Source organism: Choloepus didactylus, chromosome 8 (genome assembly GCF_015220235.1).
Source record: "Choloepus didactylus isolate mChoDid1 chromosome 8, mChoDid1.pri, whole genome shotgun sequence".
NCBI lineage: Eukaryota > Metazoa > Chordata > Mammalia > Pilosa > Megalonychidae > Choloepus > Choloepus didactylus.
In genome coordinates, this window is record NC_051314.1 from 6260174 (window position 1) to 6404020 (window position 143847).

The 143847-nt window shown below is 45.4% G+C and overlaps 2 protein-coding genes across 3 annotated transcripts; one reads left to right on the top strand and one right to left on the bottom strand.

The window, feature by feature from the left end:
• The first annotated feature begins 331 nt into the window (after positions 1–331).
• KIAA0930 (KIAA0930 ortholog) lies at positions 332–49878 on the top strand. Its single transcript, XM_037848181.1, has 10 exons — positions 332–693; positions 27053–27204; positions 34380–34499; positions 34582–34659; positions 35016–35117; positions 36441–36581; positions 37319–37513; positions 40281–40443; positions 43193–43351; positions 43963–49878. Exons 1-10 carry the CDS (start codon positions 486–488, stop codon positions 44001–44003), a joined length of 1359 nt encoding a protein of 452 aa, XP_037704109.1. The 5' UTR covers positions 332–485; the 3' UTR covers positions 44004–49878.
• Positions 49879–54503: 4625 nt separating this feature from the next.
• On the bottom strand, positions 54504–68509 carry NUP50 (nucleoporin 50). Of its 2 annotated transcripts, XM_037848179.1 has the most exons (9): positions 68152–68509; positions 65262–65340; positions 62912–63068; positions 62385–62468; positions 60981–61167; positions 59303–59965; positions 57518–57599; positions 55994–56112; positions 54504–54954 (listed from the first exon to the last, which is right to left on the bottom strand). In XM_037848179.1, the coding sequence occupies exons 2-9, from the start codon at positions 65273–65275 to the stop codon at positions 54752–54754; spliced, it is 1509 nt and encodes a 502-aa protein (XP_037704107.1). In that variant the 5' UTR covers positions 65276–65340; positions 68152–68509; the 3' UTR covers positions 54504–54751. The 2 variants fall into 2 exon arrangements, with proteins under 2 accessions (XP_037704107.1, XP_037704108.1); XM_037848180.1 differs by lacking the exon at positions 62912–63068 and having other exon boundaries at positions 68152–68506.
• Positions 68510–143847: the final 75338 nt, after the last annotated feature.

Here is a 143847-nt window from a genome sequence, read left to right on the forward strand (position 1 = left end):
CGGCGAAGAGCGTCGGAGGTCGACGGGGGCGGGGCCATGGCGGGCCGGGGCGTGGCCATGGCGGGAATGGGGCGGGGCCATGGCGGGTAGTGAGGGCGGGGCCAGGGCGGGCCGGGAGCTGGGGCCGGGTTTCCGGGGCCCTTCTGGCGCTGACGATTGGCCGGCGGGCCCGGTCAGGGGGCGGGCAAAGGGCGGGGCCAGGCGGTCCGAGGACCCCGCTGCGCCGGCCCGGGGCGGGCCCGGGAGGCCCCGGGGGCGGGGCTTGGCCCGGGGGCGGGGCCGGGCTTCCGGGGCGGTGGCAGCCGGCAGCGCGCGGGCGGCGGAGGTGCGTTCCCTCGGCTGGGCTCGGCGGGCGGCGGCGGCGACGCGCACAAAGGCGGACTGTGGCTTCACTGGTGTTCGCGGCGGGCAGCGCCGGGGCGGGGGCGGCGGGGCGCGCCGGGGGCCCCCGCGGGCGCGGCGCGGGCGATGAGCCGGGGCCCGGCATGGCCTCCCCGCGGCCGCCGGGCCGGCCCTGCGCGTCTGCGCCCGCGGGGCTCCGGGCCGGGCCGCCCGCGCTCGCCGGCGCCGCCGCCTCCTCCCCCGAGCCTGCGGGCGGCGCCGAGGCCGAGGAGCGCTCGCTGCAGCACATGCTGCGCGCCATAGCCGAGGAGCGCGGCCGCCTCAGCCTGCGCCGCGAGGTCGGCGGCCTCGGTGAGTGCGCCCGGGCCGCGCGGGGGTCCCGGCGGGGTCGGGGCGGCCGGCGGGAGCGCGCCGCCGGGGTCCTCTGGGTGCGTGTCCGTCCCTGCGGGTCTCTGTCCGTGCGTCCCCCTCTGTGTCTGGGTGTCTGTCCGTCTCTCCGGTGGCGGCGGCGCCCGGTGAGCCCGTGTCCCCTCGCCGCACCTCCGCACCCGCCGTGTGCCCGCGTCTGGATCTTTGGTGAATCCCTGTGTCTCCGTCTCTGGTTGCGGTCCCTGGCGCACCGCACGCTTGCGTCCTGGGGTCATTCGGTGTCTCCCTCCCTCTGTCCGTCTGTCTGTGGGCTGTTCCGTCTCCCTCCCTTTCTTCTCGGGGTCTGTCAGTCCCCATCCTTCTCCAGGAAGCCCACCCCGGGGCCTCAGGCCGTCGGAGGGAGCGTGGGCGCGGGGTTTGGGGAGACCCTTGGCCCCGCAGGGCAGGGGCAGCCCCCGCGGCCATGGGGGACCTTCCTGCCAGCGAGGGCTCACGCGGGGAGAGGGCTCCCGAAGCCTTTGTCTTCCCGCAGCTCCCGCCCCCGCCCTCTGCTCCTTCACCCCCACCCCCATCCCCCGGGAACCTGTTGGGTTCGGCTGTCGCCCCGGGAGGACCCCAGTCGGAGCTCGGCGGGCGGGGCGGGGCGAGGGTGCGTCGTATTGTTCCGAGGGGCTTGGCAGCAGGTGTGGGTGGGGTCTGGCTGGCTGCGAGGTAAGGGTGACTGAAGGATGGGCCCAGATTGAAGCCAGGAGCAGCCCCCTCCCCTGCTGTCTCGCATTTGTCATTTTCTTCCTGCAAAGACCCCTCCCTTCTCCATGCGGGAATGACTTCATACCACACTCTCAGCGCTCAGCCCCTTCAGTCTCGGCTGGGGATTCCTGAGGGGCTCAGCCCCGCTCCAGTCTGGGCTGGAGATTCCTGAGGGGCGACCGCCTTGCCGAGGGAGTGCCACCCGTCTAGATCCCACCAGTCCCCCCTTCATTCACAGTTGGGGAAACTGAGTCCGCAAGAGCCATTGTAACTGCTCCCCCGCCTCCCAAGGTCACATAGCAGCAGGGACATGGCAGCCCCAGGATTAATAGGCCCCTAAGCAGGCCACGCCCTGGAGGCCTGAGTGCGGAGAGGAAATAAATTTGAATCCTCTTTTTTGTAGGAGCAGGATTAGCACAAGGTCTGGCCAGCCTGCTGTAGGGTGAAGCTTTCCTGAAGGGTGGGGGGTGGAGTAAGAGTGGGGTGGCTTTCACACAGGGCTGGAAGAGGACATAGTTTTCGTTTCTGAAAAGGTGTCAAGACCATTTTGAGCAGAAATTGGAGGGTCCCTGGTAATTCATTCAGCACACGTTCACTGAGCATGCCAGCCTGGCAGGCCTACCTGGCACCTGGCACAGCATCTGAGATGGGAGGTTCTGAGGGTCCATCTGCTCCAGGGTCCTCAGCCCCCCCCCCCCTCTGTCTCTCCTGCTGTCCTCTGACTAGACCCTGCCTCCAAGAGCCTGCAGGCCATCCCCTGAGAACAATAATAATGACATCCAGTTTTACTGAGCACTTACAACGTGCCAGGTGCCTCACGTGTACACTCATCAGCTTAATCCTGATAAAGACCTTGTGAGTTGGAATATTATTTCCATTTCACTTGCCTTGAGAGAGGCAAGTGACTTGCCTAGGGGAAGCCAGTGAGGAAGTGGCAGTACTGGGAATGATGCCTGGTCGCTCTGACCCCAGAACTTGCCCCCGAATGTCCCAGCAAGGCCTGCCTGCTTCTGGGGAGGAGAGCCACCCATAGTAGGCTGAGATCAGAACCCAATGGCCACACGATTGCCTTGTTGTCTGGTTGCCTGGCCTCTGGTCCTTCCTTCACATGCAAGAACCGCCCCCCCCACAGCTCTTCCTACCCCATACCTGGAAAACATCCCCTGCTCACCTGCCCTGCAGAGCACCTACAAGTTTTCTTTCAAGTCTCAGCTCACATGCTGCCATCCTGGGCAACCACCCTCGACTCCCCCTGGCACGCTTTGCTATCCTGTGGCCTGTGCTCACCTTGCTCTCCGTGTGTTCTTTTTGTCCGCTGTGGTGATAGTGGCATTGGCATTGTCAGCAGGGCTGAGCCCCCACTTAGCCAGCGAGCTCCCGGAGGGCACTGCCCAAGCCGAGTCTTCTCACTGCCTGGCACGGGTCTTATACACAGCAGGTGCCCAGCCAACACTGAATAAAAAAATTAACTTATGGCCATAAAAGGTCTTGATGGCCAAGGATATTGGGATCCTAAGTTCTTAGAAGGCCTTGAAATTTGGTGTTCAGAGAGGGCCCAGTTTACCCCCAAGATCCCAAGTAGATTAGAGCCAGAAGCTTGGCCTGAGCACCTGGGACAGGTCACCAGCCCTGGGCACTTTTATTTCCGGTAGGATTGTATCTACTCCACTCTACAGCTGTGACACCTGAGGCTTGAACACCTGGCGGGTTTATGGAGTAATTTAACTCTCTCAGCTGGTTGTTGGTGTCTCATAATTACAGCTTATGTTTTTCAGAAACCTCCTCGTTTGGGAGGTATGAGGGGAGCCGCTGGTAGAGGAGCTTGACTCTGCACAAGCTGTTTGTCATGTCTGAGTCATAGTGTTGTCTGTGAGATGAGAGAAAACCACCAGCCCTCCCCACCTGGGGAAAGTTGCTGGGCCTTCGGGATAAAAGGCTCCTTACGGGTTTAAACTCAGCTTGTGACTCTCCGCTGCTGCAGCCTCTGCAGTGGACACTCTGAGCGCCTGCTCTGTGCCGGGCTTGGGATCTGTCCTGCCTGGAGGGATGGGCACCGTCGAGTGGGGAGAGAAGCCAGCCGAGCAAAATCCCTGGCTGGGGCTTGCCTAGGCTGCAGCTATTCCAAGCGAGATTTAGGTGTTTTATCCTCTGGGAACTCCTGGGATTTCAGGTGACAAATGAACCAAGCTGAGCTTCTGAGAGGCTCTGGAATCTCTGAGTGGGAAGAATTGGGCAGCTGATGCCCAGCTGCTGTGGGGTAGAGACCTCTGGGTGAAGGTGGACGGAGCCTTCTTGTGGGCCTGGACGTTCGCCCAGACAGTGTTTTGCACTCCCTAGTTACTTTTGTCCTTGAAATAACCGCCTGTGGTAGGGTAGGTGTTCATTTCTTCTCCTGATGAACCTGACAAGGTCTGGAGGTTTCCAGGTAAAGTGACTTGTAAGTGGCAGGATGTGTCTGAGACCCAGCTCTTAGCTGCTTCAGCAGCTGCCGACAGCCCACAGGTCACACATGTGCGCAGCTGCCCGGCAGGTGGACGTAGAAGGGCCTGGTAGAGGTGGGAGTGCTTGGGAGGGTGGGTGCCTGAAGCTTGGAGGGCTTGGCCTCTGAGCAGGGGCCTGAGGGTGGGCAGGGTTTGGCCTGGGTGCTGGAGGACAGGGGAAGCTGCTGGAGTTGAGGCTGGAGAGGTTGGGTGGAGCTGCGGCCCAGGCCCTGAATGCCGGGCAGTGGGCAGCATCAGGCAGCTCGGCAGGTGTCTGAGCGGTGGAGTGGCCTGCCTTGGAGAGGGATTAGCTGGCAGTTACGGCACATGTAGCACGTTGCCCAATTCTGCCTTCCATGGGGGTAGGTTCTATTGTTACCCCACAGGGGAGGAAACCGAGTTCCAGAGAGGAAAGTGACTTGGCCAAGGTCACACATGTGGCTGGGAGGTGGCAGAACTGGGATTCCAGCTGAGGCCTGTCAGATGCAAATCACCATCTGGAGGGGGTCCCTGCAATGAGCCAGAAGTAATGGGGAGCAGGGAACTTCCTTCCTGTGAGCCCAGCCCCCCACCGTTTGGCACAGTGTATCTGGGGCCGAAGCTGGGCGGGGTGGAGGATGGTTGTGGGAGCTGTGGCTGGTGGCTGGAAAGGAGGACCGAGGGGCCTGCCGAGCACTCACCCTTCAGTGCTCTGTGTGCTCATCTGTAAAATGGGGACAACAAACTTTGTGGAGTCATGGGAATTGGACGAGAGAAGTGACTGCACAGGTACCCGGGGTGGTTGCGCCGACCGAGGGCTTGACCCGAGTCCTGGCCCAGAGCAGGCTTGGTCCAGGCTGCCCCTGCTGTAGTTACTTGCTGTCGCAAAGGGTACAGAACCCCTGGCTCAGTGCCCGGCATGGGGGCTGGAGTCTCTGCCCCAAAGTTCCGACTTTGCAGTCCCGGGGGATGGGGGACCATTTCTCCTAGTTCCCGGGGGCCCTGCGCTGTCCCTCAACCTCGGGGCATCAGAGCTGGTTCTGGGCCAGTGCAGCAGGGAGGAAGTGTGACCGTTTGAGTGGTAGCAGTGGCTTTTTCGGTTCCTGGGCCTATTTTTAAGGCCTGTGAGTTCCGGCCTCCGTCTGCTCGTGGGCCTGGAGCAGGCCGGGAGGCCAGTCTGGGCTGCTGGTTCACTCCCGAGGCGGGAACTTAGCATCCTTTTGCAGGAAGCCTGGGAATTTGGACCTCAGGCTTTAAAGGGACCAAAGCTCACAGCGAAAAGGGTCATCAGCTGTGTTTCCTCCTTCTGCTGCTCCATGACCTTGGACAAGTCATTTCCCCTCTGGTTTTCAGCCTGCAGGAGAGGGGGTCGAAGTGCTCATTGAGAGGCAGCTGCTGTCCTTATTTCACTGCCCTCCTTCCCTGAAGGGCTCAGGAATATGAGCTAGGCAATGAGGCTGCTGGAGAGAAGAAACAGCCACAAAATCCCCAGACTTCTTTTTCCCCAATTAAAAAATGTTACATGCAGATTACAGAAAACTGGAAAATACAAGAGAGAGGAAGAAAATTACCCAGGGCCCCAAATACCCAGAGATACCACTGATAATTTTGCAAAGTTTTGCTTTCCAGTCTTTTTTTTTTTTTTCAGTTTTATTGAGATATATTCACATATCATACAGTCATCCATAGTGTACAATCAGCTGTTCACGGTACCATCATGTAGTTGTGCATTCATCACCCCAATCTATTTTTTGAACATTTTCCTTATACCAGAAAAAGTAAAAATAAGAATAAAAAACAAAAGTAAAAAAGAACACCCAAATCATCACCCCTCCCGCCCTATTTTTCATTTAATTTTTGTCCCCATTTTTCTATTCATCCATCCATATAGTTTTCCAGTCTTTTTAAAGCATCTTTAAAAGATATTTGATATCCTCCTACACATAAAATTTCCTAATTATGCTTTTTTTCTCACTTAAAATTTCTGAACCATTTTCCATGGTGTTTGCACTCTAAACATTATTTAAATGACTGCTGAGTATTTGCGTGGATGTGCCATGATTTACTTCCTTGGTCTTTTCTTGTTCGAAACTTAGCTGGGATCCAGTTTTTCATGGTCATAAATAACCTGTAACAAACCTCTTTATTTGTGAAAAGGATGATTTCTTTAGGCCACCTGGGAGGCCCCTTCTTAGAGGCTCCAGGCTACCGTCTGACTGCCGGGCAGGCCAGGACCACACGCGGTGGACGTGGCAGGTGGTGGACATGGCAGGTGGTGGACAGATGTTTGCTAAACTGCAGGAGAAACTTCTCCAGCAGTTGGTTTGGAGCTGAAAGGCAGGCGGGCTGCAGAAGGTAGTGACGGGCTCGCCAGCGCACAGGGTGCCAGGGCTGTACGAGGGCCCCGCAGCCCATGGGTCTTTGGACCAGGGCCCTGTCGTTCTGTGATTCTCCCCACCTTGTTTTCTTGCCTGCATGTTCTCTCTGTAATTTAAGGCTGGGCCCCTGAGTGAGGGAAGGAGCAGAGGCTGGGGGGCTTGGGAACTGGCTCCCCACCTTCATAGCCGCCCTGGCCCGCCCCTGGGTGTCTCCTGCTGCCCCTGGGTGTCCCTCTCACCTCTCACTCTGGGCTGCCCCCACCCTCTGGGCCTCCGAGATGACAGAGACCCCTGTCCCCCCAGGGGGGCAGTATGTGTGCTGGGGCCCTCTAGGTGCAGGGCAAGCCCACCCAGGCCCTCTCTCATTAGGGGCTCTGAGGTGTGGGGAGAAGGCCCTGGGTGTGTGTCGGCAGCTCTGGTGCCAGGCCAGGCCCTGCTCCCTTTCGCAGGGGGGCTTTGGGAAAGCCCCTGCCACTCCTGGGCCACGATCTCACAGCTCTGCAGTGAGAGGCTTTGTCAACTGTGTCCCATTTAATTCTCGTAACCCCCTGGCAAGGTAGGAATCCTTATCTCATAGTTTACAGAGTTGGGTCCCGGAGAGCCTGTCACGTGAGCCTCTGGCTGATGGTGTCTGTCCGTTTGGGGCTGGGCACCCTGCTAGGCTCGGCAGAGCCAGGGTCCCTGGGGTCCCCAGGGGCTGAGCTGGGTGGTCCTGCTGGCCCGGGGGCAGGCTTCCTGCAGCTCTCTGCCCACCTGACACATCAGGGTTTGCACAGACACCCCAGAGGAATGGGTTGCGGGGCCTGTTTTACACCCGTAGTTCTTGGTGCTTTGAGAGACTCTTCTGGCAAACAGATGTGACAAAATGTGAATTCCTGAAACATACCAGGCAATGTCCCACCTCTGGGCCCTGCACCTGCTATTCCCATGCCTGGGGCATCCTTCCTCCTGGCCTCTTGGCCCCCCCGAAGCGCACACAGGGGAGGGCTGGGTCTGCTCTAAGCCCTGGCTTGTGTCAAGGGGCTGGGGTGCTGCCGTTCTGGACCACCCGCCTCCCCCTGCCCACCTGCGCCCCATGGGCACCTCCACACAGAGCCAGCCGTTTGTGGAGCTTTAGAAACCAAACGCCCTTTCTTATTTCCCACCCAGCATCTCAGTTAGTCTTCCCGGGTGGGGCCCAGGTGTCCCTGCTGTTAGCACTTTCTCGGCAGGACTGGGGACCAGCCAGGGTTGGTGGCCTCTGCTCTGTCCAGTGACCCACCCCCCAGTTTATAGACTGGGTCAGAGGGGTGCTGAAGGCGGGGGATGTGTCCTGATGCCCTCTCCATGGCCACCCTCCCTTGACTTTCCTGCAGTGCCAGCTGCCCACCTCTTGGGCCCACATGGGCTGACTGGCCAAATCCCCACTGCACCAGTCTTCCCATCCGCAGCGCTGGCTGGGGGCGGGGGGTTAGAGGTGGCAGGGAACCCGAGTGAGGTGCCCTGGGGCCGGGCTGCCGTGTCCATGTTCTTTCTGTTGCTTTGCTTTGAGGGCAGCTTTATACCAACGATCACCACACGAGACTCCTGCACTCATTAGCTTCTCGCCTTCTCTGTAATTTCTGCCCCTTTCTGAGGACACAGTTTTGTGCGTTTGGGGTCACTGCTGCCTCGTGTAGGTCACATTTGCTGAGCACCTGACAAGCGCTGGGATACAGAGCTGAGACCGGCCTGGGTCGTGGCTTCAGCTTCCCCTGCTCCCCACCCATCACTGGGACCGGCCAGGCACCCTTGGGTCCAGAAGCCTGGCCACCTGCCCCGTGGGCATCTGCCACCTCTGGGTGTGCCCAGCTGCCTCCACCCAACCCCTGACTGGACTCGGTGGCTTGCCCCAGGCCACCACCTCCCTCCGTTCCCTCTCGGAATTGGCTGGCCAGTATTTTTGGTTCATTTTTCTGTTTTAAATTCTTTCTTATACAACATGGTTGCACAATTTGAGGCTGATTAAATAGAACTGGTTTTCATAATTTCTTTGAATATTTTTTAGATTACTGCGTGCCAGTGATCATGAAAACATTTGGCAGTTTTTAAGTTTTGTAACTGAACAGGCACTCACCTGAAGGAAAACACTACCGTGCACAGACATCTACATTTAAATTGGTGCTCCAGCAGGGAGTTTTTTGCTGGTAAAGATGCTGATCACCGACCATCTTATCAAAGTGCCACTGGAGTAGGTTTAGGAAGATGTAATTTGAGTTATTTATCTTACTCATATAGAAAGATTATCGGATGAGCCTTGCACTGAGGTGTATAAAAAATATTGGTACAGAAAAGCAACCAATGTAAGCGAGTGATTTCCAGACATCTAACCCGGAAGCTGGAGTTCTCCCTCATCCTTCCCGTCCACATCCAGCCGGGCCGCACACTCTCACCCCACCCCACCCCCTCACCCCACCCCACCCCGGGGATCAGGCCTGCCCGGCCCCCTGCCCTCCCACCAGCCCTGCACCTGTGACTCCCGACCGTGCCCCGTCCTCGCTGCTGCACCTGGAGGGCCTTTTGATGCCCCCGCCCCCTCAGGGTACAAGTTCCTTGGTCCATGTCCTCCGTGGCCTGGCCCTGCTCACGGCCTAAGCCCCAGCCAGGGGACTCTTTTGGGGGGACTCCCCCAGGGCCCCAGGATGTTTCCCTCCTGCTCACTTTTGCTCAGGCTGCTCCCTCTGTCTGGAATTGCCCCCCTCACTCCCTCCACTGGGACAGCCTCACCTCCCAGTTCTCAGCCCAGGCCGCCCAGGGCCGCTTCCTGATCTCCTCAGAGCCACCGGCCACCCCCCTCCCTTCGTTGTTGACAGCATCCGCACCCGTTTCCGCCCTCGGTTCTGGGCACTGCGGAGCCCTGAGCTCCCCTCCAGGCACGAGACAGCACCAACCCTGTCCCTTGGCCGGCTTGGAGTGGGCTGATGACTGGGTGATGGGTGGGTGCTGAGTGGAGGGAGTGCCCTTGCCCCAGGGAGCAGTTACAAAGGATGGCCCTCACGTGGGGTGTTGTTCGCAGGGGCCCACTGAGCAGAGGCAGACTGGGCCAGGGGCAGAGAAGGCGCAAAAGTAATGTGCTGTGGTGCCTTGGGGTGGTCACCACAGCTCTCTGGGCCATCGTCGTCTCTTGGCTGGGTAGGACAGATGGACGACTTCTGGCCTCCATCAGAGAGGGAGTGTCAGATGTCTCACAGGCGCCTGGGCCAGCGGCTTGGGGCCGGGGAAGTGCCCTCAGCCAGGCCCTAACCCTCTCTGGCTCTCAGTTTCCTTCTTTGTGAAACGGAGAGAGGAAGGTTGACCCAGATGGCTGTTCCCAGCCCAGGGTTCTGGGACTCCTTGCTCTGTCCATGTTGCTAACTGCAAACCCCGAGTCCCTTGTGAAAGGGCCAGTTACAGCACACCGCCAGGAGGTCAGCGCATCAGGGACGGCAGAAATGAATGAAGGGAGGACAAATTGGAGAATCTCAGTCCTCCCCTGCCCCCTCCCACGTGGAAAGAAGAACCCTGTCACCCCCTCCTCCCCAGCTGCTACTTCCCACTTGGGGCCGTCAGCTCTTACACACCGAGCCCCCAGCAGTGTCTGTGGGAGCAGCAGGCCCGCTCAGGGAGCCCAGCATGGCTCTGTCGGCTGATGCTGCTTTAGCTAGGTGGGGTCCGGAATTCCAGGATCTGCCCCCACCCACAGTGGGTGCTCCTCTGCATTGCGCAGCTCCTGGGGCTCCTTGCTCCCATAGCAAGCCCTGATGAATCAAGTTGCCTGCCGTGGGGTGCTGAGATGAGGTCACCCCTGCTCAGGGGCTGTGACATGAGGGCCCTGTGTCTGGGAGCCCTCCCCGGAGAGGCCAGTTCTCTCCCCGGGGGGCTGGAGGCTTGAAGGTCCCCGAGTGGTGCTGGCCCTTGCTGGTTTCCAAGCTGCTCTCCTTTGGTTCCCATAGCAACCCTTGGATGAAGGGTGTGTTCTCCCTCGTGGCGAGTGAGGAGATGGAGACCCGTGATGTTCAGCCACTCACATGGGGTCCCCGAGCAGCCAGTGTGGCTTTTGAACCCACTCTCATGTACAGACACAGCCGGCTCTAAGGGGAGACCCTGGACACCCTCTTTTTCCCTGTGGTTTTTCCGGCTCGTGTATGAGGAGGAATGTGGTCCCTGACCCCGGTTTCCCGATGAAGGAGTCAGAAGAATGGCAGCAAGGGAGGACTGTGGGGAGGAGGGTGCCCAGCAGAAGGCGCGGGGTCGAGCGGGGCACAGACCCTGCTGGGCAGGTGAGCCAGGGGCACCTGGGGCCGGGGTGGGGTGTGTTGGGTTTGTCCAGTCTCCAGAGGGAACGGGCTAGAAGACGTTGAAGGTGGAAGAGTGGACTGGATCAGCTTCGCATCCGGCCCATCTGGAGTCCGCTGAGCGTTGTCCGCGCTGGCTTGCACCCGAGAGCCCGCCGTGAGCTGGGTGCTGGGCACAGGTGGGACGAGAAAGACGAGTGCCCCTTGTCATGGGCTCGCTGTGGTGGGTCGGATGGCCCTGTGCCCATTTCCCAGCTCAGAGCCTGGCTCAGCAAGCTGGGAGCAAAGGAGTTAGTGAATGCATGACCCCTCCTGCCTTGGGCTTTGGGGTCTCCATCGATGAGAGCAGGTGGTTGGAACGGTGGGTGCCAGGTGTCTCTTCCGGCTCGGGCCCAGGGCTTCGGGTTCTGTGACTCCCTCAGGCGACAGAGCACATGGGAGCGGAGGTGGGGGCAGGAGGGATGTTTATTTCATCACAGTAGTTACCTTACAGGTTTTGTTTGTTTTTCATTTTAAAGACTTTGTAGTTTAGTCCCAGTTATTTATAAAGCCTTTTATTTTTTTTTAAGAAAAAAACTCTCCCTTTCTCCTACGCTCATCCCCCAGTAACCTCTGATCTGTTTTCTATCTCTGAGAATGTGCTCTTTCTAGTTATCTCTTGTGAGTACCCCTGTGTGCCTTGCTTGTCTCACTGACCATGATGTTTTCTTCTGTCTTGCAGCATATTGCACAACTTCATTTTTTCTTGTGGCCAAATATTCCATTGTGTTTATGCACCACATTTTTTTTTTAATCCATTCATTTGTTGATGGACATTTGGGTTGTTTCCAGCTTTTGCCTACTGTACATAATGCTGCTATAAACATGGGTATTCAAGTATCTAAGACCTTGTTTTCACTCTCTTAGGTATATACCTAGAATTGTGAGTGCTGGGTCAAATGGTACTTCTGTATTTAACCTTTTGAGGAACTGCCACATTGCTCTCCACAAGGGCTGCACCATTTTACATTCTCACCAGCAGCATGCTGGCATCTCAGTGTCTCCGCTTCTTCTCCATCACTGGTTACTTTACATTTTTAAAGTAATAGCCATCCTTGTGGACATGAAGTGGCATCTCATTGTGGTTTTAACTTGCATTTCCCTAATGGCTAATGATATTGAGCATCTTTTCACGTATTTGTTGGCCATTCATGTATATTCTTTGGAGAAATGTCTATGCAAGTCCTTTGCCTTTGTTGTTGAGTCATAGGAGTTCTTTATTCTGGATATTAAACCCTTATCTGATATATGGTTTGAAACTATTTTTTCCCATTTTGTAGGTTGTCTTTTCACTTTGTTGATAATTTCTATTGATGCATAAGTTTTTTTTGACAATAGAACAACATTTTAATGCATTTTTTATTGTGAACTTTAGCATATATACATAACAATGATAACTTTCAAAGTATGATTTCGCAAGTTGTAAGAGCAAATTTCAAAGAATGTCTGGGGTCACAGTTCCACAACTTCAGCTATTTCCATTATTGTAAAATATAATATACGTTCAGAAAGGTTTTAACTTTTGATGTACAGCTCAACAAGCAGTTATATAGGCCATTTCAAAAATTGTTATGGGTTAAGATGCATAGGTTTTTATTTTTGGCGAAATCAAATTACCCATTGTTACTTTTGCTGCCTGTGCTTTTGGTATATCTAAAAATCCGTTGTTGAATCCCAGGTCATAAAGATTTGCCCTTCTAAGAGTTTTATAGTTATATTTAGATCCTAGATTCATTTTGAGTTTTAATTTTGTATATGGTATGAGGTAGGCATCTAACTACCTTCTTCTGCATTTGGATATCCAGTTTTCCCAGCACCGTTTGTTGAAGAGACTTTTCTTTCCCCACTGCATGTACTTAGCTCCCTTGTCAAAAATCATTTGGCCCTAGATGGGTGGGTCTATTTCTGGACTTTTAATTCTGTTCCACTGGTCTATCTTTGTGCCAGTACCACACTGTTTTGATTACTGTTGCTTTGTAGTACAATGTGAAATTGGGAAGTGTGAATCTACTAGTTGTTCTTCTTTTCCAAGGTTGTTTGGGCTGTCTGTGGTCCCTTGCAGTTCTATATAAATTTGAGGATAGGTTTTTCCATTTCTGCAAAAAAGGCTGCCGGAATTTTAATAGGGAGTGCATTGAATTTGTATATTGATTTGGGTAATGTTGACATATTAACAGTGTTAACTCTTGCCATCTGTGAACATGGGATATCTTGCCTTTTATTTAGGTTTTCTTTAATTTCTTTCAGTAGTATTTTGTAGTTTTTAGTATACAAGTCTTTTGTATCCTTAGTTAACTTTATTCCTAGGTATTTTATTCTTTTAGATGCTATTGTAAATGGAATTGTTTTCTTAATTTCCTCTTCAGATTGTTCATTGCTAGGATATGGGAACATGATTGATTTTTGTGTGTAGATCATGTACTCTAACACTTTGAAGAACTCATTTCTTGGCTCTGATAGTTTTCTTGTGGATTCCTTTGGATTTTCTATACATAGGATCATGTCATCTGCAAATAAAGGTTTTACTTCTTCCTTTCCAAGTTAGATTTTTTTATTTCTTCTTTTTGCCTAATTGCCCTGGTAAGAACTTCTAGTACAATATTTAATATCAGTGGTAACAGCAGGCTTCCTTGACTCGTTTCTGAGCTGTAAGTCTTTCACCATTGAGTATGATGCTAGCTGTGAGATTTTCATAAATGGCTATTATGTAGAGAAAGATCCCTTTCATTCCTAGTTCTCTGAGGAATGCCTTTTCTACATCGATTAAGATGATCATGTGCTCTTTTTCCTTCATTCTGTTTACCTGGTGTATTACATTGATTGATTTGCATGTGTTGAACCACCCTCATGTTCCTGGGATGAATCCCACTTGGTCATGGGGTATTTCTAATACGCCATTAGATGCGGTTTGCAGGTATTTTGTTAAGAATTTTTGCATCTTTTTTCATAAGGGAAATTGGGCTGTAATTTTCTCTTCTTGTGCTGTCTATACCAGGCTTTGGTATCAGAGTAATGCTGACTTCATAGAATGAATTAGGAAGAGTTCCCTCCACTTGAATTCTTTGGAAGAATTCAAGAAGGATTGGTTTTAATTCTTTAAATGTTTTGTAGGACTCACCAGTGAAGCCAACTGGTCCTGGGTTTTTCATTGTTGTAAGGTTTGTGATTATTGATTCAATCTCTTCTTCCTATAGGTTTGTTGATGCTTTCTGTTTTTTCTTGAGTCAATTTAGGTAATTGATGTAATTTTAGAGGAATATAATTTCTTCTAAGTTATCAAGTTTGTTGGCTTACAATTGTTCATAATATTCTCTTAAAATTCTTTTTATTTCTGTAAGATCAGTAGTGATAGCACTATTTTCCTTTTGATTTTAGTTATTTGCATCTTTCTCTTTTTTTTTCCTTGTCAGTCTAATCTAGCTAAAGGTTTGCCAATTTTATTGATTTTTTTTTTCAAAGAATCAACTTTTTGCTTTGTGTTTTCTTTCAATTGTTATTGTATTCTCTATTTCATTTATCTCCACTCTAATCTTATTTGGTTTCATCAGCTAACTTTGGGTTTACTTAGCTCTTCTTTTGTAGTTCCTCAAGATGGGTACGTTATTAATTTGAGATCTTTCTTTTTTAATATAGGTATTCATGGCTACAGATTTCCCTCTGAGCACTGCCTTCACTGTATCCCCTAAATTGGGAATGTTGTATCTTTGTTTTCATTCATCTTTTAAGTATTTTCTAATTTCCCTTGCAATTTCTTCTTTAACCCACTGGTTGTTGAAGAGTGTGCTATTTAATTTTCATATATTTGTAAACGTTAGATCTAGTTGGTGCATAGTGTTGTTTGGTCCTTTATTTCCCTACTGATCTTCTGTTTAGATGTATCCAGGGTTGAAAATGGTGTATTGAAATTTCCAACTAGTATGTAGAACTCTCTGTTTTCCCCTTCGATTTTGTCATGTATTTTGGTGCTCTGCTGTTAGGTGCATATATGTTTATGACTTAAATCTTCTTGTTGAATTGATCCTTTTATCAGTATATCATGTCTTCCTTTGTCTCTTGTAACAGTTTTTGACTTAAAGTATTTTGTCTGATATTAATACAGCTACCCCCCTCCCTCATGATTACTATTTGCATGAAACATTTTTCTCCGTCCTTCTCTTTGAACCTTTTTTGTATTTATGGATCTAAGATGTGTCTCTTGTAAACAGAATATAGTTGGGTCACGTTTCTTGATCCATTCTGCCAGTCTCTGCCTTTTGATTGGACAGTTTAATCTATTTATATTCAGGGAAATTACTGATAAGGCAAGATTTACTTCTGCCATTTTGTTAACTTTTTAAAATCCCTCCTTTCCTCCATTATGGTTTTTTTTTTCCTTATATGATCTTTTATAATGAGCCATTTTGAATCATTAATTCTTTTTTTTTTTCAATTTTATTGAGAATATTCACACCACACAAACCACCCAAAGTATACAATCACCGGCTCACAGTATCATCACATAGTTGTGCATACAACCCCATCATCAATTTTAGAGCATTTTCATTATGCTAGAACAGAAATAAGAGTAAAAAATAAAACCCAAATCATCCCATACACCTTATTCCACCCTATTGTTGACCCATAGTATTGTTGTAGTAAATTTGTTACTGTTGATGAAAGAATATTAAGATGTTACTGTTAACTATAGTCCATAGCTTGCTAATAGCTGTTTTTCCCATATAACCCTCTATCATTTTTTTTTTACATTTGTAATAGTTCATGCAAGAACTTATTTACAAAAATGATTTTAAACAACCACTTTCAGTCAAATTCATCTTCAATATGGCACTGTTACTTATAATCCCAGTAATGAGCTACCAACACCTCTATCCATTCCCAAACATTTGAGTTCAACCTTATTAACAATTCTGTATACATTAGGTAACTGCTCCCCCTTCTCTAGCTTCAATCTCTAGGTGCTCTATATTCTACATTTTAAGACTCTGAGTTTACATATTCTAGTTGGTTCATATTAGTGAAGTCATCCAAGCCTTTTGTGTCTGGCTTATTTTACTCAGCATTATGTCCTCAAGGTTCATCCATGTTGTCAGATGCTTCAGGACCTCATTCCTTCTTACTGTTGCATAATATTCCATCGTATGTATATACCACATTTTGTTTATCCATTCAGCTGTTGAAGGACACTGGTTGTTTCAATTTTTTGCAATTGTAAAAATGCCACCATGAACATCAGTGTGCAAATGTCTGTTCGTCCCTGCTTTCGGATCTGGGTATATACCGACTAGCAGAACTGCTGGGTTGTAGGGCAACTCAAAATTTTGTTTCCTGAGGAACCGCCAAACTGTCTTCCACAGTGGCTGTACCACTTGACATTCCCACCAGCAGTGTATAAGTGTTCCTAATTCTCTACATCCTCTTCAGCATTTGTAGTTTCCTGTTTATTTAATAGCGGCCATTCTTATAGGTATAAGATGATATCTCATTGTGGTTTTGATTTGCATTCCCCTAATAGCTAATGAAGATGATCATCTTTTCATGTGCTTTTTCAGCCATTTGTATTTCCTCTTTGGAAAAATGTCTATTCTTATATTTTGCCCATTTTATAATTGGGTTGTTTTGTTCTTTTATTGTTGAGTTGTAGGATTTCTTTATGTATACTGGATATCAAACCCTTATCAGATATATGGTTACCAAATATTCCTTCCCATTGAGTTGGCTGCGTCTTCACCTTTTTGACAAAGTCCTTTGAAGCACAGAAAGAAGTGTTTAATCTTGAGGAGTTCCCGTTTATCTGTTTTTTTCTTTAGTTACTTGTGCTTTGGGTGTAAAGTCTAAGAAGCTATGTCCCATCACTAGGTCTTGAAGATGTTTCCCTGTATTTTCTTCTAGGAATTAATCACTTATTCGTTCTTTTATGTATACTTTTTAGATATTTTCTCTACAGTTACTTTGGGATAGATATAGCATCCTAAATCTATTACAGTTTAGCTTGTGTTGATTCAAACTTGACTTCATTGGGCTACCCATACACGGTACCCCCTCTCTCCCTTCCTCCCCTTTATGTTGTTCATGTTATAAATGACCTCTTTATGCACTGTGTGCCCAGTGACATAGATTTAGGCTTGTTTTTTTATGCACAGCAGCAAGACCAAGGAGTGGGACAGTGACTGGCCAGTGCTCGGGGCAGTGGCCGGGCAGTGAGCACATGATCCCAGGCCCGGGCAGTGCTGAGGGCAGGTGGGCGGTGTGGCAGCCGGAGTGGCCGGGCGTGGCTCATGGCTTGGGTGGGGCACCTCGTGGGGGCGTCTGCGGAAGCCTGAGGAATTACTCAGGAGATAGGCAGCTTGTCCTGCAGGAGGCCATTTTCCGTGTCAACGCAAAGCAATGAGTTATGAGTTTCAATACAGCCGCAGAGAATGTGAGCTCACAGGAGGTGAGCCTTTGAACCTGGAGCTACTACCTTTGCTTGGGAAAGAGCAAAACTGTTTGGAAATCATCTGTGGGGTGTGAAGTGGCAGGCGCTGTTTGATGCTAGTCACGGGTTTGGGTGGGTGTTTTACAGGGAGAGCTGCTTTGGGGAGAGTGTAAGGGGGCCTGTCCTGGGAAGTGAGGACAAGCAGGCTGCCCTGGTAGGAAGCCCTGCCCCTCACGAGAGGGGCCTGAGGCCAGGGACCAGCACCGCACCTGGATACTAATCCCAGCTCCCTTTAGGAACTTTGGTTTCCTATCTGTAAAATGGGCTACTAAGGAGATCACAGATGTAAAAGCACTTTAACGATTTTACAACATGGCATGAATACAAGAAAGGATCATGAGTAAAACCCTTCTCCTGCTGATGGCAGCTTAGAGGTGAGTTTAAAAGCTCCTATAGCATTCTTGGAGCATACTAAAAACAGGTTTGGCATAGACTCCTCGTTGGTGCCCTGTCCTGTGCTGCATACCAGGACACCCTGGGTGGGGATGGGCAGTCGCAGACAGGTCATTGGGAGCCAAAGTGACGAGGCAGTGGCATAGAGCTGAGAGCATGAACCCTGGCTTTCCTCGCCAGGTAAATGAAGATAGTATCCATACCTGTGAGCTGCAGGTGAAGCAGCTCAGAGTGGGTGCCTGGCAGGAGCAAGGCCTCATGTGCATGTGCAACACCCTGCAAGCCCCCTCACTCCTCAGGGAAGGCTTGGGGTGGGGGACCCTGGGAGGTGGTGACTGAGCTTCGGAATGAGCCCCAGGACCCCTAGGTGGGGCCCAGGCAGAGCCTCAGAAGGGAGAGGGAGCATGGAGCCCTGGGGAGCTGCAGGGCTGGAGGCCCGGGAGGTCACACTGCAGACGTTGCTGGGGCGGCTCAGAGCCTGGCTGAGGAGCCTGGACTGAGGAAGGTGGAGAATGAGGCAAGGGCTTCAGGCTCATCCTGATCCAGCCACTTCACTTCATTGAAACCGCAAGTCAAAGGCCACAACTCTAAGGATTTCCTGATAGCCTGGGCAGGGGCTCTGGCCTGCGGGGGAGAGGCCAGGCCTGGCCCCACCAAATAGCAGATCACACAGTCTTTGGCAAGCCTGGCTTTTGCAGTTAGCCCAGGCCTGTTTTAGGGGGTTGTTGGGAAGGCTGGCTTCATCAACCATGAGGCACTTTGCTGGCAGGAGACGGCAAATTTTCCAGGGGGTCCTGGTGCCACGGAACCCCAGGCTTCCCTGGTGGCTGGAGGAGAGGATGGCAGGGGCCCTGGTCCTCCTGCTCTGTTCTGGGGTGGCTCACATGGGGACCCGTCTGACCAGCTCTCCTGAGTTCCTCACCAGGCCAGCCTGGGGCCTCCCTGGGCAGCTGCTCTGTCCTTTGTGACCCCAGGGGCCTTTAGCAAGCCAAGCGAGAGGCGCTGAGAGGCACGAGTTGCTGAAAGGCCTATTGAGAGCCACAGAGGCCCATTCATCCTGCCCTGGCGGCCGGCGGGGATGGCCAGTGGGATGTTTCCAAGGACCGCCTTGGACTCTCCCCAGAGAGGCCCAGCTGACCTTCCACCCAACCCTCCAGGGATCTCGATCGTCTTAGGATGAACCCAGAGCCCAGGCGCAGGCAGAGGCCCCAGGATTCGGGTCTGCTTCCTCGTCCGGGGGCCTCGTCCCTCTGTCCCCCCAGATGGGGCCTTGGCACGTGCTGTCTTGGATGCAGCTGCCCCGTTGGCCTACTGAACTCAGTTTTCTGAGACCTCAGTTGAAGCTCGCCTCCTCCTTGGAGGGTCCACTCAGGCCCCCGACTTGGGCCAGTGCCCCCCAGGCCGTGATGTGTGTGTCGGGAGATTCTGCCTCCTGCAAGCCCCAGGAGGGCAGGCAGGGGTCAGGTGTGCTCCCCATTCCCCACCAGCGCTGGGCCCCGTGCTGGGAGAACAGACACTCGCTCCGGACCAAATGATACCTGGACAAATGAGCTCAGGTCCCGGCTGGGTGGCCGCGGGCATCCTCTCCAGGTGCGGTTTCCCCAGTTTTCCTGCACTTGTGAGGCTGGGCACATGAGTGTTTAACTTGTGCTGTCTAATTACGAATTCGTTTAATTCATAAATATTTATAAATGCATTTTATATGTTATATATTATGTATTTTAATATAATGTATTTTTAAAAACACTACAAAATATCTGAAAAAACAGGAAAAAGATTGAAATTCCACCACTCAGCACTAACCATGATGGGCATTTCAATGGGTTTCCTTTCACTCTTTCTTCCTAGGCATTTTTTTTTTTAACAGTTTCTTTCCTGCAAGTATTTATGTGTGTACAGCTTTGTATCCGCCCCCCTTCCCCCTGTTTTTTTTACTTCCCATCCTAAGCATTTTTCCAAGTAACTGCTTTGAATAGGTAAACATGCTCAGGGTCAAAATTCAAAAGGTATGAGAAGATTTATAATGGAAAAAACCAAGTCTCCTTTCTGGTCTGTGGTTTCTTTCTCCAGGTGGCACGGGTGAGGATGTCAGTAATGACTGCTGACGCTGTGGGCTCACCCGGCCCCCGGCCCGGCAGGGCTTCCTGTGTGTCAGCCCTGGAGTGTAGACCCCCCGTCACCACCCTCTCCCGCGCAGGACCAGGCCCCGAGAGGCTTGGGGTCTGCCCCACGCCTCTTCCGGAAGCTCCGTGCTCCCACTTCTGCCTTCCTGGGACGCTTCAGGCCTAACGAACATTTAAGTCATTTTGAACTACTCATTTTCATTAAAAAACAAAACAAAACAATAAAATGCTGATGTTCTGCTCCTCACTTTTTTCACTCTGTTTCTCCTAGGGAGTTTTCCTTAATACAGACAGAGGTGCTTGGCTTCATTTTAAATAGCTTCACAGTATTCTGTTCTGTGATTGCTTTCTAATTTCTTTGGTTACTTCCCTAGTGACAGGATGATTCCAGGAGTTTGCACACGGTCCTGTAGTACTTACATAATTTTACACGTGTGGGCATGTGAGTGCAGAAAGATCTCAGAAGCGGGATTGCACCTGTGAGTTGGTTGCCACGTCTCTCCGTGGACAGGTGATCTGCGACCTTCCTGCTGCCCCCCGCCCCTGCAGCCTGCTGTGCTGTCAGGTGTTCTGGTCTGATGGGTGAAAAATAGACTATTGCAGCTTTAATTTGCATTTCTCCCTCTGTGTGTAGATGAGTATCTTTTCCCATTTCAAAAGCCACTTGCATTCCCCTCATGTTCCGTCTCTTTTGCCCAATCTGTTTTTTCCTTATGTTACATGAAACTTTTTACTTCTTAAGGCAAAGGCAGTTAGCCCTCGTTTAAGAATGCTGATAATTTTTTCCAAATTGTTTGGTTTTTGCTTTGTTTGTGGTGTGTGTGCGTGTGTGTGTTTTGCCCTATAGAAATCTTTTTATCTTTATATAGTTTGATTTATCATTCTTTTCCTTGATAGCTTTTGTGTTCTACTTATAAAGGCTTTTTGATCTCTGAGAGAATAAAAAATTCTCTCATGCTTTATTTTAGTTTTTTATGGTTTTATTTTTAATATTTACTTTTTTAAAAAAATCTTTTTGGAATTTATTTTGGCATGAATAGGGAGCCAGCTTTATTCTTTTTACTACAGCTAGCCAGTTGCCCCAAGAGCAGTTATGGAACAATCTAGTTTCATCCTAATTGTAAATGCCGCCTTTGTATAAACCAAGTTAGCTTATGTTTGGCTCTCCTTTTTGTACTTTCTCTTCTTTTCCATCGATCCTGCTGTTCATGCATGGTGTTACCCTGCTTTCGTGAACACTGAATTCATTTCATTTATTCATTCAATTAGCAAATATTTATTGAGTGTTTCCTGTATACCAAACACTGTTCTGGGAGCTGAATGTTCGGCAGCAAAAGAAGTGATCAAAGAGTAAAAAAAAAAAAAACCATACCTCATGGACTTTAGATTCTAGTAGGGCAGAGTTTGGTAAACTATGGCTATAGTCCAAATCCGACTTGCCTGCCTGCTTTTGTAAATAACCTTTTATTGGAACACAGCCACGCCCGCCTGGTCACCTAGTGCCACGGCTGAGTTCATCCTTGTGACCTGGGCCCTTACAGAAAAAACCTGCCAACCCCTGTAGTAGGGAAAGACTGAAAGTAAGCAAAACAATGAGGTGAAACATATCTATTTAATGTTAGATGGCGGTAAGTGCTATACAGAATAAAGCAGGACGTGGGGTAGGGACTGTTAGGTGGGGGGTTGCAGTCTTCGCTAGGTTTGGGAAGCCTCCCGGAGTAGGGAGGTCAGCTGAGCCGAGTGGCTGTCCGAGGAGGAGCCGTCCAGACAGGCAGCAAGTGCACAGGCTCCGAGGCAAGGGGGGCCAGGGAGAGCTGGGCGGCCAGTGTGGCCGGAGGGGAGTGGTGGGGGGAAAGCAGGAGGAGACCGGGGAGGAGGGGAGGCAGATGGCGCTGGGTCTTAGAGGCAGGCAGAGCAGCACGGCCTCCCCCTCTGAGACGGGCACCGTCGGAGGCCTTTGAGCAGAGATGCGACAAGATGGGATTTCTGTCTAACAGGGAGGCCTCGGGCCTGGGCTGAGCCTGGAGGGGGCTGCAGCGTGGAGACAGCTTAGGAGGCTGGGTCAGGGATACGGGCAGACCCCACTCTCGTTAATGAACCTTAGGACATTAGTAGTTCATGGAAAAAAGTAGTTTCATTTTATCATTTAAATTATTAAAAATGGGAAAAAGAAAACCATGCTCTGCAGTCTCACCTGTAAAGTTGAGCCCCTGCTGTCAGTTTGGCGTCTGCTCTGGCGTTTCCATCTGGTTTATGCAGTTGTAGTCTGCACGCTGACAGCTTTTTCACCAAATATTATGTTCCGTGAATTAATCCACACGTGGTCTTCATAGCCATAATTGTAGGAGGTGGACTAAGATTTGGTTTAGTGCATTTAACATAATTTACCGAGATTAAATGTCAATAATTGTGGAGTAGTATTTTTTTCTTTCTCCTCCTTCCTTAATGTTGTCATCATTATATTATTTGCTATCAGTAATACTACAGGGAATGTCTTTGTACATAAGGGTTTTATTTTATATTTTGCATTTCTCTTCAATAGAGTAGATTCTAAAAGTGGGAAAATGCTCATTTGCTTTTCAAAAAGCCAAATGGTTATTGTTCTGTGGCAATGTATGAGAGTGCCCAGTTCAGTGCAGCCTTGACAGCGTTGGTTATTACAATTTTTATCAGTTTTACCGGGGTATAATCTAGGTACAATAAGCTGGAGCCATTTAAAGCCAACAATTTGATGAGCTTTGATGGCTACATACACCCGTGGAACCACCAACCCACTCAAGATACATAACATTTCATGCAGCCACTGACCTGCCTTAGCCACTGTAGTTGATCCTTTTCTGACATTTCATATGAATGGAATCATATAGTAGGTAGCTGTTTTTTTTTTTTTTTTTCCTTCTAGAATTCATTTGTTAGGATCTTGGTTCATTTTCTTATTTTCCAGAAATGTCTATGAGCACATTCTATTTGTATCATGCTAGAGACAGAAGAGTCTCTTGAGTTTATAGACCGACTTGCCCAGTGGGTAAGACTTGTGAGGACATCTGACCACTGACCTGCCCTGTGGCATCTGCTTCAGCCCTTCTGGTGATTTTCTAGGGACACCTCATTCTGCTTTTTACTGACATAGTTTATATTTGGGAAATTCCCGGAGCTGCCTTATGTTCCAAAATGGTGTAGACTAAGTCCATTGCTGCTAGGTGGTGGTCCAAGTACTTGATGATTTGACAAAGCAGGTAGAAGCTATTGGCCAAAACATTTATGGATTTCATGGACTGGGTTTAAACTACGCTAATCACTTTGTCATTTAGTTAGGCTGTGGGTGCCTCGTTTTGTTTATGTGTTCTGTTGATGGACATTTTGGTTGTTCCCAGTTTGGGGCTATTATGAATACAGCTTCCATGAACCTTTGTGTACACGTCTTTGCGTGTGCTTTCTTTCTTTTCTCTTGGGTAAATACCAGGAATGGTTCAATTGTTTGGTAAGTATATGTTTAACTTTATAAGAATCTGCCAGTTTTCTGAAGTGTTAAGTACCAAATTTGCCCTCTTAAAAATAACTTGTTCTTTTAATTTGAATTTTCGATTACTAGTGAGGTGAATATTTCCCCACATTGTTGTCAGTTCGTGGTGTTTCCTTTTTAGTGTGTTGCCTGTTTTGATATTTTAACCATTTATTTATTGGAGTCTTCAACATTTTTTTCATAACTTGCTACGATGTGCCCTCTCTATATGTCGGACATCAGTCCTTTGTCGTTTGTTGTGGATTTCTCTCCCCCCTGGTTTTCTTACTGCTTTTGATTTTGGTTCTGCTTCTCTGGGGTATAAGGGAGTTTTGAATGTTCCGGAGGGCAGCACCTCACCGTTTCCCTCGGGTTGTCTTCTTGCTCTTAAACTCTGAGTGTCCTGAGGGTGTGGAGCTGCCCTCCGATGTCTGTCCCAGCGGGGCCTGGCCGCAGGTGTCTGTGGCTCCCCTCTGGCGGTGCATCTCCTGGCTGCGAGTTTCCTCCTGCTGGGCTGTCACGTGGCACCGTAATAACGTGAATGCTCATGTCTGCACGGCACCCCCCAGCTTAGGGGACAGCACTGGGCGCCGGGCCTCCTCTCTCCCATCTGCCCAGCGCACAGGGGCTGCGGTGGAGACGCCCCCTCCTGGGAGAAGGCTCCTGAGGGGCCCTCCGGATCCTTTCCGTGCGGCTGTGGCTTCCCCTGTGGGGTTGCTGCTGTGGGCACTGGGACACTCACAGTGTCCTGCTCCAGCTGGAGCCGGCGTGGCTGGGCCTTTTCCAGAAGATGCTTCGAAAATGGGAGGGGCTGTGGCTAAGAGGGCGTGGTGGGTCCACACCCCGAACCCTGGGCAAGCCGCAGGCTTTGGGGTGCACGGTCCTGGCTGGGAGGACCTGGGCAGGTCACCCACCACCCTGAGCCCGTTTCCTTTACATCGGGATAGTCCACGCATCCAGCCGGCGTTCATCGGTCAGCCAGGCTCTGTGCACCGGGGTGGACGGCGGGGAAGCTCCCGAACTTACTCCTTTGACGCTCTCAGGTGGTGGGCGATGGGCATAAAACAAACATGCCGATTCCAGGCCTGATAGGGTTACGTCAGTGAAACAATATGAGGTGATGCGGGACCCCGGGGCATATTTCACATGGGGTCTGAAGAGGCGACAGCTGGACTGAAACCGGAGTGACAGGGAGGAGCCAGCCATGCGGGGCCCAGGGGAGAGCGCTGGGGGCCTGGAGGGGGGGGGGCAGCAGGCGTGATATCTGCCCAAGGGGGTGTGAGCTCAGCCCCTGGGACACGGTGCCATGGTGTGGAGGAGAGGAGGTTGGGGCCGGGGGCTGCTGTGTAGTGCTTAAGAGCTGCATGTTTTATGTTGAATTCAACAGGTGGCTCAGACGGCAGGAAAGGCTCACACTCGTGTTTTAATAAGGATCCCTCCGGCTGCACGGGGAGTGGGCCCCGTTGGGCTGGTGGCCGCTGCCCTCCAGTGGGACATGGCGCCGGCCTGGGTCGGATGGCAGCTGTGAGGGTGGAGAGGACCCGCTGTGTCGCACCTGTGGTCTCTCTCTGGCCGTGTGGCTCCTGAGACCTGATCGGGGATCTGGGCGTCAGGACGCTGCCTGCAGGCCCTGCCACCGCCCGCTCTGAGATGGTGTTTGTCCATTCGGCCTCTGGAGTGTGCTGTCAGGCCCCTGGTGGGACGGGGTGGACTGGGCCCCCAGGACCTCCGTGGGTGCTCACCTGTCTGCATTGGCGTCAGTGCTGGCAGCCAGGCGGGTTCAGTTACCAGATCCTCAGGCCTGGAGTCTTCCACATTTTAAAGCAGGAAGCGGATACCCCGGTCTGGACCCTGCTGCCTAGGCCCTGGCCCGGACGTCTTGTAACAAGAGGAAGCCAAGTGGCTACCTGTAGTCTGCCGCCTCCAAGTCATGCCCGAAACTGGCCTTGTCCTCCCGTCCCCACCCAGCCAAGCGGGAGCCCTCCCCTTGGTGTGTGGCGCTCCCGGGGCTGCCCGCTGAGCACTCACGCCGAGGAGCAGGCAGTGGCGTGGAGGTTTCCCAAGAGCAGGAGTGTGGGGTCTGACGGATCTGAGCCCTCGATGAGTTTCCAGCCCCGTGAACTTGGACACGGCCTTTGACCCCTCTCAGTCAGTCAGCGACTGAGAATTTACCGAGACCGTCTGTGTTTGCCTCTTGCCCAACAGTGATGTGAGCGGAGCAGAGCAGAGCCAAGCCGAGCGGTGATGCTACTGTCAGCACCAGTCTTGTGGCTGACGTCAGGGTCTGTCAGCGCCCTGGTGCCACAGCCGGGCACTTCCAGTAACAGGATAAGCAGAGATCACCTGGGGAAGGGCACGGCCGCCAAATTCTGCCTCGCCAGAGCCCCTGTCCTCATGACCCCTGTCCTCTTGACCCCTGTCCTCGTGACCTCGCGACCTTCTGTCCTCATGGCCAGTGTCCACGTGGGGCCTGGGCACTCCTGGAGCCTTTTGCTCTGAAAGTCTTCTGCTGGATGCTGGGCTAAGGGGACACTTACAGGAAAGCAATGTTGAAGGGAGGTGAGAAGGGGTTTGGGTTTTATCCAGGAGCAGCCACAGCACCTCTGCTTCATTTTGGGGGGGATCTGGAGTAGCATGAATGGGGCACAGCCGGCGTTTTCAAAGCGGTGTCGACGGGTGCAGGTTTGGTCCTGCACAGCCTGAGAGCCCAGGGATGGCTGTCTGTCTGTCCTACGAGTCCTCCTGGCCTTGGGCCCTGAAGATTGCCGACCTGGTGGAGCTGCCAGGAGGGCGTGGTGGGCCGGCGGCAGGGGTCAGAGTTTTGTTTCCAGCCCTTGGTTCTGGAGTTTGTGGTGTGGCAGAAGGAAATGAAGGCTGAGGTTTTCTGCAGCGCGTCCCTGGAGGCTGCCCACCCCCAGGAGGAGCGGGCCTGGGCTGGGAGTCGGGGGAGCCGGGTGGGCTCCCAGCACCACGTGACCTCAGCTTCCCACCTGTGAGTGGGGGCTTGGGGTCCTCCAGCGCCAGGACGGGGCCCAGGTCATGTTGGTAAAGTATTTTCTGGGAAAGGGGAGAGAGAGAGAAAGAAACCAGTAACTCTCACGTTTTGAGTTTTTAAGGAATAGCTCTGTTGGGTACCTTGAAATGCTGCTGGATCTGTCTAGAAAAGGAGGCAGCTCACCTTTCTGAGCCTGCGCTGTGCCGGGTGGGGGGCTCTTGCAGCCCTGGTCTCGGGTCCCCTCCACTGACTCCGGGGTCACCTAGTGGGGGGCAGAGCCGAGTGCAAACCTAGATCTTTCCTAACAGAGTCTGCGGCTTTTTGCCCTTGTGCAGGAAAGATTACAAGTGTCCATCATGGAGAAACACTGTCTGTAATGAAGAGGAAAATCCCCACGAGGATCAAATGAGGAATAAACCTGGGGAAGTGGCGGGTGGGGGCGTCTCCGCAGGCTCCGCCGCAGCCGGGACTCGGCTGAGGGCAGCTGTTCCTTTAAAGCGGGTTCTCCGTGGGGACTGCCGCAGCTGGGGGCGGTGGGGGGGTGCCGCTGGGGGGTGCGGGCCGTGCATGGGGCTTCCTGAAGGTTCCCCCTCTGCAGCCTCCCGGGCTCCCAGCCCAGCCAGCCAGTGACGTCTGCATCTCGCTCCTGGTTTTCCCTTTTCCACCGGAGCTGCTGATTCATCCCCAGCTGGAGCAGCTCTCAGCCTGGGCAGAGGCCGTGGGCCTCCCCGGGGGTGTTCTCAGGGCTCTCTGGGTGCCCCGTGGGTTAGGGAGGGGAAGACTGGGGAGAAGGGAGGGCATCTGCAGGGGGACACCAACATCCCAGAGCCCCCCACCCCTCCCTCCCATGTCTGGGAGGACAGGGCCTAGCCATGGTCACCCAGGGAGGGGCAAGTGGTCTCACCCTGCCTCGCTCCCCTCTGGCCCCTCTGCAGGGGTCTTCAAGGAGGACCGCATCGCCTTCTGGACCTGGACATTCTCCACCTACTTCATGGAGAAAGGGGCCCCGCGGCAGGACGACATGCTTTTCTACGTGCGCCGGAAGCTGGCGTTTGCGGGCAGCGACAGTGGCACCGATGGGAGGAAGGTGAGTGCCCCCTCCCACCAGGCCCTGCACCCCGTGTCGCGGAAGGCAGGTTCCCCTGCAGGCTTGTGTGGGCCAGAAGAGACAAGCAAGACTCCCTGAGCACCTACTGCAAGTGGGAGCAGTGAAGTCTGACGTGCCTGAGCTGGCCACGTTGCCCTCCATTTCACCATGACCCTGAAGCGTAGCAGTCATCACTGCTGGGGCTTTGAGGGGGCTTGGCCACGTCAGAGTTCCGACCCTGGCATCCCATGTCCTCCCCTGGCCACAGGCAGGGAGAGCTGGCCTGATGAGGACAGGGACGGCGGCAGAGGTGCCTTCTGTTCATTGAGCCTTGCACCAGGCTCGGGGTTTACCTTGACTTCTTGATTTCATTTTGTCCTCCTAGCGACTTGATGGGGTGGATGTCATCATCCCTGATGTACCCGTGAGGGAGCCGAGGGCTCCGAGGGTGAAGTGGCTTGCTGAGGCCTTTCAGGCATGAAATTTAAGTGGGTAGGAGAGTTACTAAGGCAAAGCCTGCACGTTTCCTTCCCTGTTTTTCAGAAGCTTTATCAGTTTGTACAGTACTTAAGCAACCTAAGTGCCAAACATGCAGACACAGTGTTTTCCTTTAAAAACAAAAGATGAGGAGGGGGCGTGGGGCCAGACCTGGAGCGGGCAGGGGTTCTGGCTCCCATTAGCGCCCTGCACCTCGTGACCATGGCTGGCTAGCTGTGGCCTGTGCAGTGAGTGCCCAGAGCCTCCTCTCTGTGTGCACCTGCCTGCTGAGCCTGAGAGTGTTCAGGCCTGGCTGCCTGCTGCAGAGGACACTCTAGTGACATCCCTGCAGGCTGGCCCTCTGCATGCCAGCAACCGAAAGGCTGGACCATGTGGCACACAAGACCAACCTGAGGCTTGGTCCCCCGGAGTTCACTTGGTATCCACAGCACTGGCCATATGACAGCCGAGAGACGGGTTGCCTCCTTGGGACCCAGAAATGCATCACCAAGTGCGAATACAGTGACAGGAGTGGATGGGGTGGGAGCAGAGCTTCTCAGGGAGGGGAGTCTGAAAGGAAGGGGAAACAGCATTCCTCAGAGAGGGCCCAGCAGCTCAGACTGTGGCCTGGAGGCCGGCAATAAAAGCATGCACCCAGCAGTTGCAGGCTTGGCATCTGGCCGGAGGGTAGCAAGGCAAGGAGCACAGGAAGGCGAGGCTGGGGAGGTAGGCCAGGGGCACATCATGGTGCACTCTGAGGGACTTGCCCAGGAGTTTGGATTTTGTCCCCAAAGCCCTTAGAAGCCACTGACCCTCAAAAACTGAGCATGGTCAGAGTCACATTTGGCACGCTCTGCAGCAGTGGGGTGGGGATGGGATTGGAGGAGTTAGGGTAGAGCAAGGGGACTGGTTAGGGGGCTGCCGGCAGTGGCCAGGACCAAGGGAGAGGGGCTGGTAAGGGAGAGGACCAGTCAGCTAGATCCAGAGAAGGTTCTAGAAATGGAATTGACTAGAGTACTAGAACTTACCAGAACCCTAGGAATGAGTGGGAAGTAGAGGGAGACTTTGAGTAGTGGCAGTCAAAGAGGCCTCAGACAGAGCCCTGAGCTACCTTGACACTAGAGGGTCCAGCAGAGGTCGTGAGCAACTGGCCAGAGAGGTGAGGGAAGAGGGGCCTGGAGCAGTGGGCATGGCAGGGGGCCCCGAGGCCCAGGGCGAGGCCTGCAGGGTGAGAGGGGAAGGCCCGTTGGATTTGGTGACAGGAGTGGAGCCTGGGCATTGCAGCTTCGGTGGTGGGCAGGGCCTGGAACTGCTCACTGGGGACATGGGTGTCTTGGGTGAAGGAGGAGGAGGGGCTTCCTCGTCCAGGGCAGGCTTTGAGGGGGCAGGTGTTGGTGGAGAGCCCGCTGAGCTCAGAAGCCTGGCCCACAGCCTGTGCCTTGGTGGCCATGTCCTCCCTGTCTGCCTGGAGGTTGGGAGACCTGCTTTCCTATCCAGCTCTACCTACTCCAGCTGTGCTATGTGACTTTGTCAAGTCACTTCTTCTGGGGGTCTCAGCCTCTCCCCCTATAAAGGGGTTTGGGGCAGACATCAAGGTAAGGGCCTCCGGCCATGGGCACCTGGGGGACTGGGGTGTTTGGGGTCCCCCTGGCAGTGAGATGGTGCGTGTCTACAGAGCGTCTGTGTGTGCTGTGATCCCATGATATGCATGCTCTTCTCTGACCCTCAGCACATCTCTGGGTGGGGGACACTCCCCCCACCCACGGTCTACAGACGAAACTGGACCTCAGGGAGACAGCTCAGGGGCAGCAGGCCCCTGCCCTCGGACCGCCAGTGCCACGTGGGGGGCTCATATGCCTGGCAGTCAGCACCACGTGGCCTTCAGTGGCACAGGAATGTTTCCGCAGAACCTCAGTCCTTTTCCCAGGACAGTCTATTGAGACGAGCCCTCAGGAGGACTGGGGGCGTGCTCAGCTGTCCTTCGAGTTCCATCCCAGCCGAGAGCACAGCTCTGGTCAGGGCGGATGTTTTAGCCCAACTGTGCTTCAATTTCTCTGCAAGGGCAGGAGAGAGAAGGGAGAGGGTGGGTGTGGGGTTGAAAGGAAGGGCAGAGTCTCCAGGAAAGAAGCCCTGCATCCACGCAGGAATTTGGAGCAGGAGGGGGTGGGCTGGGACCAAGCTCTCTTGGAGTTTGGGGGTGTGAGGTCAGTGAGGGAAGCCTTGAATCACACGGGAGCATGGGGTACTCCAGCTGTGCTCATCCAGAATGTTCTTCTGGGCATCCATGTGAGCTGTGTGCAGGTGCAGGGGCCAGGACCCCACCCCCAGCACTGGGAAATGCCTCAGACCTGGCCCCTGGCCTCAGGGAGCCCTGGTCTTTTGGGACAGTTAGACGGCCTAGCTAGGGCTGCTTGGATGGTGGGGAGGGGTTGGGGCTGGTGGGAGCCCACAAAAAGAAGGCGACATCTGGCCAGTCTCTTAGGACAAAGGGAGGAGATGTGGGGGGACCAGCATGGGCAGTGCAGGAGTCGGGGGGCCCGCGCCTGACTCTAGTCTGGCTGCCGTGTTCTGAGGGTCCCACGGGGAGGCCGAGCTTTCCCCAGCGCTCCTCGCCTGTCGGAGCTCGCCGGGGCTGCAGTGCGGAGGACAGCCTGGAGGAGGCGCGCTGGAGGCGGAGGCGATAAAGGGGGGACCCACCCTCCACCCCCACCATGGGCCGGCGCCGCGGGGTGGGGGGCGCGTGTTGGAGGCCGGACAGTCGTCCCCGGTCACACTCCTCCAACCCCAACCCCTCCAGAGGACAGAGAGTAAAAAAAGCCCTTCGCGGGAGCAGCGGGGGCCTTTCTGCGGCGCCTGCGCACTGCGGGGCCTCTGCGGCAGCCGCCCCGCCCCCCTCCGGCGGAGCTGGGACCCGGTCGTCATAGCAACCAGCCCCGGCGTGGAGGGTGCGTGGGGGGGCGCGCGCTGAGCCGCAGTGCGGGTGGGCGCGGGGTCTGCAGCCCCGGGACGCCTCGGAGATCCGCGGGCCAGTCGTTCCCAGGGACGGCGGGCGTGGATTCCCTGCTCTCTCCAGGGCGGAACGGTCGCTGTTCCCTGCAGCCCAGTTGTCTTTGGCAGGGAGGGAAACTGGCATCGGTTTCAGGGCCTGCCTGGGCCGGTGGCCCGTGCTGTGTGCCACTTTTGCTCTTGGCGCCTCAGCAGTCCCGGGATACAGATTATTCTGACCCCCACCTCCCAAAGAACTAAAGCTCAGAGGCGGGAGGAACCTGCCCTGGGTCACACAGCAAGGTGAGGCTCTGCTCCCAGTGGGTGTAGCTTTTCTTAGGTATGACCTACCTGCACAAAACGCACAGCCACGTGCACAGCTTGATGCTCTGAGTGAACTCCTGGTGTAACCAGCCCGAGAGTCGGAACGTGAGCAGACTCCAGGGGCACCTCAATCCCCTCCTGGTCCTCACCCTCTCCCCGGGCTAACCACAGCCCTGACCTCCAACCCGTCGTGCGTGGGTTTGCCTGGTCTCGTGGCTCACATGCACGGGGGGCATGCAGTGTGCTCTCTTTGCGTCTGGCTTCTCTCACGCACCCTTCTGTGTGTGGTGCAGGCAGTTGTTACCTGTTCCTTCTCATGGCTGCATAATTCTGCTGTGTGTGACCATACCACAGTGGTGTATCCATTCTTCTGTGAACTGGGGTTGTACATTCTTCGTCCTTGAACCTGCCTTTGGGTGCACCCCTGGGCACCTTTCTGATGAGTGTTCTTCTGTGCTGACCTGAAGTCAGCCTGCTGTTGTCCATGTGTTTTTTTTTTTTTTTTTTTTATAGCTATATCCCACAAAATTTATTGATGGATTGGACTTTGGGTGTGAAAGAGAGGATGACACACAAAAGATGATGCTTAGCAGGTACATCTGTGAGAACAGAGACTAGGCAGAGGTCTTGGCTAGGTACATATATTCGGGAGTCTTATATAAATAATATATATTTATATTATTTGAAATACATTATTTTAAATAAATATAGCATTATTTAGAACACAAAACTGGATGACATCACTTAGAGCAAGAGTTAGATTGAGAAAAAAGAGCCCTGGATATGCCAGCCATTAAATGTCAGGGAGATGAGAAGGAAACAGGAGTATCAAGAAGGAACTCAGAGCTGCTGAGATAGGAAGCATCCTGGAATCCAAATGAAAAATTATCTAGAAGTAGGGGGAACTGAACTCTGACAAATGCTGCTAATAGATTAAATACTCTGAAAATTAAAAATGGGCCATGAAATAAACCAATAGGGAATTTGTTGTTGACCTTGACAAGTGTGATTTTCAAGGAGAATGAGAAAAGAATTGGAGACGACAAACACAGACAACTGAGAAATTTTTCTGTAAGAACCAGAAAAAATAAAATGAAATATGTAGGACAGGGATGTGCCATGCAAAGAGGGACATTTATTGAGAGACGATATGAGAATTAATATGTTTGCTCGTGAGATGATCCAGAGAGACAGAACACTTAATAATCCAGGGCAAAGAGGAGACTTCCTAGAATGATATCCTTGAATGAACAGGAGTACTTGGATTTGGTGTGGAGGCAGAGGGTTTCACCTCAGCTGGAAACCAAGTAATTCACCAATAGTAATGGGACAATGCCTGAGATTTTATGGAGAAAGTTTAGAACGGTGAATAAATGGCTGTGGTAGCCAGTCCCCAATATGCCCCCCACCACCAATGAATCCCATTTCCTGGTGTTCATACCGTGTGTAGTCCTCTCCCCCTCTGTACCAGGGTTGGGCTGTGGGACCAATCACATATGGCAGAAATGATGTTATGTCAATTCAAAAATTAGCTTATGAAAAGACTCTCTGGTTTTGGTCATCTTGGTTGCAAGATTGCTTCCTTGGAACACATTCTCTTGGGGGGAACATGACAGGAACTGCTCCAGGGAGAGGTTCAAAGGGTAAGGAAATGAGGCCTCTGGCCAAAAGCCAAGTGAGTGAGCCTAAAGCAGATCATCCAACTAGGCAAGTCTCAGAGAGCACAGACCCAGCCAAATTCTTGTCCATAGTCTCAAGAGAGACCCTGAACCAGAACTGCCCAAGCTAAGCAACTCCAGATTCCTGACCTTCCAAACTGCATGAGATAATAAATATTATTTCAGGCTTCCCAATTTTAGGATAATTTGTTACATGGCGATAGGTAACTGATAGAATGGGATCTCACTGAGCTGTATCCTTAAATATGTTGGGCAAAATACACCTATAATCTCACCTACTGGCATGTAATGAATTCAGATACCACCCCCCATTCAGTTGCATGCAATTACCTCACAAAATAAAGCCCTAAAGAAAAGGGCAGAGAAGGAAACAAACTAACCCCATGTAACTGTTTTTTGTTTTTTGTTTTTTGTTTTTTTTTGGCTTAACAACAGCAATTTATTGGCTCATGGTTTCAGAGGCTTGATGTCTTGCTTCCTCTCAGGGTTGGTATGTTCTGCCTGGTCAGCAATCCTTGGGGCTCCTTGGCACCTCCGTCACAACCCCATGTAAACTCCTCAGGTGTGCACTCATATTTCTAAAGCTCTTGAGATAATTCAAGCAGAAGGTCACATCCGGTCGCGTCCATGCCAGTCCTAGAGCTGTGGGAAATGTCCGTGTGTTTTTTCATTCATTGAACCAGCGAAAATTTATTGAGCATCTACTTCATGCAAAGTAAAGAGCCTGAATGCTCTTGGAGGAGACTAAACGAGATGATTTCAGAGTGACACATGGGGGAAAGAAAGAATACAAGCAGGGCCATGAAATGGATTTGAGAGGACAGCAATCTGGGGACGCCTTGGGATGACTTCCCAGAGGCCACCCAGGCCGGGGGAAGCGGCAGCCGCTACCCCTCACCCCGTGGGATGTCTCTTCCTCTCTCTGAGGCAAGGTTGGCCTCCTACTCCCCTTCCCACGGCCCCAGCTCTGCCCGGGGGTGCTCAGGCCTGTGCACTGTGATGGCCCAGCATCAGCCAGCGGGTGTGGGCGGCCGCCTCTTGGAGCACCGTCCTGCAGGTTGCTCTCCAGGGCCAGGCAGGACACGGCCAGGGGCCCAGGGCCAGGGCAGGCTGCCTCACTTCCTCTCTGTTTCTTTTTGGTTTGCGTTTATTATTTGATCTTCAATCAATTTGATCCTCATCTGTTAAAGTGGAGCCAGTGCTGTCTGCCTTGTGGAGTTGTTGTTAGGGCTAATAACCAGTAATCATGAGTTAATCATTCACTTGCACTTAGTTTGTAGTTGTTAATGTGTTCTGTGTTGCTTAGTTTTAGGTACATTTTTTTTAAGTCAGTTTACACTGAAAAAATAATGTGTAATAATTTATCATTAAATTATAATTAATAATTTATAAAATGTTTGACCCAGACCCTGGGGCCCACCCTGAGCCTGCTAGATGTCATCATTATCACTATTATCATTATTAATGACACTTGACAAATGTGTCTTTTCATCCTCACCACAACTCTGAGAGGTCGGTGCTCTCAGCCCCTGGTGCAGATGAGGAAACTGAGACTCAGAAGACTCGGTTAACCCCTGGTCACATGTCTGGAAAATCGAGGAGCAGGAATTAGAGTCCAGGCCCCACGCAGCGGTCAGGGTGGCACGGGGAGACAGGTGCCTGGTGTCACAGGTGGGGGGCCGCGCTCTCACGTACCCCCGGGCCTTGCAGGAGGCCGAGCCTGAGGTGGAGGTGGAGGTGTACCGGCGGGACTCCAAGAAGCTGCCGGGCCTTGGAGACCCCGACATCGACTGGGAGGAGAGCGTCTGCCTGAACCTCATCCTGCAGAAGGTACCAGTGGGCTGGGCTGGGGGCAGGACTCCAGGAGCAGGGCCACGGGCCTCCACTCACCCCGCGCTGCCCTCCCTTCCAGCTGGACTACATGGTGACCTGTGCTGTGTGCACCCGCTCCGACGGGGGGGACATCCACATCCACAAGAAGAAGTCCCAGGTGAGCCAGCAGCTGCCCGGAGCCCCCCGGCCTCCCACTGCAGTTCATCTCGGAGCCGTAGCTCGCTGGCTGGCCCAAGTTGCTCTGGGGAGGGAAGTCCTCCTCTTGCTGCCCCTGCAGTGAGGGCTTTGGTTGCAGAAATCCTTGCAGCTCCTGGGATTGCGTGTCCAGGGCCGGAGCACAGAATCAGGTCTCCCCAAAGAGATCCTCCCAAGTGATTCTCTCGGCTTTGGCTGGCTTTGAGCTGTGGGAAAGCAGTGGCCGTGCCCTGGAGGACACAGTCCACTCAGTGGGGTGACTCTGGGCCTGGGTCAGGGCGGGGCCTCACCCGGCTCTTGAAATCTCCTTTCTTCTAGCAAGTGTTTGCGTCACCCAGTAAACACCCCATGGACAGCAAAGGGGAAGAATCCAAGATCAGTTACCCCAACATCTTCTTCATGATTGACAGCTTCGAGGAGGTGAGCTGCTTGCCACCAGCTGTTTCTCTCTTGAGTTTCCCTTGGTCGGGAGTTGGGGAGTGTGAGAGGGGGCTCTTTCTGAGGCCTCCCTGCTTTCAGCAGGGCACGGGGGCAGCCCGGGCACACACAGCTCGCTCTTCCCAAGCTAGTGAGTTCACGTAGCCCGAGCGTCAGTTTCCTCATCTGTCAAGTGAACATAATGATCACCTGGCCTACTCACCTGCCAGCGTTAAAGACAAACTAATGAATGGGGGAACGCGTTGTAAACTCTTAAAAGTGTTGTGCCAGTGGGAGGAGTCATTATTCATGCTTATTAAACCATGAATAAGCGCCTCCATGCTGGCACCAGCCTGGACTCCCAGGGGGTCCGAGAGGGGTGGGGATCCAGAAGTTACTGGGCCGACCTTTGTTTTCAGGTTGGGGAAGCCGGGACCCAGGGAGAAAGTGACTGGGAGGGGGAGCAGGGTGCTCGGAGGAGCAGGGGGGCCCGGCCACGTCCCACGTCCCACGTCCCACAGTGTCCCGGCCAGTGGTTCTCCCTTGAGTTGCCTGAGAACTGGCCCCTTCACTCATCCGGAAGTGGTCAGGGCCCCTGGGAGGACTCCACCAGGAAAGCAGACATGTTTCTCGGCCTTTTCTGGACTTGATGGTGTCCTGGGTTGGCCCGGAGCCGTCCCACAGCTTCTGGGGCTCAGGGAGGGTCAGCCTCCGCAGGCTTGCCGAGCTCATGAGTGGCCGTGCTGAGCTGCAACTCAAGCCTGTCGGCCATGGAAACTCACTGCCCGTGCACGGTCTCCTGGGGAGCAGTGACTCAGGAAAGCAGCAGGATGGGGTCCCCCCACCTGTAGCACATGAGTCCAGGTGTTGGGGTCCTCTGTGGTTGCCCTCTGTCAGTGCAGTGGGGGGCTCATGACGGCAGCCCAGCCAGGCAGGGCTTGGGGTGGAGGAGAGCCTAGGAAGTGGGCTGCACGGGCCTCAAAAATGCTGGACTCAGCATGAGGTCATGTGCCCAGGGTCGTGGTTCCGGAACAGCTGAGCTGGGGCGGGCAGCCTCCCCACCCCAGTCCCCAGAGAGGCTGTTGCAAACCTCCTCCTGCTAGACACAGCCCTTGAACCCTGTCCCGTTGGTCTCAGTCGGAGTGGAGAAGAGCCGGGTAGCCTTGGAGCAGCATCTTGGCATCTTGGGTTCAGTGTTCTCAGCTGCAAAGTGGGGATTCCCGAGCTCGTCCTCCGCCAGCTCTGGGGGCGAGTGGTGGGGTGGGGCTGGGTGTGGGTTGTGGGGCACTCACAGCTGACTCCCGTTTCCTCTTTGCACCCACCCAGGTGTTCAGTGACATGACGGTGGGGGAAGGGGAGATGGTCTGTGTGGAGCTGGTGGCCAGTGACAAAAGCAACACGTTCCAGGGCGTCATCTTTCAGGGCTCCATCCGCTACGAGGCGCTCAAGAAGGTGTACGACAACCGAGTGAGTGTGTGGGGCACCCCACAGGATCCATGGACTGACCTGCGGCTGCCTGGGAGACGGGTGCTCCCCATTGTTCCCCCTTTTGTCCCTGATACTGAAATTCCAAGCTCGGTTCTGTGCTGTCACTACCCCACCTCTGAGACCCCAGGGCCAGCTGGTCTCCCTTTCGGTGGTTCACGGCAGCTTTATGCTGGATTTTTCATGGTACCTTTCTGTTCCCTCAGGCTGCCTGCTGCCATCAGCAGTGTGAGTGGGGGGCTTCCTCCTCAATTCATAATTCCCTGGAGGGTGACAGCTGATGGTGCAGGGACTCACCACCAGGAGGCACTGGCCTTCTGCCCCTGGCCCTGGGTCTGCAGAGCCAGAACAGCCTAGACTGACAAGCAAGAGGACCCAGGGGGCTGACCCTGAGGACCCCAGGGGACGGGTCCCCTCCTGCAACTGGGTGCTGTCCGGAGGTCGGGGCTCTGTCCTTGCCTGGCATGGGCTTGGCTGTGGGTCCTGGGTCATCAGTGAGAAACGCACCAGCTGGGAATCAGAAACACCCAGCGCTGCCCTGCCTGCCGGGTCTGGTGGGTGGAGGGATTGCCCACGGAGACCCTCCCCTGGCGTCTCCCAGGAGGGGGATGGGCAGCCCTCATCTTGATACGGTCACCCTGGCTGCCTGCGTCCCAGGGGAGGCCCTGTGGTGCCGTCCCCACCTGTACCCGACTCACACGTTTCCCACCTGCCCACAGGTGAGTGTGGCGGCACGGATGGCGCAGAAGATGTCATTTGGCTTCTACAAGTACAACAATATGGAGTTCGTGCGCATGAAGGGGCCGCAGGGCAAGGGCCATGCTGAGATGGCGGTCAGCCGCGTGTCCACGGGGGACACGTCCCCCTGTGGGACTGAAGAAGACTCAAGCCCAGCCTCCCCCATGCATGAGCGGGTAAGGGCTGCACAGCGGGAGGGGCTGCCTGTCCCTTGGATGCATGCCCACTCTTGATGTGCTCCCTACAGCTCCCTGCTAGGTGGGTGTCAGCTTTCTGCTCCACCCATGAGGAGGCTGAGGTTCAGAGAGGGGCGTGACTTGCCCAAGGTCACACAGCAGCTTCAGGCCCGAGCCAGAGCTCGTTCTCCTTCCTGCAGCTGCCACCTTGCCGGACTGAGTACGCAATTGCTGTGGGCTCCCAGGTCCCAGGGCCTGCCTCGGGGTCTGCTGGGCAGCTGTGGGCCTGGGGCTGCCCTTCCCTGCCCCCCTTGCCATCCCCTGGCTTCTCTGAGTCAGGTGGGGGTGACCATGAGCTGTCTTCCTGGGGCCACCCAGCTCCCCACTGCGCACAGCTCATCTGTTTGCAAAGTGTTGCTGCATCTGTTGATTCTCGGGTCTAACAACCGCCCTGGGTATAGGTGTGATGTGTCCCTTCCACAGACAGAAGTGGAGGTGCTACAAACTTAATTGCATTGCTGGCATGTGACAGAACCTGGCCTTCCACCCAGTGCCACCTGGCTCCATGCCACGGTCTTCATCTCAGGGTGGGAAGCCGAGGTGTGCAGCTTTATTTCCAGAGCCTCCCCTGGGCCTGGAGTTGGCAGGCCCCAGGGCTCAGGCACCAGCCATCTGCAGCCCACCAGCTGCCCTGCCCTCCGGGATCTTCCAGCTCAGAGCCATAGGTCTGGGGGAAGATGGTTCCTCAGTGCAGCTGGCCAGGGGGGCACATGGGGACGGGCTGGGGAGGCAGCCTTGCCCAGCCCTTCTCCAGGAGAGGCTGGAATCACGTCTCCTTGGACAAGTCTCTTCCTCTCTGAGCCTCAGTTTTCTCACCCAGAAAGGGGACAGAAACACCTGCTTCCTGAGAGGCTGAGAGGCTCAGAGGAGCCGCAGTACCTCCAGCTCCTGAGTGGACCTGGGCCACAGGAAGGATTCCGCAAGCTGCAGCGGCCTTGGCTACCTTTTGCCACCCAGTTGCGTGGAGAAATGCCCGCTGGGAATGTGGTCACACACCTGGGGCTCACCTGTGGGGAGCGTGTCTGCCATGCTGTCAGCCGGGGTGGCCACAGCTGCTTGGACAGCCGTTTTCCTTCTCTTCTACATACCTTTTAAAAACATTTTATTTTCTGCAGTGAATGCATTTTATAAGCAGAATTGAAACAACAAATGCAATTTTTTTTTACACAGATGGGTGAGAATTTCAGGCGGGAGCCTCTCTGGTCCTTGGAATAGAGACTGTTTGTATTTGAGCCTATTTCCAAGCTGTGGGCCTATGAACCATAGCAGGGTTTGACTCGCCCTCCGAGCCCCTGACCACGTGTGTGTGTGAAAATCCCTGTGAAGACAGGACCGGTCACCAGGCCTGCCGGGGCCTTGTCCCTCCCACTGGTCTGATGGGCGTGAGGGCTTCTCTCTCCCAGGGAGCCCACAGGCTGGAGGCACGCAGGGAGGCCCGGAGGGTGGGGCGTTGCCTGGGCCCCTGCAGCTGTCGGCCAGTGATGCAGCCTCCCGCCACCTCGTGCTCACCGTTGCTCGCCCCCCCTTTACAGAAGGGTTATTTGTAACTGGTGCGTGGCCAGTGTAGACTCTGTGTATTGTGGTTTCTGGTGTTTGTTTTTTATCTTTTAAAAACCTTCTTCCCGGGCTTGTGGGAGGACCATCCGGAGCCCAGCGGCCGCCGGGACTTTGGTGGATGTTGAAGCCATGACACGGAGGCTGATGTGCAGCCTGAAGTCTCAGCCCCAGCTCATCTTGTCCCTCAGATTCTTGTTTGCATGGGGAGGAGGGAGGAGATGGGCCAAGTTCCCTCTGCCTGGAACGCCCTTCCCCCCCTTCTTCACCTGGCGAACTCCTACTCGTCCTTCAAGACCCGGCTTGAGCAGCGTCTCCTCCAGGAAGCCTTCCGGGTCCTCGGGCTGTCAATCCTTCTTGCCTCTGTGCTCCCTCCCCCTGTGGCCTGTGCTCCCCTTTCTGTCTCAGTGGTCGATGTACTACTGTGTATGGATGTCCTGTTCCGAGTCTGTGAGCAGACTGTGAGCTCCACGAGGGCAGGGACCAGTGTCATCTGCTTATCTGTCCTGTGCTGGGCCCACCTGGCCCTGAGTGGACAGAACAGTGTGTCAGAGGGAGGGGAAGGGGAGCTGGGGGTTGCAGGGCAGGGTCATAGAAGCCAAGAGGAGAAATCGGGGAGGGCACGGCCTTAGGAACGGAAGCCCTGGGTGGCAATGCTGGGTGGCCTCGGGCAAGTTGGGGTGGTGCCCCAGCCTCAGTTTCTGCCCTTGGTGGATGGCCTGGTCCCAGCTGCCATCTCCTGGGTGGGAGGATTCAGTGAATTCACGTTGTGGGGTTCAGTGGCTGAGTTTTTATGTGCTTGAGCCATCCCCCCTCTCTCTCCACGTTGGAGGCCTCGAGTTGGGGCTCACTGCCCTTTGTGGCTGCCTGCTTCCTCCCGGGCAGCCCTGGCGGCCAGCCGTTCTGCTGGTCCCTGAGTGGAGACCTGTTTCCCAGTGTCCGGAAGGCCGCTCAGATGCCTGCTGCTGGGCCCCAGGACGGCCGGCCCTCAGGAGGGAGGGTCAGTGACCACAGCCAGAGCCTCTCGTTGGGGGCCTGTCGCTCCCCGGACAGGGCTCTGTGCCGGGTTTGCTTCGAGGGCGGAGCACGAGGAGGCCCAGGGAGCCATGGCGGTGCCCCTGCTGTGCTCGTGACTAGGGCTCCTCGTCCCCAGGTGACCTCTTTCAGCACCCCCCCCACGCCGGAGCGGAACAGCCGGCCCACCTTCTTCTCGCCGTCCCTCAAGAGGAAGGTGCCCCGGACCCGGATCGCCGAGATGAAGAAGTCGCACTCGGCCAATGATAGTGAGGAGTTCTTCCGGGAGGACGGCGCTGCAGGTGACCTGCCTTGCCCTGGAGGCTGCCGCCCGCTGCCTGGCTCCCCGGGGTCCCGGCTGGTGGCCCGTTCGTTCCTGCAGCGAATGCGGGGAGCCAGTGTTGTGTGCCAGGTTCTGCTCACAGGGCTGGGATGGAGCTGGGGGCAGACAGACAGGAACCCCTGCCTGGGGAGCACCATCCCAGTGGCCTCGGCGTTCCTAGAAAAGGGCGCGGGGGCATGTCCCTGCAGCATTTTGTACTCCGTTTCAGGGGCTCCCAGGCTTCTGGACCCTCCGATTAGTGTAAGGGGGGCTGTCACACACACAGTGGGTGCGAGAGATCCTTCCTGAGGAAGAGGTGAACTCGGGTTCATTCCTGCATTTTGTGACTTCAGATTCTCCTGGTTTTATTCCTTCTTGGTGTCTTTTTTGGCCAGCTTGTCCTCTATTCTAGAACCTTCTTCAACCGTTGGTGCTCCTCTGGCGTCTCCAAGACCCTCGTCTCTCCCTGATGCCGTCTCCACTCTGGAAAATTCCTCGGTTGTTGGTCTCCTCAGCCTTTCTGAGACCCTCATCTCTCCCTGATGCCGTCTCCATCTAGAACCTTCCTCAGCCATTGGTCTCTTTGGCCTCCCCGAGACCCTCATCTCTCCTCTATGCTATCTCCACTCTAGAACCTTCCTTGGTCGTTGGTCTCCTCAGCCTTCCCGAGACCCTCGTCTCTACCCTATACCATCTCCATCTAGAACCTTCCTCGGTTGTTGGTCTCCTCAGCCTTTCTGAGACCCTCATCTCTCCCTGATGCCATCTCCATCTAGAACCTTCCTCAGCCATTGGTCTCTTTGGCCTCCCCGAGACCCTCATCTCTCCTCTATGCTATCTCCACTCTAGAACCTTCCTTGGTCGTTGGTCTCCTCAGCCTTCCCGAGACCCTCGTCTCTACCCTATACCATCTCCATCTAGAACCTTCCTCGGTTGTTGGTCTCCTCAGCCTTTCTGAGACCCTCATCTCTCCCTGATGCCATCTCCATCTAGAACCTTCCTCAGCCATTGGTCTCTTTGGCCTCCCCGAGACCCTCATCTCTCCTCTATGCTGTCTCCACTCTAGAACCTTCCTTGGTCGTTGGTCTCCTCAGCCTTCCCGAGACCCTCGTCTCCACCCTATACCATCTCCATCTAGAACCTTCCTCGGTTGTTGGTCTCCTCGACCTTTCCAAGACCCTTGTCTCTCCCTAATGCTATTTCTATCTAGAACCTTCCTCAGTCGTTGGTCTCCTTGGCCTCTCTGAGACCCTCATCTCTCCCTGATGCCATTGTCCACTCTAGAACCTTCCTCTGTTGTTGGTCTCCTCGGCCTTCTCGAGACCGTCGTCTCTACCCTGTACTGCCGCCACCTAGAACCCTCCTCGGTTGTTGGTCTCCTCGACCTTTCCAAGACCCTTGTCTCTCCCTCATGCTGTCTCCATCTAGAACCTTCCTCATCTCTCCCCGATGCTGTGTCCACTCCAGCACCTTCCTCGGTTGTTGGTCTTCTCGGCCTTCCCTGGGCCCTTGTCTCGCTCCCCTTGGGCGCCTGCCTGTCCTGCGGTGACAGTGGTGGCTGTGTGGAGGCTGGTGACTCACACGTCTTCGTCTCTGGCCTGCCCTGGGTCCCGGCCTGTATATCCAGGGCCTCCTCAGCCCCCATCTGGAGGTCCCAGAGGACCCCGTCTGACCAACTCACGTTGTCAGCTAGCCTGCTCCCTTCCAGTCTTCTCCCTGCCCGTGCACGGTACCACCGTCCATCCAGCTTGTGAGTCAGAAAGTGGGGACGCCTATTTGGTAGTGACAGTGATGGGACATCATTGGAGGGATTTAAGTGAGGGATTGACAGAGCCAGATGTGAATATTCAAAATACCACTCTGAGGCCCACCTGGAAGATGGACCCCGGGAGGAAAGGGACGGGCACCATCGTGTCCTCCTTCCCGGGCTCCGATCCTGGCACAGGGGCAACTCCACACACACCGTCAAATGGAGAGACCCCAGCAAGCTCACGGAGTGCCTTCCACGACCAGGCTCTGTGCAGGGAGCTGGGGTGTGGCCACGGAAGTCAAGGACAGCTGTCCTTGAGCCGGCCACCAGGATGGCGAGGCAGGGGGCCCTCTGGACAAGACCCTGCCCAGGGCCAGCTGACCTCACTCCAGCACTGGCCCGGCACGTGCTCCGCGTGACCTTGGGCTCATCCCTTCCCCACTCCGGGCCCGTTTCCAAATCAGTCGGAAAGTGCTAGTAGCCATTCCTATCCGCTGCCCTGGTGCGAGGTCCCCCAGCCCGGACGGAAGGCTGGGTAACAGTGGCAGGTCACCCCTACCTCGCCGCGCCCTGCTCTGCAGACTGGCTGGGCCCAATTCCAGTGACAGACGTGGCCACAGGCAAGCAGGGAAAAGACACGAGCAGGGTGTGTTCCGGGGCCGCCAGGGGGAGACCCAGCTCCCTGACGGAGAGGGAGACTGTGGTCGGGAGCTTCTTGGGACCTCAGGGTGGATCAGGGCACCCAGGAATGGGGGGAGGGCCGGGAGGGCAGGCAGGGCCAAGGGTGTCCGGGATGGGGGGTATTTGCACTGGTGGAGCTGTTGATAAGGAGCACCCAGGGCCCAGGCTGCAGCAGAGGGGAGTGTGCTCTGTGGGCTCTGCCGCCCGGCCCCTCCCTCTCCCCCCAATATTGCCCGCCCCAGGCTGGCTCCCTCCCCCCAGCACTGCCTGAGTGCTGACCGGGCTCCCTCCCTTCCAGCCAATCTGCACAATGCGACCAATCTTCGGTCTCGGTCCCTGTCTGGCACCGGACGGTCCCTGGTCGGGTCCTGGCTGAAGCTGAACAGAGCAGACGGAAATTTCCTTCTCTATGCACACTTAACCTACGTCACTTTGCCACTGCATCGGATTTTGACAGGTAATGCTGGTTGAGGTGGACAGACACTGTCATTGCTTTGTAGCCTGCTCTGCTTCCTGGGTCCCTGCAGGTCACTCCTGGACTTGTCTAACCCTGTACTGTCATTTGAAGCAAGGCCCAAAGCTTGGATTTCCACCCGTAAGCATCCCGGGCCTCCCCGATTCAGACGCCAGCTGGGGTCTCTGGGAAAGCTGTGGCCTCTTAAAGGTCTCTGCACCTCTCTGGAGGCCCCTGCTTTCCCCACCTGAGTGACTGGGGTTCCTAGGGGCCAAGGCAAGGCTCCAAGGCCCACTCGCCTGGGCCTGACAGCAGCGGTGCCATGCGGTGCTGAGCGGTGGCTCTAGAGTCAGACAGGCCTGTGATCAGGCCCCACTTCCACTTGGCCTTGATCAGGCAGCATAACCCCTCCAAGCCTGTTTCCCCATCTTTACCATAGGGATGGCGATGACATCTTCAGTTTTGTGGGGACTTAGAGAAGGAGGGCCTGTGAATTACTTAACGTGGGCTTAGCGTGGAGCCAGGGCTTCCTTCACAAACGGCAGCTATCGTTGCCGTGGCTCTCGATGTGTTCAACTTTCCTTTTTCATTTGCTCCTCCGCTGTTGGCTCCAGACATCCTGGAAGTCCGGCACAAACCCATCCTGATGACCTAGCGGTGTGCGGAGACAGAGAGGAGCCCCCAGCCCTGCCCAGCCCTGGGAGTGCTGCCAAGTGCCTACCTGTGCCGCTGCCACCGGGGTCTTCTGTGACAACCCAGCGCCGGAGCCGGAGCCGGGGCAGGGCCTCCTCGTCTCCCGGGGCCAGGGCCGACTCCATGAACACCAGCCCAAACTGAAGTGCCTCTTCCTCCCCGCTGCTGGCTCTGCTCCTGCCCCCTGCCCACCCACTCCTCACACCCCCAGCCCAGCCCCGGAGAGCCCTCTGCTTCCAGAGGGGACCAGGGACTCCAGGAGGCCATAGGCGGGAGCGCGAGGGAGCAGCTGGTGTCCGGAACTACCAGCCCGGTGTCAACGCCGCACCAGACAGCAGGCGGGGACCACGCAGCTCGGAGCAGCCGTTCAGTGCACTGGACTTGCCACACTTTCTGAAGGAAACCTCATTTAAGATTTGGGATCTTAAGATTTAACGCTGTGCCAGTGAACTTCAGCATCCAAGTTCACGCGACTCATCCATCCCCGCCGAGTCTACCACTTTGTTACCAGGGGGCTACCATGGGGAGATGGGACATGAGATGTCGGACAGTTTTGCCCTCGGCTAGGAAAATACCTCACCCCATGCCCGGTTCCAGAAAGGCCCCGAGCTGAGCAGACAGCCCCTGACACCTTCCAGAATGGCCTTTTGCTTCCAGCCAAAGAACAGCGCCAACACGCACACCTCCGACCGGGCACAGCCCTCTCTGGGCCCGGCCGGAGTGACCACAGGTTCTGCCCTCGGCAGCCGGCAGGGTGGGATGGCTGGTGTAGGTAGGGCTGGCGTCTCCCAGTGAGGTTGTGGGCAGGACCCTTGCTGCTGGGGACGGAGCAGGGGGCAGGGTGTCGTTCCCTCTTCCCTGGTTCCCGGAGCAGAGCCGTTGGCAGAGTGTGCCGGCTCAGTGGGACAGACGGGGGGTTGGCTGAGGTTCTGGGCTGTCCGTGGGAGCGGGCCGCCCGGCGCCAGGCCTGCCCGTGGCCTTGTCCCAGCACGAAGGGGTTTCCCGAGACCAGAGGCACGTCCCCTGCCCACCTGGGAATAAACTGTAAGAGGGGCTCCCTGCTGCTGTGTTTTCTGTGTGTGTGGAGTCCCCCGGAAGATTTGAGGGTTCACGGTATGCAGTAAGAGATCCTTTTTGGGGGGAGGAAGAATAGAGAAGGTTGTTTCCCATCTGTTTTCACTCCGAGGTCTCTCACGGTTTGCACTGAGCACCAGGAACAGAGGACTGCTGGAGCTTTCTCTAGATTTTGTATGCCGTGATTAAAAGCGAGCTACGTTTTATTCTGCCTCAGTCTGCTCACCTGTAAAATGGGGCTGATACCACCTACCTCACTGAACGTCCCCAGGGTCCAAGTGGCACGACCGGGTCACGGCAGGGTTGCCAGCCCCTTTGCCCAGCTCTGGTCAGGTGTTCTGCTGTTGGGGTGTTTATCCCCATGCCCCCCACTGTGCCCTCTTTCACAGCTATTCCAGGAAGACGTCTGGAGGTGGGGCTTGAACGTGTTTGCCTTCTCCTCAGTGCCCAGAGTGGGTCTGAGCTGTGTCTCAGCTCCACACGACCTCACTTTCCAAAGTAGTGTCTTGGGGTAGCACAGGGCTGGGTAACGCCCCAAAGCCTTGGAGCGCTGCCCCCGGGGAGCGTGGCCCGGCAGCCAGGACACGTTAGCTTTTGTTCCGGGGGGTGCTGCGCCCGTACCCGTGTGCATCCGGAGGGGTTAAAAGACAGCGGTTTGTTCAGGAGCTTTTCTCCCTGACCATTCTGAGGTCTGAAGGCTCTGGAACTCAGATTTGGGAGAAATAAAGTCCCGAGGTATCTTGGAAAAATGAGGAAGTTCAAGACTTACAGAAAAGCAGTGGCCCTGACCTCCGTTCTCAGAGGGAAGGAGCCTGGGAAGACCCCTTGCCTGGGGCCAGAGAACCAGCCCTGGCTGGGTCCTAGGGCAACTCAGGCTCCTCCTGCAAAATGCCAACCACAAGGTCTGCCTGCCTCCTGGTGGTGTAGCCAGGATCGATTGGCGTGACAGGCGGAAGTGCTCTGTGCATTGCATAAATGAACCCTGAGTTTTTAAAGCATGCAGACAGCACACGAGGGTTTGGCAGTTCATCTAGCACAAGCCATGTGGAGGACTGTCTGAAACATTTCAGTACTGTTATCCCCATTTTACAGATGAGGAAACAGGACCAGAGAGGTTAGGTAAACCGCCCAAGGTTGATCAGTGCATAATGACAGCTGGGAGTCAAACCCAGGCAGTATGGCCCAGTCTACACTCTGAACCCTGACACCCTGCTGTTCCGGGTAAATGGACAAATGTTGAGGGGCGTCTACCTTTCTTGGTCTTTAAATCTTCCTCCAAAGGGTACTTACAATGATTTTAAAACATGAGTAGAGGCACTTGGAAACTAGGCAGCCAGCTGTCTCTCCTAGGCTTGGTTTTTCAAAGTAACGTGACTTCTCGTGTTGCTAGATCTTTCCTTCTTGAAAGGCCACCTCTAATTTTCCTGGGAATATGCCTCTTATGTCAGGCTGACCAGAGCATGCAGACATTTCTTAAAGTGGAACTGGAATTAAAGTACAGTTTTCCTTTGAGGAAACTGACAATAAGAAAATTGTGTATTTTTTTCTTTTTAAGAAAGGTCATGGTCCTAGATTCTTTTATTACATTTCCATTTGCAACTTTTCTTTCAGCACCTCAAGTTCAGGCCGCCCTGAGTCACATTCTGCTTTCTTATGGGACTTCCATAAAAGCAACTAAGATTCATTATTTCCAAAGAAGAGTATTATTTAAGACATAAGTAACAAGTAGTCAAATAAGAACAAAAAAGAAGCAAAATGTTATAGCTCCATCAGTTTGGAGATAGCCTGGTTCTCTGAAGAGCTGGATAATGTTAACCTTTGAACTTTTTAAGGACCGTGACCAAATCATCAGAAAGCAAACAGGTTTTTGTCTCCAAGGAGAGAGCAGAGTGAGGACGTGAAGGCATGTTTCTGATGGGATTTCTTTTTTTTTGAGTCTTGGAATCAAACCACGATCTAGTTATGCTGTTTAACCACAAATAAACTTTTAAAAGAAGACTTTTTAAAAATGAAGTAAAAACCTTTCTTTTAATTAAAAGACATTCTAAAAGGAAGTCTCTTATGCAGTTGGTATGCTATAATGGCTGACTTTTGAAAAATATTTATTTTGACAGTGTCATAATATGGTGGTTTTAAATCATTGACCCAAATTCCTTAAAGGTTTACATATTAAAAATCTACCTGCCAACTTTTCAATAAAACTTAATACATTTCACTCCGATGCATATTCTCTTCAGTTTCCAGTTTAGCTGGAATTTAGTTTCACATCCAGTTTCAAAAACTTGTAATCTTCCTGCCGAGGCTTCCTCTCACTTTTCTGTCAGAAAGCAGGAAGACTTGGCTTTAAAAAACAACTGCCCCATGAGGATAGAAACTCTTGAGAAGTAGGAAAATGCAAGTGTTGGCGACATCTGTGTCCTTCAGTTTAAACTGAGGTAGCCTTTGGGGGGATCAGCACAGAGGATGCTCTGGTCGGAAGGCAGAGGCCCACCCAGAGGGAGATGACATTTTGTGCATGAAGTGACGGGTCTGGGCTGTCAGCCCCTCGCACCCCCTTTTCCCTGACTGACCTGGAACTGACCCTGGAAAAGCAGAGCTCTGGGGAACACCACGCACGAGCAAATTCTCTTGAAAGCCGCGTGGCTGGGGCCGGGTTCGGAGTCCCGCAGCAGATGCGGCCAATCCGGGACCAAGGCATTTCTGTTTACAGTTTTCTGTTCCCCAAGCAAGCAGGCATTTTTACTGTTGCAGCTCAAGTCCTTGAGTTTAGTAGATTAAAACTAACTGCTCCTCCAGCTCCGCTGAGCAGCTTGACGCATTCACTCTTTCTTACCTTCTTTGGACCCTTGGTGCCCCCAACTTCCTAAAAGGTTGGGGTGCTTTAGGTGTAAATAGTTGTCTTTTATGGTTTTCAAACTGAATCTATGTATAAAAATAATTAAACCTGCGAAGAAAACCTGTTCAGATTTTTCACAACTTTGAGGCTTACCTAGTGTTTTTTACAGAGTATATTTTAGCACAAGCACCATGGTGGCATGCATCGAAATGGTGGTATGCTAATTGTCAGTGCTATTTCCATAAACATTATCAACAGCTTCTTGACTGATCCTCCACATTTAGTAGAAATCATTTCTAAGCAGTATTTGTGGTTGTCTTTTAGCTTTGCTTTATGATTTCATGTTTCTTTGGAAAGTTGATTTGCATGTTAGATATAAAATTTATTTTTCATTTTCTTGTAATGAATCTGTAACTTGTTATTTTTTTTCTCTACTAGGCATTTCATATTAAATACTCTGCAGGACTATTACAGCAAAGTGACAACTCAATAATTGAGCATTAAGTAGCCCCAAAGATTTCTTAGACTTTTTTTTGGAGCTGTCACAGTTAACTTTTTTTTGGAATAGCGTGAGTTAGAGGCTCCGCAGCCATTAGCCCTGTGAGAGATGGGCAAGGGCCTCTGGGAGCTGGTGACCCTCAGCTGTGTCCAGCTTGCTCTGAGATGCCATATTTGCAAATTTAAGTCACAAGAGATGTGCTTCAGGTTTAGCCCTCAGCTCCCATAAAGTAGCATACAGGCTTACAGTTGTACTGTAAAATTGCCTGAGCTTTTTCTAGGGATGCTTTCAAAAAGCCCTCACAGGAGTGGAAAAATGACTGGCTTAGAAGTTGGGAAGCCTGAGTTCAGGTTTGACCTGGCTCCTGACAAGCTGCCTTATCTTCTAGATGAGGTTTTTGGATTGGGTGATCTCTCTGTTGCCTTGCAGCTCTGCAGTTAAGTATGATGTTCGGATATTTATTTCTGACTAACTATCCAAGCCTGCTATTACAAGTTCATCATAGCTTCAGAAGTCACTTTTCAAGCAATGGACATGATCAAATGAACACTTACATTGCATGGTGATGGGTATAAGATCTAAGCTACCATAGAAAGGTGTAGAATGGAAAACAAGGGAAAGAGAAAAGAGGGGTAGGAGAGGAAGCATGCAAGTTCAGAAATACAGTAAGAGACTTCACATCGGACGACACCCCTTGGAAATAGCCATTGCATTAGAAATTTCTGAATTAGTAGAACGTTCTGAACCGGTTATCGTCAAAAGCAGACTTTGCAAGATGGGAATGGTATTGAGGCAAGGTTTGGGTAAAATAATAATAAAAGCCTTCTCTGCTGTTTGGATCAAACTCTGTCCCCTTCTTGTCCTTTCAGGCACCCGAAAAGAGGTCCTTAATAGACAGCTGGGGACAGCGTCCCCACTCCTTCAAGTTCAAGGCAATGAGCAGGTTCCTATTGAGTTGCCTACTCCTAAAGCCTAATATGCTTCAGTTCCTCTTGTCCTAATCTACATGAACGTTCAGGAACTACCATCATGCCCTGGCTTAGAAAAGAATATTGCCTGGATGGGAAAACCTTTGGGAATGTTAGACTGGGAGGAGGGGGAAATGTAATTTGATCCATACAATAACGGTTCATTGTACATATACATGTTGAATGTGTGAACATGCTGTACTTTGTACTCGATTGTCAGGATGACAGAACAGCTGGAAAATTTTAATGAGTAAGGGAAAACATTCGTTCCCAGGGATGATAAAAGAAAGGATCTTGGTGTCTTTTCTTTTCCTTAGTGCTTCACTGAATTACCCCGAGTTAGCCTCTACATAAATCACCAGGTTTTACAAGATATTTCTTTCCCATGTGTGGCTTAAGGAATCTTCTGTGTTGGAATTTGACTTTAATAAAGCAATTAAGTTGCTCAGTTTGAAATAACCATGGTGTTTACTGACCTTTAATGATTATATTTTGAAGCAACAAGTTTGTTCAAAAGATTTTAGCCAATTCCAGAAACCAGTTTAATCTCAGTGGTCTGCTGGCGAGAGCATCTGGTCCCTTAAGCCCTGGGCCACAGTTTTCTCAACTGTGAAGCAGAATCCCCACCGTCCTTCCCGGGTATGGTGAGGTTGAAGTGAAACAAGGTTAGGCGTGGAGGCTGGCACAGTTCTTGGTAACTTGTAACTATCGTGCCTCCCCCCCCACCCCCGCATCCCCACCTTTCGAAATGTGCCAAAAGGGTACATTCCATAGGTTACCCTTGAGAATCAGAAGGGACCTAGACCGAGCCTAGTGGCTCTCAGCCTTGAGCGTGCATCAGAATCACTTATTAAATGCCAGATGGCTGGTGCTGAAAATATTCTGGACTGAGATAGTGGTGATGGCTGCACAACTCTGAATATACTAAAAACCCTGAATCATGCACTTTAAAGAGGTGAATTTTATGGTATGTGAATTATATCTCAATTAAAACAAAGCAAACAAGACAGATGACTTTAGCACCCAACCCGAGGTAAGAGTGCACATTTCTCACAAGTTCCAAGAGTTGCTGAAGCTGCAGGTTCTGGAACCACACTTTTGGGACCACTGTTTTAGCCTAACTATTCACTCACCCAACTGGGTACCTCAAATAGGGCTGGTGTGGTTTAGGTATAATGCACCTCTTTAGATAGCACCTTCTTAATGTCACTTAAGTAGTTTTCACTAGATGTTAACACTTCTAGAAAAATACTTTGATGGATAACTTAAGTCTTTGCAAAATTTTATCATTCAGGAGACTCCTCTTATAAACCAAGTGCTGAATAATTTAGGCAGCTTTAAAAAATACAAACATGACTCCAAAATACTATCATAACTGTTTTACAATTTAGTCCGTTAATGCCATAGTGATTTTCTAAATCACTCCAAATTTTAAATTATATAAACTCAATTATCTATTTTCCTTGGTCCTCAGTCTTAAAAATGTCCTTAGAAGAGCTCAGGTTTTGGATTGAGATGGACTCGGACACAAATACCAATTCCATTTCCATCTGTCCTAAGCATGTTCTAGTTTCTCTGGAAAACCCACGAAGGGAGCCCGTGGGCTCCAAGGTTTGCTGTGAGGACTCAACCTAGCATGGAGCTTTCAAACAGCCAGTGAAGTAGCTGCTCTTCCCATCCTAACCTGTAACTGACCCAACAGAAACCCTTGGCTAGAATCGTTTGCAAGTGGGCTCAGCCTGTACATAGTCCAGTAAGCCAGTCTCCCTCTTGCCTTCAAGTGGCTTTTCCTGTTACCGTTCAGGGAGGTTTCTGGTGCTGCTTCTGCTGGATTCTTTTCCCTCGTCTGCCTGCCTTGCATTAGAGCCATGTGCCACAGAGGAACACAAAAGTGTCAAACATTACAATTTTGTTTAGTTTCCATTTATTCACATTTCATGGATTGTTACAATTCCTCAACGGGAGCATTCAAAAACTCAAACAAACTGAGATTACACTGTTTGACAATTCAAGTATTTTAGTTTTACTTCCTGTTTAATAAAAAGCAAACAATTCTTTATCCATCTGATTGCTAAAAAGTTTTACATCTCCATTAGGATTGTGCCTGCAAACAGAGAGGCCTTCGTCCTTACCATGGTGACATGATGGCCAAGAGGGTACAGGGCACGGGCCTTATGCTTGGAGCGCCGGCCTGAAGGAGAGACCGGGGTTTTCATCTCCCGGTGTCACAGGACAAATCAACATCCACTTAAAATTCCCACTTCCAGAATGAGAATACCCAGGGGTTTAGGAGTAAACCATTTACTTGGCAAAGTTTTCAAAAGCATCAATCGTGCTTGTATTTTGACTCCTCTAAAATATTAGAATGACAAATGCTCAAAATATTAAAAAGACAAACAAAAAACACACTAAACACAACTTATTTACTCTTAAAACTATACCAAAAAGGCTTTCTCAGTGGAAATTTGTCTTGAACTCTAATAGTCAAGGTAGAATATTAGAGCATTTCTTTTTCTCTATCCCAGAATGGGTAGGTGTGTTTTTTTTTGGCATGTAGCATGTAAAAAACAATTTACAATTGCAATTGTAAAACAGAATAAGCCACTTAAAACCAGTACATAAATGGTCGAACTTGTTCTTCTGTGGAAAACACAATCTAAAGTTTAAAAACTAGACACGTTTTCATTCTGTAATTCTAGTAAGGACAGCTCAACTCAATTTTTTGCTTACTGGGAATGCTCAAAAGGATGAAATAGACACATCACAGTTTTTTTTTTTTAAAACAAAAGGCCACTGGGATATTCAGTATTTAAGAGGCAAAACAATTTAGAATTAAAGGAAAAAATATACACACCTCACAATAGGCCATGTATATGATGTAAATAATTTATATAGATTCTCACTAAAGATGTATGAAAATTTCGGTCCACGTTATACTTAGCATTTTAAAGCTTAATTTCTAATTTCTTAAAAAAAAAATAAACTCATGGGTCAGAATTTAACAGTAAATAAAGTGAAGAAAAAAAGGTAGGCCCTACAAGGTGCCATGGGTGCCCCTTCCCCCAAGTAACATACAGGTATTTTAGATTATACAAAAGAGTTCACACATACTTATAGGTTGTATTATACAAGTACATAAGTAAATGGAGAATAACAAGTCCCTAAAGCATAAAAGACTAAATTTTAAGAAAACATCACATTTTTCCCTGTAATTTTCACATTAACAGTGGCAGTCTTAGCAGCAATAACTTGCTGGGAATGTTGGGGGTGGGGGGAGCCACACGCCTATCTGCTAATTTAAAAATAAAAGATACAAACTATTTCTGTATGGCATGGGTAGGGTGGGGAGTGGGGGTGCTTAAAAGATAATCCAATCGTAACTATTTCCAGGTCATTTTCTTGTGAACAAACATTTCACTACATGTGCTGAGGTTAACAACGTACCGCACGGCAGCCAGGTGTGCGTACGATGCCCGTGAGTGAGGCTTCCGGTTGGGACCACGGGAGCATGTGGTTACGCTGTGTGTAACCCACTGGGATCTGTTATCCTTTGGTATTTCCTTGTTGGCCTTTTAACCATGGGATAAGCCTAATGTGAACAGGGCAGGGCAAATGTTACTCTAACAGTCCTAACCACTTGTCTACCATAAATCATCTGTAGCAAAGACTCATGGACATTTTCAATTCTAGAAAAAAAATGCAGATTTATTGCCACTTCTCGGTTGTACAATGTAGCTAAGTTTGTGACTGCATCTCACAATAGTGCAAGCATACCTTTATCCAATCACACATGGGCCTCATTCTCACACTGGAATCAGAAAACTGAGTAGTACAAGCATCTTGTAATAAATGTTGGCCCAATTACCATGACACGCATTTAAGAGTTAACATATTTGATCATATAACTGCCTCTACCCTGCACCTAAAGATTGTAGTTTTTTTTTAAAGCAACTGTACCATATATGATTATCTTGACTATTCATTTTTACATTAAAATGCATTACATATTGAAGACCAGAATATACATGTGAGCCTTGGGCACAAACCCTGAGCCTTTATTTTAAAAGATCATCCTGGTATCAGTATTAAATGATTTGTGAGGAATTAAAGTGGAAATTAAACATTAGATTTGGCATCTAACTCACGTGCCCAGACTCTTCAAAGAACACTCGAGTGAGTCTCCATCGGCCACGGGAAGAGTGGGCCAACCCTGTGGCAGGGTCTCCTCATGCGTGGCCGTGGCTCTCCTCCAAACTGAAAAGGTAAACATCTTACTCTTAAAAAGGTAACTGGATATTTCAGATATCAAATGTAGAATATATTGCTGGCTGAAGTTAAGGGCAAAATTTACACAATTTTTGCTTCCATTCCCTCATCACATGCCTCCTGGTTAACCCACAGGGTTGTGTTTACCAAAAGCTCCATGTGCTTCACTTAGTGAGCTTTTCAATCCACAGGGTATGTCGTGGTACAAATGACAAAGAGCATCATATCTTCCTTCCTAGAATGGTTTAACTTTGACTCAACTATCTTTTGTTTAAGGGTTTACTTTCCTTGATCTACAAACTATAAACTGCCAAATTTGTGCTTTTAAAACCAGTTCCTGGCTATTCCCCTCCATCCCAAACGCCTTCACTGGGACAGAGAAGTAACAGAACCTCATGAATAAAACTACAAAATCAAAGCACTGCCGAAGTCCATCTGGACTTCTACATGTTACTTATTTTCTTTTAAAATGAATTAGTACAATAGCTTTCAGGGTCAGAGGACAATGTTTGCAAACAGGTTAATTATAATCACTATTGCCAAAGAAAAAACATCTCTGTGCAGGGGGACAGCATGGTCTGTCTGGGGAAGGTGCTGTCCCACGTGCGAGTCAGGCACACAGAAGGCCGCACGCTGGGTTCTTTCCAGTCCGTACAGCTCGGGGTGGCTGCAGGTGACACTGCATCTGTGGCCTCGACAGTGGGCGGCAGACCTAAAACCCATGAATCGTGAAAGCCTTTGGGGAAGCTAATTGATACCCTGATTTCAGTCCAGTAAGAAATCACTTATGGTTAGTTTAATAAACAGATGAACATTAAAAATCTTGCAAAAAATTTCACTCAAATGTATTTTTCACAGTAGAGTTCTTAAGAAGGGAGGATACAGTTTTTTGACACTTAACATTTAAAGGTTTTATTGGCCATATTAATTTTCCTCACAAAACTTTTTAAGTTACCTATAAGTTCTTAGAATGTCAAAGTAGAAGAGAAGAAAAAACTGACTAAAGTTGAAGGGGACGGTGGGGGGAGCAGCAACTTGGCAATGATTCCTTAGAAGACTTCATGTTTTCAGACTTCCTTTTTCTCCAGTAAAATTTTGTGCAACTCGTCTGCATCCTCGCCGGTCTTCACCCGGATTAACATGGTAACTGGGGCGGTGGCATTCTTCTCATCGATTGGTGGATTGGGGACACAGACAATAAGTACGTTGTTTTTCCCTGTCCGGGTGCATGGCATATTGGGTGAAACCAGAACATTCAGCAATATGTTGCCTGCATTTAAGCAAAAGAAAAATTCATCAAAACTATATAAACTCTAGCTCTGTAAAGGGGTCTTTAATATGCTTAACACTAAATACTGAAGCAACCTACACAGAATAGAGTGAAATCTTGGAGCCATCAGGAATGTCACTAAAATGGGCACTGGATCCTCAACACAGATGCCAGCCTGGTGCACCTGGGAGAGGAGCCCGAGCCCCAGGGGACCTCAGCCTCACCGCTGGGGGGCCTTCTGCCCACCCTCTTTGCCCACAACCCTAATAGAGGCAATAGCCTATCTCTGAGACCTCAGCTCTCTCTGAACACTACACACTCTTGCATGTGAGGAAAAACAAGTGGACACAATCTGGAGTCTTCACCATGTCACATGAGACAAAGGGAGAACAAACGGTCCAAAGAGGCCCCTCTGTCACCATGCGCCAGCAGGGCTCAGTGGGTAAGAGTGACATTACTGTGATATTATCATAAAGTAGTCAATCCATGGAAAGCAAAATGCTTCTCAGAAGCTTCTTTCAGTGACACAAGCCGGTGTAGTCTATACTACCGAGCATGTCACCTTTGACCTGCTCCTCTTCCTGGCACTACTCTTTTTAGGGGACTGTTTCAGAGGTAAAGCTGAGAGTGAGGGGGGTCGGTAGTGATTATATGCTTCAGGATTCCTTTAAATGATTAACGTCCACTTGTGTGCTTATTAAACCATCCAATTTACCTACAGCTTCTTAGTCCCAATTCTAACACAAAGGAAAATAAAAACATCTTGGTTATTTTTTGGTTATTACAGCTTTTAATTAACACATCTACATTTTCTTATGCACTACTATCCTGGTACTGACACTATTATTCCAGTAATGAAAACTATATCCATAAATAATTGGAAAACACCGGATGAATTTGGCCTGAATTATCTCTATTCCATTCTAAAAAACACAGTAATATACTTGAAAATCTCTCAATGACTGTAATCAGCAAGGTGAAGAACTTTCATAAACTATGTGATTATGATGATTTTGTGCACCTGAAAAAAATTACTCACCTAAGTTGGTGTCCGCCCGCACTAAAAGCTGTGTCTTCTGATTGGCCGTAGGTTTTAAATGCAGAGTACCTACACCTTTCTCTTTAAATTCACTATCTTTCTTGTAGAATAGTTTACACCTAAGGAGAAAAACCAGTAGGACATCAGACATTCAGTGACAAGTCAAGCCAGAGTTTCCTAACAACTACCATTCTCTCATGTGTGGAAAAACCTGAATTAAATGAGACAAGAGGAAGCCTCAGGATAAATCTTTTACTGATCCAGACTGAGTCTGGGCACAAACCGAGCAAGAAAATCTGGTTAGATATTCCAGAATCCATCCCCATTTTTTCATATTAAATAGTGGGTTCTACAAAAGTTTTCAGTAACTTTCTGAAATGATCTGTGGTTAGTCAAAACCATAGCTAAACACCCCATACTTCCCCGATCTGCTACTTTAGCTCCGAGCTCAAAAGAACCGAGCTGGTCCTTGAAAGACAGGGGCAAATGCAGGATAAACAGCCTGCCAGTCCCCCACCCCACCTCCCTCTTCTTATTTTTGAAACTCTCCTCAGGACTCCAATTCTTGATCTCCCAAGATGCTGAAACAAGCTTGGAAAGCATTCTTAGGCAGGCCCTAACGAATGACTAAATAACCAAATGCCCTCCTAGTCTCCCATGTCACACATTTCCTTAGGTTATTAACCAAACCAAACCAAACTGATCTCAAAAATAAATAACACATGGTATGTGCTAATCCATAGTATATGCTAATCTGTGTTGTATGGAAAACTGCTGATTCAGTACTCTGAAATTTTTCAATTAGAAAAACACATCTTGGGAAGTTTCTCAAGTGGCATAAATGTTTCTCAGTAAATACATCTGTAAATAGTACCAATTAATCTCGTTTTGTTGAGAGGGAGATAACTCATTTTTCCCCTCTAGCTTTCTTCAAGAAGCAGCTCTCATTTAAAAACAAAAACAAAACAGGAGCTCTCATTACTGGAGGGAAGCCAAGATTTTTACACATTCTTAATGGAAGGGACGGTTACTGAGCACAAGTTTTGGGCTGTGAGAAAATCCAGAAAGGCTAACCAGGTATCCAATAAGACTACAACAGGAAGGGATCAGAGACGCCTCCAAATTAAGAGCAAAAGTAAAATGAAACCTGAAACTAGTGACTAGGTGATTTTCTTTCTAGGGTAGGAGGAACAGGGGAAAAGAAAGAAGGAGAAAAAGGGAGAGAAGTATGAGGAGATGAGATGGGGCAGCAAAATCACAGCAAAGCTTGTCTCTTTAAGAGCAGGAAGGAGTGAAATCTAACAGAAAAGAGGGAGATATTGCCCAGCAGGAAATTTCTAGAATTGGTTTCTTTTTAAATAAATAGATAAAAAATTCTTCCATGTTCCAGTTCAAAGAGGAGGCCTGGCCATCCCGACCATCAGTAAAAAAATCTGCAAGATGCTGTTTTCAAAGCTTCCACGCCAGAAGCATCTTTTCATATTTCTGAAACCCGTTTGCTGAGTGGATTCTTGGGATTCTTACTTTTTGGAGTAAAAAGCATCATCTTCTTTTACTTCAGTAACTACTACTTTGGGTGGTTCATCAGTCTCTTCTTCACCTCCACCTTTTAGAAAGATAACAGTAACTCAGTAAGATTCATATCAGGAGCTTGAAAAAGGGACAGAAATTTGTTATCTACCACCCTACACTGCAACCTAAAAATTTAATGTAAATAATACAGAACTTTGAAAGGGCCACGTAATTTTTAGGGGGATGGGCCACGCTAGACTTTAATAATTTTTAATGGATACATATGTTTTAATTCTGAAATTAATTCCAATTTGTAGGTAAGTGCTAGAATAAAAAAATTTCCATACTTATGATTCAGCATACAGGCAACAAACATCACAGAAAAATTAGCAGTCAGCACTCGATTACTTATGTCCAGATTACCCAATGGGAAATTTAAATCTCAGATGGGCCTTTAATAACTTCATCCCCAAATGTTCCTGGGTCCATACTAATATAACAGGCAATATTAGCAATGACCAAAAGGGAGAAAAATAAGTTTGTAGAGGGCAAGTTGTCAGAGAAAACTTGCCAAAGCCAAACCTAAGGCAATGGAGGTCTGTCTGGACTGCCGTACTACGGCTCGCGTAACGCAGTTGTCACCATGAATGGGTCTGAAGAACACCTCTGTTAACCGCAGCACCCAAGACAGGCGCGCTACCACGCTAGTCCAAACAGGAAGGCTGCTCTTCAGAAAAAGGCAGCAGCATAAAACTCAGCAAATTAAAAAACACTTTTGCCTAGGAAAACCAATCCTGGTGCTCAAATGATTGAGGTCACAAGATTTAAATTTTAAAAAGTTACTGTATAAGGTCATGGTTCTCAAACTGGTATGTCTTACAGTCTCCTCAGGAGTTTTGCTTTTGTTTTATTCTGTTTAAAGATCCCAGGACCCCTGAGTTAAGTTCTCTAGGTGGGCCCAGACCATCAAGATGAGCACTAGTGAAAGAGGGACATCCAAATTCAATCTCCCTTCTCCACGCCACAGCTTCCATGTCCCTGCAGTGCTGGAGAACCAGGAAAGACTATAGTGGTCTTATTTGGGGCAGACCTTGGTCCCATCTTTTGCCTTTGAAGGCCCCTGCCCAAGGATATGCTTGAAGGTAGGGCAAGCCAGATGAGTAATACAGGTCTAGCTCCACTGCAGCTTTCTTTCTCAGTGATCAGTGTTGATGCCTCCTTAGAGGTGCCCTTTTTACTGCTCACAAGTACGTTTACAGACATCATTTGTTCACAACGATATTGTGATGAATATGTATATTACATAGCCCAACATTTTAGAAATAAGTATAACGGAAGGGGGCAAACGCCTGAGCAAAGTCCAGATTTCTACCTGAATCCAGACACACTACCACTTGGACACCATCGCTGCCTTCAGGAAATGTGGTTGCAATCAAGCCAGGCCTTGGAAAAAGTGTCAATTTGTTGGGCTGTATTGGAAAAAAAAAAAAAACTACCCTCCTTATTTTAAAGGAGCCAATTACAGTCAAGCAGTATTTTTCCAAGCAATTTTAGCCGTATCTCCCAAACATGAACTTTTTCAATAAAACACAATTTTCAAAAAAAAACATTTAATTTCCTTAAAATGCAAAGCCATGTGTCTGAAACTTTTCAAAGTTACTGTGCCAGAAGTTTTTTATATTATTTACCATAAAACCCCAGGTCCACTTAAATAGCAAGTCTATATTTTTCTCAGTAATCACTAACTTACACAAATCTGAAATAAATTAAACTTACAAGTATAAACTTTCTATTTACCTTTGCATTCATTACTACCACCTTCTTCTTGGTTCTCTGTTTTAGTGGAAAATGACAAAGAAACTGGTGTATTCTGGGTAACATCTTTGCCAAATAAACTGGTGTTTCCATGGGAAAATGAAAATCCAGTCAGGGAGCCAGAGCTTAGCGAGCCCAAAACAGAGCTATCAATTTTCTTGCCAAAATTAAATGAGGCACTTGCTGCTCCTAGTGATGGGTCCACTTTCTTTTCAGATGCAGCCTCCATCTTCTTTTCAGATGTTTCCTCAGTTTTGTTGCCATGAAACAAAAATGCTGATTCTTGCTGTAATTTTGTTGAACCATATACGGAAGGAGACTGTGTTTCAACCAACATCTTGTTAGTTTCACTTTCAGAAAGACTACTGCCACTGTTCCCATGTTGCTGTTCAATATTTGCTAAATATTTCTCATAGTCTTTAAAGATAGGTGTCAGATCACAGAGTGGGTTTGTGTTCACGTGCTTCACTATCCAATCACGAACGGAGCAGTTCAGTGCGGCTAACTGCTTGTGATAGGCATTTCCCGAGTAGGCTTTACCGGAAGCAAAAGCAGAGCTGGAGGGCTGTTGACTGTCGCCATTAGTTTTGGGATTTGAAATCTTTTTCTCAACCAAGGAGGTCGGGCCATTTGCAGTAACAGAACCTACAAGAAATTAAAGTTTAAAGAATTTATTTAGAAATTAACTTGATGAAACCATCTAGATTTTTAAAATACTATCCTCTTATTTTATTTTAATGTATCTTAATTTTTGGGGGGCAGTTAAAGAAGTATGTGTCCAACTAGTATCTATTAGAAACTAGTTATCAGTAAAGCTGGTTATCACAAAAATAAAATCAAACTTTACACAAGAAAAACATACATTATATGCTTGTGTTAAGCCTCCAAAACTGTAAAATAATCTTTTCCTTCAAAACATTGCCCATCAGGTTAGCATAAAACTTAATTTCAAAGGTTGTAGAGATGAACATAAAGCAGTTAAATCTTAACAGAAAAGCACTGATTTTAATCACACTAAACATTCTGCCTATTTAAAATTAAGCAGTAAATGCTGAGTACTTGCTAAGTACAAGCCAATCAATCAGGATCTTTCAAAGAACAAAATAGTTTAAGCCACAATCCCACTCTGATGATCCTGAGTTCTCGGCTAACTCTCTGAAAATGGGATCAGGCAATCAATCAGCACACGGTGCAGAGAAGATCCAGACTGAGAGGACCCCATGTGGACTGGGTCCCTGCAGCCATTCTGGAGTGCTGCACAGAGAAAGCCCCAGGTATGTGTATTATGTATGAATGGATGGGAAGGGAAGCCTGTAAGTCTAAGGAACTCTAAGGGCTTCCTTTTCTCCTTTGACCCTGGGTGGTTCTTTCATAGTTGAGGATTCTGAGGCCCAGAGGTTAAGGTACTTTACCAAAGTCACAGAACTGGTAATGGCAGAACTGAGTACAGTACCTATCTATGTCTGTTTTGGCTCAAAAGACTGTGTTCTACCCACTTATTCTGTTAATGGACATATCTCTGATTTTTCCACCCATTACATTATTGCCCTAGTTTTGGCTTGCAGTCCCAGGACCTAGGATAAGTACAAAAAAAATCTTTACAGTTATTTTTCATAGATTATATTTAGAAAGGTGGCTGGGGGGAGGGGAAATTACTTACCAAAGGCTGCCTTGGTCTCTGCTGCTGTCTTTGTACTGGTAAAGGAAGGGGCACTAGTTATGCTATTTCCGTTTGATAGTCCTTCTAAAGGCTTCACTCCAGCGCCATTACCAAATCCCGAAAACCCTCCTCCTCCAGATGGTACAACCAAACCTTTAAAACCTTTAAAGGCCCCTCCACTATCAGACTGAAATATAAAAAAAGAACATACATTAGATGAGTATACTTTCTATCACCAAATAAGCAAGCAACAATAACATCTTAGCTAAAAAGCACCTCAAACCCTGATGTAACCAGCACTATAAGGAAACTGCTGGCATAAACAGAAGTGGGAAATGAGAAAGGTTTTATTTATGACAGCTCTGTAATTCAAAGCTGCATTCCTGAAATAGCCAGGAAGGAGATTCATAATTTACAGTGAAATATATTTCTTAGAATATATTATGTACATCTAAGAACTACGTAAAAAAAACGTAATGGAAAAAATTCATGTACCTACCACACAGCCTTAGAAAAGTAATCTTAAAAACACATTCTCAACACAACTAAACCCCAAATGAAAGATTTGTCATTTACTACTAAGTCAAAATACATTTTTCTAAGGAAACTATAGAAACAGAAAGTTAGATTAAAAGTTGTATTTTTGCCCATTTACCTATAATTTCCTAGAAATAACTTCTATGGTTTTCAACCTGTTTCACTCTACAGAAATTTGATCTGAGTTGATTCGATTTTAAATCTAGATTGTCTGTTGGTTGAGGAATCCAGAGGTAACTTTATTTCCAGTTTTCTCACTGCGTCCTTAAACTAGATTCCTTTATCTTTCTTTACCCTAAAATGCTCTGGAAATGTTTGGCATTACCTATAAAATTCGAAAGCTGCTCTCTGCCCACAAGAACTTTTAGAGAAAGAGTTAAAACTTATCTTTTATCTTTCTGAGTATGGGAATAAAACATTTTAATACATTATACAATCAAAGTGGGGGAAAGAAAATTGACACATGAAAAGCTTCTTTCTCTCTTAAAGGACTCTGCCTACCCGATACACACCTCAATCCCAGAGAATGGACAGGACCCTGGAAACAGATTTCCATTTCCCTTTCTTATCCTGACACCACTTCTCCTGTCCTTTGTACTGTTATACTTGTTTTCCCTTTTCATACTGTCAATCAATTTGAATTTGTCTACAACTGATTTCCTCAACTGGATAAACCTCCTTTATAGTACAGACCTCATACTTATTCTTTCCTTTTAATGTCTCCCATAGCCCACACCAAGGATTTTCACAAGAAGTAAACATGTCGAAAAAGCATTTGTTGATCTGATTGCTTCCCAAGGTAGGAATGCTGCATAACTTGGAAATCAAATCAGGATTTAACACCAAAAACTGTAAGCACTCACTCACTTCAAATCCAACGTTTCTTCGCTTTGCTTTTTTTATGGCTCTATTCTTCAAGACTTCCTCACTGGCCACGGAGAATGTTCCCACCTACAGCAGTATATAAATTAAAAAGCAGGGAGATTAGGCCAGAAAGGAGATAGAGTGCTGAACAAAAAAGATTTAAAGATGCAACAAACTTATCTAGTATCTGCTGGTTTTCAATAACTGTTACTACCAATAACATTATGGTAAAGGTAAGTTTATTCACATATTTGGCAAAAAATATTAATAACCAATTCTGCAAATTAATTTCGGATTCATTCCAAGATATCAATAAAGTTTAAAATAAAAATTCAGTTTTCTTTAAGAGAGAAGATCAATTATCTAAAAGCTGGAAGGTACCTTAAAGATCATGATTAACTGGTAATGCAGACAGTTCTGAAGCCCAGATACCCAAATTCACTGCCTTACTACTACAGTTTTGAAAAATAAATTTTATAAATAAAGTTTACACTCATACACACGATATTTTTAAGAAACGCTCTGCATACTTGTTCACTGTCCAAAAGGCCACAGAGACACCCAGGGCTCTGAGCGACCGCACTGGGAAACTCCTGCTCTTCCTCCGCACGCTGTATTACATCTACAGCGAGAAACCTGCTGACGACCTTCGGCTCTAATACTTCAACCCTTCCTTCACCCTGTAGGCTGGCATCCAATATTTCATGTAAAAAAATTATCATCTATAGTTTCTTCAGATCATGTTAAATTTAAGAAAGGCTGCCTATTTCCATAGATGAGGAGTTGTTCGGCTGTACTTGCCCATTAAAGCTAATGCCCTTCCAGGTTTACTTCACTAGAACCCACCCAATGTGAGCTAATTCATTCCTGAAATATTTTAATGTCAAGTCAAATTAAAGCAAATCAAATATAACCCTGAATGCAACTGTGCCTGAGACCCAGGGGACAAAAAACAAACAAACAAACAAAAAAAAAACAAAAGCCAAAGACTTGGTAAAAAAGCACCACACTAGTTTAAAATGTTAAAAAGCCCTGTCAACACATTAACACACATACTTGTAAAAGAAAAAATACTACCACTACAAAGGAGATCCAGAAAGCAGAAGACAGGAGCCTAAGAATAAGCTTGGAAACACTCTTGCAGGTTCTTTAAAATTTTGTTTAATTAGCACTAGTCTAATAACTTGATGATACTGATCAAAAGCAGAGGAGGTTCTCTGCCTGATGTGTTCAAATGACCAATTCCTGAGACCCTGGGGTTTCAAGTGATACTGATCAAAAGCAGAGGAGGTTCTCTGCCTGATGTGTTCAAATGACCAATTCCTGAGACCCTGGGGTTTCAAGAGAGAAAGACTTTATTGCTAAGCATGAAGCAGATCAGATAGCCTATTGGCCTAAAAACCTGTCTCCCTGAACTACAGGTAACTATAACTACAGATAGGCAGATTTTAGGATGAGTGCAATGGCTTGAGATGATGAAGTCAGAGATGACCTAATTATTGCATATGTGCAGACTGATTACATGCTTAGCCAAAGAACATATCTAAGGTTAAAGTTTAAGCTATTGCGCATGTCAGGCAGGCCAATTTTGGTTAGATCCAGCTCTATATAGTAAGATGGTTTAGGAATTGGGATGGGTTAGTTCTGGGCTGAATCGAGTTTCTTGACTAATAAACATTAGGGGCTCTCTTTTGTGATCATAAGACTCCCAAGTTAAAAACAGGATTGGGGGTACAAATATGGGACCAGTCACAAGGTTTTTATAATCACAAGATACAGGCTATATATAGTTATTCAATCATCAAAGATCAAGACAGCTGGGCCACAGTTCAGCAACCTCAGGCATTTCTCTTTGGTCATTATACAGTATTTAAGAAAGTAAGAAAAGCATCTATACAATGATTCAATAATTATAATTGTTTGTTAATTCTTAACTCTCGGTTACACTGAGAGGCTAACTTGGTTACGAATTTCCTTAGTGAACTGGCCTAGGAGTATCAAATTGCTGATGAGGCACTAGAAAGCAGTCATGCTTTGTTCTTCAGAGGAGAAAAAAATACAAGATTCCATCAGGGAAGAGTATTTTTATTTTGTTGGGAAAGAAACGAGGCCAACCCAAGGAGATGCAATATCCAAAGTCTATTCCTATTAACTCAATTGTTGGGTAATCTCAGATCCCTACAAGAACATGAAATAAAGCAAGCCTCCAAGAAGTATTAGAATAAGGAAGTCAACCTCAATTTCCTGAACTCTAAAAGTATGGGTATGGCGAACTGAGACTGTGGCGATACAATGCCTTTCGAGTCTAAGTGCCAAGTTCAGGATTAGATCACCTAAGTCACACTTTAGTCATGACTGAAATGACTTACTCAAAACTATGTATTTAGAATGCTACAAGTATATGAAATTCAGGAAGAAGGCCCTTTTTCTACAAAGGAGCAGAACATTTAATAGGTGAAAAACACATCCAAATGTAATTAGTAAATTTCTACATTAAGTACAGGTCATAAGGAACACATTATTCCATTATTTCCCATTGAGGACATACTTAAAAGGCCTTTTTTTAAAAAAAAGCACTTGTAAGTTTACAGAAAAATCGTGCAGAAAGTACAGAGTTCCCATATACTGCCCCCCCCACTCAGTTTTCCCTATTATTAACATTTTACATTATTGTGGTACTTTTTTGTTACAGATGATGGAATCATATTATAAATATACTATTAACCATAGCCCATGGTTTACATGATCACAAAAGTGATTAGGGATCACTTTTTGAAAGCTCTTTTAATGTTAATGTTATATAAAAATTCACCAGGAACCTCAAAATGAATTCAAAGTTAGCAGTAGCAGAAACTCATTCTTTGGGAAACTACTTTTTACCTCTTCTGCTTCATCTTCTTGATCCCAATTCCTATCTGTCAATTCCTTTTCAGCAATTCTTTTTGCCATTTTTTTGAACCTAAGTTGTAGAAAACAGAAATAAAAAGTATATTTTTCTAGACCAATATATAACTCTTAAAAATAATCTTTAAACGCACTTCAGCAAGAAACAAGATAAAAGCATTCCCGATAACAATAGAAACTGCTCTGGCGAGATCCGTAAGACAGTTTTGTTAGACTCCCAGCATTACAAATCCAGCAGAGGGTTTGATAGGAGGCAGTGGAAGTTTCCTAAGGAACACTGGCACTCTTTCTGAACGACACTAAAGTAATCAAATCCGTTAGGAAAAATTAAAATGAAACATTGATTTTTAAAAATCTGGGATGTAAGTTCTATATATAATCATTAAGTGCCTACCTAATTCATTCTATGCAAATTACACTTACAATCTTGCCATAGGCAAAACATTTTTAATATTTGAAATTCTATTTAAAATTATTCATTAAAGAAGTTCATCCTTAGGTATGAATTTTAATAAGGCACAACATGAGTACTCTTCCTTAGGCTACAGATAGCTGGTAAGAAATACAAGTTTCCTAGGATTAATATACTGGATTAATATACAATTTCCCAGGTTAACATACAATTAACCACCCCAAATTGTACTGTTAAGCTAAGACATCTTTTAAAAGTTCAAAATATGATTACTATAGATGTGTTAACATTCTGAGAATTTATAACTCTTAAAAAAAAAAAACAAAAATAAAAACAAACAAAAAAAATGCCCCACTTTCCATTTCCTTGGCTACCCACCAGCCCAGGAACTTACCACTTAGTTTTGGACACCTGCCAGGGCTTCTGAAACCTACCTAGAGTCCTTCCTCAAAGTCTTTCCCCATTCTCATATGCCCTCAACACCGCAACCTACCAAACTAGACACAAATTTACACATCACCCACTGTTCTCTAGTACCAATAAAATGCCATTCAAATGCTGGCATTTGCAAATCTGACCCCCCATGTAGAATGGTACACTGGGGCTTTCAACTTGTAACAATATCCTAATAATCTTCGATTTCTTTTTTTTTTTTTTATAATTTTAAAGTCAAGGATTCTAAAATAAATTTATTTCTCAACCATCATTACCTGGGAATCTTTTTTCATGCCTTCCCAAAAACATTCAGTCAAGTTTTGCTATTAACCTCTGTCATCCCAATGAAAACAAACAAGACACTTTTAGACATAATTCCTTACAACCCGCACAGAGGCCAGGTCTCTGTGTGGAAACTTCTGGCCATCTTCCCAACTAATATGTCCACCAGAGGATAGAAAAAATGAGAAGCGGGAATGGTCATTGTTGCTGAGATTAACTGTGGGTAAAAAGGGGAGGAGCTGAAAGGGCAAAAGCTGGGAAAGAGTAGAATTTGATCACCTAACTCCTACTGAAGATTGAAGAGTATTAAAATTACTCTAAATTTAAATGTAGCTGCTTCAGTTTGCTACCATAGTTGTCAAATCAGTTCATAACGAAAACGCAGGGATCTTTGTTTTGCTCACGATGTATTCCAAATGTTCCAACAGAGCCAGAGCGTGGCTCACAGAAGGTGCTCTACATGCTGCTGAATTGCTGACCTGAGTTATTACATATTTGAAAAACACTACAAGGTGCTGGCATCCCAATTTTGCCATTTTCTAGCTGTGAGACCTTGGGCAAGTTAATTTTTGTGCCTCAGTTTCTCCATCTGTAAAATGAGTAAGACTGGTTGTGAAAAGTAAATGAAATAAATGAAAGTTTAGTTTAGAACAGTACCTGGAACATAGTAATTAAAGAAACAAGTTTTGTTAGAATTCCTAAAATATTTTTCCTCCAAACTTCAAAGCTCCTTTTGCATAAAAGAAACCTATTGTCCTAAATAAATGTCATGCTTTGGAATAAAATATGGATTTGCTATAAGTACTATTTTAAACTTTGGCTCTTAATTCGAGTTACTTTTTCCATACTACTACTTTGAAGAAATCTCTGAAGTGAGCTCTGTAAAGCATTTTGAACAAGGCCTAGTGCCTGTAAAGTCTTACGTACTTGCTGAGGGTAAAAATGCACCAAGTGATGAAACGACTGCTAAGTATGAAACAATGACAAAGGAAACTGAATCTAGGTAAGTGGAGAAAACTTTATTATTTGTGCCTAAGAAGTTACATCATGGTCTCTTGCTACTTGGAGCAGCCCTGCCTTTGGGGTGGAATTTCAAGATGAAATCACAGATTTGACCAAACTCGTTTGTTAGGTGTCTGGAAGAAGACGGAAAGAACCCAGGGGCGGACAACGGAGACTGAAACAGCAGAGGAAAAACGTAAACTCTGAACTGCTTCTAGATGGAGCCGAGTAAAGGGGTGACTCAGAGAGGCGGTAAGAAAGCGAGGCCAGGCCAAAGGGGGGCAAGAAGAGAGATGAGACGAGAAAGGGGGGAAGAAGTACCGACAGGACGGCTAGGGGCTACACCGAGAAGGCCACGTCAGGAACTGCCAGGCCGGCTCCGGCCTCCTACCTCCGCCAGGCCGCAGGGGCCCCGCGCCGGGGCGAGCCTCACCCGAGCCGGATACTGCGGGCCCGGCTTCACAAACAGCGATCGGCTGCGTCGCTGCCGTCATCCCGCCACACCCTCCCCGGCTTCCCCGCCTCGCCCCGCCCGGCGACACTCCGCGCTGCTCTAGGCCGCACCCCTGCTGCAGCCCCGGGGTTCCCCACACCCCCGCACCCCCGCTCCGCTTCCTCAAGCCGGGCTCCCGTAGCCTAGGCCGCACCCCGGCTCCCCTTCCCCAGGCCTGAAGCTTGGGCCCGCACCCCGGCTCCCGCCCTCGGCGCCCCTTCCCTCAGACGCGGGCTTCTCACCTCCCGGGCGGCCGCCGTGGCGCTTGCTGCACTACAGGCGTGGCGCAGGCCGGCGGCTTCCAGGTCGCGGTCGCGGTCGCGGCGGTGGCTGGTCGCCCGGCCGAGCGCTCTTGGTCGCTCTGGTGCGCTGAGAGCCTCGAAGAACTTCGTGATCAGCTAAGCCGGCCTCTGAAACACCAGGTCCCCCGGGGGCCTCGTCTCTCGGTGCTCGGGAGTGAGGGGAAGAGCTGTCGGCTTAGACAGAGACAGCTGGGGTAACACGGGCGAACAGGCTCCAGGCCGCCATTTTGTAGCTCGAATCACCCCTCAAAACCAATTCGAAAAAACAAGGAGGAAAGAAACGCCCGCGTCCAGCTACTGCGCAAGCGCGTCAGGGCCTTCGCCGGCAGCGTGTACTTATACAGGCAGCGGCGTCACGCGGCACAGGCCGGGAGAAACGCGCACGCGCACCGCCTTCACAGCTGTTGTTGACGCCCGCGGCCCGCCTCCGAGCGCCTTAGTTGCTTGAAAGCCGCGGTTGGTGCTGGAGGCGGTTGTGGCGCGAGTCGCTGCAGTTGGGCCCGCGGGGCCGGGGACTTGCGAGGAGCTCGGGAGAGAACAGTGAGCATGAGCGAGATGCGTGGTGTTCCCGTAACGGGTGCTGGAGGGCTGATGAGAGAGATGGGCCGGGGCCTGCGGGAATCCCCGGCCTTTTTTCCTTTGAAACTTGTGAGGAGAAGCCAGGAAAGTTCCACCTCAGGCAGTTCCCGCACCACCGTGTTATCCTTCTGGAACATACCAGGCGTGGTCCTGCAGCGATTACTTGGAACAGGGGCCTGGCTCGACCTGCGGGGATGAGTGAACCGTGAAGGCGGGGCTGTGTATATGTCAGTCACCTGCTCCAATCGCCTCGTTCTCTGAGAATGAACGGACCCGCCCGTTCGTGTTTATTTTCTGCATTAGGTCCCTGGAGATGAAATATCTTGTTTACAAATGCACAACTTGTTAAGATTGACTTTTGAGGATCTCACAGCTTTATGAAGGGACTCTTGACATTCAGAAAGTAGAAGGAAGCTCCCCCGAGGGTGGGAGGGAGAAGCTCAGGTGGGCCAATGCGGAAGCAGGTGGGGAAATGATCTGATTGGCTGACATTGCTTCCGTTTTACTGGGGGGGGGGCTGTCTTACAAAGTGGAGAGCTGGTGGCTGCTTAGAGTGAAGAATGGAGAAATGAGCCTGCGATAACTGATCAGCTGCATTTAAATATGCTTTTGTGGGCGAGCCAGGCGTTTACGGGACATAGAAACTGGCTTGGGTTTTTGGTTTTGCCGATGTGGGGCTTGGCATGGGTGCCTCCGTGTTGGACCTACTAGATTTTGTCAAGATCAAGGAAGATGAATTCTGCGAACTTGCTTTTAAACTGTCCTGTTATCATGCTTTTGTTTGAATACTTCATTTTCAGACAATAACAGGTTAAGCCATTAAAAAGCGGTTTGATTCAACGATCCTTGTCTTAATGGTTAAAGAGAATATTAACAATAAGACACAATGGGAAATGAGACCCATTATTAACTAACTAGGAAAGTTGCTTCAAAAAGGAAATTGCATTCGCAGAGCAGTGGTTTTTAACCTTTTTTGGGGAAGGGGGAGGTTTGTGGATATATTGATAGGCTAAAGAAATTGGCCTGTAGAAAGCCAATTTCCATATCATTTCAGGGTGTTTATGAATCTTCCCTAAAAGCCCATCCTTCAAACCTGTATTAAGAACTCTAGTAACGAAATTGCACATATAAGGGTAAAAAAGAAAAAGGTCCCTACATTTGATATTTAAGGGTAAAGTCAAATTTATTCCCTACCTATTTGTTTACTACCCCCAAAGACAATCTCAAACATGTATTTTGCCAGATGTTCATTCTTTTTCTGATAGATGTAAAAAGAAATACCCAGCTGGGGAACTGTATTAGATTTTGTGTATTTTTGTATCAACAAATCTTTCAGACCATCATTGTTAATTGGATGGGTGGGATAACATGAACCATGTGTAAAACTAGCAGAAAAACTATAACCAGAGACTGTTTACTAATGAAGGGGGAGGTCTTTTGTGGCATTCTCTGTTCTTAACCCACCAGTGTTTTCAGTTTTATAAAAAAAAAACAAAACAAAACAAAAACTCAGACTATAGACCTTTTAAGAAAATAAGACATGATTTCATTGGTGAGTGATAGAGCCCAGCTCTCACCTCCAGCCCAGGGTTCTTTACATGTGCTCTTTCAACACATATTGGATGCCTAGCATGGCTTCCCCACCCCCCACCTCCCACTCATAGATGGTACCCAGTCATCGCTTTCAGCATATGTCACTAGATACTACTCTAAAACCTCACTTAATTGATTGTATACCATGGATGACTGTATGGTTTGTGAATATATATCAATATAACTGAATTAAAAAAATAAAATAAAATAAAATAAAATAAAACCTCACTTAAACCTTCCTAACCATCTTTGTTCCCAAGGCCCACACAGCGGGCAGTCTCACCTCTTGCTCCACAAAAAAGGCAGCCACAAACTTCAGCATCTCTTCCCCCCAAACCTACCAATTTATCTTTGTCCTCACGCAGTTTCAATTTCAACCACTAAGATCCCAAAAACCTAGTACACATTAGACACTTGCTCTTGTATTTACCAAATGAAGGAACCCTTCTTTTTCTTCATTGAGAGAAACATTCTACCAGACATTCTTTGTTCTTTTTGGGCTGGTAATGATACCAATAAAAAGTGGGAAGTTCTTTGCCCCGTGCGCTCAAAGGATCAGTTCCTGAGAAAGCGGTTTCAAAGAGAGAAAGACTTTATTGTTAAATGCAAAGCAAGAGAACAGATGGCCTATCAGCCTAAAAATCTGTCTTCCCGAATTGCAGTAACTCAGTAGTTTTATATCAAAGATGGGCGGGTTTTAGGGTAATAAGCACATAGCTCTAGATGATGTGATTAGAGGTGATCTAATTATTGACCATGTGCAGACTGATTAAAGTTTAAGCTATTGGGCATGTCAGGGGAGCCAATTTTGGTTAGATCCAGCTTGGTCTCACAAGATAGTTGAGTAATTGGGTTGGGTTGGTTCTGAGCTGCCTCAAGGTCCTTCATTAATAAACATTAGGGGCTCTCTTGTGCTCATAAGACTCTCAAGTTGAAAAACAGGATTGGGGGTACAGATGGCACCAGTCACAAGGTTTTTTGTGTGTGTGTGTTTTTTAAATGCAATTTTATTGAAATATATTCCATACCACACAGTCATCCAAGGTGCACAACAGTTGTTCACAGTATCATCATATAGTTGTGCGTTCATCATCACAATCAATTTTTGAACATTTTCATTACTCCAAAAAATAGAAATAAGAATAAAAATAAAAGTAAAAAAGAACATCCAAAACATCCCATATCCCTGTTCCCCCCTATTATTCATTTACTTTGCGTCCCCCTTTTTCTACTCATTTGTCCATACACTGGGTAAAGGGAGTGTGAGCCACAGGTTTTCACAATCACATGGTCATACCATATAAGTGGTATACTTATGTGGTCATCTTCAAGAATCAAGGATATTGGATTATAGTTCAACATTTTTAGATATTTCCTTCTAGCTATTCTAACAAACTAAAAACTGCAAAGGAATATCTATATAATGCATCAGAGTTACCTCTAGAATGACCTTTCAACTCCGTTTGAAATCTCTCAGACACTGAAACTTTGTTTCATTTCTCTTCCCACTTTTGGTCCAGAAGGCTATCTCAATCCTGTGATACCGGGTCCAGGCTCATCACTGAGAGTCAGGTCCCATGTTGCCAGGGAGATTCACAACCCTGGGAGTCACGTCCCATGCAGGGAGGAAGGCAGTGAGTTTACCTGCGGATTTGGATTAGAGAGAGAGAGGCCACATCTGAGCAACAAAAGAGGTTCTCTGGGGGTGACTGTGCCTGTTTGGATGTATTATGCCCCCCAAATACCATGTTCTTTAATGTAGTCTTGTGGGGGCAGATGTATTAGTGGTGATAAGTTGTAATCTTTGGATTAGGTTGTTTCCATGGAGATGTGACCTACCCGAGGGTAATAACTTTGATTAGATTATTTCCATGGAGATGTGGCCCTGCCCATTCAGTGTGGGTCTTCATTAGTTTTACTGGAGCCCTATAAGAGCTCACACAGCTCAGTGCTGCTGCAGCCAAGAGAGACATTTTGGAGACAGCTGTTGAAAGCAGACTTTTGCTAGCCCAGAGTTTGCCTGGGAGAAACTAAGAGAACACCCCCAGAAGCCTAGAGAGGAACGTCCTGGGAGAAAGTCATTTTTAAACCAGAACCCTGGAGCAGACCCCAACCATGTGCCTGTGCCTTCCCAGCTAACAGAGGTTTTCCGGACACCATCAGTGTTCTTCAGTGAAGGTAGCCTATTGATGCCTTTGATTGGACACTTTTATGGCTGTAGAACTGGAAATTTGTAACTTAATAAACCCCCTTTATAAAAGCCAATCCATTTCTGGTATTTTACATAATGGCAGTGTTAGCAAACCGAAACAGTGACTCTCAGGCACAATTATAATAGGCTTAGACTCTCCTTTGCAGGAACCAGCTTCATACAGGCAAGCCCCAAGATCGAGGGCTCGGCCTACTAAACTGGTGGTCCCCAATGCTTGTGAAAATATCAGGAATTCTCCAGCTGGGAAAGTTTAATATTTTCACATTTTTTCCCCAGTCCCTCAAGGGGGCTTTGCAAATACTTTTTATTCTCTGCCCAAATTATTCTGGGATGTATTGGGGCTTCACGCTAACTTGTAGAAACCAACCAGATCTCACTCCTTATTCAAGGTTCCAAGTAATGGTTATTGAGTAAACTGACCATACAAGTTAAATTATATAGTGTGCTACAGGAAATACGGATTTTGCACTGAATAAATATCTCTTCCTTTGGTCCTATACAGAAGCCAAAGTTTTTAAAAAAAGTTAATACCATCCTCAACCCTTTAGTCTGATCTACCCCAGTCTCAACCCAAGTCCATTTCATTCATATCTCCAATCGAACGCTCATCTCCTTTTTAGCCTCTTTAACAGTTGCTGCATGGGGCAATGCTGACATTCACAGCTGCCAAACTCTGGCTCAGAGTCCCAGGCACCACACAGACACCCAAAGCTCCAGGGACTGACCAGATCACACACAAACAACTCAGCAACTCAGAATTTAGAAAAAACTGTTACAACTCATGAATAGATGTGACTTATGTGAGAGCTTACAATCTAGGAACGTTTACATAAGCCTTCCCCTGATAACCCATGCTCCCAGATTCAATTCTCATAATTTGCACATTATTGTTAGTCCATATTAGTGAGGAATTATAATGTTTGTCTTTTCATTTCTGCCTTATTTCACTCAACAAACATACTGTCCTCAAGATCCATTTCACCTAGTTACATACCTGGCAACTTCAGTCCTTCTTACCACCACTCATTATTCCATTGCATGTATTTGCCACAGTTCACCATTCAGTTATCAGTCAATGTACCCTTAGGCCACCTCCCTCCATTGCAAATCATGAATACTGCTGCCACAAACACCAGTGTGCAAATGTCCACTTGAGTCACTGCTGTCAGTTCCTCCAAGTATACAACTAATAATAGGGTTGCAGGACTATGTGGCTAACCCATACTTAGCTTCCGGTGGAACCACCACACTGCCCTCCAGATTGGTTGCAGTATTCTGCTTCTCCATCAACAGTGAATAAGCACATCCCTCTCTACACATTTTCCCTGGCACTTGTATCCCTCTGTTTATTTTTTAAACAGTTTTATTCACACCATACAATCCATCCTAAGTAAACAATCAATGATTCCCAGTATAATCTCATAGTTATGCATGTACCATTGCAATCTATATGAGGACATTTCCATTTCTTCTGCAATGAAAGAGGAAGACAAGAAAAAAATGGAGAATAAAAAAAGAATAAAATAAAATGAAGAAGTCATACTACAACACCACCACCACCAAGAATCTCATGCCAATTCTTTATATCCCCCTCTTATAGACATTTAGCTTTGGTATATTTGGTATATTGCCTTTGTTACAATTAATGGAAGCATATTACAATATTACTGTTAACTGTAGACTCCAGTTGCATTGATTGTATTATTTTCCCTTACACCATCCAGTTTTCAACACCTTGCAATGTTGACGTTCATTTGTTCTCCCTTATGTAAAAACATTCTTATGATGGTGTACACTTAATCACCATTAATGACCACTCTAGGTTTCACTAAGTTATACAGTCCCAGTCTTTTTCCTCTTTCCTTCTGGTGTCATAACATGCTCCTAGCCTTCCTCTCTCACCCGTACTCACACTCATCTTTGTTCAGGGTACTTACAATATTGTTCTACCATCATTCAGTATTGTGCTATCTATTTCTGGATCTATACAGTCAATCCTGTTGAACATTCTGTACTCCTTCAGCATCAGATGCCTGATCTCTACCCTCTTTCTATCTCCTGATAACCTCTGTTCTTAACTTTAACTTTCAAAGTTTGCTCATTAATGTTAGTTTGTATTAGTGAGGCCATACAGTATTTGTCCTTTTGTTTCTGGCTAATTTCACTCAATGTCTACTGTCAACGTTTTTGTCTTCATGGATTTTATATGTCATATTTTCTTTTTATTTTCTCTCTCTTTTTACCCTTATTGATAGTCTTCATTTCTACACTCTTCTCTGAATGCTCTCTCCTGTCATTTCCTATCTGCCTGTAGTATTCCCTTTAGTATTTCTTGTAGATTAGGTATTGTGCCAGTTTGAATATACTGTGTCCCCCAAACGCCATTATCTTTGATGTAATCTTGTGTGGGCAAATGTTATCAGTGTTGATTAGATTGTAATTCTTTGAGTGTTTCTTTGGAGATGTGCCCCACCCAACTGTAGGTGATACCTCTGATGAGATATTTCCATGGAGGCATGGCCCCACCCATTCAGGGTGGGCCTTGATCAGTGGAGCCATATAAATGAGCTGATGGGCAAAGGGAACTCAGTGCAGCTGTGAGTGACATTTTGAAGAGGAGCCACAGCCAAGAGGGACACTTTGAAGAATGCACAGGAACTAAGAAAGGAGCTGCAGATGATGGGGCAGTTTGAAGACAGCTGTTGGAAGCAGACTTTTGCTCTGGAGAAGCTGTGAGACAAAAAATGTCCCAAGAGCAACTAAGAGTGACATTTTTTGAGGAACTGCAACTTAAGAGAGGAACATCCTGGGAGAAAACCATTTTGAAACCAGAACTTTGGAGCAGACGCCAGCCACGTGCCTTACTAGCTAACAGAGGTTTTCCAGACGCCATTGGCCATCCTCCAGTGAAGGTCCCAATTGCTGATGTGTTACCTTGGACACTTTATGGCCTTAAGACTGTAACTGTGTAACCAAATAAACCCCCTTTTATAAAAGCCAATCCATTTCTGGTATTTTGCATTCCGATAGCATTAGCAAACTAGAACAGGTATCTTGTTCTCAAACTCTCTCAGTGGCTGTTTGTCTGAAAATATTTTAACCTCTCCCTCATTTTTGAAGGACAGTTTTGCCAGGTATAGAATTCTTGGTTGGTGATTTTTCTCTTTCAGTATCTTAAACATATCTGTGCCGGTTTGAATGTATTATGTCCCCCAAAACGCCATTACCTTTGATGTAATCTTGTGTGGGCAGACATATTAGTGTTGATTAGATTTTAATTCTTTGTTTCCATGGAGATGCGACCCACCCAACTGTGGATGATAACTCTGATTGGATGATTTCCATGGAGATATGGCCCCACCCATTCAGCATGGGCCTTGATTAGGTTACTGAAGCACTATATAAGCTCAGACAGAAGGAGTGAGCTTGCTGCAGCCAAGAAGGGACACTTTGAAGAATGCACATGAGCTGAGAGAAGAGCTGCAGATGAGAGACAGTTGAAGATGGTCATTGAAAGCAGACTCTTGCTCCAGAGAAGCTAAGAGAGGAAAAACACCCCAAGAGCAACTGAGAGTGACATTTTGAAGAGGAGCTGTGGCCTAGAGAGGAACATCCTGGGAGAAAGCCATTTTGAAACTGGAACTTGGAGCACATGCCAGCCATGTGCCTTCCCATCTAACAGAGGTTTTCTGGACACCATTGGCCATCTTTCAGTGAAGGTACCCAATTGCTGATGTGTTACTTTGGACACTTTATGGCCTTAAGACTGTAACTGTGTAACCAAATAAACCCCCTTTATAAAAGCCAATCCATTTCTGGTGTTTTGCAATCTAGCAGCATTACCTAATGAGAACAATATTATACCACTGCCTTCTCACCTCCTTGGTTTCTACTGAGAAATCTGCATATAGTCTTATCAAACTTCCCTTGTATGTGATGGATTGCTTTTCTCTTGCTGCTTTAAGAATTCTCTCTTTGTCTTTGATATTTGATAATCTGATTATTAAGTGTCTTGGAGTAGGTCTATTTGTGTCTATTCTGTTTGGGGTATGCTGTGCTTCTTGGATCTGTGATTTCATATCTTTCATAAGAGACGGGAAATTTTCAGTGATTATTTCCTCCATTATTGTTTCTGCCCCTTTCCCTTCTCTTCTCCTTCTGGGACACCCATGACATATTCATGTGCTTCATGTTGTCATTCAATTCCATGAGCCACTGCTCATATTTTTCCATTTTTTTCTCCTGTTCTTTTGAGTGTAGGATTTCAGATGTCCTGTCCTCCAGTTCATAAGTCCTTTCTTCTGACTCTTCAGATCTGCTGTTGCATGTCTCCGTTGTGTTCTTCATCTCTTCTGTTGTGCCTTTCATTCTCATAACTTCTGCCATTTATTTTTTCAAGCTTATGAATTTTTCTTTATGGTCACCCAGAGTCGTCTTTATATCCTTCATCTTTTTGCCTCATTTTCCTTCAGCTTGTTGATTTGATTTATAAGATTTGTTTGAACATCTCTAATTAGTTTTATCAACTCTTGTATCTCACTTGAATTGTAAGTTTGTTCCTTTGGGCCATATCTTTGTTTTTCCTAGTGTAACTCATAATTTTTTGTTGTCTAGGCATATGGTTTCCTTGATTACCCCAGTCATATTTTTTCTAGATCAGACAGGCCCAAGTCTGAGGAAGAGGGTCTAATCAGTAGCAAGTTTCCCTGTGGGTGAGACACATCAGGTTATCAGGCTTTCCTGTGAGGCCTCTAAACTCTTTGCTTTTCCTGTCCTGCCCATCAGGTGGTGCTTGTCAGCCTGCAGCTCCCCACTGGTGTAAAGAGGTGTGGTCCTTTTAATTCTCAGTGGACCCTGTCCAGGCCAGGGCCCAAAGGTGTTGGAAGCCAAGCTTAAGTTATTACTGGTCCCCCCCCCCCCCCCACCAGTCCCTGGGGTCTGAATTCTGTGAGGGAGAGCCACCACTTGAGCTGGGCTCCACTGCCCCCTTTTCTTAGGGAAGATAGGCCCTTTAGGGAATTATCTCCTACTCTTCTTCCTTTGACTCTCTGACTCTCTTATCTTCCCCTTACCTGAGTCAGTGCTGACAGCTGAAAATGCCTGAGGCTTTCTCTAATGAGGTACTTAGAATAAGAGAAAAAAAAAGAAAAAAGAAAGAAATCCCCTTTTCAGAACCAGTCCCCAGCCCCCTCAGTTTCTCCAGATGACCGGAGGTAATACCTGGTTCTTTTCTTTTTTTTTTTTTTTTTTTATCAAAACAAAACAAAACAAAACAAAACAATAACATTTCAAATAAAACAAAGCAAAGAAGTAAGAAAAGCAAATATCCTAAAATAACAACATTGCTTCCTATGTGCTCCTACCATAGTGCAAGAAAATTAATGAACCTTAGTCATTCCTGAGCATTCCCACGTTATTAAGATTACCTTCAACGTCTTATCTGTTCTTATTAGATTATTGTTCCCCTTTCTCTAGTTGCTGTCTATCTCTAGGTCCCCTATATTTTACAATACAAGACACTTGTTTTACATTTTTCACAGAGTTTACACTAGTGGTATCATACAATATCCTTCTTTTTGAATCTGACTTATTTCACTCAACATTATGTCCTCAGGGTTCATCCATGTTGCCATGTGTTTCACAATCTCATTCCTTCTCACTGCTGCATAGTATTCCATCATATATATGTACCAGTTTATTTATCCACTCATCTGATGTAGGATATTTAGGTTGTTTCCATCTTTTAGCAATTGTGACCAATTCTTTCATGAACATAGGTGTGCAAATAACTGTTCGTATCATTGCTTTCAGGTCCACTGGGTAAATACTGAGAAGTGAAATTGCTGGATCATCGTAGGGTAACTCAATACCTAGTGTTCTAAAGAACACTTCCAGAGCGGCTGAACCATTATACAGTCTCACTAGCAGTGAATAAGAGTTCCCATCTCTTCACATCCCCAGCTTTTGTAGTTTTGTGGTTTCTTAATGACAGCCATTCTTATTGGTGTGAGATAAAACCTTGTTGTGGTCTTGATCTGCATCTCCCAAGTAATTAGAGAAGATGAACATTTTTTCATGTTTTTCTTAGCCATTTGTATTTCTTCTTTGGAGAAATGTCTTTTCATATCTTTTGCCTGTCTTATAATTGGTCTATTTGTACTAATGTCATTGAGTTGTAAGATTTCTTTATATATACAAGATATCAGTCTTTTATCAGATAGATAGTTTCCAAATACTTTCTCCCATTGAGTTGGCTGTCTCTTTACCTATCTGAGAAATTCCTTTGAGGTACAGAAGCTTTTAATTCTGAGGAGTTCCCATTTATCTATTTTTTCTTTCATTGCTTGTGCTTTGCTGTAAGGTCTAAGAAGTCACCTCCTAATACTAGTTCTTGAAAATGTTTCCCTACATTATCTTCTAAGAGTTTTATGGTGGAGTCTCTTATATTGAGATCTTTGAGCCATGTTGAATTAATTTTTGTATAGGGTGTGAGGTAGGGGTCCTCTTTCATTCTTTTAGATATAGATATCCAATTCTCCCAGCCCCATTTGTTGAAGAGGCTGCTATGTCCCAATATAAAAAGTCAGTTGACCATAAATCTTGGGGTCTATTTCCCAACTCTCAATTTGATTCCATTGATAGATATGTCTATCTTTGTGCCAATATCATGCTGTTTTGATTACTGTGGCTTTATTGTGGTCCTCAAAGTCAAGCAGTGTAAGTCCTCCCACTTCATTTTCTTTTTTTAGAATATTTTTAGCATTTAAAGACACCTTTCCTTTCCAAATAAATTTGATGACTGTGCTGGTTTGGATGTATTATGTCACCCAAAATGCCATGTTCTCTGATGCAATCTTGTGGGGGCAGATATATTTAGTGTTGATTAAGTTGGAACATTTTGATTAGGGTGTTTCTATGGAGATGTGACCCACCCAACTGTAGGTGATAATTCTGACTAGATAATTTCCATGGAGGCATGGCTGCACCCACTCAGCATGGGCCTTGGTTAGTTTACTAGAGCCCTATATAAGAGCTCAGACAGAAGGAGCTACTGCTGCAGCCAAGAGATACATTTTGAAGAATGCACAGGAGCTGAGAGTGGAGCCAGAACACAACCTGGGATCAGCAGGTGCCAACCATGGGCCTTCCCAGCTAATAGAGGTTTTCTGGATGCCATTGGCCTTCCTTCAGTGAAGGTATACTTGTGTTGTTGCCTTCATTTGGACATTTTCATGGCCTTCAGACTGTAAATTTGTAATCAAATAACCCCCTTTATAAAAGCTAATCCATTTCTGGTATTTTGCATAATGGTAGCATTAGCAAACTGGAACAGATTTTGGTATCAGGAGTGGGGTGCTGCTGAGTCTGCAAAAACCAAACATGTTGGAATGGCTTTTTAGATGGATAAGGGGAAGATTCTGGAAGAATTGTGAGACGCTTGATAGAAAGGGCCTAGATTTTTTGAAGAGGCTATTGGTAGAAATTTGGATCCTATAAAGATACTTCATTTGAGGCCTTAAACAGAAATGGTGACTGTATCATTGCCAACTGGAAGAAAGGCAATCCTTGTGGCAGAGAATTTGGCAAAATTGTGTCTTAGTGTCAGATGGAAGACAGAATTTGAAAGCAATGAACTGGGATGCTTAGCTGAGGAGATCTCCAGACTACATGTGGAGGATATAGCCTGGCTTCTACTTGTAGCTTATAGTAAAATGCAAGAGGAGAGAGATAAACTTAGAACTAAACTCTTGGGTTGAAAGAAACCAGAAACAGATGGTTTGGAAAATTCTGGGCTTCCAAAAGGTGAGACCCCAGAAGCTACATCCCCACGTGAGGATTCAACCAAACATGGAACCCAACCACCATTTCAGTACAAGCCAGGATTGGAGATGGAGTTATCCAGAAATGATTTGTGGGAAGTCCTATTGTCTGATGGTTTTGATGCCTGTGTGCTTCACGCCAAGCCAAGGAGATTTTTCAGAGAATTGTATAGCTGGAGCCATGGCCAGTCTGGACTGGAGGGGACAAAGGAACAAATTGAAGGAAAAATGTCTTCAAAGACAGAGTCATGGAGACTGAGGTCTGGAGTCAAGAGATCTCAGGCTGGGAGAGTGAGAAAAGCAGCCCATGCATGTAGAAAGGGTGAGTTTGTCCCAGAGGCAGATGGCAGGCCTTCTGCCTCAATGCTTAGGAAGAGTGCTGCCACTCTTCCTAAGCGCATTCCCCAGGGATTAGGGAGAGCCTGGTCACCACTTAACTGTTTGGAGAGGGAAGAGCCTTTGCCCTGGAGAGGCAGTCTGGGTGGCACCCTGATGCTTGAGGAGGGTGAGGCTGAGAAGGTGGTCTGCCCAGTGTGTGAATATGTTGGAATACTCACCTTAGCATTTGGAGAGAAAAAGGCTACCATGTAGACCCTTGGAAAGGGTTGGACTCCTGCTCTCTCAAGCCCCAAGGATAAAACATCACTCAGTAAATGACTCTCAGACTTTGAATTCTAATGAAGTTTGTCTTGTGAGTTTTAGGAATTCTTTTTGGTCCCTTAAACCATTTTCCTTACTTTTTCTCCTTATGGCAATGGGAATGTTTATCCTATGACTGTCTCTCCTTTGTATATTGGCAGCAGATAACTTGTCCTGAGTTTCACAGGTCCAGAGCCAGAGGATAATTTTGTTTTAGGACAGACCACACCTGTAACCGATTTTGATGGGATCTTGTACTTACTTATTGTTACCGAAATGATTTAAGTTTTTGTAATGTTGTGATGGAATGAGTGTATTTTGTATATGGAAAGATCATGTCATTTTGGGGCCCAGGGGTTGGAATGTGCTGGTTTGGATGTGTTATTCCCCCAAAAATGCCATGTTCTTTGATGCAATCTTGTGGTGGCAGATGTATTTATTGTTGATTAAGGTGGAACCTTTTGATTAGATTGTTTCCGTGGAGATGTGACCCACCCAACAGTAGGTGATACATAATTTCCATGGAGGCATGGCCCTTCCCATTCAGTGTGGCCTTGATTAGTTTACAAGAGTCCTATGTGAGAGCTCAGACAGAAGGAGCTTGCTGCTGCAGCCAAGAGAGACACTTTGAAGAAGGCACAGGAGCTAAGAGTGGAGCTGGAACACAACCTGGGATCAGCAGATGCCAACCATGGGCCTTCCCAGCTAACAGAGTTTTTCTGGATGCCATTGGCCTTCCTTCAGTGAAGGTATACTTGTGTTGATGCCTTCATTTTGACATTTTCATGGACTTCAGTCTGTAACTTTGTAACTACATAACCCCCCTTTATAAAAGCTAATCCATTTTTGGTATTTTGCATAATGGTAGTGTTAGCAAACTGGAACAATGACTATCTTTTCCAAGTCTGCAAAGCAGATTATTGGAATTTTGATGGGAATTGCATGAAATCGGTAGATCAGTTTGAGTAGAATTGACATCTTAACTACATTTAGCCTTCCTATCCATGAACATGGAATATCTCTCCATCTCTTTTGGTCACTTTCTATTTCTTTCAGTAGAGTTATATAATTTTCTGTATAGAGGTCTTTTACGTACTTGGTTAAATTTGTTCCTAGGTACTTTTTTTTTTTTTTAGTTGCTGTTGAGAATGGAATCTTTTTCTTGAGTGTCTCTTCAATTATGTCATTTCTACTGTATAGAAACATTACTGATTTATGTGCATTAATCTTATATCACCTCACTTTGCTGAATTTATTACCTCAAATAGGTGTGTCATCGATTTTACATGGTTTTCCAAGTATAAGATCATATCATTGCAAATAAAGAGAGTTTTGCTTCTTTCTTTCCGATTTGGATGCCATTTATTTCTTTTTCTTGTTGAATTGCTCTGGCTAGAACTTCTAGCACATGTTGAATAATAATGGTGACAATGGGCATCCTTGTCTCATTCCTGATCTTACAGGGAAAACTTTCAGTCTCTCATCATTGAGAACTATACTCGCTGTGGGTTTTCATATATGCCCTTTATCAAGTTGAGGAAGTTTCATTCAATTCCTATCTTTTGAAGTGTTTTTATCATAAAAGGATGCTGGATTTTGTTGAATGATTTTTCAGCATCTATTGAGATGATCATTTGATTTTTCCCTTCTGATTTGTTAATGTGTTTTATTACGTTAATTGATTTTCTTATGTTGAACCACTCTTGCACATCTGGGATGAACCCCACTTGGTCAGGGTGTATAATTTTTTAAATGTGTCTTTGAATTCTATTTGCAAGTATTTTGTTTAGAATTTTTTTTATTAGTTACAGTCTCTAGTTTATGTTGATTGCATCCCTCCCCCAATGCCTCCCCATTTTTAACACCTTGCAAGGTTGACACTTGCTTGTTCTCCCTTGTAAAAGAACATATTTGTACATTTTATCACAATTGTTGAACACTCTAGATTTCACTAAATTACACAGTCCCAGTCTTTATCTTTCCTCCTTTCTTCTGGTGTCTCACATGCTCCCAACCTTCCTCTCTCAACCATATTCATAGTTATCTTTGTTCACTGTACTTACATTGTTGCGCTGCCATCTCCCAAAATTGTGTTCCAAACCATGCACTCCTGTCTTCTATCACTCTGTAGTGCTCCCTTTAGTATTTCCTGTAGGGCGGGTGTCTTGTTCACAAAGTCTCTCATTGTCTGTTTGTCAGACAATATTTTGAGCTCTCCCTCATATTTGAAGGACAGCTTTGCTGGATATAGGATTCTTGGTTGGCGGTTTTTCTCTTTCAGTATCTTAAATATGTCACACCACTTCCTTCTTGCCTCCATGGTTTCTGCTGAGAGATCCGCACATAGTCTTATTAAGCTTCCTTTGTATGTAGTGGATCGTTTTTCTTTTGCTGCTTTCAGGATTCTCTCTTTGTCTTTGACATTTGATAATCTGATTATTAAGTGTCTTGGTGTAGGCCTATTCAGATCTCTTCTGTTTGGAGTACGCTGTGCTTCTTGGATCTGTAATTTTATGTCTTTCATAAGAGATGGGAAATTTTCATTGATTATTTCCTCTGTTATTGCTTCTGCCCCTTTTCCCTTCTCTTCTCCTTCTGGAACACCAATGATACGTACATTATTGTACTTTGTTTCATCCTTAAGTTCCCGGAGACGTTGCCCATATTTTTTCATTCTTTCCTCCATCTGCTCCTTTGCATGTAGGCTTTCAGGTGTTCTGTTCTCCAGTTCCTGAGTGTTTTCTTCTGCCTCTTGAGATCTGCTGTTGTATGTTTCCATTGTGTGTTTCATCTCTTGTGTTGTGCCTTTCATTTCCATAGATTCTACTAGTTGTTTTTTTGAACTTTCGATTTCTGCCTTATGTATGCCCAGTGTTTTCTTCACAGCCTCTATCTCTTTTTCAATATCTTCTCTAAACTTTTTGAATAAATTTAGCATTAGTTGTTCAAATTCCTGTATCTCAGTTGAAGTGTACGTTTGTTCCTTTGACTGGGCCATAACTTTGTTTTTCTTAGTATAGGTTGTAATTTTCTGTTGTCTAGGCATGGTTTCCTTGGTTATCCAAATCAGGTTTTCCCAGACCAGAACAGGCTCAGGTCCCAGAGGGAAGAAATATTCAGTATCTGGTTTCCCTGAGGGTGTGTCTTAGAAAATTGCTCCACCCTGTGATGCCTTAGGTCACTGTGCTTTTCTGCCCAGCAGGTGATGCCTGTTAGCCTATAATTCTTGACTGGTGTGAGGAAGAATGGCCGTGTTCCCCCAGGCTCTGGGGTCTGGTTCTGAATGGAAAGAGCCCCACCCCTTTCCTCTTAGAGAAGATAGACCCCCTAGGGGGAGGTCATTAGCATTTCAATGGTCTCACTCTCTGCTTGTGCTGTCTCCACCCTTCTATGAGTCACAGCCCTGGAGACTGAAAATGACTGGGGCTTTCTCCACTGAGCCGAAAAAGAAACAGATAGTCCCCTTCAGACTGAGTCCAAGGCAACCCTCTGGCTCTCCAAGGTCAGTCATCACCCAAAGCCTCTGTCTGTTTTTTGGGGATTCATACCTGTAGTGAGCAGTTCACACTTGCTACTTAAAACCCCAGTTGGAGCTCGGCTGAGCTATATTCACTTGCTGGGAGAGAGCTTCTCTCTGGCACCACGAGGCTTTGCACCTCGGGCTATGGGGGAGGGGGGTCTCACGACTTGGATCTGCAGGTTTTACTTACAGATTTTATGCTGTGATCTTGGGTATTCCTCCCAATTCAGGTTGGTGTATGATGAGTGGATGGTCTCGTTTGTCCCCCCGCAGTTATTCTGGATTATTTACTAGTTGTTTCTGTTTTTTTTTAGTTTTTCCAGGGGTACTACTTAGCTTCCACTCCTCTCTATGCCGCCATCTTGCCCAAGCTCCCCAGGTTTTTGTTTAGAATTTTTGCATCTATATTCATTAGGGAAATTGGCCTGTAGTTTTCCTTTCTTGTAGCATCTTTATCTGGTTTTGGTATTAGTGTGATGTTGTCTTCATAAAATGAGTTTGTAGTTGTTCTAGTTTGCTAATGCTGCTGGGATGCAAAACACCAGAAATGGATTGGCTTTTATAAGGGGGTTTATTTGGTTACAAAGTTACAGTCTTAAGGCCATGAAATGTCCAAGGTAATGCACCAACAATCAGGTACCTTTACTGAAGGATGACCAATGGTGTCTGGAAAACCTCTGTTAGCTGGGAAGGCATGTGGCTGGCGTCTGCTCCAAGTTCTGGTTTCAAAATGGCTTTCTCCCAGAATGTTCCTCTCTAGGCCGCAGCTCCTCTTCAAAATGTCACTCTCAGTTGCTTTTGGCGTGTTTGTTCTTTCTTAGCTTCTCCGGAGCAAGAGTCTGCTTTCAATGGTTATCTTCAAACTGTCCCTCATCTGCAGCTACTCTCTCAGCTTCTGTGCATTCTTCAAAGTGTCCCTCTTGGCTATAGCAAGCCCACTCTTGCCTGAGCTCATATAGTGCTCCAGTAAACTAATCAAGGCCCATGCTGAATGGGCGGGCCCACAACTCCATGGAAATTATCCAGAGTTATCACCCACAGTTGGGTGGGATGCATTTCCATGGAAACAACCTAATCCAAACGTTCCAACTTAATCCCCACTAATATGTCTGCCCCCATAAGATTGCATCAAAGAACATGGCTTTTTCTGGGTGACATAATATATACAAACCAGTACATTCCACCCTCTGGACCCCAGAAAAACATGATTTTTCCATATACAAAATACATTCATCCCATCACAATCTCGCAGAAACTTAAATCATTTCAGTAACAATAGTGAAGTACAAGATCCCATCAAAATCAATTACAGGTGTGGTTGGTCCTAAGGCATAATTCCCCTCTGGCTCTGTACCTGTGAAATGTAGAACAAGTTATCCACTTCCGATACACAAAGGAGGAACAGTCATAGGGTAAACATTCCCATTGTCATAAGGAAAAACTGAAAGGAAAACAGGGTTTAAGGGATAAAAACAATTCCTAAAACCCGCAGGACAAACTCCATTAGATTTCATAGTCTGAGAGTCATTAACAGAATGAGGTTGCATCCTTTGGGGCTTGAGAGAGTGGGAATCTAACCCTTCCTAAGGGCCTTTGCGGCAGCCCTTTTCTCTCCTAACGCTGGGGTGAGTGATCCATCATATCCACACACTGGGGAGACCTTCTCGTCCTCACCCTCCTCAAATATTGCGGGAGCACCCAGATTCTCTTCCATCTCTGGAGCACATGCTCAACCCCTTCAGAACAGTGGGGTGGTGGCCAGGCTCTCCCCAGTCCCCTGGGAATGTGCTCCACACTCTTTGAGGCCTGAGGTCGCAAACCCTTCCTGAACATTGAGGTGGAAGGCCTACCCTCAACCTCCAGGGCAAACTCACCCTTTCCAGGTGTGTGGGCCACTCTTCTCTCCCAGCCTGAGACCTCTTGACTTCAGACCTCAACCTCCATGGCTCTGTCTTTGAAGAAAATTTTCCTTCAATTTGTTCCTTGTCTGTCTCCTCCAGTCCAGACCGGCAGTGGCTGTGTCTGTAAAGAGCTCGCAAAAGTTCTGTTGGCTTCGCATGAAGCACACAGGGGTCAAAGCCATCAGACAATAGGACTTTCCACAGATCCTTTCTGCTTAACTCCTTCTCCAGTCTTGGCTTGTACTGAAATGGCAGCTGGATTCCATGTTTGGTTACAGCCTCACGTTGGGCTTTGGCTTCTGGGGTTTCACACCCTGGAAGCCCAGAGTTTTTCAGGCCATCAATTTCTGGTTTCTTGGAAACCAAGAGTTCATTTCTCAGCTTATCTCTGTCCTCTCGCATTTTACGGTAAGCTGCAAGTAAAAGCTAGGCTGCTGCTTCTATATTTTGCTTGGAGATCTCATCAGCTAAATATTCCAGGTTGTCGCTTTCAAATTCTGCCTTCCATCCAACACCAGGATTCAATTTTGCCAAATTCTCTGCCAGTTTAAAACAAGGATTGCTTTCCTTCCAGTTTGCAACAACATATTCATCATTTCTGCTCAAGGTTCATCAGAAGTATCTTTAGAGTACATATTTCCACAAACAGTCTCTTCAAAGCAGTTTAGGCCTTTTCTATCAATCTCCTCACAATTCTTCCAGAATCTTCCCCTTATGCATTTAAAAAGCCATTCCAACATGTTTGGTATTTGCAAACTCAGCAGCACCAGCACCCCACGTCTGGTATGGTAGTGTTCCATTTTCTTCAATTTTTGAAAGAGTTTAAGTAGGAATGCTGTCAGTTCTTTCTGGAAATTTGGTAGAATTCCCTCCCCTGTGAAGCAGTCTGGGCCTGGGGTTTTATTTGTACCAAGCTTTTTGATAACTGATTGGCTCTCTTTACTTGTAATTGGTTTGTTGAGTTCTTCTATTTCTTCTTTATTCAATCTAGTAGTCTATGTGTTTCCAGGAAATTATCTATTTCCTCTAAATTATCTAGTTTATTGGCATAGAGTTGTTCATAGTATCCTCTTATGATATGTTTTATTTCTTCAAGATCCTTAGTAATATCCCCCCTCTCATTTATTATTTTGTTTATTTGGGTCTTCTCTATTTGTTACTTTGTCAGTCTAGTAAAGGTTTGTTAATATTGTTGATCTTCTGAAAGAACCAACTTTTGGTTTTATTTGTTCTCTCTGTTGTTGTTTTCCATAGCATTTAATTCTGCCTTAATCCTTGTTATTTCTTTTCTTTTACTTGCGTTAGTATTAGTTTGCTGATCATTTTCTAGCTTCTTCAGTTATTCCATTAGTTCTTTGATTTTAACTCTTTCTTCCTTTTTAATGTATGCATTTAGAGCTATAAATTTCCCTCTCAATGCTGTCTGGTTCTTTGTGCCCCTTTTCTTGGCATACAGCCATTTTCAAGTATTCTGAGCTCAGCCATCTCCAAAAATCTCTGTATTTATTTATTTATTTATTTATTTATTTATTCCTTTATTTATTTATTTTTCCATCAGTCCCACCTCTTCTCTGCTGGGAGAGACCTCAGGGTTCATATCCTGCTTGCTCTGCGTTTATCTTTGCTTGTAGCTTGTATTCAGTAGTCCAAATTTGTGAATTAAAGCCACAATTGCAGCTTGGTTGAGTTTCTTTCCCTTACTCCTAGTAAACTGCTTATTTTTTCCACAGGCAAGTGTTCCAGCTCAGACTACCTTGCCAGTGAGATGGGGCACCAGCTCCACAGTTTGGGAAGCTTTACTTACAGTTCTATGCTGCAATCTCAGCCATTCCACCCATTCCAGACTGGTGTACAATGTGTGTCCAGTCACAGATGTCCCCCAACAGTTGTTCTAGACTATTTACTGGTTGTTCCTGGCTATTTACTAGTTTCTCTAGAGGACTAACTAAATTCCACACCTCCTTATGCCATCATCTTGCCCCACCTCCTATCCCAGTCACAAGGTTTTTACAGTCACAAGATAAAGCTATATAGTTTTACAATTATTATCAAAGATCAAGGCAGCTGGGTTATAGTTCAGTAATTTCAGGTATTTCCCTCTGGCTATTCTACTATACTAGGAAGTAAGAAAGAAATATCCATATAATGATTCAGTAATTTTTAGCTTCTCTGTTATGGTAGATTGTGAATCTTCATATTTGGTTCTGTTTGCATGAAGCTCATTCATTCCATACTGTCTACAATGCTTTCTTTGTAAATTGAATAACTTGTTTTTTTAATTCAATTTTATTGACATATGTATTCACATACCACACAGTCATCCAAAGTGTGCAGTTGTTCATAGTAACATTATATAGTTGTGCATTCATCAGCACAATCAATTTTTGAACATTTTCATTAACACAAAAAACATTATGAATAAAAATTTTAAAAGAACACCCAAAACATCCCATCCTCCATCCCTCCCTATTATTCATTTACTTTTTGTCCCCAGTTTTCTACTCATCTGTCCATACACTGGCTAAAGGGAGTGTGAGCCACAAGGTTTTCACAGTCACATGGTCACACAGTGTAAGCTATATTTATACAATCATCTTCAAAATAAAGACTACTTGGTTGCAGTTCAACAGTTTCAGTTATTCCTTCTAGCTATTTCAATACACTCAAAACTAAAAAGGGATATCTCTATAACCCAAGAATAACCTCCAGGGTGTCCTCAACTCCATTTGAAATGTCTCAGCCACTGAAACTTTATCTTGTTTCATTTCTTTTCCCCCTTTTTGTAAATAAGGCTTTCTTAATCACTCCATGATGGGTTCAGGGTCATCCCCAGGAGTCACGTCCCACATTTCCAGGGAGATTTACACCCCTGGGAGTCACGTCCCATGTAGGGGGGAGGGCAGGTGAGTTTACTTACAGAGGAGGCTTAGAGAGAGGCCACATCTGAGCAGCAAAAAGAGATTCTCTAGGGGTGACTCTTAGGCACAATTATAAGTAGGCTTAGCCTCTCCTTTGCAGTAACAAGCTTCATAAGGGCAAGCCCCAAGATTGAGAGTTCAGCCTTCTAAATTGGTAGTCCCCAATGCTTGTGAGAATGTCAGTAATTCCCCAGGTTGGGAAGTTTAATATTTCCAAATTTTCCCCCAGTCCCTCAAGGGGGCTTTGCAAATACATTTTTATTTTCTGCCCAAATTACTCTGGGATGATGTGGAATTTCATGCTAACCTGTACAAATCAAGCAGATCTCATTCCCTATTGAAAGTTCCATGTAATTATGGTGTTTGAATAAACTGACCATAGAAGTTAAATTATATAGTTTGCTACAGAAAATACAGATTTTGCACCAAATAAACATATCTTCCTTTGTTCTTACACAGAATTTGAAGTTTTACAACACTGTTCCCAATATAATGACATAGTTATGCTTTCACCACCACAATGTCTATGAGGACACTGCCATTTCTTCTGCAAAGGAAGAGGAATAGGAGAAAAAAGAAAAAAGAAAAAAAAAGGAAGAAAAGATGACTAAAAAAATTTAAAATAAAATAATATACAATAAAAAGGCCAGACAGCAACACCAATGCCAAGAACCCCATACCACTCCCTTATATCCCCCTATTATAGACATTTAGCTTTGGTATATTGCCTTTGTTACAATTAATGGAAGCATATTATGTGTTACTGTTAACTATAGACTCTAGTTTGCATTGATTGTATTTTTTCCCAAATACCATTCCATTTTCAACATCTTGCAAAGTTGACATTCATTTGTTCTCCCTCATTCTGGTATTTGTACATTTAATCACAATCATTGAACACTCTAGGTTTTACTAAGTTATACAGTCTCAGTCTTTATCTTCTATCTTTCCTTCTGGTGTCATACGTATCTCTAACCTTCCTCTTTCAACTGTATTCACAGTCATCTTTGTTCAGTGTACTTGCAATATTATGCTACTATCACACAGTATTGTGTTATCCATTTCTGGATCTATACAATCAATCCTCTTGAACATTCTATAGTCCTACACATCAAATAACTTCTCTCTACCCTCTTTCTATCTCCTGATTTCATCATTTCTAAACTCTTCTCGAAACCTCTCTCTCCTGTCTTTTCTTATCTGTCTGTAGCACTCCCTTTCTTGTAGAGAGATCTCCTGTTTATGAAATCTGTCAGGGTCTGTTTATCTGTAAATACGTTAAATTCTCCCTCATTTTTGAAGGGCAATTTTGCTGGATACAGGATTCTTGGTTCACAGTTTTTCTCTTTCAGTATCTTGAATATATCATACCACTGCCTTCTTGCCACCATTGTTTCTGCTGAGAGATCCACACATAGTCTTATCAAGCTTCCCTTGAATGTGATTGATTGCTTTTCTCTTGCTGCTTTCAGAATTCTCTCTTTGTCTTGGACATTTGAAAATCTGATTAATAAGTGTCTTGGAGTAGGTCTATTTGAATCGATTCTGTTTGGGGTATGCTGTGCTTCTTAGATCTGTAATTTTATATCTTTCATAAGAGATTGGAAATTTTCATTGATTATTTCCTCTATTATTCTTTCTGCCCCCCTTTCCTTCTCTTCTCCCTCTGAGACACCTGTATTCATGTGCTTCATGTTGTCATCCAGTTACCTGAGACCCTACTCATTTTTCCATTCTTTTCCCTATCTGTTCTTCTGTGTGTAGGATTTCAGATGTCCTGTCTTCTAGTTCACTGAACTTTTCTTCTGCCTCTATTGCTGTTCTGTCTGCTGTTGTGTGTCTCCATTGTGTTTTTCATCTCTTCTATCATGCCTTTCATTCCCATAAGTTCTGCCATATGTTTTTTCAAGTTTACAGATTCTTCCTTATGGTCATCCATTGTTTTCTTTGTATCTTTCATCTCTTTGGTCACATTTTCTTTCAATTTGTTGATTTGATTTAGAAGATTTGTTTGAACATCTTTAAGTAGTTGTTTCAACTCCTGAATCTCAGTTGAGGTGTTAGTTTGTTCCTTTGGCTTTACCATATCTTCGTGTTTCCTGGGATAGCTTGTGATTTTTTGCTGTCTAAGCCTCTGATTTTCTTGATTAGTTTATTCTGGAGGTTGTTTTCTCTCATTATCTAGGATTTTCTTGTTGGTTGTCTTTGATATCTACCTTTTCTTTGTTTCTCTTGCTAGCCAGTTGTCAGATTGGCTCCGCCTCCAGTCGTTCCCCCAAAATCAGGTGCCCACTGTGGCATGCCACAGGGAAGGGAGGTAGGCACTGGGCACTCCAGCAAGTTCACTGTGTGTGGTAATACAAATCTGCTGGCTCTCAGTGGTGCTCTGCTTTCTGCCAGCCCACAATACCTGAGCTTATTTTAGACCCCTGCTTTAACAATTGTGTTTCCTGTATTTCTCAGCCAAAACAGGGTCAGGTTTCCATACAGGGTATATAGACCAACTTCTATTGTCTTAAGAAAGGGTCTGGAGCATCGTTTTAAAAGTTTTTCAATTCCCTTGCACCTTCCGGACTGTCCAGCTATGGTGCTGTTCAGTCACTTAATTGACTTCAGAAAGCTGCTTTGCCTCCAACCACAGGTGGCATCTTCATAGGTGATCTGAAACTTCAGAATTCCTATGCCCTCACTTTGCCAGCCAAATTCGGCTCAATGTGGGGCTCCACATGTGGCAAAATACTCCCTCAGTTGACCCAGTGTTCCAGCTCTCCCCCTCACCCAGGCAGGGAAATAGCAGCCAGCTGCTGCTCCCCTCCAGGGTGGGGGAAGGACTTTCAGACCCAGGGCTGGAAAAGCAGTGTCTGTCCACATTTTCTCAGTCTCTTTGTCCCTCACTGGCCTGGGCCTTGAGATGCCCACCCCTATCTCCCAGGTCTTCAAACTGTGGGGGTCTGTCTCACTGCTGTGAGAGATTTTATAGTCTGTGTCCCTGGTGGGAGGGGTCCCGTCTGCTGATTCTGTGCATTTTCTGCGCTGAGTCTGAGTGAGGGGGGAGGGGAGAGGACTGGCTGGTCTGAGACAGAAGATTCCTACCTGAAATTTCTTCTCTTTCTTCAATTCGGGCATTTGCAGGGTACTTCTCCAGTTTGTATCCTCTTTTGGAGTTTTAAACAATTCAGAATTGTCCTTTTTTGTTGTTGAATCTGTGGAGAGAAGTTTTCAGTAGCTGTTTACATTGCCATGTTGATGATCTCATCTGAATGAGTTGTTTTCAACTGCAAAGTATAATTACTAGTTCATTCATATATAATCTTTAGGTCATTACTGTATAAAGGACATTGACAACTGAGGTTTTGGTAGACTTACTGGTATTCTGCATTAAATGTGGCTTAGTTAAAATTGCAACTTTTATTCTGGCAATGATACAATATTTATCTTGTAAGACTAAGGGAAATAGCACATTTGCTTCTTAATTACACATTGTAGCATGAGGTAATTGATACCTTTCTAACGCAGATAAAATTTATGCATGTAATAACACTTTAGCTGACTTGCACATTATAGGATGGATTTCAGTGCTTACTATAATGACAGCTTTAAACTGGCTATAACTCAGGAGAGTAGCGGCAGGTTGCATGCAGACATCTACTGCCGTTAGATTTGGCTGCTTCCATTTAATGAGGCTCTTCCTCCCTTATCTTATGAAATAAGCCTCCAAAGGTGATAGCCAATATTTTTTCTGAAATCTGCCTTTCAAAAATACCTTCCATTTTGCTTTACCTCTGAGAACTAAAAGATTTTTATGGTTACCAAGCTGGGTCATTTTCATATTCATCTTCAGTAAATAAGTATACAGAAATGTTTTTTACCTAATTCAAAGTGAGTTCATGGTGATGTAGCCATGCCTTCCATGGCAGGAACCACCATTGTATAGTTGATCCATGTGCTCTCGCCATAAATGTGTCAGAAAATTCAAGTCCAGTTTAACCTAATAAAGAAAATTGCAGGATAATGTTTGTTGAATTCCAAGTGTGCTCTGGCCTTTGTTTTAAGTGCCTTTGTAGTAGGCTTGCATCTTGAAGTTAGGTCATTCTCTGTTTGAATTTTCTGGAAAACACCCAACAACAGGAGCCCTACAGACCACACTTAGCTTCTAATATTAAGAAATTGAAACAAAGTGATCTACCACTAACCCAGCTGAGGGGCTGCAGGCCTGGGGTAGTACTGCTGAAGTTCCCAAGCTGGATAGAAATTGCCACCTCCTTTGTGTCTGGAGTGACCTCTTTAAATCCTGTAATGCGGTTGCACTTTTCTCTTTATTTTGGAACATTTGTTGATGAATATTTGTGCCCTGTCCTAGAGTATCTTGTGCCTGTAGAAAAGGAAAAAGAAGTTAGGACAAAGGAGCAGTCAGCATGCAGTGCTGAAAAGGATGCCATTTGCTGCCCTTCTCATTCCATTCTTCGGCGCTCCAGGAGTTTGACTTTGAATACTGATCAAATGACCTCAATGGGCAAGAAAGTGTAGGTATTACAGGCAGCCAGAATGAAGGGTTTGCAGTTATGATCAACCAACCACAGGGCAAGAGATCCCTAAATAGTCGTGCTACAGGAACTCAAAGAGTCCTTGGTACATTCATGTTTACCCAGACCTAGCCTGAAAGCTTCAGAACCAGGAGTCCAGTGGATGATGAGTGTACAACAAAGTCCAGGCATTCTTTCAGAGTCTTGTTTCCTTCCAGGGTTCTTCTTGCCTAAACTTGAACCTAGAGTGGGAGGGCCTCCTCCTTTAGTTGTTGGGAGGCAGAGGTTTTTGAAACTGAATGAGGGAAGGAAGGTGAATAGAATCATGTAATATGGTGATTAAGAGCATGAGCTTTGGAGTAATCTCCCTGAGTTTGATTCTTGGCCATGCCACTTACTAGCTGGGTTGCCTTGGCCCAGTAATTTAACTCGGAGTTTGGTTTCCTCATCTGTAAAATGAGGGTAAGAGTTCCTCACTGGGTGTGAGGAGCCAATGAGAACATCCCTGTAAAGCACAAAGGAAGGCATTATTAAGACAATGGCCTCTTGGAGGTTCCTCCCCAAACACCACAAAAAGTTTATATAATTTTTTTTCCAAATGGGTTTTCCATTTAAAATATGTTGTTTGATTGTTATAAAAGGTTTTATTTATGAAATGATAATTCAGTTTTCCTTTTTTACTGATCAAAAGGTAACTGACAGAGGTTTGGGCCTCTGTACAAGAACAAATATTATCATACTAAGTTCCTGTAATTCTGGCTAAAAGCAAAGAACTGTCACGTTTTAGTGGGAACAGTTTTATCATGAGTTAAATTTATGGTTTCCAGTAGGCTTTTTGAAATATTGCCCCGGGGTCAGGGATTCCCTGTTCCTCTTCATAGACTTGAGACTGGGTCTTTCTCAGTCTGAACACATTTGGCTCCATAACAAAGAACTAATGATTAAATTGAGATTCAGCTGGAGTCTCTGGAGACTTTGGGCAGAGCATGGCATCTTTTGTCCTAGAGATTCCAATCTATGCTAGCCACTCAGAACCTTTCACAACTGGTATTATTCATATTTCAGGCTTCAGTACAAAAGGATAAAACTAATGGCTATATTTTCCAGGGCTTTTATTTATTTTCTTTGAATGTTTTATAGATCCTGAAAAAAAAAAAAACAGTAACAGTGTATAGTACATGGGGGAAAAAACCATTCAGGATATTGAGAATTTTATACAGAGTAGCATATTGTATCATTTTTCTGGGAACAAAATTAGCTGATAAAAATTAACTAAAAAATAACAAAAGGAAAACACCATGAGACACGATGGTCAGTGAATGAGGACTGAGGGCCAGTGATGGGAAAGGCAAAAATTGGACCAATTACCAGTTGTCAAGGGAATACCTTTGGGCTTAAGCCAGTTGAGCTTTTCCCCTGGCACTGGGGGACGGATTTATACCTGAACAAAACTGGGCTTCTTTTGGGAGGGAAAAGGAGGGAAGGAGGGGAATTGATGCTGGGAATCATTTAGTAGTGTCCAGATATGTGTGTACCTGATGTGACTAACACATGATCTTAGGATGCATTATTTGGAGTATAGCATTTAGAACAAGGGAGGTGGTCTCTTCCTACTCCCAGAAGTTGAGACCGCACTTGGAATGGGCACAAGGAGAGGCAGCACTGAGGGTAGAGGTTAAAAATGCAGGAATCTTTATCAATGGACAAGTGGATAAACAAATTGTGGTAATTACATACATTGGAATATTACGCAGCTGTAAGACAGAGTAAAATCATGGAGCATATAACAAAGAGGATGAACCTTGAGGAAGCTATGTTGAGCAAAATTAGCTGGAATTAAAAGGACAAATACTCTATGGTCTCACTAATATGAACTAACATTAATGAGGAAGTTTTGGGAGTTAAAGCTGAGAACACAGGTTATCAGGAGATAGAAAGAGGGTAGAGATCAGGTATTTGATGCTGAAGTATAGAATATTCAGCAGGATTGGTTGTATAGATCCAGAAATGGATAGTACAATCCTGTGTGACGGTAGCACAATATTGTACATACACTGAACAAAGATGACTGTAAATCAAGTTGAAAGAGGAAGGCTTGGGACATGTATGACAGCAGAAGGAAAGATAGAAGATAAAGACTGGGACTGTATAACTTAGTGAAACTTAGAGTGATCAATGCTGGTGATTAAATGTACAAATATAAAAATGTTTTTACATGTGGGAGAACTAGAGTGTATAGTTAACAGTAATATAATATGCTTCCATTAATTGTACCAAAGGCAATATACCAAAGCTAAATGTCTATAAGAGGGGGATATAAGGGAGGGGTATGGGATTCTTGGTGGTGGTGGTGTCTGACCTTTTATTGTATTATATTTTTTCTTTTATCTTTTTTATTTTTCTTTTAACTTTTTTGGAGTAATGAATGTGTTCAAGGGCTGATTGTAGTGATGAATGCACAACTATATGATGATACTGTGAACAGTTGTACACTGTGGATGATTGTATGGTATATGAATATATCTCTATAAAATTGCAGGGGAAAAAAATAAACAGAGGGATACAAGTGCTGGAGAAGATGTGGAGAGAGGGATGTACCTATTCATTGTTGGTAGGGAAGTAGAATGGTGCAGCCCATCTGGAGGGCAGTGTGGTGGTTACACAAGTATGGTGTTGCTATAAGATCCTGCAACCTCATTATTGGCCATATACTTGGAAGAACTGAGATCAGGGATATGAATGGACAGTTTCACTCTGCTGTTTATGGCTGCAATATTCACAATTTGCAATGGATGGAGGTGGCCTAAGGGTACATTGACAGATGAACAGAATGGTGAACTGTGGTGTATGCATACAATAGAATATTGAGCAACCGAAAGAAGGAATGAAGTTGTGAGGCATGCAACTAGGTGAATGGATCTTGAGGACAGCATTTTGAGTAAAATAAGCCAGAAATGCAAAGACAAATATTATAATGCTTCACTAATATGGACTAACTATAGTGAGCAAACTCTGAGAATTGAATCTTAGAGCACAGCTTAGCAGGAGAAGGCTTATTATAAAGGACCCTAGATTGTAAGCTCTTATAGCAGTCACATCTATTCCTCAGTTGTTATGGTTATCTCTAAACTCTGAGATGCTGATCCCTTTGTCTATAACCTGGTTGTTCCCTGGAACTTCGAGTAGCTGTGTGACTCCTGAGACTCAGAGCTAGAGTTCAGCAGCTATGAATGTCAGTATCAGCACATACAACAACTGTTAAAAAGCTGATAAAAGAGTTCAGACTTCAATTAGAGATATGAATGAAGCAGGTCTGGTTAGGACTGAGGCAAATCAGACCAAAGGGTAAAGGAAGATATTGACTGTGTTTTAAAATTTCAATGTCTGTGTGATACCAAAGGAAGAGATGTTTATTTGGTGCAAAATCTATATTTTCTTTAGCACACTAAATAATTTAACTTGTATGGTCAGTTTATGCAAACACCATAATTACATGGAACTTTGAATAGGGAGTGAGTTCTGGTTGGGTTGTACAGGTTAGTGTGAAACCCTGAAATATCCCAAAGTAATCTGGGCAGAGGATGAAAATGTATTTGCAAAGTCCCCCTGAGGGATTGGGGGAAAATGCAGAAATATTAAACTTCCCAACCCGGTAATTACTGATATTCTCACAAGCATTGGAAACTACCAATTTTAGAAGGCTGAGCCCTTGATCATGGGGCTTGCCCTTATGAAGCTTGTTACTGCAAAGGAGAGGCTAAGCCTACTTATAATTGTGCCTAAGAGTCTCCCCCAGGGAACTGCTTTTGTTGCTCAGATGTGGCCTCTCTTTCTCTAAGCCCACTCTGTAGCTAAACTCACTGTCCTTACCCTGTATGGGACATGACTCCCAGGGATGTAAATCTCCCTGTCAACATGGGACATTACTCCCAGGGATGAGGCTGGACCCAGCATTGTGGGATTGAGGAAGTCTTCTTGACCAAAAGAGGGAAGATAAATGAAACAAAATAAAAGTTTCAGTGGCTGAGGGTGGTGTATGTTTGTGAATGAGTCAAGAGGTCATTCTGGAGGTTATTCTTATGCATTATATAGCTATCCCTTTTTAATTTTTAGTGTATTGAAATAGCTAGAAGGAATACCTGAAACTGTTGAACTGCAACCCAGTAGCCTTGATTCTTGAAGATGATTGTATAACTATGTAGCTTACATGGTGTGACTGTGTGATTATGAAAATCTTGTGGTTTACATTCCCTTTATTCAGTGTATGGACAGATGGGTAGAAAAATGGGAACAAAAATTAAATGAATAGTGGGGGGATGGGATGTTTTGGATGTCCTTCTTTACTTGTATTTTTAGTCTTCTTGTTTCTTTTTGGAGTAATGAAAATGTTCAAAAATTGATTTTGGTGATGAATGCACAACTATATGATGGTGCTTTGAACAATTGATTGTACATTGTAGATGATTGTAGGGTATATGAATATATCTCAATAAAACTGAATTGAAAAAAATAGGAGGGATAAAGGGGTATGGGATACTTTGGAGTTTTTTTTAGAATATTGAAAATATTCTAAAATTGGTGATAAATGCACAATTTTATGTCAAGAGGTCATCTTGGAGGTTATTCTTATGCATTATATAGATATCCCTTTTTAGTTTTTAGTGTATTGGAATAGCTAGAAGGAAATACCTGAAATGGTTGAACTGCAACCCAGTAGCCTTGCTTCTTGAAGATGATTGTATGACTATGTAGCTTATACTGTGTGACTGTGTGTGATTGTGAAAACCTTGTGGCTCCCACTCCCTTTATCCAGTGTATGGACAGATGAGGAGAAAAAAGGAGACAAAAAGTAAATGAATAATAGGGAGCGATGGGGTATATGGGAAGTTTTGTGTGGTCCTTTTTACTTTAATTTTTATTCTTATTCTTTTTTTGTGGTAATGAAAATGTTCAAAAATTGACTGTGGTGATGAATGCACAACTATATAATGATACTGTGAACAATTGATTGTGCACTGTGGATGATTGTATGGTTTGTGAATATATCTCAATAACATTGAATTTAAAAAAATTTTTTAAAAGTACAGGACGCTGGAGACAGGCTGCCTGCACTTTAATATCACCTTTCACTTTCCAGTTTTGTGAATTTGAGCAAGCTGCTTAACCTCTCTGTGTCTGTTTCCTGAACTACAAAATGAGGAATAGCAACAGTAACCTATCTTATGGGGCTGTTGAGGATTAAATTGAACTAATACAATTGTAGTGCTTAGAATGGGGCCTGACACGTAAGTACTGAATAAAAATTGGTCTTTATAATTAATCAGATCTGGGTGGCACTCTTCAAAGGAGCATGCAGACAAAATACACTAGAATGAGAGGATAGGACTATAGGGTAAGGGGACAGGGCATGTTATATAAATGAAGGCTGAAGGGAAGTTAAGACAAGAAAAGAGAAAACTCGGAGGAGAAAACTTTTTGTGTATTTGGAGAAGTCTAATTTCATGTTTGTTGTATGTTATATTTTTTCTGTAAGGCTCATAAGTGGAAAGGACTTTATAATAGTTCTAGAAGGAATGATGTACCTTGGGTGGGGAGGAGGCAGTGGGATAGAGTTGGGAGAGAATTGTTGCAGAATCCTGAAGCCCACAGTTGGAATTCCAGTTCTATTACTTTCTAGCTCTGTGTCTGTGGAGGTTTACTCAAATTCTTTGAACCTCAGTTTCTGTGTCTGTAAAATGGAAATAATCATGCCTTCTATTGATGTTTTGATTGAAAGAGGTGGTGGGGATGAGACAGAGAGGCGGAAGCAGAGCACCAGAGGACTTTATAGTCCAGGGTCTGGCCCTCAACTTCACAGGTCTAAACAGGTTTTGTTGATTTACCCAGGGATGATGTTGATGATAGGCTGACACTATGATCTCCTGCGGGTTGTAGTGGGGTGAATAGTGGCCCCCAAAAAGTGTGTCCACCTCCCAACCCCTGGGCCCTGTGAATGGGACTGTGCTTAGAACAAGGCTCTGTGCAGATGCCGTTAAGGACCTTGAAATGAGTTTATTCTGGATTATCCGGTAGGCCCCACATCCAGTGACAACTTCCTTATAAAAGGGAGAAGAAGGCGGCCATGTGAAGACAGAGGTAGAGACTGGAGTTAAGTGGCCACCAGCCAAGGAGCACCTGGAGTCACCAGAATCTGGAAGAGGCAAGGAAAAGTCCTGCCCTAGAGCCTTGGGAGGGAGTCCAGCCTTGCCCACATCTTGATCTCAGACTTCCAGTGTCCAGAACTGTGAGAGAACAAATTTCTGTGGTTTGAGGCAACCAAGTTTATGGTAATTTGTTATGTCAGCCCTAGAAAATGAATATAAGGGTAAAGTGTAAAAAGAATGCCAATTTATTATTTTATAATTGTTTTGAATTTCTTATTAATTTGACTTAAATTCCTTAACCAGGGCACTCTTTTTTCCAGTATTGAGGCTCTTGGGAAGCTTTGCAGTATTATCCTGTATGAAAAAAAAAAATGTTCTGTGTTCAAATAAATTTGTGAAAATTTTGGTTAAACATTTTAAAGAAACTTTATATCAGAACTTATTAGCACCTTTAATATGGTAATAAGCTCATAAAGCTCCAAGATTAGGGGAGCTCGCCTATTCCAAACTTATTTGACCACAGAATTCTATTACTTTAGAGCATTTCTCAACATTGATATTCCATTGGATATTCTTCAGTAAATGCTGAATTATAGGAAAGAAAGGATAGATTTTTTTCCCATTTAATAGAGAAATTGTGGGTTTACAGAACAATCATGCATAAAATACAAGATTCCCGTATACCACCCCACCACCCATTGTGTAGAGCAGTGGTTTCTTAGCCTTTACACTTAGTCTTGAAGTGGTATGGAACATTTGTTACAATTGATGATAGCACATTTTTTAATTGTACTGTTAATTAAAGTCCATGGTTTAACTTAGGGGTTACTGTGTAGTACAGTTCCATGGATTTTTAAAAATTTTTATTCTGTTACCCTATATACAAACTAACATTTCCCCGTTTAATCATATTCAGATATATATTTCAGTGCTTTTAATTGCATTCAAAATGTCAGGCTACCATCCTCACCATCCATTACCATAACATTTCCACCATCCCAAATAGGAACGCTGTATTAACCTTAACTTCCATTCCCTATCCCCACCCTGTCCCCTGTAACCTATAGTCTAGATTTGACTCTGTGAGTTTGCTTATGCTAATGATTTCAAATCAGTGAGATCATACAATATTTGTCCTTTTGTGTCTGTTGTATTTCACTCAACATGATGTCTTCAAGGTTCATCCATGTTGTCACATGTATCAGGACTTCATTCCTTTCGTGGCTGAATAATACTCCATTGAGTGTATATACCACATTTGTTTATGCATTCATTGGTTGATGGACATTTGAGTTGCTTCTGTCTTTTGATAATTGTGAATAGTCCTGCTGTGAACAGCAGTGTACAAATATCTGTTCAAGCACCTGCTTTCAATTCTTTTGGGTATATACCTAGTGGTGGGATTGTCGGGTCATATGGTAAGTCTGTATATAACTTTCTGAGGAACTGCCAAACTATCTTCCGCTGTGGCTGTACCATTTTACATTGCCACCAGCAATGAATAAATGTTCCTATTTTTCCTCATTCTCTACAACACTTGTTACTCTCCATTTTTTAAATAGCAGCCATTCTAGTGGATGTGAAATGCTATCTCGTTGTGGTTTATTTGTATTTCTCTGATGGCTAATGATGTTGAACATTTTTTCATGTGCCTTCTGGCCATTTGTTTATCTTCTTTGGAGAGATATCTGTTCTTTTGGCCTTTTTAAAATTGGGTTCTTTGTCTTTTTGTTGTTAAGTTGAAGGATTTCTTTATAGATACTGGATATTTATCCTTTATTGGATATGTAATTTCCAAATATTTTCTCCCATTGTATAGGTTGTCTTTTTACTTTCATGATGAAGTCCCTTGAGGAACAAAAGTTTCTTATTTTGATGAGGTCCCATTTATCTTTTTCTTTTTTTGCTTGTGCTTTGGATGTAAAGACTAAGAAACCATTGCTTAACACAAGGGTCCTGAAGACGCTTCCTTCCATTTTCTTCTAGAAGTTTGATAGGTCTAGCTTTTATATTTAGGTCTTTGATCCATTTTGAGTTGATTTGTGTGTATGGTATGAGGTAGGGTCTTTTTTTTTTTTTTTTTTTGCAAATGGAGATCTAGTTTTTCTTGCACCATTTGTTGAAGAGACCCTTTTCCCAATTGAATAGTCTTTGCTGCCTTGTCAAAAATCAGTTGGCTGTAAATGTGTGTGGGTATGATTTCTGAGCTCTCAATTCTATTCCATTGGTCTTTATGTCTTTCCTTGTGCCAGTACCATGCTGTTTTAATTCCTGTGGCTTTGTAACAAGTTTTAAGATTGAGAAGTGTGAGTCCTCCAATTTCATTCTTCTTTTTCAAGATGGCTTTAGCTATTTGGGACCCTTTACCTTTCCATATAAATTTCATGGTTGGCTTTTCTATTTCTGTAAAGAAGGTTGTTGGAATTTAGATTGGGATTGCATTGAATCTATAAATTGCTTTGGGTAGTATTGACCTCTTAATGGTATTTATTTTCCAATCCTTGAACATGGAATATTCTTCCACTTATTTAGGTCTTTAATTTCTTTTTGCAATATTTTGTAATTTTCTGTGTGCAGGTTCTTTACATCCTTGGTTAGATTTATTCTAGATATTTGATTCTTTTAGTTGCTATTGTGAATGGATTTTTTTTCTTGATTTCTTGTTTCAATTATTCATTACTTGTTTATAGAAACACTACTGATTTTGGGGTGTTGATCTTGTACTCAGAAGGATAGTTTTGAGAGAGATTTCAGCCAGAACAGGACGTGTCCTAAATGATGGAGTATCCCTGGCCCACTGGACAGAATTGTGGGTCATTTGTCTTTGTAAGGACATTTGTAGTAACTAGAATGCTTGTGTCCTCCAGGTTCCTCATTTCTTTCATCTGGACAGGGAAGGAGTCACACGACCAAGATTGTCTTCTACAAACCCAACTTATCTGATTTTTATTACTGACATCATTTTTGTCATCAGTTAAGCTGGATAGCTTTTCCTAATAGAGTAGATTTTATCCAGTGAAGGTATTAGTTTCCTGATGCTGCCCTAAAAAATTATCATAAATTTGGTTTATTTAAACACATTTATTCTCTCATGGTTCTGGAGTCCAGAAATCTGAACTCAAGTGTCGGCACGGCCACACTCCCTCTGATGACTCTAGGGGAGAATCCTTCCCTGTCTGTTCCAGCTTCTGGTGGCTATTCAGGCTTTCCTGGGCTTGGGCCCTGCCACTCCTACCTCTGCCTCCATCTTTACCTCGCCTTCTCTCTCCTCTGTGTGTCTGTGTTATCTCCCCTGGCCTCTGTCTTATAAGGACATTAGCGGTGGCATTTAGGGCCCACCTAGATAGTCCACGGTAATTGCCTCAACTCAGAATCTTTAACTTAATTGCATCTGCAAAGATCCTTTTTTCAAATAAGGTCACATTTACAAATTTCCAGGATTAGGACTTGATATCGTTTGGGTGACCAATTCAACCTACTACAGTGGGCCTAGGAGACTGAATATATCTCCCCATTATGTTCTCATTTGTTTATTTCTAATTTTTTTTATATTTACATTTTCTAATAGGTAATCATGCCATGGGATTCTATTTTAAAATATTAAAAAAATTACTGAGAATAATGTTCATTTTTCTGAATCTGGAAGGTGGTTATGTGGGTGTCTTAGTTTCCAGAATTCTGGAAGCCAGAAGTCTGAAATCAAGGTGTTGTCAGGGCCACATTTCCTTTGAGGTCCGTAGGGTTCTGGTGATGGCTTGCCAGCAATCCATGGAGTGCTCTGCCTCTATCACGTGGCCATCTTCCCCCTCTGTGTCCAAATTTCCTCCCCTTATAAGGACATCATTCATATTGATTAAGGCCCACCCTAATCCAGTTTTGCCTCATCTTAACAAATAATATCTTCAAAGATCCTATTTTCAGATAAGATCACATTCACAAAACCGGGGCTTAAGACTTGAACATGTGTTTCTGGAAGACACAATTCAGCCCATAGCAGTGGGTATGTCTGCTTTTTGATAACTCATCAAGCTGTACCCTTGGGATGTGTACACTTTTTTCTGTGTATATTAAACTTCAATGAAAACTCCATTACTGAAAACCACAAAAAGTCTCCTTTCGACCCCTGAATTTTCTAATGTTATTTCCTCACTTGAATGCCTCTCCTCTCTGCTCTGCTTATCCAAATTCCACCTTACTTTTCAAAGCCCATTTCACCGTCTCTCTCTAGTAAGTCTTCCCTGAGTGCTCCAGCTTTTAATCGGCCCCTCAGAATCCCACAGCACTTTCAATATCATGCTTCCATGGCATCCTTATCTGCATGATGTTGGCATTTAAAGTGGGAGGTTTTGTGTGTGTGAGTGTGTGTGTGTGTGTGTGTGTGTGTATAAGTATGCATGTACAGTTTTGCCATTTACACTCTCTGGGGGTCATAAAGACATGGTAATGGGTTCAGTACAGTTTAACATGTTCAGAATCATTGCTAGTGATGCAAAATGAATAAGACATGGCCCCTGTTTACAGGCAATTCAGAACATAGAGGGAGACACAGCACATAAACAGAGTTTTGGTACAGTATGCTAAGTACTACAGGACACAGGTGCGCAGGGTGCTACTGCAGAAGCATACACTTCAGCAAACCTTAATATTTCAAGGAATTTTTCAATAGTTAAACATTTACTCCATAATGAATCTTCGCTGTTTAATTAAAATGTCAAGTATTTCTCTTGGTTGGAGTTTTATCAATTCAGTCTGGCAATTGTAGATGTTACAGGCTGATCAGATTTGATCAACATTTTGTCTTTTATTTTACAAAAAGGAATAATGAGAAAGTAATAAGTAATCTGCAATTTGGCAGATGAAATCTTTCCAGACTTGGAGTCAGGGGAAAGTGAAGAAGTGGCATAAAAGGAATCACTTCCCTAGAGAGCAGTGTCTGAAACTTATTTGTACTATGCATGTGGTAGTTTTCAATAAATTTTTTTTATATTAAAATTTAGACTCTTTAATATCATCACCCAGGGACCTTCATGTCTTGGACAGTCTATCTTTTTAGCTTCTAACACTCCGTGTCATGCACCCTGTTCCCTCTGGCCTCTCAGTTACCAAATACATCCTGCCTTTAAAGTCTCTGAGTCCTTGCTGGGGACTCTCTCTGCCTGGATTGCTGTTTCTTGTCCTGGTTGAACCTCACTGCCCAGGGATCCCTGACCAAGTTAGGAGCACTTACTACATTGTCGTGGTATGTCCGTCTTCTCCACTAGATTATGAAGTCCTAAAGAGTAGGGCTTATATCTGATTCATCATCATATCTCTAGAGCCAAACATGGTCAATCAGTGCTCAAAATGATTTGGTAAACATTAAGGCTCAAAGGGTTATTAGTGTGAACATTATTCTCTTCCAGATATGAGCTATAGGCAAATGATTCTATTTGAATAAAAAGTGGAAATAGGATATTGAAAACTATGAACACAGATAGAATAAGACCATCTGGGATTATATATCTACATAATTATATATATGCAGAGCACTTGTACTGAGCTATATTAGACAAGGGTATCACAAGCACAATAATTGGAGTATTTTCCAGAACATGTTGCATTTTAGATATCTATAATATCAACAAGCCACCCAATATGATTCAGCTTAATTATTTGCATAATTGTTTTGTCTTTGGACTCATATTTTTTTTTGCCATCATAACTCACATTTGACATAGATTGCTAAATGCAAAATAAATTTTTAATGTTTATAGTTTGATAAACTTGGTATCAAAAGATTTCAGAGCATGTTATGAAGACAGAAACCAAAGGAGATAAAGCTACTGGGCAAGGTTCTACATTATGGAGACTAATGAAATTCCAATTTGGTATTTCACTTTGAATTGTTGTAGTAAAAACCAACATTGTAAGGTGGGAGCGTTCTGGTTTGCTAAAGCTGCCTTTATGCAAAATACCAGAAGTGGATGGGCTTTTATAAAGGGGATTTATTAGGTAACAAATTTAGAGTTCTAAGGCCATAAAAGTGTCCAAACTAAGGCATCAACAAGAGGATACCAATGGCCTCTGGAACACCTCTGTCAGCTGGAAAGGCATGTGGCTGGCATCTGCTGGTCCTTTGCTCCTGGCTTCTGATTTCAAAATGGCTTTCTCCAAAATTTCTCTGGGCTTCTGTCTCTCTCAGCTTCTCTCTCTCAGCTCCTGTGCATCCTGGTTTGTTCTCCCAGGATGTTTCTCTCCAAGCATCTGGGGATCCTCTCTTAGCTCCTTCAGGGCAAACTCGGGTCTTCCTCTCTTAGCTTAGCATCTCCGAATGTCTTTCTGTCTGCATCTCCAAGTGTCTGGGTCTGTGCCAGCCCCTGAGCTCTATAAGGACTCCAGTAAACTAATAAGACCCATGTCGAATGGGTGAGGTCACACCTCCATGGAAATAATCTAATCAAAAGGTATCATCCACAGTTGGGTGGGTCACAGCTCCATGGAAACAATCTGATCAAAAGATCCCACCTATAATAAGTCTGCCCCCACAAGATTGCATTAAAGAACATAGTCTTTCCTGGAGGTACATAACAGCTTCAAACTGGCACATTCCACACTCTAGACTCCAGAAAGACATGTTCTTTCCAGATACAAAATACATTCATTCCATCACAATATCACAAAAGCTTAAATCATTTCAGTAACAATAGGTAAGTACAAAGTCTTATCAAAATCAGTTATAGGTATGATCTGTCCTAAGGCAAAATTCCCCTCTGGCTGTGGATGAGTGAAACTTAGAATGAGTAATCTGCTTCCAATATACAAAGGAGGGACAGTCTTAGGATAAACATTCCCATTGCCATACAGAGAAATTGAAAGGAAAACAGGGTCCAGGGGACCAAAACAGTTCCTAAAACCTACAGGGCAAATTCCATTAGATTGCAAAATCTGAGAGTCATTTATAGAATGATGTTTTATCCTTGGAGCTTGAGAGAGCTGCAGTCCTACCCTTTCCAAGGACCTTTGTGGCAGCCCTGTTCTCTCCAAATGCTGGGGTGATGGCTTCAGCCTATCCACGCACTGGGGAGACCACCTTGTTCTCAGCCCCACCCTCCTCAAGCATCAGGGCAGCACTCAGACTCTGCATCTCTGAGGCAAAGGCTCTCCCCTCTCAGAACAGTAGGGTGGTGGTCACACTTTCCCCAATCCCTGGGGAATGTGCTCCACCCTCTCTGAGGCCTGGGGCACCAATACTCTTTCTGAACAACAGAGTGGCCAAGCTCCCCTTAATTACCCAGGTATCTGAGAACCCTTAGATGGCAGCACTCTTATTAAACTGCAGGGCACTCTTAAATTCATCCCATCCATGTGCTTTGGCAGGTCTGCTTTCTTGGCCCAAGTTTTCTTGACTCCAGACTTTAGCCTTCATGGTTCTACCCTTGAAGTCATCCTTCCCTCAGTTTGTCCCTTCTCCATCCCCTCAGCCATTTTCAATTCCCAATGCTCAGATCCAGAAAAAGGCAGAGATAGCAGAGTCAGAGACTATTCAAATGCTAATGACCTCTCCCTAGGGGGTGTATTTTCCCTAAGAGGAAAGAGGTGGTGCCAAGCTATACTACCCGCCTTTGGATCAGAATGAGACCCCAGAGCCTGGAGGAAAACAGCTACGCACCACACCTGCTTACACCAATCTGAAGTGACAGGCTGACAGGCGCCACCTGCTGGGCATAAAAACACGGTGACTTGAGGTCTCACAGGGTGTGCCAATCTTCTAAGACACCAAGGGGTGTGATGCAGGTCATGAGGTGCTGGGGTTTAAAGTCTGGCATCTTTTCTTGTCTGTACTCATCAATTCTGAGAGCCTTTTACCTCATTGAGGACTGCTATCTCTCCACTGACGTTATACCTAAGCTGACACTTTTTTTAAATAATTAAATTTAGTTTTATTGAGATATATTCACATACCATACAATCATCCATGGTCCACAATCAACTGTTCATAGTACCATCATATAGGTGTGTCTTCATCACCCAATCTATTTTTGAACATTTTCCTTCCACCAGAAAGAATAAGAATAAAAAATAAAAGAAAAAAGAACACCCAAATCATCCCCCCATCCCACCCTGTTTTTAATTTATCTTTTGTCTACTCAGCCATTCATACACTGGATAAAGGGAGTGTGATCAACAAGGCTTTAACAATCACATTGTCACTCCTTGTAAACTATATTGTTATACAATCATCTTCAAGTGTCAAGGCTACTGGGTAGGAGTTTCACACTTTCAGGTATTTATTTCTAGCTATTCCAATACATTAAAACCTAAAAAGGGTTCTCTATACAGTGTATAAGAATATCCATCAGAGTGACCTCTCAACTCCACTTGAAATCTCTCAGCCAGTGAAACTTTATTTCATTTCATTTCATTTCATATCCCCCTTTTGGTCAAGAAGATGTTCTCAATCCCATGATGCTGGGTCCAGATTCATCCCCAGGAGTCATATCCTATGTTGCCAGGGAGATTTACACCCCTGGGAGTCAGGTCCCATGTAGGGGAGAGGGCAGTGAGTTCACCTGCCAAGTTGGTTTAGCTAGAGAGAGAGGCCACATCTGAGCAACAAAGAGGACTCAGGGGAGACACTCAGGCACAAGTATAAGCAGGTTTAGCCTCTCCTTTGCAGTAATGAGCTTCATAAGGGCAAGTCCCAAGATAGAGGGCATGACATACCAAACTGTCAGTCCTCAATGTTTGTTGAGAACATCAGCAACAATCCAGGTGAGGAAGTTCAACACTTCTGCATTTTCCCCCAGCTCCTCAGGGGGCCCTGCAGATATATTTTTATTCTCTTCCCAAATTACTTTGGGATGTGTTGCTATTTCACAAATACAAACCTACCTCACTTCCTAGTCAAAGTTTCATGTAATTATGGTGTTTGAACAAACTGACTGTAGAAGTTATATTGTTTAGAAAATATAGATCCTGCACCAAATAAACATGTCTTCTCTTGGTCTCACATGGAAGTTGAAGTTTTAAAACACAGTCAGTTTTGACCTTTACCCTTTGGTCCAATTTGCCCTAGTCTTAACCGGATCTGCTTCATTCATATCTCTAATTGAAGTCTGGGCTCTTTTTCAGCTTTTTTCTTAACAGTTGCTGTATGCGCTAATACTGACATTCATATCTGCCAAGCTCCAGCTCTGAGTTTCAGGTGTCACACAGATACCCAATGTTCCAGAGACCAATCAGGTTATACACAAAGGGATCAGCATCTCAGAGTTTGGGGATAGCCATTACAATTCAGGAATAGATGTGACTGCTGTAAGAGCTTATAATCTAGGGACCATTACAATAATCGTTCCCCTGATAAGCTGTGCTCTAAGAATCAATTCTCATTTTACACACTGTAGTTAGTCCATATTGGTGAGGCATTATAGAGTTTGCCTTTGTTATTGGCATACTTCATTCAAAATGCTGTCTACAGGATCCATTCACCTCATTGCATGTCTCACAGCTTCACTCCTTCTCATAGTTGCTCAGTATTCCATTGTATGCATATATCACAGTTCACCATTCTGTTCTTCAGTCGTTGTACTCTTAGGCCACCTCCACCCCTTGCAAATCATGAATACTGCCTCCGTAAACACCAGTGTGCAAATGTCCATTCATGTCTCTTGGCACTGGTTTCTTACCTGTGACAGAATGCTTTATCCATTGTCATGGTATTCCACACAGCATTGCTTCTGATCCAGGAACCCACTTCACAGCAAATGAAGTGTGGGAATGGGCACATGCTCATGGAATTATCTGGTCTTGCCATGTTCCCCATCATCCAGAGGCAGCTGGGTTGATAGAACAGTGGAATGGCCTTTTGAGGACTCAATTATGGTGCCCACTAGGTGGCACTACCTTGAAGGGATGGGGCAATGTTCTCCTGGAGGCTGTGTATGTTCTGAATCACTGTCCACTCTATGGTGCTCTTTCTCCCATAGCCAGGACACATGGGTCCAGGAATGAAGGGGTGGAAATGGGAGTGGCACCACTCACTATCACCCCTACTGATCCACTAGAAAAATTTTTGCTCCCTGTCACTGCAACCTTGAGCTCTGCTACTCTGCAAGTCTTAGTTCTAAAAGGAGGAGTGCTCCCATCAGCACTGCCAATGATTCTATTGAACTGGAAGTTAAGACAGCCACCTGGCCACTTTGGGCTTCTTATGCCTCTGAATCAACAGGCAATGAAGGGGATTACTGTACTGGCTGGGGTGATTGATGCTGACTACCAAGGGGAGATAGGTCTGCAACTACACAATGGAGGTAAAGTGGAGTTTTCCTGGAATACAGGAGATTTCCTAGGGCATCTCTTAGTACTGCCATATCCTGTGATTAAAGTCAATGGAAAACTGCAACAATCCCATCCAGGCAGGACCACCAATGGACAAGAAACTTCAGGAATGTAGATTGGGTTCACCCTACCAGTCAAAGACCATGGCCAGCTAAAGTACTTGCTGAGAGTAAAGGGAACATGGAATGGGTAGTGGAAGAAGGTAGTGATAAATATGAACTATGACCCCATGACCAGTTGCAGAAATGAGGACTGTGATGTATTTAAGTTATAGGATGTCAAGTTTAAGAGTGAATGGTACCCAAGGACTTGCATTTATTCTGGAGAGATTTAGTGTGTTCCTGGTTGTATGCAGGACAGCTGAGTATTGTTGGGTGAAACATATGTCTGTTATTGTGTTCTATCTAGAGATTAAATATGGTTTAAGGTGATGTGTATAGCTGCCAAGTTGACAAGGGGTGGACTGTGATGGTTAGGATCATGTGTCATAGGCCAGGTGATAGTGCCCAGTTGTCTGATCAACTAAACACTGGCCTAACCATTACTGCAAGGACATTTGTGGCTGGCTAATAAACCAGAAGGGTGATTTATTAAATAATCAGTCAATAGATTGCATCTGTGGCTGCTTACATCAGCTAAGGGTGTGTCTTCCGCAATGAGAGAATTCAATCAGCTGGATTTAATCCAATCAATTGAAGACTTAAGGGAGAAGAGAGAGCATTCAATTCTTCTTCAGTTAGCCAGCCTCACCTAGGGAGCTCATCGAGGACCTTCATCAGAGTTGCCAATTTACTGCTTGCCCTACGGAATTTGGACTCATGCATCCTGCCCTAATGAGTTTGGACTCGTGCATCCTGCCCTGTGAAATTTGGATTTGTGCATCCTGCCCTACAGAATTTGGACTTATGCATCCTCACAGTTGCCTGAGAAACTTTTATAAAATCTCATATTTACAGGTATCTCCTGTTCATTTTGTTTCCCTAGAGAACCCTAACTAATATATTGGTCTCTTGTGACCAATTTCTTTCACTTAGCATAATGTTTTCAAGGTTCATTCATGTTGTAGTATATATCCATACTTCATCCCTTTTTATGGCCAAATAACATTCCATTATATGAATTTGTGGATTTTGTTTATCCATTCACACATTGATGAACATTTGGGTTGTGTTTCTACCTTTTGGCTATTTTAAATAATGATGCTATGAACATCTGTGTACAGGTTTTTGTGTGGATGCATGCATTCAATTCTCTTGGGAGTATAAAACTGTTGAAGTATTAAGTGATTTTTTTCTCCCCATCGTAATTCCCTTTGTTGGCTCTTTCCTTGTCAGGCCACTAGACCATCTGATGGAACTATCACAGAAATAATCCATGTATCCTCACTGCATCCCACCAGGGAGGTGCATGCTTCCACTCTATCCTATTCCTGATGTGGTTTGCTTTGAACACTTGATTAAGGTGGTGTCTGCCAGGTTTCTGCATTATAGAGTTAATCTTTTTCCCTGTTTTCTGGCATTTGGTAGTAGGTGGTTTGAAACAATATAACTATCTCCATTCCTTATCAAACACTCAATACATTCATTCATTATTTATAACTGTATTGACTCATAGTTTCCTATTAAGTCCATTGGATTACAATTATTACTACCATTATTTATTTTTATGCTCAAATTTCCTAGATTTAGCCAGTGATAGACTTTTCAAAGCCCAAACATGCCCCTATCATTCTTTGAGTACTTTGTTGCTTCCTGAGCTTTTTCATCATGTGCTATCTTGTGCAAGCCTGGGATTCTTAGGTGGTGGCTAGATTCAAAGAAGGTATTCTAGTTTACTAATGCTGCTGGAATGCAAAACACCAGAGATGGTTTGGCTTTCATAAAATGGGGTTTATTTGGTTGCACAGTTACAGTCTTAAGGCCATAAAGTGTCCAAGGTAACACATCAGCAATTGGGTACCTTCACTGGAGGATGGACAATGGTGTCTGGAAAACCTCTGTTAGCTGGGAAGGCACGTGGCTGGCATCTGCTCCAAAGTTCTGGTTTCAAAATGGCTTTCTCCCAGGACATTCCTCTCTAGCCTGCAGTTCCTCAAAAATGTCACTCTTAGTTGCACTTGGGGTATTTGTCCTCTCTTATCTTCTTCAGAGCAAGAGTCTGTTTTCAACAGCTGTCTTCAAAATGTCTCTCATCTGCAGCTCCTGTGCTTTCTTCAAAGTGTCCCTCTTGGCTGTAGCAAGCTTGCTCCTTCTGTCTGATCTTATATAGTGTGCCAGTAATTTAATTCAGACCCACCCAATGGGTGGGCCAACACCTCCATGGAAATTATCCAATCAGAGTCATCACCCACAGTTGGGTGGGGCGCGTCTCCATGGAAACACGCAAAGAATTACAATCTAATTAACACTGATAGTCTGCCCACATAAGATTACATGAAAGATAATGGCATTTGGGGGGACATAATACATTCAAACTGGCACAGAGGGCAAACCTCCATGCAAAGGCACTTATCAAGACTTGGCTTTTCTTGTGCTTTCTGATGTTTCCTTGGCTACAGCAAGTCACATGGCCCAGCTCAGTGTCAATGTGGGGGGCCACACCTGCACAGACATCTGTTCCAGTTTGCTAATGCTGCTCTTATGCAAATACCAGAAATGGATTGGCTTTTATAAAGAGGTTTATTTGGTTACATAGTTACAGTTCTACAGCCATAAAAGTGTCCAAACCAAGGCATAAACATGAGTATACCTTCAAAATGGCATTCTCCAAAATATCAGCATCAGCTCTCAATGGCCAATTTCAAATGTCTCTCTAAGCTGCAGCTGCCCTGAGTCCTTCTGTTTGTGAGCTTTTATAGGGCTCCAATAAACTAATCAAGACCCACACTGAACAGGTGGGACCACATCTCCATGGAAATAATCTAATCAAAGGTATTACCCATAGTTCGAAACAGCCTATTCCAAAGATTCCAACCTAATCAACACTAATACGTCAGCCCCTACAAGATTGCATTAAAGAACATGGTGTTTTGGGGACATAATACATCCAAACTGGCACACCAAGTATTTCAGAATGTGACTTATTAGGAAATAGGGTCATTGCAGATGGAATTAGTTAAATTAAGATGAGGACACACTGGAGTATGGTGGTTCCCTAATCCAGTTTGACCTGTGTGCTTATGTAACTGTGTAGCTGCTGTTGTCGACAAGGAGCCCACTTCCCTTTGGGACCCCCCCCCCCCACACACATTGGGTCCTTGGGAGAAGCCTCTTTTTCCATGTAGATCATAACCACTGATGAAAAGATTTTAAATGCAGACATAATTTTACTTTACTTCCATGTCCTGGACCTGTTGTCATATGTTTTACAAAATACTGTAATTGGTAACCATCTATTTACCCCAGCTGGGTTTTTTGTCAGACCTTATAGTCCGTTTGTTTAAATGAGTGTCTTTACTTGTTGTATGATGTTAATTGAACTATCTACAACACTGCTGTAAACTGTAACTTAATGCTTACCCCAGCTCTTTGTCAGTCTTCAGGCCTGGGTTTACATACTTCCAATTGACCATAACCAATCAATCAATATCTGCCAATGTTACTATCTCCACCTTCCTTTGTCTAAATCCCATAAAAACCCTAAAGCCTTTTGACTTGGGGAGACAGATCTGAGCTTGCCTTGCTCCTATCTCCTTACAGGCATCCCTGTAATAAACCTCTTTCTCTAACTGAAACCCTGGTGTCACAGAATTGATTCCTGTGCCCATCAGGCTGCAAGCCCATTTTGTCTGGCAGCAAAAATAAGGAGAGAATCAGACACAGGGGCAGACAGGCAGAAGAGAGAATGCCATCTGACAATCAAGGTAGAGGTTGAAGCATTTGCAGCTGCAAGCCAAGGAGCGCAATGGATGGCTGGCCACCACAGGATAGGAAGAGGCAAGGAAGGGCTCTCCCCTAGAGATTTCAGAGGGAGCACGACTGTGCTGACACTTTGATTTTGGACCTCTGGCCTCCAGAACTGTGAGACCATAAATTTCTGTTGTTTTAAGCCCCCAAGTTTTGGTGCTTCATTACAGGATCCACCGGAAACTAAGACATGGGCCAACAAAACATCTCTGAGGGTGTAATTTGGCCTGCAGACCACCTGTTAGCTACCTTTGGCTGGTGCTTCCTGCCTTTCAAAGCAAAGTCATGTTCAAGTTTGCACCACACCTCATAATATAGTTGGGTTGAGGGTTGTTCTGGTTTGCTAATGCTGCCATTTTGCAAAATACCAGAAATGGATTGGCTTTTATAAAGGGGATTTATCAAGTTACAAATTTACAGTTGTACAGCCATAAAAGTGTCCAAACTAAGTGTGCCAGTTTCAATGTATTATGTCCGCCAAATGCCATTATCTTTGATGTAATCTTGTGTGAGCAGACTTATCAGTGTTGATTAGATTGTAATTCTTTTCACCCCACCCAACTGTGGGTGATGACTCTGATGAGATATTTCCATGGAGGTATGGCCCCACTCATTCAGGGTGGGCCTTGATCAGTGGAGCCATATAAATAAGCTGACAAACAGAAGGAACTCAGTGCAGCTGCAGCTGTGAGTGATGTTTCGAAGAGGAGCTACAGCCAAGAGGGACACTTTGAAGAAAGCACAGGAGCTGCAGATGAGAGACAATTTGAAGACGGCCGTTGAAAGCAGACTCTTGCTCTGGAGAAGCTGAGAGAGAATAAATATCGTAAGTGCAACTAAGAGTGACATTTTTGAGGAACTGCAGCCTAGAGAGGAATGTCCTGGGAGAAAGCCATTTTGAAACCAGAACTTTGGAGCAGATGCCAGCCACGTGCCTTCCCAGCTAACAGAGGTTTCCCGGACACCGATGGCCATTCTCCAGTAAAGGTACCCGATTGCTGATGTGTTGTTACCTTGGACACTTTATGGCCTTTAAGACTGTAACTATGTAACCAAATAAACCCCCTTTTATAAAAGCCAATCCATTTCTGGTGTTTTGCATTCCAGCAGCATTAGCAAAGTAGAGCACTAAGGCATCAGCAATAGGGTACCTTCATAGAAGAATGGCCAGTGGCATCTAGAACACTTCTGTTGTCTGGGAAGGCACATGGCTGGCGTCTTCTTCCTTTGCTCCCAGGTTGTGTTTCCAAATGGCATTCTCCAAAATGTCTCTCTTAGCTGCAGCACTGAGCTCCTTCTGTCTGAGCTCTTATAGGGCTCAGGTAAACTAATCAAGACCCATGCTCAATGGGTGAGGCCACACCTCCATGGAAATAATCTTAATCAAAGGTATTACCCACAGTTGGTTGGGTCGCTTCTCCATGGAAACAACGTAATCCAAAGATTCCAACCTAAACACTAATACATCTGCTCCCACAAGATTGCATTAAAGAACATGGAGTTTTGGGGGGCATAAGACATCCAAACTGGCATAGGGGTCTTTCAGTTGCAAGGGGTAGAAATCCCACCCCAAGTCACTTAAGCATGGAAAGAAAATTACTGGCTCAATAAACAGCACTTGCAAGGGGGAAGGGCCAATTGCAGGCACCACAACTGAACCCAGGGCTCATGGGGCTCAAGCAACATCACTGGGACTCGGTGTCTCCATCTTAGCCCCATTTTCTCATTTGTTGGCTTCATTCTCAGACAAGTGTTCTCTATGCAACAGCAAAAATAGTAGCTCCTGGTTTGCCTGATCCTTAGTGCTTGGGGCTGTCAAAAGGAGAATTCTCTTTTTCCAAGCATCTGACTCTGCCTGGCTGGCATGATCCTCCCCTGAGCAGGCACTACGTCTGTGCTCCTGCTGAACTGGTCTATAAGCTCCCCTGGACTTGAGGGAAGCAGGGGTATCCAAGCAGAATTGCACAGAGTGGGTGAGGGCTGGTTGCCAAAGGAATGAAAAGGGCAAAGGAATGCTGAGCAGGAAGAAATAACAGGTGCCAACTTCTGGAGGAGAGGCAAGGCCAGCTTCCGTCTGCAGTTAACGGATATGAATATTGAGTTTTCGGTCAGTAAATGACTTACTGTGGCTTCCACTGGTAGGAGTAGAACTCACATCTTTTGACTGTCAACCCTGTGCTCTTTTCTATGCACTTTATAAAAGCTGTTGATGCTGGGATGTCCCAGTCCTGATGTGAACTGGTCATGGTGTGAACTGGACATGGGTTTTGTTACCAGGACTTGGGCACAAGGTCAGAGTGGGACCTTGAGATTTGGTATTTAATGTCTTGTTATTATTATTATTTCTTCTTGCAAAATTATTGCATATTCATTGTTGGAAATTTTAGAAAATGTGAAAAAGGGGGAAAAAAACCCAGTCATGATCCATTTTCTGAAATTTAGAACAGCCGACTGGTTGGCATAGTTCTTTCTGTATACGCAGGTGTGCTTGTGCTGTATGTACAATTTTGTAGCTGCTTTTTTCACTAAAAATCCTGAGTCTTCCTCACATTGTTGCCTTGATGATGTGAGTGGAGCCGTGGGCTCCTTGAAATGTGCTGCCGGGTTGAGCTATCCACCGAGGATACAGGGGACTCGTCCATCATGAGTGAAGGGACTGGGGCAAGGAGCCAGGCAGGTCCTGAAATGCACTCTCAGACAACCCAACCATTGTCTTAACCTAGACACTTGTCTTCAAGACTGCAGTCATGTGCACATGTCAACAAGCAACGAATAGAGATGCTATCCCATCTGCTTCCTGACTTTCTTGCTCTTGATGCATGGGTATGGTCAATTAATGGATTGGGGAGGGAGAAGCAAAAGGGGGGTGTGTCGTCCTTGGGCTGGCCAGGAGGCTGGCGCTGGCTGCTCTCCTGTCTTTCTTTTGCTGGTTGGTGGCAGGCAAGCGGAGTATCCACAGTCTGGTTGTTGAGTGCTTGATCCTAGGGGCCTCCCTGCTTTACTGTGAAAGGATCTGTGAAGTCAGTTACTGAGTATCCGATGGTCTTCTAGACCAACCACAGTGGATTCTGAGCAATGGTACTGGCACCTGCTTAGCCTATTTACCAAACACTCGCTATTTATTCCATGGTGCCAAGTGGGTCCCAGGGGGCTATTTTGCTCCTTTGTGTAAATGCATGCTTAGAGAAGTTTACACACACAGATTATGCACTCAGCTGACTGAAATGATTCTGTTGCTATTACAGTCCAAGGTGAAAATCCACACATGTGACTGTAAAGTAAATTATTTTTTCACCTGATAGATCATAATAGCTCTCTAGAGTTGTTAAGGCCTAAATAGTCCATTGAGAGCTTGTTGGGGGTAGAGGAAGGGGAGCAGTGGGGACAGAAGGGTAGTCTCACCGTGTCATTCCTTCCAGAAAACCAGCATGATGAAAATTGGCACACGCTTCCTCTGGAACCCAGTCCTTAACTCTTTCTGCACTTTATGGGCTTGTAAACAGCACCGAGCCCTTTTCTGTATTTCCTTGTACAGCTTTCTGTTTGACTGATGCACAACTCCAGCTCTTTCTTGGTAAACACTTTGTAATATGTGTAAAACACAGAGGAAGGGCCCTGTAAGTATCCACCATTTATGGTATCTTTGGCAGACTGTCAGGTCCTATTGTCCACTAAGGTCTCAGATCTACTTCTTGGTGAAATACACCTTCTCCTTCAGTGCTCCCCTTTCCTCTGCATCTTGATGATGATGATGATGATGATGATGATGATGATGACCACGATGATGATGATGACCAATGCCCATCATGCACTGTGGGCTAAACACTACTTTATTATAAATCCCTTCTCTGTGTTAATCAGTTTGATGGAACAATGCTCCAAGAAAGCCAGTTGCTGCCATCCTTGTCATCTGATCAAAAGTCCTACTTATAATGGGTTCACACCCGCAGAAATGGATTAGATTTAAGAACATGTTTTCCTGGGGTACATACAGCTTCAAACCACCACACTCCCCCTTTTAATAACAAATATTTTCTAATGTCCCCCTTTTTTTGGTACCAAAACGAAATTCACAGATAATATAACTCTTTCAGTTTTCTAAAGCTGCCAGAATGCAATATATCAGAAATGGATTGGCTTTTAACAATGGAGATTAATTAAGTTACAAGTTACAATTCTAAGCCCATGAAAATGTCCAAATTAAGGCATCAACAAAAGGATACCTTCTCTGAAGAAAGGCTGCTGGCATCCAAGATTCCTCTGCCAGATAGCAAGGCACATGACATGCTGGGCCTTTGCTCCCAGGTTTCAGAGCTTTCAGCTTCTGATTCCAGTGGCCTCCTCTCTGAACATCTGTGGGTTCTCTCTTAACATTTGGGGCATTTTTCTCTCTCTAAGCCCTCACCAAATGTCTCTGCCTTTTATCCTCTCACAAAGGACTCCAGTAAAGGATTAAGACCCACCTTGAATGGGCTGGGTCACATCTCAATTGAAACAACCTAATCAAAAGGTCCCACCCACAATAGGCCTGTACCCACAAGAATGGATTAAGAGAACATGGCCTTTTCTGGGGTACATAACAGTTCCAAATGACCACAGTAATCTTCCCATACACATAATTTCGGGAAAAAAATCCTTACAAAAGGAATATAATTGATGATAAAATAAAGTTGACGATAAAAGATGCTTGGGTTTGACTCCACCAGAAAATGTAATAGAGGAGTCAGAAGCTGATTTTGTATGATTTTTGAAGAATCGTTGTGACTGCAATAGCTACAAATGTGAACTGTTACAGTTGGGTGGTATTGATGACTTGAATCCACAGCATGTTGTAGTTGGTGGCAAGATTTTTTGGAATGGTGGACAACTTTTGGTAAAGTTCCAGTGAGAACAATCTTCTCTCAATTTGCATAGTGCCTTGAAAGTATCATGTAAATTAAAACACTGAAAAAGTATGGTGTGTATATATGTTAGAGCCTAGGTTATGTAATTATAAACATGTTTTTTTCATCTACATTAATGTCCACCAGGACATCTGGAAAAATACATAGGACATGGGACCATTCTTTTCTATGTGGGACTGTCCCAGTGGCTTAAGCCACATCTACAGACCTGGCCCCACCTATGAAAGGCCCAGGGTGTCCCCTAATCAGTGTGAGAACATAAATGCCCCACGTATTTCCAAAATGTCCCCCCCCAGGGGGGAGAGTTGGGAAGAAACATGAAAAAAAGGCATACCTTAATAAATTACTGTGAGGTCAGAGTCATTCAGGAATCCACACAATGCAGTGAGTCAAAGTTTAAGTATAAAGTTTAAGATTTATTAGAAGAAGAAAGCAGGTGGGAGCCAGCAAAAAGAAAGAAAGAAAGATAATGGCTCCAGCTCTCTATCTGAGAGCAGCATTTTTTAACGAGAAAAGGAGCCCACATTGGGAAGGGTGTCTGCTGTGATGTTCTGTGCCTCGATTGGGTAAGGGTCTATCTAGTTTTGGGCTGATTGGGTGGTAGAATTCTGAGACAATATTCTTTTTAGGAAAGCAGCTGCGTTCTCTAACTAGGGAGAGCAGGCCTTTCTGGTTGTTCATCTTATGGACGTATCTGACCTTGCCTTACCCTCCTTTGAGGGGCCACTGTGGTTGGAACAGCCTTGAACAGCCTTGAACAGCCTCATTCTTTAGTTTATGGGGCACCTGCTTTCTGTGAGATAAGCTGTGGGGCCCCTGGGTCAGAAACTCCTTCTACATGTTAGTTTCTTCTTCTGGGATCTAACAATTACTATATGCAAATATCTTTTTAACAACCACCCAGGTCAAGAAATAGCACTTTGCCAACTGTTCTAGAAGCCCCTCCATGTACCCATCCCAATCATTGTCCCATACCTTTCCCCAAAGAGAGCTGGCTTTCATAGAAATCACTTCCTTGCATTTCTTTATAGTTTTATCATTCAAGACTGCATACCTGGAAACTAGCATTTAGTTTTCCTTACTTAAAACTTTTTGATTTCTGTTTTAAGTTCTTTTAACCTACAAGTTTCCCCTCCATTCTTTTACTTTTTTTCTTCTTTACACTTTAGTTGCTGATGATCTGGGGCTCTTTGACCTGTAGAGCTTCCTACTGTCTGGATTTTGCCAATTGCATCCTCATGGTGCAGTGCAGTGTGTTCCTCTGCCTGCTGTCTTTCTTGCACATTGGCAGCTGGAACTAGAAATTGGGATTCCCTCTATTTAGCAAGAATCTTAAAGCTGTTGCTTTTGTTGTTGCTAAATCAGGAGGCTCATAATGTTGTTAAATCAGGAGGCTCAAAATGTATCCCTTTTTTTGTGATGTTAGCAAGTGTTGATTTATGCTGAGATCCATTAATTTATTTTGTCATTTTATCATTTTAGGTAGTGACATTTTATCATTCCTTTTTCTTTTATTGTTTAGAATCTTCTGTAAAGAGATGCTTCCCCTCTCTTCTCCTATTTGATTACCTGGTGGTAGGGTTCATGTATGAAATGCTTGGTTCTTTCCTTCTATTTACCAGCTGCAAGGTAATGAACTGGTTCTCAGCCATCCTCCAAAGGTGACCAAGTACTTTCTTTAAATATCACTAGGAACTCTTGGATTTAAGCATATTTGGTGGGTTTCAATCCATCACAATTATTATCCTTTGTTTAAACTCAAATTTTTCCATTTTGGACAGCATGAAAACCAATTTGGGGAGAGAGAGGGAAGATGGTGGCATAGAGAGGAGTGGAAGCTAAGTAGTCCCCATGGAACAACTAAAAAAAAACAGAAACGACTATTTAATAATCCAGAATAACTGCAGAGGGACAAATGAGACCGTCCACTCTTCATACACCAACCTGAACTGGGAGGAATGCCCGAGATCACAGCATAAAATCTGTAAGTCAGACCTATGGATTCAAGTCATGAGACCCCTCCCCCATAGCCCGAGCTGCAAAGCCTCGTGGTGCCAGAGAGAAGCTCTCTCCCAGCAAGTGAATATAGCTCAGCTGAGCTCCAACTGGGGTTTTAAGTAGCGAGTGTGAACTGCTCACTACAGGTACAAATCCCCCAAAAACAGACAGAGGCTTTGGGTGACAACTGACCTTGGAGAGCCAGAGGGTTGCCTTGGACTCGGTCTGAAGGGGACTATCTGTTTCTTTTTCGGCTCAGTGGAGAAAGCCCCAGTCATTTTCAGTCTCCAGGGTTGTGACTCATAGAAGGGTGGAGACAACACAAGCAGAGAGAGAGAGACCATTGAAATGCTAATGACCTCCCCCTAGGGGGTCTATCTTCTCCAAGAGGAAAGGGGTGGGGTCCTTTCCATTCAGAACCAGACCCCAGAGGCTGGGGGAACATGGCCACACCTCCTCACACAAGTCAAGAATTATAGGCTAACAGGCACCACCTGCTGGGCAGAAAAGCACAGTGACCTGAGGCATCACAGGGTGGAGCAATTTTCTAAGACACACCCTCAGGGAAACCAGATACTGAATATTTCTTCCCTCTGGGACCTGAGCCTGTTCTGGTCTGGGAAAACCTGATTGGGGTAACCAAGGAAACCATGCCTAGACAACAGAAAATTAAAACCTACACTAAGAAAAACGAAGTTATGGTCCAGTCAAAGGAACAAATGTACACTTCAACTGAGATACAGGAATTTAAACAACTAATGCTAAATCAATTCAAAAAGTTTAGAGAAGATTTCGCCAAAGAGATAGAGGCTGTAAAGAAAACATTGGGCATACATAAGGCAGAAATCGAAAGTTCAAAAAAACAACTAGTAGAATCTATGGAAATGAAAGGCACAACACAAGAGATGAAATACACCATGGAAACACACAACAGCAGATCTCAAGAGGCCGAAAAAAACACCTGAAAGCCTACACACAAAGGAGCAGATGGAGAAAAGAATGGAAAAATATGAGCAACATCTCTGGGAACTTAAGGATGAAACAATGTACAAGAATGTATGTATCACTGGTGTCCCAGAAGGAGAAGAGAAGGGAAAAGGGGCAGAAGCAATAACAGAGGAAATAGTTGATGAAAATTTCCCATCTCTTATGAAAGACATAAAATTACAGATCCAAGAAGCACAGCGTACTCCAAACAGAATAGATCTGAATAGGCCTATGACAAGACACTTAATAATCAGATTATCAAATGTCAAAGACAAAGAGAGAATCCTGAAAGCAGCAAGAGAAAAGCAGTCCATCACATACAAAGGAAGCTTAATAAGACTATGTGCAGATCTCTCAGCAGAAACCATGGAGGCAAGAAGGAAGTGATGTGATATATTTAAGATACTGAAAGAGGAAAACTGCCAACTAAGAATCCTATATCCAGCAAAGCTGTCCTTCAAATATGAGGGAGAGCTCAAAATATTGTCTGACAAACAGACAATGAGAGACTTTGTGACTAAGACACCTGCCATGCAGGAAATACTAAAGGGAGCACTACAGGGTGATAGAAGACAGGAATGTGTGGTTTGGAACACAATTTTGGGAGATGGTAGGACAGCAATGTAAGTACACTGAACAAAGATAACTATGAATACGGTTGAGAGAGGAAGGTTGGGAGCATGTGAGACACTAGAAGAAAGGGGGAAAGATAAAGACTGGGACTGTGTAATTTGGTGAAATCTAGTGTTCAACAATTGTGATAAAATGTACAAATATGTTCTTTTATGAGGGAGAAGAAGCAAACGTCAACCTTGCAAGGTGTTAAAAATGGGGAGGCATTGGGGGAGGGATGCTCATATTTTTTCATTCTTTTCTCCATCTGCTCAATGTAAACTAGAGACTGTAACTAATAGAATCATTGTATTATGCTTCCTTTAATGTGACAAAGGCGATATACCAAGGGAAATGCAGATAAGAGGTGGGGATAGGAGAGGCATGTTAGACACTTGACATTAGTGGTGTTGTCTGACTCTTTACTCTACTTTGATTTAAGGTTATTTTTCCTTTTGCTGCTTCCTAGCTGTCATTTTTTTTCCTCTTTCTTTTACCTCTCTACCTTCTTTGACTCTCCCTCCTGCCTTGTGGAAGAAATGTAGATACCCTTATATAGATAGTGGTGAAGGTGGTGAACACATAAATATATGACCCTACAGAGAACCATTGATTATTTACTTAGGATGGAATGTACGGTGTGTGAACAAACCATATTAAAAAAAATGGGTTGATGACAAAACCTCAAGGGCAATATACTGAGTGAAATAAGCCAGACACAGAAGGACAAATATTGCAGGGTCTCACTGATAGGAACTAATTATAATATGTAAACTCATAGACATGAAATATAAGGTACCAAGATATAGGACGAGGCTTAAGAATGGGGAGCGGTTGCTTAGTATGAGCAGAATGTTCAACTAGAATGAACTTAAATGTTTGGAAATGAACAGAGGTGTTGGTAGCAAGATGTGAGAATAACTAACAGTGCTGAATGGTGTGTGCATGAGGTGGGAAGGGGAAGCTCAGAGTCATATATGTCACCAGAAGAAAAGTTGGAGGTCAAAAGATGGGAATGTATAAAACTGAATCCTATGGTGGGCAGTGTCCATGATTAACTGCACAAATATTAGAAATCTCTTCCATGAACCAGAACAAATGTATAACAATACAATTAGAAGTTAATAATAGAGGGGCATATAGGGAAGAAATATATACCTATTGCAAACTATATACTACAGTTAGTAGTATTTCAACATTTTTTCATAAACAGTAACAAATGTACTATACCAACACTACGAGTCAACAATTGAGGGGGATTGGTTAGGGATATGAGAGGATTCGAGTTTCCTTTTCTTTTTTTCTTTTTTCATCTTTCATTTTATTTCTTGTCTGGAGTAATGAAAAGGTTCTAAAAATTGAACGAAAATTAAGTGTGGTGATAGATGCACAGCTGTGTGAGGGTACCAGTGTACTGATTGTACACTTTGGATCTTTGGATAATTGTATGATATCTGAACAATCCCAATAAAAATTAAAAAGAAAAAAAAACAAACAAGTTGGCTCCTGAGTCTTTTTTTTCCCCAAAAGATTAAGAAATTTATCTAAGGATTTATTATTTTTTTTCTGTATTATTAGTTTAAAATGGTCAAAATATTTCTCTTTTTATTTTTGCATATTTTTTCTTTATATATATTTTAAAACTTTATTTCAGGATAATTAAAAACTGAAAAAGATAGTTATGAAAATAATATAAGCCCCATATAGAGAATTCCAAGATACTGCTCCCCTTGAAATCTAGATTCACCAATTTTAACATTTTGCCACCTTTGCCACATCATTTTTTCCTAGTATCCATCTATCTATCTATCTATCTATCCATCTGTCATTATTATCATATATCTATCTTTGGAACATTTGAGAACAGGTTGCATACATCATACTCCTTGAACACATAATACTTCCTTGTACATTTCCTAAGAACAAGGATATTTACTTATGCAATCACTGTAAATGTATTATAAAGTTCAAGAATTTAACCTTGATATAAAGCTAACCATCTATATTCCAATTTTTTCTTATGTCTCTATAATGTCCTTTTGAGCCTTTTTTCCTCCCATCTTAGATCCCACCCAGTATCATGTATTGCATTTATTTAATTGTCACTATCTCTTTAGTTTCTCTTTCTTTTAAACTGTGGAAACATATATTCAACATAAATCTCCCATCCCAATCCCTCCCAAGCATACCATTCAGTGTGATTAATCACATTCACAATGTTGCAATCCTCTAACCACCATCCATTACTAGAAATTTGCTTTGTCCCAAATAGAAACCCTACACTCATTTTACATTAGATTCCCAATGCTCCTGCCCCCCACTCCTGGTAACCTGTACTATACTTTCTGTCCCTATGAATTTGCCTATTCCTTGATATTTTCTTTATAATTACCATGGGACTTAAATTTAATATCCAAAATCTATAAAAATTTCCTTTGGTTTGATAACAACTTACACTTCAATAGCATACATAAATTATGTTCCTATACCCTACTGTCCTTCTACCTTTGTATAATTCTTGTCATAAGTTACATATTTATATATTATGAATCAAAACCACTGATCTATCATTACATTTTATGCATTTGCCTTTTAGATCTTGCAGGAAGTATAAAGTGACATTACAAATCAAATAGTATTGGTATCTATATTTACCCATGTCACTATCTTTACTGGAGATATTTATTTCTTCATGTGGCTTCAGTCAATTGTCTAGTGTCCTTTCCTTTCAGCCTGCAGAACTCCCTCTAGCATTTCTTGTAAGGCATATCTAGTGGTGAATCCCTCATATTTTTTTTAAAATCTGGAAATTTTTGAAAGACAGTTTTGTAGGGTATGGAATTCATAGTTGGCAATTTTTTGCTTTCAACATTTAACATATCTTCCCACTGCCTTCTTGTCTCCAGGTTTTCTGACAAGAAATCAGCACTTAATCTTACTGAGTCTTTCTTGTACATGACACATTGCTTCTCTCTTGTGGGTTCAGAATTCTTTCTTTAGCTTTGGCTTTCAACAATTTGATTATAACATGGTGCAATGTGCATCTATTTGAAGTTATCCTGTTTGGAATTCATTGAGTGTCTTGGATGTGTATATTCATGTCTTTTGATAAATTTGGGTAATTTTTAGCCATTATTTCTTTGAATATTACCTCTGCCCTGTTCTCTGTTTCCTCTCCTTCTGGAACTCCACCGAAGTGTATATTGGTATGCTTGATGGTGTCCCACAGGTTCTTCAAGTTCTACTCACTTTTCTTCATTCTTTCTTCTTTCTGCTCCTCAGACTGGATTATTTCAATGGCCTTATCTTCAAGTTTACTGATACTTTCTTCTGTCAGCTCCAATCTTCTATTGAACCCCTCTAGGGAATTTTAAATTTCTGTTACAGTGGTTTCAGCTATTTTAGTTCCTTTTCATAATTTCCATCTCTCTATTGACATTCTGTTTGTGTTCATCTATTGTTTTCATGATTTCCTTTATTTCATTGTCCACATTTTCATTTAGCTCTTTGAACATATTTAGGACTATTTTATAAAGTCTGTCTGGAAAGTCCCAGGTCTGATCCTCTTCCCTGTTGGTTTCTAACACTTTAATCTTCTCCTTTGCCTGGGCCATTGCTTCTTGTTTCTTTGAATGTTTTGTAACATTTTGTTGATATTTTAATGTATTATCATTGGAATTTACACTTTGAGGTATCTGTTCCTTTAGCTTGTATCCAGCTAGTGTTATGATAGAGTTTTGCTTGAAGGCCAGGAGCTAACAACAAACAAACAAACAAACAGCAATAACAAAAAAAAAAAAGAAGAAAACAACCTTTCCTGTCTTTGCAGAGTGACCTGTGTGACTGCTCTCCTTCAATGCTTATCCCTGAAACGGATTTAGAGAATAGCTCCAGGCCCAAAGCATAGGGGCCTTCCTGGTCCTTTCTGTGCATGCATCTTGCTTCTGACATGTGTGTGGCCCTAGGAATTACCCCATTTACATGGATATGAATGTCCCTTCTTTCCTAGGAAACAGTTTCATCATGTTCTGAGCACTGCACTGTATATCCTGTAGCCAGCAGTCCCTTGCTCCAGGCAGACATGACTTAACTGCTCCCCCTCTGTGTTCTGTAGGATTGCTCAGTGAGCCACCTTCTACATGCAGGGCAAGTTCTGGGATGGTGAGTCCCTCAGGCCACCACCAGACATATTGGGCCTGACATACATGCTCCCAGTAGGTGCACATGGGTTACTCTTCTCTCTCCAGAACCGGGACCAGGGACTTGCACTAGGAGTGTTGGCTGGTTCTGCACTGAGCTGCCACAGGGTGGGGAAGAGGCCAACCAGGGTGCCAGGGGTTCCTACTGCTTTCAAGTGGCCTTTCTCTTGGTTCAACATTTGTCCTGTTACTGCAATCCTTTAACACTTTTCTGGAGCTTTGAGAAAGATGTTTCTGCCAATTCTTGCTGGTTGTTCAAACTTCTGTGAGGGGATGGAGCCCTGAAGCTTCTCACTCTGCCATTTTAAGTGGGGCAGAGCCTTCTGATTCTCTCTAATGTAATCCTAGATGTTTGGACTTTCTTTGCTATCTGGTATGACAGACTGTACCAGGCTCATTTTGTATGTTTCTTGCCCCAGACCTGGAATTAGACATTACTTTAAAAAAAACTGTATATATATATATATATATATATATAATTATATATATATATATTTTTGCCAGTGGAAAATGACTTTTAAAGACCATAATCTGGGAACTAGAGGTGCTCAGTGATCCCAAGTTGGTCAGTTGGGCAGTGTTTGTAGGCCTTGTCAGTGGACAGAACCAGGATATGTATATATGTTCTCCATCCTCATGAGTTCATTCAAGACTTCAGGGTTTTTCCTTAACCTCTTCTAGATTACACCTGTATCTCCTTTCTTCCCCATCAAGAATCCTCATTCTCAAGGACACAGGGATAATCAAATTAGAACATCCTATTCCAATTCTCATTTCCACACCTAACCCACTGTCATCAGGGTCAATGAACTCCATGTCGCCAAATCCAATGGTCAGTCCCCAGTCCCCATCAACTTGACCCATCAGCAGCACTTCACTCAGTTGACCACTCATGAAAGACTTTCCTCTCTTAGCATCTAGGACACCCCACTCCCCTGATTTCCTTCCACTCCTGGCTGCTCCTTCTCAGGCTCCTGTGCGGGTTCCTCTTCATCTCTCTGTCTGAGTGCTGCATGCTCAGGGCTCAGTCCTCTGTCTGCACTCCCTTCCTGTGTGAACTCGTTGTGGCTTAAGCACCAGTGATTCACGGCCTGGACTCTCCCTAAGCCCCCACTTGAGCACCTCCTCCATATCCTCTCTTGACCATGTCATAGCCATCTCAGACTCAACAAGTCCAAAAGGGTATTTGGATTCTTCTCTCCCTAAACATGCACCTCTCTGTCTTCCCCATTTCAGTAAATGGACAAACCCATCCTTCCAGTACTCAGGATAAAAGCCCAAAGCATTCTGGACACCTCTCTGTCTCTCATACCCACATACAAACCATCCGGAGATCCTGTGGGTCTTCCTTTGATGCACAACCAAATTGGGCCATTTTTACCAGCTCCCCCCTGACTCCCTCATTAAGCTTTCATTGTCTCCTGCCTAGATTTCTACGAAGGCTTCTCAGTCTTTCTACTTTTACCCATGTCACCCTCTAGTCTTTCTCTCATGGAAGCTGTATGATCCTGTTAAAACCTAAGTGTTATCATGACCCTCTTCTGCTCAAAGCCCTCTGTGGCTTCTATGTTACTCAAGAAAAAAGCCACAGTCCTCACAATGGCAAGCTAGGCTTCGTGTGATCTGGTCTTGGGCCACCTTCCTGCCCCTTCTGCTCTGCTTCTCCCCCACCCCCCCATGCCAGCACTCAGAGCAGGGTCCCCTCCATGGCCTGTGTCCTTCAGCCTCCATCCGCCTGGACTTCCTTCCCCTGACACCCAGAAACTAACGCCTTCAGTCTCCAGGGTCCTTTGTCAAATGTCACCATGTCAGAAAGCTCTTCCCTTCCCCCCTATTGAGACAACACTGCCTGCCATGCTCTGTATTTCCTTGCTTCTGTGATTATTTGCATTAGACTGTGAGCCCCTCCAGGGCAGGGAGGTCTGTCCATGTGGTCTCATTACTGGGTCTCCAATGCCTAGAATAGTCCCTGGCACATGGTGATGTCTGTATTTGCTAGAGAATGAATAAATGAGTGAGTGAGGAATGACTGATCTTATCCTGGGGAGTGCTACTCAATTCAGTCTGATTCAGTGCTTTGGCACTTACATCCAGCTCCTTTTCTTTCCCAGTAAGACGCTTTGTTTTAAGGCCAATTCCTGCTTTCCGTTGGGTCTCACCTCCTTGGTGACAATTCTGTGGCTATCTCTATCCGTGGCTCTGATTGAGGACCCCTGGACATCCCTGCCTCCTGGCCGTCACCCTCGCTTCTCCCAGGTCCACGGACGCGACTTGGTTTTGTCCTTCCGGGCACCCCTGTGCCACCAGATGGTGCTGGAGAGCAGGTTGGTTTTGTTGCTCCTGGAGAAAGCCCTCTGTTGTTTTCTTCCAGGTTAGCGTAGCAATTCATCATGCCGGCTGGGCGGGATTGCATTTCACAAAGTCTGGAAACATTGCGATGGTTTGGGGTTTCTAACATCTTTAGTCGGGATGCCCCCCACTACCGTCTTTAAAAGGGGTAGAGGTGTTGGGAAAACACTGGCATATTGGAGACAGCATTGGATGGGCTATCAGAACAACCCACATTTTAATCCTAGTTCTGTCAAGAACTCTGGGTGACCTGGACAAGTCATTTGGGTGCTACTGGCCTCAGTGTCCCTACCTGTAAAATCAAGGGGTTGGATTGGTCTATAGTTTCCAATATTGGTAGTGCACGGGGAGCACCCAGGGAGAGAGACTATTTGTGCTGCCCCCACTGCAGACTGGCCAAATCAGACTCTCTAGAACAGTGCATTTTGAGGACCCCAGATGAATCCAAGGCAACGAGGTGGGGAGCCCCTGGCTAGATGGTCCCTGAGATCCCTTACCAACTGGGAGGCCTGGAGCAAATAACCCTTTGAAGCCCCTGTTTTTGTTATCTTATAAAATGAGAATAATATTATCTACTGTCACATGGTGGGGGGAGGGAGTTGGAGGAAGTGAGGTGAGCAAAGCCCCTGGCACAGGGCCTGGTGAGTAGCCAACACTCAGGCATGAGCAGGTCTTGATATTTTAGACCAACTGTTCTCAAAGCCTCGGTGGCAAGGTGATATCAAAAAACTACCACCTGGGGATCTAGATGGCAAGATTCCGGATGAGTGGGACTGAGTATGGCCAGGCTCCCTGTTCTTTAAAAAAGCCCCCAGCACTTTAGCACCCTGCCTGGCACTCGCTAGGATGCTCAACAAATGCTTGATTAAATAGCTCATTTAATTAAGGGAAGCTTCTAGAAGAAAGTAACCCCAGCGCTGAGTGTTGAAGGACAACCAGCAATTAGCAAGTCAAAGAAGGATGAAACACTTTCTGGGCAGAGGAAAGGGTATGTGAAGAGTAGGACAAGCTGCAGCAAACAGTGACCGTGAAGCAACCTCAGCTGGCTCGTCCGTTTGTTTATGGAGCTCTCAGTCTGGCCAGGCACTCTGCTGAGCTGTAGAACAAACTTGTCCTCATGAAGCTTATGTTCTAGTGGGGCCACTGCAAGAGATGAAGGCAAAAGGAAGAAGTCAGAGCTTTGTCCCAGAGTTCTGAGAAGCCCTGAAAGGATTTGAAGCAGGGGCATGTCGGGACCACCTGGCTTTATAGATAGGTCACTCTTTCAGGGATGTTTGATGGAGCTTTGAGGGTGGGAGGAAGGAGGTGGAGGAGGAGGATGGCAACCTGCTGGGAGGTCACTGTGCCAACCCTGGCAAGGGGTGCTGGGCCAGACGGGGATGGAGAGGAGGGCACCCGTTCACGAGGCACTGAGGAGGGGACCCCTGTGGTGGATGTGTGGGGGCGTGGGTGGGAAAAGGGGGTTCATTCGGAAGTGATTGCCACAGTCCAGGGGTCCTGCGGTCTGGGGGTGATAGTGGAGGGGTGGGGAGTAATCAGTTGGGACGTATTCCTGAAGCAGAGCCACCGGCATGGCTGACACATGGGACATGGGGAACGAGCTCGGCCTGAGACTGTCTGACTCCCTGCCCAGGGCTCTTTCCAACATTTCTAGAGGTGCCAGTGGAGGTGAAAGCGGAAGTGATAGTGGAGTTGACAGTGGAAGAGAGAGCAGAGGTGTGGTTCCAGTTCAGTAGCAGCTGGAGATGGTGGCTGGAGGGCTGGCCCATGTGTGGCCTTGGGCTGGGTCTCACAGGGCCACCTGCCCCCCCACCTCTCGGCCCACCCCTACCTGGAAGAGAGCCGCCGTGATGCTGAAGGACCTGCAGTCCTGGGGGCAGCTTTTGCTTGGAGAACGGAAGATGTCCCAATCTGTGCCTTCAGCACGTCCCCATAGGAGGTGCAGTCCCAACCTGTGGACAATTCTTGATTCAGGGACTAGGAATCACCCCAAGGCTGCGGGGGAAGAGCTGCTTGGACAGGGCCCGTGCTGTGGCCACCAGACATGGACCCAACGACCCAGCCTCTTCTCCGTCGAGGGCAGGGCTGCCTTCCACAGGCCAGGGAAGCTCGGGCCTCCTGTGGCTGTCAGGATCTTCATTTATGGCTCCTGGAGCCTGGCCAGCTTCCCCAACCTGGACAGGGCCTTCCCTGTGGACACTGGCTCACCTGAGGGCTTTACCTGCCCATACCTGGTCTGCACTTCGCTTGGACTGAGGGCCCCTCGCCTCAGACAGACCCAAGCAGACGTCCCCCTGGCCAGAAGCCCTTCCTGGGAACAGAATTGTATTCATCTCTTGCCTGGGTCTGGCACCCAGCAGGCTTGGGTAATGCTGATCAACCTTAAAACAGACAGACAGACAAAGATGGGGGGAGGGGGAAGGCGGTGTTGGGAGAGACAAAAAGACAGAGAGAGAAGAAAAAGGAAATCCCAGCTGTGGCTCTTTGGTTGTCAGGGACCCTGCATTGGGGTGGGCTGTTGGGGTCCTTTGTGTGGACCCCCCCTCCCATCCTGCAGCCACAGCATGTGGGTCAGTGCCCTGGGAGTGGCCTTGCTTGGAAACATGCACAGCCCTGCGGGCAGTGAAGGCTCAGCACAACGGGGCTGCTGGAGGCTCACGGTTGCCTTAAGCTTCCCTCCTGGGGAAGGAGGGTGGGAGAAGGTGGAGCCTGAGGAACTAAGCCGAGTACAGAAACAATAAATGATGAACGAGCAGCAGCTCTGTCGTACACTTGGAAAATTGATTCTCTGCAGTTGTCCTGCTGGCACCTGGAGCAAGAGCAAAGAGGACAGAAGTCTCCCTTGTCCTCTAAAAGGACTCCCCACTTCCACCCTCACCTGCAAAAGTGTGGGGGCCTGGCTGCTCCCTCTGGCTGGCAGGAGGCACGGCCTTTTTTCTTAGTCATATTTTTTGTAATCGAATATAACATATATACATAGAAGTGATAATTTTCCAAGTGCAATTTAACAAGTAGCTAGAGAGCAAATTTCAAACAACGTTATGGGCTACAGTTCCAGAGTTTCAGTTATTTCCTTACTGTGAAATATAGCATATATGCAAAAAGGTAATAACTTTCAAAGTACGATTTAACAAGTAGTTATATAGGAAATTTCCATAAATGTTATGAGTCACAATACCATAGTTTCAGTTATTTCCTTATTGTGAAATATAACATACATACAAAAAGGTGATAACTTTCAAATTACAACTTAACAAGTAGCTATCTAGCAAATTTCAAAGAATGCAGTTCTACCATTTCAGTTCTTTCCTTCTAGCTATTCTAATACCCCAGCAATCAAGAAGAAGAAAATTATAAGCAGTGACCACCCTAACTTGTTCATGTTGAAAAGGGGTGTCGACATTAAGGGAAAAGGGGATGCATCTGGTGGATGTCCTTGAAGAGGCTATTGACTCTGGGTTTTAGGACTTAGCTGGCATGGGAGCTCTCTGGAAGATTTAAGTTTCCGAAGAATAAATTTAGTGAGTGAAACTTTTATGGAGTGTCAAATAGGGATCCGGATATTCTGTAGGGTTTTCAGGGCTACAGTTGACTTGGGTTTATCATACTGTGGCCATTTGGGATATCTTGCTGAAGCATATATAGGAGTAACCTCCAGGACAGCCTCTCGACTCTACTTGAAATTTCTTAGCCACTGGAAACCTTATTTTGTTGCGTTTCTTTTCCCCCTTTTGGTCAAAAAGACATTCTCAACCCCTTGATGCCAGGGTCAGGGTCATTCCCAGAGTCCATGTCCCACATCGCCAGAGAGACTCACTCATCTAGGGGGTCGTGCCCCATGCCAGAGGGAGGATGATGAATTTATTTGCATAGTTGGGCTTAGAGAGAGAAGGTCCACATTTGAGCAACAAAAGAGATTCTCTGGAGGTGATTCCTAGGCATACTTATAGGTGGGTTCAGCCTCTGCTTTACAAACAAAAGTTGACTTGTGAAGTAGGGGTTCCTAAGTTCACATAGCGTATGTTCTGTCCCACAATAGTCCCTCCATATCTCACATTATCATGTCTTAGATGTATAATCCTCATCACTCTCCATTTTAAACAATTCTCATGACCCAAAACATCCCCTAGCCCTTTTCAGTCCTTAATATTTGTCCCTAGTATTTGTGTGGTACTAGTAAGGTATTCCCGTTAATTATAGTCCCTAGTATGCAATGGGTAGATTTTTTCCATATACCATTCTTTTGTCAACTCTCTGTAGCAGTGTCATACCTTAGAAGTATATCATGCCAGCACCTGTCTTTATTTGTAGTGGTGATCTGTGGGAAACATGCCTTTAAACAACCCCTTTCAATCCTATTCACCTTCAAAGCAGCCCTGACACTTATAATCCTATTAACAATCATCACCTCTATCCATTCCCATACCTTTGAATTCACCATCATTAACATATCTGAACATGTTAGATTATCTTCACTAGCTTCTGTCTATCACTAGGTCCTCAATATTCTACATTATAAGCCATTGATTTCACATTGTTCAGGGAGTTCATAGAAGTGGTAACATACAGTATCTCTCCTTTTGTGTCTAGCTTATTTCACTCAGCATTAAATCTTCAAGGTTCATCCATGTTGCCATATGTGTCAGGACCTTGTTGCTTTACTGCTGCATAGTATTTCACAGTATGTATATACCACATTTTGTTTATCCACTTCTCTGTTGAAGGACAGTTGGATTGTTTCCACCTCTTGGCAATTGTGAACAATGCCACTATGAATATCGGTGTGCAAATATTTGTTCATGTCACTGCTTTCAGATCTTCTGGGTATATACTGAGAAGTGAAATTGCTGGATCGTAAGGTAACTCGATAAGTAGTTTTCTGAGGAACTGCCAAACTGCCTTCCACAGCAGCTGCACCATTATACATTCCTACCAACAATGAATAAGAGTTCCAATTTCTCCATATCCTCTCCAGCATTTATAGTATCCTGTTTGTTTAATGGTAGCCATTCTAATTGGTGTGAGATGGTATCTCATTTCGGTTTTGATTTGCATTTTAGTAATAGCTAGTGAAGACGAACATTTTTTCATTTGTTTTTAGCCATTTGTATTTCCTGTTCAGAAAAACACCTTTTCATAACTTTTGCCCATTTATAATTAGGCTGTTTGTACTAATGTTGTTGAGTTGTAGGATTTCTTTATAAATGCAGGGTATCAGTCTCTTATCAGATATATGGTTTCCAAATATTTTCTCCCTTGCATTGGCTGCTTCTACCCATTTTTTGACACATTCCTTTGAGGCACAGAAGCTTTTGATTTTGAGGAGTTCCCATTTTTCTGTTTTTTCTTTCATTGCTGTGCTTTGGGTATAAGGTCTAAGAAGTGACCTCCTAATACTAAGTCTTGAAGATATTTCCCTACATTATCTTCTAGGAGTTTTATGGCACTGTGTTTTATTTTGAGGTCTGTGATCCACTGAGTTAATTTTTTACAGGGTATGAGGTAGGGGTCCTCTTTCATTCTTCGGATATGGATATCCAGTTTTCCAAGCCCCATTTGTTGAAGAGACTGTTCTGTCTCAGCTCAGTGGATTTGGGGGCCTTATAAAAAAAAATCAGTCAACCATAGATTTAGGGGTCTATTTCCAAACTCTTGATTTGATTCCATTGATCAATATGTCTATCTTTGTGCCATGCTGTTTTGACTTACTGTGGCATTATAGTAGGCTTCAAAGTTAGGAAGTGTAAGTCCTCCCACTTCATTCTTTTTTTTAGAACATTTTTAGCAATTCAGAGCCCCTTTACCTTCCAAATAAATTTGATAACTAGCTTTTCCAAGTCTGCAAAGTAGTTTGTTGGAATTTTGATTGGAATTTCATTGAATCTGTAGATCAGTAGAATTGACATCTTAATGACGTTTAGCCATCCTATCCATGAACACGGAATGTCTTTCCACCTATTTAGGTTCTTTTTAAATTTCTTTTAGTGAAGTTTTGTAATTTTCTGTGTAGGGGTCTTTTACATCTTTGGTTAAGTTTATTCCTAGGTACTTGATATTTTTAGTTGCTATTGTGAATGGAATCTTTTTGTTGAGTGTCTCTTCAGTTAGGTCATTTCTAGTGTACAGGAACATTACTGATTTACGTGCATTAATCTTGTATCCTGCCACTTTGCTGGATTTATTAGCTTATGTAGGTGTGTTGTCGATTTCTCAGGATTTTCCAAATAGATCATATCATCTGCAAATAATGACAGTTTTACTTCTTCCTTTCCAATTTGGATGCCTTTTATTTCTTTGTCCTGCCACATTGCTCTGGCTAGAACTTCTAGCACAATGTTGAATAAAGAGGTGATGGGGCCATCCTTGTCTCATTCCTGATCTTAGGGGGAAGGCCTTCAGCCTCTCACTAGTGAGTATTATGCAGGCTGTGGTTTTTTCATATATGCCCTTTATCATTTTGAGGAATTCTCATTCAATTCCTACCTTTTGAAGTGTTTTTATCAAAAAAGGATGTTGAATTTTGTCAAATGATTTTCAGCATCTATCAAGATGATCATTTAATTTTTCCCTTTTGATTTGTTAATGTGTTGTATTACATTAATTGATTTTCTTATGGTGAACCACTCTTGCCTGCCAGGAATGAACCCCACTTGGTCGTGGTGTATAATTCTTTTAATGTGCCTTTGGATTTGATTTGCAAGTATTTCCATCTATATTCATTAGGGAGATTGGCCTATAGTTTTCATTTTTTGTAGTATCTTTATCTGGTTTTGGTATCAAGAGTGATATTAGCATCATAAAATTAGTTAGGTAGTGTTCCTTTTTCCTCAGTTTTTTTGAAAGAGTTTGAGCAGTAATGGTGTCAATTCTTTTTGGAAAGTTTGGCAAAATTCCCCTGTGAAGCCATTTGGGCCTGGGCTTTTATTTGTAGGTAGATTTTTGATGACTGATTGGATCTCTTTGTTTGTGACTGGTTTGTTGACTTCTTCTATTTCTTTATGGGTCAGTCTAGGTTGTTCATGTGTTTCCAGGAAATTACACATTTCCTCTAAATTGTCTAGCTAGTTGCATACAGTTGTTCATAGTATCCTCTTATGACTTTTTTTTTTTTTTATTTCTTCAGGATCTGTAGTAATTATCCCCTTCTCATTTCTGATTCTGTTTATTTGGGTCTTCTCTCTTTTTGACTTTGTTAGTCTAGCTAAGGGTCTGTCAATATTGTTGATCTTCTCAAAGAACAAACTTTTGGTTTTATTTATTCTATTGTTTCGTTTGTTTTTTCTCCAGCTCATTTATTCTTGCTTTAATCTTTGTTATTTTTTTTTCTTCTGCTTGCTTAGGGTTAGTTTGTTGACTGTTCTCTAGCCTCTTCAGTTGTTCAATTAAGTCTTTGGTTTTAGCTCTTTCTTGCTTTTTGATGTATGCATTTAGAGCTATAAATCTCCCCCTCAGCTGCATCCCATAAGTTTTGATATCTTGTGTTCTTGTTTTCATTTGTCTCTAGATATTCACTTATTTTTCTTGTGATTTCTTCGTTGGCCCATTGGTTATTTAGGAATGTATTGTTTAATCTCCATATATTTGTGAAAGATCTGGTTCTTTGGTGGTTATTGATTTCTAGTTGCATTCAATTATGGTCAGAGAACGAGGCACATCCTTTCAGGTCACGGGCTCCAGGCGTGGAGCTGGGTCAGCACTGCCCCGTGGTGCCCTTGTAGGGAGGCATCCTTGGCTCCCGGTGGGAAGGTGGAGGTGAGGCTGGCTCTGGAGGGTAGAGACACCTTGGATGAGCACACTGTTTTAACCTCAACCTATGGCAGCAAACTCAGTTTACAGGGTGAAAACTCATTCACACACACACACACACACACATGCATACCACTTCATGAAGCAATACTTATTTTTATTATGAATGGTGTATTCCATTTTGTAGACTAATCTGTGTATTCTATTCCATTTCTCCTCCTTCCCCCCTTTCCCCTCCCCCTGTTTCTTCTTCCTTTTCTTCCTTCTTACTTATTGCAGCCGGTAACCACATTTTCACAAAATCTGGGGGTGTGTCACTAACCTGTGAGGTGGATGTTTCAGAGGACAACCACACTGACCTGCATCCAGCCCTCGGGGCCACCAGGGAACAGTTCCAGTGCACCCACCCTGCTGGGTACCTCTCCCCCACCAGCCCCCGACCTGCCCAGTCTTGTGCTGAGCCCGGGGCCTCAGAGAGGGATACTCATGCCCTGAGGGGCTCCCAGTGGGGGCTGGGGAGGAGCAGACTCATATGCAAATAGCTAGAGGTCAACTTGGGGCCCAAAAACTGGACCCAGCACAGACCCAGGCCTGGAGAGGCTGTCCAGGTGGGGAACCTGGGGTGGCTTCAGGAAGCAGGAGCACTGCAGGGCAGGTATTGGAAAATAGAGAGATAGGGTTGGGGAGAGAATTCCCAGGAGAAGGAGTGAGTTCTGAAAAGGCTCAGAAGTTGCAGAAGTTGGGGTGGGCATGGGAGTGGTGAGCCCCATTTGCTTTACAACTTTGGACACGTTGGTTACTTCTAGCCTCAGTTTCTTCCCCACTAAAACAGGGGGACAAATTCCTCCCTGCCTCTGCGTTGGGGTTTTCATGATGATCAAACATGATAATTCACATGGAAACAATTTATAAGATGACTAAAGTGTCAGGAACAGTTATTATGGGGTACGGAGATATTTCTGTCCCTTGGTGCACCCCAAGCATTGTCCTCTCCCTTCTCCCTGACCTTGGGGCCAAGTGGAGGTCACGCCTGGCATTCTCTGGGCTCCTTCCTGGTTTTCCCCTTCCAGAAGACAATGGATATTCCTTGTTCAAGGCAGACTTGGTCCTGGAAGAAGGGGGTTTTGGCCGAGTCCGCTCTGGCATAGGAGCCCCTGATTTGCCCTTTCCATACCCCCCACCCCTCTTACTCCAAGCACCCTCACCTGCTCCTGCATCCTGTTAATAGAACCTGCTCCCAAAACACCTTCTTCTTTGCTCTGGACTCGCAGGTGGGCTTGCCAGAGCCCTGATGAGGGAATGAGAAGCTTCAGTGTCTAATTCAAATGGTCAAGCTCTAGCCAATACATATGCCATATTGGGAGGTGCCCTGCGAGGTCTGGGTAAACATTTAGTGGTCGATGGCTCATCACGTGGGGGTGGGGAGTGAACTCCACGACTCCTCGAGTCCTATCCAACCCGTGGTCCAGGCACCATGTGGGGCAGGCATGCCTGTGCGTCTCCATTCCTTGAGCACCTGCCTCGCCCACCCAGACAGGCTCCTGCCCAGCCACAGACCCAGCGCCTTCCTTATGGGTGACTTGACTGTGTTTACAATCAGGTAATTTGGCATGTGCTGCCCACACACCTTTCTCCTGCCCACTCCAGTAGCTCATGACCATGAGGTGTGAGTCTCATTCCAAAGTCCAAGTGAGAGGGAGAAAGGGGTCTAGCTACTGGGGCTGGGAGGGGCCTGGGTGTCGGCACATCACTCCCCTCTCTCCTCCCAAGCTCCAAGCCTAGAGTCCCCTTCTGCGGATCCATGCCAATGTAGCCGCGTATCTGAGAAGCCCCTGGGAGAGTGGAAGAGGCAGTGCTCCTTCTCTGGGGGAGCCCCCAGGGGCTGCCAGTTCTTTGGAAGGTTTGTTTTCACTCAGCATCTTGCCTGACATGGCTCTTTTGGGTGAGCCTCCCAGAGTGCTCCACAATAAAGCCGAAGCTTCACTCCCACATTCAAGGCTTTGGCAAACTGACAGTGCGGCTAGATGGCAGCTGCTTGGTTATTTTCGTATGTGTGCAGGCATTTCAGCCTGGTCTAACTTCTGAAGCCTGAGGCTCAGGAAAGCCTTGCTGGGAGATTCATTTAGGGGATATAGGTGGTGAGGGATACTCGGGAATCATGAAAAAGGGCAGTGAAACTCTCCTGTATGATGCTGTAATGGTGAATACGTGACATCCTGCATTTGTCAAAACCCACATGACTGTACAACACAGAGAGTGAATCCTAATGGAAACCATGGACTTTAGGTACTAACAGTGGATCAATGTTGGTTCATCAGTTTTAACAAATGTACCACACTAATAATAGGGGAAACTGTGTGTGTGTGTGTGGGGGGGGGGTGGTTGTGAGTGCGGAGGTATATGGGAACTCTCTGAACTGTGAAATTTTGTTATAAACCTGGAACTGCTCTAAAAATAAAGTTTATTATTATTATTTTTAAAAGGATTCAGGGCCCCTGATGCTCAGTGTCTTCTGTCAGGGGAATGTCTGTTGTGGGAGAGTATGGCTATTATCCATCACCCTCAGTGTAGACCTCGAGGCCAGGCCACACTCCTAGCCCCTTAGGAAGATGGAGCTGCTGCCGTCAGCGTGGTTACTGTCTCTGGCTAGGGCTGTGCATGCCTTCACTTCCTTGCCCACTCAGCTAAGCTGATTGGTACCTGCTCTACCAGCCAGTTCTGGTTTTGGTGATAGGGAAATGAATCAGTCCTTCCCCTGCCTTCGAGGGCATAGCCAGGCTGGGAGACAGACTTGCAAACAATTATAGTACAGTGTGGCAAGGGCCAGCTGCGGAAGGCCCCTCACTTTGTCTAGTGGATTAGGAAAGTCTTTATGGAGGACAGATGCCTGGCTTGAGTCTTGAGGCACCTGTGGCACCTGGCTAGGGGGAGAAAGTTTCCATTTACCTGGTTTTCAAACGATCTGTCTTGCTCTTGCCTTATGTCTTAACCCCCTTGAGAGTCTCTGAAATGTCTGGCTCCTAACTCTTCTAGCTCTATCCATAGACCCCATGCAATTGAGGACAAGTTGGATGGATGTTGGTACAGCTGACATGCTCCAAAGATGTTTGGAAATGCCACTCAGAATGACTCATGGTGTTTGGCCATATTTAGGGGGTGAGTTGTGGCAGTCTCTTTCAGCTTGGACACAAGAAGGAAGAGATCACTACTGCCAACAGCATTTAAATGCCTCCCACCCATGCTTCCAGATCTCTGAGAATGCTAAGTGGGAGAGAGCTCACAGCTGTACAGAGAATGGTTGTATCGGTTTGTATATATTATGTCCCCCAGAAAAAGCCATGTTCTTTGATGCAATCTTGTGGGGGCAGACGGATTAGTGTTGATTAAGTTGGAACCTTTGGATTAAGTTGTTTCCATGGAGATGTGACCCACCCAACTGTAGGTGATAACTCTGATTTGATAATTTCCATGGAGGTGTGGCCACGTCCATTCAGTGTGGGCCTTGATTAGCTTACTGGAGCCCTATATAAGCTCAGACAGAAGGAGCTTGCTGCTGCAGCTTACAGAGAGATTTTGAAGACTGCCATTGAAAACTGACATTTTGGAGAACACCATTTTTTTTAAAAATTAATTTTATTGAGATTGTTCACATACTGTACAATCATCCAAAGATCCAAGGAGCACAATCAGTTGCCCATGATGCCATCATATAGCTGTGCATTCATCACCACAATTAATTTTTTTTCAATTTTTAGGACATTTTCATTACTTCAGAAAAGAAATAAAGACAAAAGAAGAAAACTCAAATCCTCCCATACCCTACTCCATTATTGACTCATAGTATTGGTATAGTACATTTGTTACTATTGATGAAAGAATGTTAAAATACTACTGTGATGGTTAGGTTCGTGTGTCAACTTGGCCAGGTGATGGTACCCAGCTGTCTGGTCAGGCAAACACTGGCTTAACCATTGCAGCAAGAACGTTTGTGGCTGGTTAATAAACCAACAGGCTGGTGTATTAAATCATCAGTCAATTGGCTGCAGCTGTGACTGATGACTCAATGAAGGGCGTGTCTTCCACAATGAGAGAATGCAGTTGGCTGGATTTAATCCAATCAGTTGAAGACTTTTAAGTGAGGCAGATAGAGGACCTTCACTTCTTCTTTGGCTGTCCAGTGAAGCATTCCTGAGTTTGTCGAAGTTGCCAGTTCATTTCCTTAGGAGTTCATTGAACACGTTCGTTGAAGATCCCAGTTCATTTCCTGAGGAGTTCGTCGAAGTTGCCGGTTTGTTGCCTGAGGAGTTCATCGATCATCTTCTTTGGAGTTGCCAGTTTGATGACTGCCCTACGGAATTTGGACTTGTACATACCCACAGTTGCGTGAGTCACTTTTATAAATCTTATATTCATAGATATCGCTCATTGATTCTGTTTCCCTAGAAAACCCTAATTAATACAACTACTAAATGTAGTACATAGATTGCAATAGGTATATTTTTCCCTATATACCCCTCCATTATTAACTTCTAGTTATAGTGTCATTTGTTCTAGTTCATAAAAGAGATTTCTAATATTTGTATTACAGTTAATCACGGACACTGTCCACCACAAGATTCACTGTTTTATATATTCCCATATTTTAACCTCCAACTTTCCTTTTGATGACATACATGACTCTGAGTTTCCCCTTTCCACCACACGCACATATCATTCAGCACTGTCAGTTATTCTCAATAATGTGCTACCATCACCTCTGTCCATTTCCAAACACTTAAGTTCAACCTAGTTAAACATTCTGCTCATAATAAGCAACCGCTCCCCATTCTTTAGTCCTGTTCTATGTCCTGGTAACTTATATTTCATGTCTATCAGTTTACATATTCTAATTAGTTCATATCAGTGAGACTGCATAATATTTGTCCTATGTATCTTATTTCACTCAATATAGTGCCCTCAAGGTTTCTTCATCAATCCATTTTTTGTTTTTTTTCAGAGAACACCATTTTGAAATGCAACCTAGGAGAAAGCAGATGCCAGCCACATGCCTTTCTGGATGCCAATGGCCTTTCTCCAGTGAAGGTACCCTATTGTTGATGTGTTACCTTGGACATTTTATGGCCCTAAGACTGTAACTTTGTAAGCAAATTCACCCCCTTTATAAAAGCCATCCGTTTCTGGTATTTTGCAAAAAGGCAGCATTAGCAAACCAGAACAGATTTTGGTACCAGAGGAGTGGAGTGCTGCTGTGTTTGCAAATCCCAAACATGTTAGAGTGGCTTTTTAAATGGATAAGGGGAAGATTCTGGAAGAATTGTGAGGAGCTTGATAGAAAAGGCTTAAACTGCTTTGAAGAGACTGTTTGTGGAAATATGGACTCTAAAGATACTTCTGATGAGGCCTTGAGCAGAAATGTTGAATTTGTTATTGCCAACTGGAAGAAAGGCAATCCTTGTTTTAAAGTGGCAGAGAATTTGGCAAAATTGTGTCCTGGTGTTGGATGGAAGGCAGAATTTGAGAACGATGAGCTGGGATACTTAGCTGACAAGATCTGCAAACTACGTGTGGAAGATATAGCCTGGCTTCTACTTGCAGCTTATAGTAAAATGCAGCAGGACAGAGAAAAGCTGAGAAATGAACTCTTGGGTACAAAGAAATCAGAAATTGATGGTTTGGAAGATTCTGGGCTTCCAGAAAGTGAGACCCCAAAGGATGGTGCCCCACATGGGGATTTAACCAGACATGGAAACCGACTATTTCAGTTCAAGCCAGGATTGGAGATGGAGTTATCCAGAAAGGATTTGTGAGAAGTCCTATGTCTGACGGTTTTGATGCCTGTGTGCTTCACACCAAGCCTACAGAAATTTTGTGAAATCTGTATAAATGGAACCACTGCTGGTCTGGACTGGAGGGGATGGAGAAAGAACAAATTGAAGGAAAAATTTCTTCAAAGACAGAGCCATGGAGGTTGAGGTCTGGAGTGAAAAGGTCTCGAGCTGGGAGAGTGGAGCAGCCCACATGCAATGGAAAGGGTGAGTTTCCCTGGAGGCAGAGCAAGGGCCTTCTGCCTTGATGCTCAGGAAGAGTGTTGCCACCCCAGGCCCCAGAGAGGGTGGAGCAAATTCCCCAGGCATTGGGGAAGGCCTGGCCATCACCCCACTGTTTGGAGAGGGGAGAGCTTTTGCCCCAGGGAGGCAGAGTTCGGGTGGCACCCCAATGTTTGAGAAGGGTGGGGCCAAGAAGAAAGTGGTCTCCCCGGTGTGTGGATATGTTGGAGCACTCACCCCAGCGTTTGGAGAGAAAAAGGCATAAGCCTTTGGAAAGGGTGGCACAGCCTATCTCTCAAGCCTTGAGGACAAAACATCATTCTATAAATGATTTTCAGACTTTGAAATCTAATGGAGTTTGCCCTGCAGTTTTTAATAATTGCTTTGGTTCCTTAAACCCTGTTTTCCTTTCAGTTTCTCCTTATGGCAATGAGAATGTTTATCCTATGACTGTCCCTCCTTTGTATATTGACAGCAGATAACTTGTTCTGAGTTTCACAGGTCCACAGCTAGAGGGGATTTTGCCTCAGGACAGACCACACCTGTGACTGATTTTGATGGGATCTTGTACTTTCTTATTGTTAGCAAAATGATTTAAGTTTCTGTGGTATTGTGATTTGATGAATGTATTTTGTATATGGAAGGAACATGAATTTCTGGGGTCCAGGGGGTGGAATATACTGGTTTGTATATATTTTGTCCCCCAGAAAAAGCCATGTGCTTT

What these genes read in the sequence shown, in the direction of transcription:
- KIAA0930 (XM_037848181.1), top strand. Translation starts at nt 486, where the DNA reads ATGGCCTCCCCGCGGCCGCCGGGCCGGCCCTGCGCGTCTGCGCCCGCG. An exon ending in TGAACCTCATCCTGCAGAAG is followed by an intron (nt 34,500 to 34,581) that starts GTACCAGTGGGC and finishes CCTCCCTTCCAG; the next exon opens with CTGGACTACATGGTGACCTG. An exon ending in ACTGCATCGGATTTTGACAG is followed by an intron (nt 43,352 to 43,962) that starts GTAATGCTGGTT and finishes TGTTGGCTCCAG; the next exon opens with ACATCCTGGAAGTCCGGCAC.
- NUP50 (XM_037848179.1), bottom strand. An exon ending in AGAGACCAAGGCAGCCTTTG is followed by an intron (nt 59,966 to 60,980) that starts GTAAGTAATTTC and finishes AATTTCTTGTAG; the next exon opens with GTTCTGTTACTGCAAATGGC. An exon ending in GATGCTTTTTACTCCAAAAA is followed by an intron (nt 56,113 to 57,517) that starts GTAAGAATCCCA and finishes TTTTCTCCTTAG; the next exon opens with GTGTAAACTATTCTACAAGA.